This window comes from Eublepharis macularius, chromosome 1 (genome assembly GCF_028583425.1).
Source record: "Eublepharis macularius isolate TG4126 chromosome 1, MPM_Emac_v1.0, whole genome shotgun sequence".
Taxonomy (NCBI): domain Eukaryota; kingdom Metazoa; phylum Chordata; class Lepidosauria; order Squamata; family Eublepharidae; genus Eublepharis; species Eublepharis macularius.
Window position 1 is genome coordinate 119102771 of NC_072790.1, and position 144179 is coordinate 119246949.

The window sequence follows — 144179 nt, forward strand, 5'->3', positions numbered from 1 at the left end:
GTGTCTTTGAAATTGACCTTACTGACTCACACTGTAAGGGTTTGAGTCAGGATATTGGTTATTATTACTTCGTGGTACAGACTCTTGAACTGTGGCAGTTTGCCTTACATTTATCCTTGGAACTATCTGCTGTGGGAATGTTTACTATTACAGATTATTGTGGATTCTGGTCGCTATGTATTTAAATTAGAATTTACTGGTATAGGAAACATTTATGTGTATACATTAGAGTGGATTGATTGTAACATATTTATTGTATGATACTTTGTATATGAAAGATTGTACTGTTGCACATTAGCACTTTAGTAAATTGTTACTATAACAGTATTTAAAATAGAAGAGGAGAGTTTTTTGGCTGTCACACTGTAATCTGCCTTGAATTCCAGTGAGAAAGGTAGAATATGAATGACATAAATAAATAAAATAAATCTTGTGAATCATGAAAGAGAAATTTCTATTTTATTTCTGAAATAGCCCTGTTATGGGCTTGCAGGCCGGGTTGGGCCCCAGGGCTGAATTACTCAACTACAGTAAGATGAATTACCATTGCCCATCCCTTTGCTTGGGCCTTGCATCTGGGCATAGCCATGTCATTGAATCAGGCCTATAGTCCTAGCTGCCTCCCTTATTTTTGTGGTACAACAGACTATACACCAAGGCACAGACTGCTTATATACTACAGTGTCCCAGTCACATTTCACACTTGACTTCTGGCACACTTGCTGAAAAGGTTAGCTATTAGTGGCATTGGTTGAAGTATAATGGGGAATTTGGTACTTTTTGTATCTTCATAATGTCTCTAGCTTGATAACATGCAATGTGACCCTAAGGATATTTTTCTAAGACAAAGCCTCACTGAATATCATGGGATTTACTTCAGAGTAGAACTGCTTAGGATTGAGGAGGGGGGCTATGGTAGTGTGGGTAGTAGTAGTACTTCTTAGTACTTGGCCACAATGTTTTACCGTTAGATTTGTCTATAGGCACCCACGAACGTAGGTTATAAAGGAAAAATTCCAATTTTGTAAAGAACTCCTTGTGCTTAGAAGAGTATGCAAAGATTAGGTTTGAGCTGTGAAATAAAATGAGTACATAGAGTAAAGACAAAGACATCTTCTTTGTCTTTAGAAGGATAGATAGTGGTGCTTTATTAGGCCAATTATTTCCCAAATTAATGACTGGAAAAAAAGGCAGAATTGGTCCAACAGATATACTGCCTGCCCCGTTCACCACTTCCTGAAAACAGATGCAATTTTGTGTCTATGGCAGTAAATATTGCCAGGTGACTAGAAAGACAGATGTTTTGCAGTGTTGCAGTGAGTGCTCCCTTCTCCCATGCCAGGGGTGAAACATTTGGTTTGCAAATCCAGCATGCTGGCAGCCCAACAGCAGCAATTTTCTCTGTGGAAGTAAATATACTGGCACAGGATGACAGATTGGTCAGTATCCTTGGGAAAGTAATGCTGACCTTCATATGATCCCAGTGTTCAAATTTAACAAGAATGCAAAAATTACAGTTGCTAAATGAAAATACCAGATACAATGAAAAAATATCTCATAGGGCTGCACGGAATATGCTCTCATTTTTATTTTGAGGGCCATGTTGACTAGTGATTGATGGAGGGTAGAAAAACTTTCTGAAAAATGCTTTGATTGCAAGAATATTCACCATTTTATACTTTTTGGTGTCTTTGTTTCAGCACCTGATGCTGCTTCAGAGCCATTTCCCCCTTCTGTGTATGTCCTTCTGGATAATTTCTATTTACTGAGCACTCTGACCGTGTCTATTAGGCTTTCTCCTAGGTAATTGCACACGGGATAACAGTCTTTCTTCACCATAGAAGTAGGGAACTGAAAGACTAGAAGGGGGAGGAATCTCTGTGACAGCAGCACCCCCCTTTGCTGCACCACTTGCTGCACTCTCCTACCCTTCTTACTACTGCTCTACCTGTCCACCTGCCTGTTCACCCTCAGCTCCAATGCCTCCATGGGCCTGGCAGATGCAGCAATGACTCAGGATCCTGCTCCTCCCCTCATGGGGAGGAGAAATCTCACTCACCCCTTCCATGCTCTGCCTGTCTGGCACCTGGTGCTCTGTCTGGCCACTTGCTGTTTCCCCCCATCTATCCACCTCCTCCTCCCCTCCCCCCCTGCTCTGCCCATCTAACTGTTTCTCCTCCCTGGCACTTTGCAGTGAGCGGTGGCAGGGGGATGGCAGAAGTGATTCCTGCCCTCCCCTTCCTGTCTGGCCCAAGTGCCATTTTCCCTCCTCTGATGTCTCCTGCACATGGTTATAAGGGTGTGGAGGACCATGTTCCTCTATTTTGGGGGGAAACCCCTCTCTCCTTTAAAAAAACTTTATGTATTCTTCTGCAAACTTGGAGGGAGGTCCCCCAAGTTTGCAGAACTATCTCCTTTCTCTCTTCATGACTTTGATCCTCAAATCAAGTATCTATTGATGGGGCCATGTTGATAATTATATATACCTTCATAAAATCATACCCAGACAAGGTATGCTGTAGTGAACATGATGATGTTACTACTGTGTAGCCAATCAGATTTGGAAACATGATAATGTCACTGAGGGCAAGCAATGTCAACCAAGAATGATGGCAATGGTTACAGCTGGGAACAGGTAGCTGTAAACATCATTGACCAAATATGTTGGGGTTTTTAATGAATGAATGAATGAATGAATGAATGAATGAATGAAGTGCCTTCACATGGACACATAAAAACTTGCATACTGGTGCCTATAGTGTCACGGTGCCTACCAATGTATTTTTGATGCTTCCTTCCTTCCTTCCTTCCTTCCTTCCTTCCTTCCTTCCTTCCTTCCTTCCTTCCTTCCTTCCTTCCTTCCTTCCTTCCTTCCTTCCTTCCTTCCTTCCTTCCTTCCACCTAGCTGAAACAGGAGGTGTTTCAGAGTACCCAAGAAGACATCCCTTTGGGTTTGCAGAGAGCACTATTCAGAAATAACTGTTCCCATCATAGGAGGATGTGCCTTTGGAACCTCCCAACATTTTATAATTAACCCCCATGGCAGTCATTATGATTGGTCCTGCCTCCCATGGTAACCATTTTCTGTAACACCCACTCCCCTTCTTCAAAATTCCAAAAGTGCCCACAGGCTCAGCATTGCAGCTGATCCCTGCTATAGCGGATGTGGCACTTTCCCTGTTTAATCTTCCATTAACTTTGTTATATGTTGATACAGCTGAGCAGAAGATCTTTTAACTCAAACCCATACAAGGTGAAGCAGTCATCATTTTTGATGGGCTATAGTGTCAAGATGTCATCTTGATAATATTTTTAATTAGACAACAGTGGTTTTATTTAATTTATCTTGGTGAAAGTATACTGGCTCTGATCCAGAATTCTTTCTACGCTCATATGAACAAACAAGTTTCCTGCATGAATTGGCTTCTCCATTGGCTTTAACACTATGGGCAACTCCTGCTGCACAATAGAAACTCATGCACAGAGCTGTTCCTAACACTGAAATCAACAGGAAGCCTTTATGTGGCAGCTCGATATGCACATTGAATTCCTGTCTGTGTAAGGAACCCCTTGAGTATGTTGTATGTACATGTAGTGAAGAGCTATATTACTGGTGGGTACATCATTAAACTGACTAACCATAGATATAAGTTTTGTCACTTAAACAAAAATCCTGGCTAACAGTTCATTGAGCAGTTCAACTTTGCATTTTTCATAACCTGTCACATGGTGCAAATTATTGCACTTTCTTACATGCAAACATCAGAAATGAAATATGGAACAACAGAAGCACTGTGTTCAGTTTAACTGTTCCTATGTATAGTTTTTAACTACAAGCAACTAGTTAGTCTGTTATGACTGAAGATTGCCATTTATTTACGCATTTATTATCCATCCTATTCGGAGGGTAAAGAATGAGTTTGAACTATAAAAGCTGAGCCTGCAGGAAGCCCCATCAGTCTCTCCACACTTCTGCTGTCATCCCTATTGTACAGGAAACATTATTCAAACGGCAGGCTCCGAACTCCCAGGTAACTGGCGACAGCAGGATATCAAGTATATTCTTCATCAACCTTTTTGTTGTGATGGGAAGAAATGAACCAACTTCACTTTCATCTTGCTGTGTCCTCGCATCACCCAGTAGGTGAATTGGCCTTGGCCAAACTCTTTGATAGAACATTGCCCTTTGCAGTCATAAATTTTCCATCTCTTAGACAAGGGCTGTTTTTTCTTCTTTCAAAACTTTACTCATCTAGCCATTAAAAGGACTGATGCATTTTATAAAATGAAAAGTAGCCATTTGCTCTAGCCCTTTGCTCTTCTTGAGTGCCATTAAAATAACCATAATGTGACCTCAGGAAATTTACACATTTTGATTTAGGGCTTAATTCCATTTGCTGTTCTCCTGAAGATAAATGTGAAAAAGTTATAAAACACTTTCAAACATATGTTACTCATTGTCTATAAAGAAATACTACCTGCATTCACGTAGTGCTTTTAGAGTGTTTGAAGTATTTTGCATATATTATAACAAGCCTGTAAGCGGGTCAATATGATTGTGGGAGAGATAATAGTAGCTTGCTTAAGGTCATGTGGCAAGTGGATCCCAGTTTGTAATAGCAGAAGAAAGCATGTGAACATAAAAACCTAGTCAAATCATTGGTTTATCAAGGTTAGTATTCTCTACTCTGAGTGGCAACAGGGTAGATCCAACAATAGGGTAGATCCAAGGAAATTTCCACCAGCCTAAGGATGTTTCCTCCAATATTAAAGGCTCTTCTTCCACTTAAATTTGAGGAGGGCTCCTTAGCTGGAGGAATGTTTCAAACTTTGTTCATTGGGGTGAATGTTCAGTATGATCCACCCCAGCAACTCTCTCGGTTTTTGGACAGAGAGAGGTCTTTCCTGACTCCTATGATCCTTTAACGGGAGATGCCAAAGACTGAACATGGGACCTCTTGAATGTAAAGCCCCTGTGATCCACCAAGCCATGACTCTTCCCTCTAGTCAATGCATACTGCAGTTCATCATTATCAGAAGATGGCAGCAGGCTTTTATGCTACTTCTTCACATGTAGAGGAACACCTACCTGAGAGTGTGGTTTCTGCTGGTAAAGTTATTGTTTTCAATTAATATACCACCACTAGCTTCTGACCAAGTGATAGGATTCTGTTACTGATTTTTATTTTTCAGTAACAAACAGGGGCCACTCCAGGTTCCTGTCAACACTGCAACTTTGTTGCTTAAATCTGCATGGTATTAAGTGACATGTCTTCCATCGTAGTCACAACTGTCTGTTCATGTACTGAAGATGAAATTAACCAGAGAAGTTGCTGAATACTTCCTGTGATAAAAGATGTGACTTTGATGCCTATGTAGCTCCTTTCTCCTCCTTTTGTGCCATTTCCATGACCTGAAAAGGCTCCAAGCATGTGCTATTTGCCCCACTTTACAAACATGTACCAACATGTTGCATGTAAGTTTCTCTAGTGTAGTAAATAGCCTAGGGCTGTTTGATATCAGAAAAATGGCTATCTCCCTACATGCTGTTATATTGATCTCCAAATTGGCCCTATGTACCTGGGCACTGAATTCCTAGCATGGAACTTGTAGTGTGGAACATGTGATCACCAGGATCTGGGAAGAGTGTGAAGAAAATCTAAGGTGTAGTTAGGCCCTTGCTCTGATCTAGATGCCCAGGCTAGCCCAATCTCAGTACCTCTCAGAAGCTAAGTAGAAGCTAAGCAAGTAATTGGATGGGAGACTACCAAGGAAGACCAGAGTTACTATGCAAAGGCGGACAATGGCAAGCCATCTTTGAATATCTCTTGTCTCAAAAGCCAGTTTGGTGTAGTGGTGCAGTGGTTAAGAGCATGGGATTCTAATATGGAGAACCAGGTTTGATTCCCCACTCCTTCACTTGAAGCCAGCTGGGTGACCTTGGGTCAGTCACAGCTTCTAGGAGCTCTCTCAGTCCCACCCACCTCACAGGGTGTTTTGTTGTAGGGATTATAATAATATACTTTATAAACTGCTCTGAGTGGCCAGTAAGTTGTCCTGAAGGGCAGTATATAAATCAAATATTATTATTATAAAAACCCTATGGGGTCACTGTAAGTTGCTTGTAACTTGATGGCACTTCCCATCACTTAGTCCCTCAGTGGTACAGCACATCATTTGCATGTATAAAGACTCTTTCTCACATTATTGAGAGGCCAACCTGAGCATACACTCAAGAAGAAGTTGTTGCCAACCATGGCTTCCTTCCTTACTAGTTTCTTAAATAATACCTGTGTTTGAAGGTGTGTTGTTACACTCGTTATATGCAGTTCCTACTTATACAGTTGCTTTGGGTCCAAATGGAATGAACAACAGTAGTGGAGGGAAAACAAGGGAGTGCACAACAACCAGGATAACTAATAAGAAAGCATAATAAAGATTTCTACCTTACTCCATGTATTTGTATTGGGAAATGCAAATAGTATTCCCAACTTCAAGATATTTTATTAAACAATGAAAACACAGTGTTTGGTCAAGGTTCAGCATAATTTAGTACTTAGTTTGTTGGACTACCAGTGCAATCCTAAGAAGATCTAAGCTCAGTGATTTCAGTGGGCTTAGACTGGAGTAACTCTGTTTAGGAATACACTGTATGATTGGTAGACTCAGGTTCAAATTCCCATACAGCCATGAAACTCTCAGGGTGACCTTGGGCAAGTCATTCTCTTTCAGCCTAACTTGCCTCACTAGGTTGTTGTGAAGCTAAAATCAGGAAGGGAGCGCCATGACTGTTCCTCTGAGCTCCTCAGGGGAAGGGCAGGATAAACATATGAAGGATAAATAGATAACACCACACTGATAGATAACACCACATATGTAGCAAGTCAGCTGCAGGTGAAGTGGAATTCATTTCATCCTTAATTCATGTTAAATTTGAATTGTAGTCAGGACTTAATAAGATAGACAAATAAAGAAAATGTCAGATACATGAAACTTACAGATCTGATCAGAGGTCAATGGAAAGAATGCTGAATATTGGACTCTGAATTCAGTTATGTCTTCAAATATCAGCTAAGACAATTGCTGATGCAACATGCTAGGACATTCACATGTGAAAGCCACGCTGAAATGAATGGATGTATTGTTCCCATTGGAGAGCTACATTGTTGAGAAACATTGTTTGCAAGCCACATTTCTGTCCAGTTAGGCGTTTGGAGAGATCTGAGGCCATCCCAAGACGCTGCCTGGCAAGGCTACATTTTCCTTTACTCCTGTGTAACCTACTTCTGTCCGGGAATATGCTACCATTAACAGTCTCTACTGCAGTGCCACGGAAAAGTTCTAAGTCTCCTGCTTCACTCTCGCCAGTTGTTGCAAGAACTAGCACACACATTTGCACATAGCATTTGGAGATGGAGGGATCTACTGCCCCCTTCCCTTACTTCTCCTTTGTAAGTGTGACTAAAGTAGGTGTGGAGCGGTTACAGAGATCAGACTACCAACAGCCAAATTATAAGAGAGTTTAATAAAAGAATCAAAGTACACATGTGGACTTCATACACTGAGCAAGATCTTGTTCTAAGACTTATCCCTAACAATGGTTAAAATCAGGATAGGCACATTTCTTGGAGTTATTGTGTTCAGAAGTCATTCATTTCCTAGGCTGGCAGTTCCTTCCCTTTGTTCAGCAACATGTGCTCAAGCTGGCATCTATGGCTTGGCCCTTCATGGCAAGAAGGCTTAGGCATCTCAGAATCAGAAAAGAACTTGAGAGATCTTTCTCCTTGTCTTAGAGACTTTCTATTACCTCCCTCCTGGCCTACAAGGAAAAGACAATCTAGCTGTTCAGCTTCCCAAATCTTTCTCCCAGGTTCAACTTTATGGCCAAGAGGTTGGCTGGTAACCATATCATTTCCTCTGGCCAGAGCTTTTTGCATATCCATAGTATTGAATTGCTCTGTGTCAGGGGAAACTGAGACGGAAACTACCCAAGACGCCCAACACGTGTTCTTCATTTGTTGGTTTCTCACAAGTTTCCATGGGAAGTGTAGTGAGAAAGAATGGCTGCTCAATACAATTCTCCACCAGGGAGAAGAGGGAGAGAATCCTTCCCATCACTCAAGGACCATATTGAGGAGAGCAGCCCAGGAAGACAGCAGTCATCCCCCCGCATGCCCACCTTGCCATGCGGTGATGTTACCCAGTGCTTCCTCCTGCCCCCACCTCAGCCAGGAGCACTTGTGGCAGCCCCAGCTACCAGCTCCTGCTTGAGGACTGAGCAAATATCGTGCATGCTCCACCACCTCCCTAGGACCAAGGGCTGGAGCATGGTCCGCTCAGCTCCCTCTGGCCACTGCTGACACTCTTGGCTCCCTCTGGCCACCATGCTTCCTCCCTGCAGAGCACAGAATGCATTTAGGGGAGCAAGGGGAGCAGGCTTCCTGGGCTGCTCTCCTCAATATGGTCCTTGATCAGTGGAAGGGACTCTCTCCCTCTTCTCCCTGACAGAGAATTTTATTGAGCAGCCATTCTTCCTCACTACACTTCCCGTGGAAACTTGTGTGAAACTGACACATGAAGAACACTTGTCAGGCGTCTTGAGTAGTTTACCTCTGAGCCTGGAGCTCCAGTACCCACGGAAATATGCCTTCCATCAACATGCCTGGGATCCTAATGCTGAACCCAGCAGGAACATACTTAAATCACCTATCTTTGCCAAACAGATAATAAAATAATAAAGATTTAAGAAACTCAGCATTTCTATAGTACTATAACATGTTTTATAGTTATATAGTACTTTATATAGTTATATAGTATATAGTTATATAGTATAGTTATATAGTACTTTAACATGTTTTACATCCATTATATTGTAATCCTTATAACAATCCTGTAAATATGTATTATTACCATGAGGGCAGGGCTAGGACTGAGGTAGAGAATAGCACACCTAAGACCACCTAAGTGAGTTCACTTAGTGGAGAGAAATTCAAACTAGCACACAATTAACTGTTTTTCATTATTATTAAGGTTTCATTATTAAGGTAGGTGCATAGTTTTGACTATTACGCATTGTAGAAGCTTCTGAAATGGTACTGTTGGATTTTATTCTGGTCACAATGGTGGGAATGCTAATAAGTTCAACAAGCTTAAAACTCACTGAAATAATGAACTGGGAACTTAAGGAGCTTTTGACCATACATAGCTGTTCCCTGGATTGTGTCAACTGTAACTCTTAATCTGTTAGGCCACATTTTGCTGTAGCAGCAATTGTCTCCAGTAAATTCACTGACACTTCAGCGATGCAAAATGAACATAGATCAGAATGATGCCTAGTGTTTAACAACTGGCAAGAAGAATAGGCAATAGCTAATACAATGGTCCACCCCTTCATGCCCCCAGCTCTTCATTGGTTGCGACCCGAGTAACATTTTTAAGACTTGATTGACGGGCTGACCAGGCTGCCAGTAGTACCCAGGATAGGTGTCTCCAGCCACACCTCTTAAGAATGGAGTATGCTCTTCAAAATGAGACCAACCTTCGACCTGCAGCCATCATTTTGGCCATCAGGTCAACAGTTGTTTCCCAGAACATCAGCAATTGTCTTTCTTCTTATGTCAGGAGGCTCTTGAAACATTATACTAGGATAATTAAGTGGTGAATAAGGGTCAGCCTGGACAAATAAATCAATCTGATAGTTCGAACACAGACTGATTGAGCAAAAACAAGGAATTTTGTTATGCCTGTTACCGCTGCTCTTGATGTTAACTGACTTTGTTAACATTGCATCCAAAGGCTGCAAGTGGGAAAGCTTTGTGAGGAATCAAAAGCTGAGCAAAGAGACATGGGCTTTAATTGTTCAGCATTATTTTTGAAATAAAGACATGCAGGGCATCAATTTAGCTGACTTTAATGGAACACAAAACTGAACCTATTCTTTAGAATGCTAATTGAGTTAGAAGATTTTTTTTAATGCCTCTCGCAGAATAAAGATGCAAAATTGCTCCTTGCCATAATTGTGTAAACTTGTAGGGGTTGTGGGTGATGAACATAATGTATGAGAAAAGGTAAACTTAAGTGTCGGAGGAGCACTGGAAAAGAAAATAACATTGTACAAATTCACCAGATGGCCTATTTTAAAGCATTCATGATCAGAAAACTACAGACTACTAAGTCATTAACGTTGGCAGAGAATTCTGTTGCCCAGAAGGGGCAACAAGGCAGTAGTTTACAACAACAACATTAAAAAATCACAGAGAAGAGGCCACCATTTACCTCAGCATCAAAGCCTTCCTGAGAGAGAGAAACACTTTTGAAATACTGTACTTACATGTGTTACCCCCCCAATCTGTATTTTATGCGTACATCAGTGCAAAATATAATTGTACAGGTGATAAAAGACTGTTTTGTTTAAGGTGCATACAGATGGATGCCCTGGAGCAAATAGAACTATGTTATATTTAGCATTATGCTAAAACTTCTTTTTATGCTGGTTTTAAATTCCTTTTTGATAAAGAAACAACTTGTTTTTGTTTTTGTAGTTACCATCTATACTCTTTTCTGTTAAATTTATCCTCAACTTTCATGAGACAAAACTACAATAAGTTACTCCTGTGTTCCTAGCAATTTATTCAGTGTTCTGCATAAACTCTTGCACATTTCCTGTTTATTTCAGTAGGTCATGTACAGCTAAACATCCCAGAGGATAATTCCGAGATTTATTGGTGTCACTACAATCAGCTATAAATGGATAGTCAAATAGCATTTCTTCTTTAACATTCTCTCTCTTTTGTATTGTCTTCGTATTATTAATGGGCTCTATCCATAAGCCATATAAATGAATAAGTTCCATCTTCATTCTGTTCAAAATGTCCCCTCCCCAGCATGCAGAGACTATTCCATTTGTGTGCAGTTTGTTACAATAAGCCAAAGGCTTTGTTAAGCCATCACAAGAAACTCAAATTAAACTGAGGTTTGTCAGCATCTTACATGAACATGGCTTCTTCATGCTTCTCATGTGCTCCCCTCATATGCTCTATCTCCATTTAGAACCCCAGTTTGTAGGAGGAAACAAACCCCAGTTTACCAAGGTACCACTGTTCAGATGTCTCAGAAAACTGGAGCTTGAATAAACCAAGAAGTGTTCAACCAAGCTCTACACATCAGAAAAGGAGGCGGTGAGAGGAACAAGTGGTGTATATGACTACAGCAAATAAGACATGTTTGCATACAGTGATGACAGACCTCTGTTTAATTAGCATTTGTTGTGATTTCTGAATGCAGCCAAGAATACCAGTGCTGGAGATTCCCTAAACTTACATCACATATTAAGAGGCAGGGTGGGCAGCCTGGTTCTTCCTCTAGAGAATCTCCTGAAAGCCACGGCTGCTATATATGGACTTGTTGTGGGCCTGTCCTTGGAGGAATGGAAATGGATGTGTCAAATGAAGAGGGAATTATTTATCAGTCAGCCAGTTCCAACAAATCTGTCCTCTTAGTCACTGTTCCTGCCTTCTCTATGGAGGAGCAAATTAATAAATTAAAAATCAGTGTGCAAAACTTATAAAAAGTTTATTGTTTCCCTTTTCCACTGAGGGAAGGATTTTTGTCAGCAAAGCACAATTTCCTTGCCTTCTGCTTCCTGCTATAATCCAAAATGCCACAGTGAGGGGGGGGGCTCCTAAGAACAGCCTGAGGTGGGCAGAAGTCTACTGTGAGAGGAGGGAATGAAAATGCCCCCCTTTCCAAATTGTCCACAGGATCAAAGCCATATTCTTATATGAGGGTACAGTTGGTTTGTGTTAATTTGTTCTGAATTTATTTTTATTTGGGTTTTGATTTATGTTCAGAATTATTGTTTTTCATCTCTCTCTCTCTCTCTCTCTCTCTCTCTCTCTCTCTCTCTCTCGTTATTCATTCTGCTCAACAAGTCTCTAGTCTTAAGTTATTTTTTACAGTTTTCTTTCTTTTGTGCCTCAAATTGCTAAAACTTGTTTTCCTTTTAAAGTTCTTCCAAGATCCACCTGTTTTTAACTGTAACATCTGCCAAAACTCTTACCATGTTTCTTATTATTTATATTATTGATCAGTATTTCTTTATTTGGTTTTCCTGGATCTTATGTTCATCCTGTAATACTGGTTTTGAACTCAGCTACACACAATTATTATTTCCTCTCTTTACAATCATCTTTCTCCTTCTCTGTATCTGCTCCTTCTTCTTTACCTCAAACAATTTAAATTCTATTTTATTTACTGTTCTTGCTTTCTCTCTTCATGCTCCCAGTATCTTGTTAGACATTTCTGATATTTGTTCTAGTTTCCTCACCATTGACCCAATTTTTCTTCTTTTATTTTATTTAAGAAATTACTGTAAACCCGTATTTTTACGCTTGCATATGATCCTCCTTGGTTTTTCCTGCTTTACATTTGGTGCATTACTTCGCTTTTCCTCATGTGTCATGTTCTACATGAATGTAAGCCTGCTTGAAGAGCCATGTGTATGGTACCTAATGCAATTATAGGCATAGGATAAGTAATAAATGGTGGCAGTAGTGATGACTGTTACTTTCATTACTGTGAGGCCACTCCATCCTGAAATCTCTTGGGGCCTCTTGGTAGTGCTGGGCACAAGGGCAGCATCAGTAAAGGAAGAAGAGGATAACATGAGAGATGGCCACTCTTCTCATTTCTCTTTTTTGTTGTCTCTAGCACCTGAGAAACATGGGTATCCAGTTGGTCTTATCAGTTTACAGTATCTACATTCTCTCCTGCCAGTAAAGACTGAAATTCTAACAGTGTCTTGAGAGTAAGCTCAATTAAATAAACTAGAACTTACTTCTGAGTAAACTTGCTTAGGCATGCTCTCAAAATGACACATTTCTATAAAATTGCAGTTGAAAATATTATTGGCTTTTCTCAATGCAATGAAGTAACAATAAGAAGAATACGAACAGGAAAAATTGTCACAATTTTAGTTTACCATACATTCTGTAACATATAATGTTTCTGATCTTTTCAGCATAGTACAATAAATAATTGTTGTGATTGGAAATACAGATATTTTCCTGTTTTGTTTACACTACATACATTTTCTTCTGATTCTGTGATAATAATTCAATTAGTTTATTGAAAATTTAGAAAGCACTATTTCCACATATAGCTTGTTAATGATGCAGAAATAAAAGACTTGTGGAACTTTAAAGAGTAATGAGTTTTTATTCTAGCATAAGCTCCCTTGGTCCTGATATGTGGTGTCTGTTAAAAAGATTTCATTAATTAGAAATATAAAGTAAAAATCATAATGCTTATAGCTGCTATCTGCCTCAGGGTGTTTTTTTGTGAATATATATTTATGTATCTTGCAGAAATATTTTTGAATCATTATACAGCAAATGTATAACTTGGTGGCATCTGCAAGCTAAGTCAGTAACTCATACCCCACATGAGTTAGAATGCAACTTTAAGAGCTTACAATAAAAGTATAAGAAAGCATAAGAAATACAAGGATGTGAATAAACAAACATTTAAGACAACCATACATAAGATATAATATACATGGCTTGTTTCCCTGATGAACGTGTAAAGAATCTATGGGAAACATATCCATCCATCCCCATAAATTACTAGTGTTTACTAAGAAAGGTGTAATGGATTATGTTGAAAGATGAAGGAGAGCTTATATACCATAACCAATCAGCTTTTTTCTTAAAGGTCAGGACATTCTGTCTGGGTCCACTTGAGTTTTTGATTCTGCCTTTGCACTATTCATGGGCACAATGTAACTGTCACTCTCAACAACGGCCCCCAGATCCACTGGCTCCACTGCTCACAGGGTAACACACAATATTTCACATCCACAAAACAATTCAGTGTCTGCATAGGCAAACCATATGATTACCATGGGGAGCAATATTGACACACCCTACTGAGCTCTCTTAAGGAGACACTTAAAAGCACTGGACCTAAAAAAAGAATACAGCCCCGCCATTCTTCTCTATTATTAAGTTACCAAATAGTATTTTAATGTTTGGTCTTCATAGGATGACATCAAATGCAAATGTCTCCGTCTCCCATGCTCCCCACCCCCTTCCCATTCCTCATTTTACTGGTTCATGACAGTTTTTCTGCTTTACAAAATCTCCCAAGTCAGTAAGAAGGCAAACCATATGATTACCATGGGAAGCATGATAGATATTAGGAAGAGTTCAGCAGCACAAGTGATTGCTGGTTTAGATTTCCCCAGTGAGTGTTTATCATAGTGTATATATTTTTCATTTCTATCTCCAAGATAAATCCAAAGACTGTTGTGAATTTATATGCATATATGACGGCACTGCTTGCCTTGGGGAGACTTTCAGCATTGAGGCACTGGCTTACTTCTAAAGGAACACCAAGACAGGATGATTTTAATCATAAGGAATGACTTCCATGGGAGGCTTGAAAGATTTCAGTGTTAGGCAGCAAAGTAAATTTGATCTCAAATGTGTGGTGTGAGAACTGTGGAGTAGGAAGTGGTGGAACTGAGGACTGCTTCACACATCGTCTCATGAGCTCTTATTACTTATTGGTCTGCCAAATGTGTGAATTGTCTCAATCGAAAAGTATTGTGTTTAAGTTAATATCTGATGTTTGGATGATAACATTCATTCACATAACTAATGATAAACATCTCATCTACAGCAGAAGCAGAAGAATGAAACAGTTAAATCTTAAGGTGGTAATCTGGAGTATACAGGTTGCATGCATTTTAATACTCTCCTGTGTAAAAATACTCCCTAACGCAACCGAAGGGGCGGGGGGTTGAATGGCTACCACACTGAAGACACACCAAAGGCAAAAGGAAGCACGCCCAGAGACAAGACCAAGGGAAAAACCTCCGTGATTATTCAAAACAAGATTCATAATTATACAGTATCTCTGTGAAAAATAACACTACATAACACTGAAATTGCACAAAGTTTTTGATATAAGGCTGTACTTATATCTTTATGGTCACAGGGTTGGCCAAGTGAAGTGGGAGACATTGACATGGATAGGATTGTACCCTTGTCTTTTCTGGAGTTTTTAGATGCATCAGCATTGAAAGGGTTACACTTTAAAGGGCCTCTTCTCACATGCATTTTCAGTTGTTCATCACTTGTTGGCTTAGGTAAGGACTGTACATACAGCAGAATGAGGTAGAAATAAGGTGGTAGAGTAATGAGGTGGTAAAATAGACTATGCCAGTTCATATTATAGGAGTGGGGAGGTGTCACTTTTACATTAAAAACTCTCCTCAAGTAGAAAGCTAGCACAGCAGGGTAGGCTAGAACTTTCATTTCTGGTATGACTGGGTTTTTTATTGGCAGGGAGTATTTTTACACACCAAAGGTGAAAGGAAGCACGCCCAGAGACAAGACCAAGGGAAAAACCTCCGTGATTATTCAAAACAAGATTCGTAATTATACAGTATCTCCGTGAAAAATAACACTACATAACACTGAAATTGCACAAAGGGAGAGAAACGGCATAAACTCAATCCAATTTTGCAAAATGAAATTCAGTGAAGTTCTAAGAAAATGCTGAGAAGTGGTGAGGGTAACCAGCTGCAGGCAATTAGGCTGTGAACTCGGATCAATATAACAAGGTAAGATGGTAGCGCTGTGAAATTAGCGCTGAAAATCGGAGGGGCAACGAGCGTAAGCCAGCCAAATTCTTCTTCTCTCGTTTCAAACCAAAATGATCCTTCTTCAGGCCACAATATCTGTAAATTAATATTACACAATAATATCACAACGCCACATTCTGGAATAAATCAAGGAGAACATTGACTACTTACATCACATGATCAAACAAACTGACTTATTTTCCGTATCTCGAGTTCATATGCTCCAAGGTGAGGGTAGGACTCCGCCCTACCTGATTTATACAGTAATAATTAATTAATTGATTGACCCGACAAAAACGAATTATCAGTAAATTAAAGGTACAGTCACATAATTACAGGCACATAATTACAGCCGTGTATTGCACTCTTATATGAGACGAATAATCAATAATATCATTATACCGACAAGAAATAATTATTACAAAGTTGATAAATATATTACAAAAATATCTCTCTATATTATACAATTAAATATTACATATACATTTCAACTCGTCTATAACACATGACTTAGGAATGCCAGCCCGACTGAATAAACTGAAGAGGAAGAGGAGGAAAAGGGGGGGAGGAGGCGGGGAACTGAAGGGAATAAAAATTACATTTAAAGGAAAGAGGAAAAATCTGTGTCATGATTGAGGCCATGTGGGATCAAGGTTCGAAGTCTGAAAATCCACTTGATCTCAGCTTGTAGAAGAAACCGGTTCCATGACTTCGAGAACTGAGAACTTAAAGGACCTTTCATTATGGTGCTGATTTCTAAAGTGCTCATAAAGAGGTATGTCTACATTCTGAGTTTTAATTCTAGAGATGTGTTCTTGAATCTGTTGTCTCAAAGGACGTGTGGTGCAACCTACATAAAGTTGATTGCAATCACATTTGAGGAGGTAGATGACATTGGAGGTACTGCAGGTAGAAAAAGATTTGGAGTATAACTCCTTGCCAGTCACAGGATGTATGATGCATGTCACGTCAATGCCCATTGGGCAGATGCTGCAATGACCGCAAGGGTGATGCCCCTGTGATAAGCAAGTCCCATCGGTCCTACTCCTAAAATCTGAGTGGACCAAAAGATCCTTAAGACTCTTAATACGGCGGTAGCCGATTTGCGGTAGGTTATCACATCCCAGTAGATCTACTAAAACATGCCAATTCTTCTTAATAATATTTGAGATGGCTCCAGAGTGGGGAGAATAGTCCAATGCCCAAGTAATTCTGTTAGATGGAGCATCACGGGGGCGATAACTCAGGAGTTGGGACCGGGAGATGGTATCTGCCTTCCTTCTTGCTCGAGCAATTACCCAGGGAGGATAACCTCGCACCCTGAAAGCTGTACTCATGTGAACTGCCTCCTGGCAATAATCCTGCCAAAAGGTCGCATTTCTCCTAACACGCAAAAGTTGGCCCACCGGAATATTTTTCTTTAGAACCGATCGGTGATGGGAAGTATATTCAAGATAAGCAGCCCTATCGGTCAGTTTCCGATAGGGTTTCACCCCCAAACTGCAAGTTGCCTGTTTGAATACAATGACATCAAGAAACGGTATACTCTCCAAGCTACTTTGATGTGTAAACTGAATGTTAGGATCAATCCCATTGATCCATTTCATAAAGTCTGCAATCCTATTGGAAGCATGCAATATGCAAAAAATGTCATCTATGTACCTCCGAAAACAAACAATTTCAGTATAGAATGGATTAACAATGGCGTTGTAGATGAATTTCTCCTCTAGGTTGGCCATATATAGCACCGCAATGCTGGGAGCCGCTGGGCAACCCATAGCGACTCCCCTAATCTGGTAGAAAAATTGAGAATCAAATCTGAAGTAATTTCTTTCCATAATAAGATCTAACAGGTCCAATAAGAAGCTAGTAGGAGGAAATTTACATGTACGTTGGTCCAATACCTCTTGTATTACAGTCCTAGCATCAGAGTGGGGAATGGAGGTATATAGAGATTGGACGTCCACAGTAAGTAACACGGCTCCCTGTGGGACGTCCATATCCTCAACTAAATGAAATCGGTGGTATCCTTAATAAAAGATCTAACCTTGGTGACAAACGGTTGTAGCAAATGGTCAAGGTAAAGAGCCAATGGCTCAAGAAGAGAGCTGCAAGCGGAGATGATAGGTCTCCCGGGGGGGGGGAAGATAGAGACTTGTGGATCTTGGGAAGGCAGTAAAAAACGGGGACTCTAGGATCTGAAATAAGTAAAGCCCGATGTAAAGACTGGCGTATAAAGTTATTACTTAAAGCATTATCAACCACTATTTTTACCACCTTCCTAACTTCTTGTGTGGGATCATGGTCTATAGGACGATAAAATTCTCTATCCGCCAGTTGCCGCAAGATCTCCTTCTGATAGTCTGCTCTATTGAGCAGAATGATGCCTCCCCCTTTATCAGCAGGTTTAATAATCGTGTCCTTATCCTGCTGTAAGGAACGTAAGGCTGCTATCTCCTGTCTAGTCAAATTGTACCACCGATGACAGTCTCGTCTCTCCAACTTTTCCACCTCTTTCATAACCAATTTCTCAAAGGGTTCTAATTGAATGTCAGATACCTGAGGGGTAAAAGTGGACTTATTTTTCAACCCATAAGAAGGAGCCGAACCCGTATTTCCGAAATATTTCTTTAATTTCAGTTATCTAAAGAGTTTGAACAAATCTATACGAGTATTAAGGGCACTATATTGGGGGGTCGGTACATAGCCTAAACCTTTATTCAAAACATGGCGTTCAACAGGGGAAAGTTCACGAGAAGACAAATTGAAAACTGTCTTGTATCTCCCCCTGCGGGACAGACGTCCCCTCGCCAAAAAAGAGCGTCTCGGTTGTTGGATGGGAACAGTTTGATTTCTAAGGGTACTTCCCCCTTCATCCCCAGACTGCTCTGTATCCGAGGGGTCCGTGGTGTCAAAATTTGGACCCCCCGAAGTTGACGCCGCCCATGTCACCCTTTTCTTAAAAGTAGGCTCCTTCCAATTATAGATATTTCCACTCGACTAGTCATGTCTATCTCTACTAAGTTTCTTCATCTTTAAGTCTTTCAATCTCAGTTCACAATCTTTTATTAGTCTATTAACCTCATTTGATCTGTTCTTAAATTCCTCTTCATTATAGTGAGACCGGGCTTTAGGAACTGGTTTGCCGCCTAGTGCTGAAGGGAGGGGGCATGGGGACCCGCGACAAACCAAGACCAGACATGGATTTGGATGAAAACGTGGCCACAACTTTATTGACAGCATAGAAGAAAAGGAGTATTGGCGCTGCATGTGGATCAGATCCCGAAAAGCATCGGCTGACCTGCCTGCCAGCTGATGAACCTCAACCCCCCCCAGACCCCGGCTGGGGGAGGGACCTGAGGGGTGGCATTTTGGGGGAGATCACCTGGGTGTACACCCCTGGGTGATTCCCCTGCCACCTGGGAGTGAGGATGCCGTGGCAGCCCCCGAGCTGGGCATGCATCCACATGCCTCACTCCCAAGATTCCTTATGGGAATCTCCTTAATGGGGAGCCTGGGGCATGGGGCCCCCCAGCTCCCCCCAAAAGGGATCTGATCCAATGACCACCGCCACAAGAGCCACCCGTGGCTCCCGCCAACACTCCTACTGCTGACACCAGTCCAACAGGCCATCCCGCAGACCCTGGAGCCAAATGTCCTGCCCCCAACTCAACAGGTGGACCCCATCCGGGGAGTAAAGGGGGGCGATGCGGAAAGAAATGTCCCAGTGTGCAATGAAACGGCCGCCGGCCTCCACGATGTAGCGACGCATGGCACGAGCAACCCTCTGCCTGATACCATCGACTTTCGTGGGGCACCGTGCCCCATGCCAGACCCACCTTTGTAGCAAGTCTGACCAGATCAGCGACGTCCGAGGGAAAAGCCTCCGCAGATTGTCCAAATCAGCACACATGGCCCGTTGCAGATCCAGCCCCTCGCGCTTGCCCAGGTCATTCTCCCCGAGCTGTATGATCAAGGCATCTGGAGGATCCAGCCGCTGGGCCTTCTGAACCAGCATCGGAAGAAGGGCTTCCCAAAGCATGCCCCGCACGCCCATCCAGTGGATCCGCAGACGATCCTCTAAGCCCAGGTGGCTGCCCCAGCCGGATGATGCCGCATACTTCCCGGCCCAATGCACTATGCTGTGCCCGCAGATCCAAACTGACTTCATTGGCCCTGCAGGAAAACAAGTGAACAACCACCACGTTAGTGCCCGCTCGCCCGGCTGGGGCGAATGTAGGACCGAAAGGCCCGGGACCGCCAGCGCCCGATGGCCATGATGGCCTTGTCTGGCAGCCTGAGGCCGGCGGCCTCTGTGGCGGCCCCAATGTGGAAAGAATGCGTGCCAAACTGAGATGGAGGAAGCCCGGCACACTCCAGACAGGCCTGCAGGAGGGCAGCGAACTGGTAGCGGGTGAGTGGGGAGAGATCCCTGTGTATGAGAAAGGGGCCCTGCCGGTGAGGACGGATGTTCAAGTAAGCCCCCACCGCCCGGACTGGGCACACCAACCCCTGCCGCGTGGCCCGCAGGCCCGAGTAGGACTTGAGCGTAGCGGGTGCCACCGAACTAAGTACTCCCTGCATTATGATGTCACGCCAGCCAGCCATAGTTCCTCTGGAAATGGATCGGGGGAGCGTTGAGCCTCCGGCGCCAATGCAAAGAACCTCTCCATCTGGAATCGAGACAACGCGTCTGCAAGGCCATTATCCACACCTGCTACGTGACGGGTCGAGAAAGTAATGTTAGCAGTAAGACAGGTCAAAACGAAATGGCGCAACAGAAGCATGACCCGCTCAGAGCGAGAGGACTGCCTGTTGATGACTCTGACCGTAGCCTGGTTGTCGCAACAGAACACGACCCGTTTGTCCCGCAAAAGTTCCCCCCAGATAGAAACGGCCACCAGGATGGGAAAAAACTCAAGGAATGTAAGGTCTCGAAGGACCCCCAACCCCTCCCATGAAGGAGGCCATTGTTGGGCACACCACCGACCCCTGAGGAAAACTCTGAACCCCAAACACCCGGCCGCGTCCGAGTGAACCTGGAACTCGGAGCCCAGGTCCAGGGGGTCCTGCCAAAGGGAAACCCCGTTGAAGGTGGACAAGAAGCGAAGCCAGACCTCTAGGTCCGCTTTGATACCCTTGGTGAGGCGAATGTGGTGATGGGGGGAGACTGCTCCCCAGCAGGCCCAGGAGAGCCGTGCGCAGAAGGCCCACCCGGGGGAAACAACCCTGCAGGCGAAATTGAGGTGGCCAATGATGGACTGCATCTCCCTAAGGGTACACTTCTCACGGGCCAATGTTCCCACGAGGAGCTCCCGAAGGCGCCCGAGCTTGTCTGAAGGTAGCCGGGAAAGTCCCGCCACTGAATCCAGCTCGATGCCTAAATAAGTGAGGCGAGATGCAGGGCCCTCCATTTTCTCCCGCGCCAAGGGGACCCCCAATTCAGCTGCCATTGCTTGGAAGATGCGCAGGCGATCAGCGCATGCCGGGCTGTTGGGCGGCGCCATGATCATAAAGTCGTCCAAATAATGAGTGATAAAGGGGGCCCCCATGCGCTCCTTGGCGACCCACTCCAGGAACGTGCTAAAGGTCTCGAAGGCTGTGCAAGCCACGGAGCACCCCATAGGCATGGCCTTGTCCACGTACCACCTGTCCTGAAATTTGAACCCCAACAGGCACTGGTCCCTGGGGTGGACGGGCAGCAATCGGAAAGCTGACTGAACATCACACTTTGCCATAAGTGCTCCCCGCCCACAAGCCCAAACAAGCCTGACCGCATGGTCGAATGACGCGTACTTGACAGAGCACAGCTCCAGTGGGATGGCCTCGTTTACTGAGGAGCCCCGCGGGTAGGAAAGATGATGTATAAGGCAGTAATCGCCAGGGGTTTTCTTGGGCACCACCCCTAATGGGGAGACCCTGAGGTTGGGCAACGGGGAGCTGGAGAATGGCCCTGCAACCCGCCCTGCAGCCACTTCCTTGGCAATTTTCGCTGCCACCACTTGGGGCAGCTCTCTTGCCGATTTAAGGTTTCCGGATGTGGTAGCCACCCGGGAGCCGGTGAAGGGGATGCGGAACCCAACGGAAAAACCTTCCCGCAAAAAACTGTCAGCCTGCCTGTTTGGGTATCATGCCAGGAGGAGGAGGAGGGCGCTGAGCCTAATGGGAGTGTGGGCAAGGCCCAGGAGCCCTACGGGGGGACTAGTTTCCGCCGCCGGCGGACTGGGAAGCTGCGGTGCCCGGCCCTCCATTCTTGCGAGCGGTATTGCTGGAGGACCGGCCGCCTCGAAAGGGCTGAGATGAGGCAACTCCGCGGGGGCAAGCAGGGCGAGAGTGTGCCCCCCTGTAGACATCACAGTTGTGTTCGAAACAGCACCTCCAAGATGTCCCTCCAAGATGGGAAAACTTGTGTGTTCAGTCATCCATGAGAAGCCCATGTCAGACCAGACAACTCCAAACTGGAACACTGTTTGTCTGATGGACAAGCCATTGGAGTTTTTTGTGGAGCTGAAGGCTGCCTTTGTCATATCTGAGGAATGCTAGAGAAGAGCTGAGGAAATTATAAGTTCGTTCCATGTGGACTCTTTATGATCTGAACTAGATAAACAACAATATACTATATCGTGAAAGCTAAATCTTCTGCAGACATTGTGGAACGTGAAAGTCCGGAGTTAGATTTGTTCATAATTGGCTCAGTATTTCCTGAGAAATTAAAATAAAAGACCAGTTGTGGAAATGATGGCTCTGGTTCATAAACATACGTACAGGGTGGAACTTCTCTAAGTTTTACAATAGCAACTTCTCTGTATCACATCAGAGGGTGAATCCGCCTCTTTCATAAGCTAATGAGAAATACACTCCTTTTCTAGTAGAAAGAAAGGACTGCTTCATGACTTTTGTATTGTTTTTTACTTTGTAAGCCACCTTGAGCAGGTCCCTGGAAAGGCAGCATATTAATCTGCTAACTAAAACAATAAACTGAAGTTTGGGTTTTTCATTTTTAAAATTATTTTTATAAACATGCCATCATTCACATACAATCATCAATCAAAGAAATTAATGTATTCACATCCTATTGTACACAACTGATCATAAACATTTTCAGATTTCATCTTTTAAACATTGATGCCAACACTATTAAACCTTGCAAATGCATCTTTCTTTCCCAGAGAAGTTTTATGCTGTTAATTTATTTAATAACATTCCAAACTATGAAACCATTAGCTTTTCCTGCCTTGTATAGTCCTCAAAAATTATCTATAGTCCTCTGTAATTTGAGAGGGAGTATCCATTAAAATCCTTGTGTGTTTTTTAAAGAACTAGTTAAAATCCCCACTGTATAGACAAGCCCCCCCCCACCATCATCATCACCACCACCACCACCACCACCACTTATATCCTACATTTCTCCATACTGGGGACCCAAAGCAGCTTAAAACATTCTCCTTTCCTTTGTTTTATTGTAACAACAACCTGGTGAGGCAGGTTATAACTAGCCCAAGTTATTCAGTGAGCGTCAATGGCAGAGAGAGGATTTGAACTTGGTTGTCCCAGATCCCAGTCTCACTCTCTAACCACTCCACCACACTGGTTTTCAATGAGCCTTGATGGAAGCAGGGCAGGTTCTCCATCCAAGGCACAGTTTTGTCCTTCCTCTCTTATTATTTTAGTTATTTATACTCCACTTTTCTTCCTAATAGGAACACAAAGAGGTTAGTTACAACATCATTCTCTACCCTCCTTTTTAAATCCTAAAACTGGTTAGGGGAGATTCTAACCCGAGCTATTAACGTACAGTTTGATTGTTTGTATTTTCCAAAAATAATATTTTTATGTTGCCAGGCAGTGGAGAGAAGTCTTAGAAAGATTGTGCCAAAGCAAGACTAAGTGTCTGTATGAATCCTAACACTGGTCCTACTACATATGGTTCTCTCAATTACATAAACACATAAAAGCAGTCTTGCTTATACCAATGGTCCATACCACCTGGTGTTACCAGAACTGCCTTTTTATAATGGGGAAATTAGCTTTAGCAGTCTGTAACTAAAAATAGCGCGGATCTAACCTATGTTTACGGAGGTCCCGATTCCAGACACTCTAGTGACAAAGAGGCAGACTACAAATAGGTTCCAAACATGTGTATTTACTAATAGTGTGGCGTAAGCCTGAACTTGCACATACACACAAGAAAGCACACAAGACCTAGGAAATACAGAGTATGAAATATAGAGACTTTCGCATTAGCAGGTTCCCAACGATGGTAGGGGGAATACTCACTTATCCTGAAGCGGAGCAGAGACACAACAGCGAGGTGGTCCAATGCCAGCAGTGGAACCACAGAGGGACAGCAAGGAAGTCTGGATAGGATGGCACGCGCACCTTTGAGCAAATGGATGGTACCAGCATGAACCCTGTCACAACTGAAACCATCCCAGTGATTACAGGCATGGGACCACATTGGGAGAAGAGGTCCTTCGTCATCAGCTCTACTGCCAAGTACCCGTTAATTCTAGGCAGCAAATGGCTATGTGATCACAATCCCTACATAGACTGGGCACAAGGATGTATTACCTTCACTCATGCCAACTGTACAAATCACCGTTGGAATCAAAACTGGGGCGAAGATCCAACTCATAATGAAAAGGCCCTTCTCACCCAAGAAGAAGTCAACCAAATACCCGAACCGTACTGGCCTTTTCTAAATGCTTTCTCGGAGGAGGAAGCTGATACTCTACCCCCGCACCGACGAACGGACTGTGCGGTGGAAATTTTGCCCGGAGCCTCATTGCCCAAAGGACGACTCTACCCCATGAGTCTCCATGAACGCGAAGAGCTCCGGAAATTTATCGACACCAACCTCCAACGAGGGTTCATCCGTCCAGCCACTAGCCCCCACGCCGCTCCAGTTCTCTTCGTAAAAAAGAAGGATGGGGGACTCCGACTGTGCACGGATTTCCGAGGACTGAATGCAGTGTCCACCAACAACGCCTATCCTATACCGCTCATCAGAGACCTTCTCAACGTCGTGGCCCAAGGTAAGATCTTTACGAAATTAGATCTAAAAGATGCTTACTTCCACGTTCGTATCAAGGCAGGGGATGAGTGGAAAACCGCGTTTAATACGCCCCTCGGACAATATGAATACTTAGTTATGCCTTTTGGATTGACGGGAGCCCCGTCTGTATTCATGTCCATGATAAACGAAGTTCTACACGAATTTCTGTACAAAGGGGTGGTGGTGTACCTTGATGATGTTTTAATTTATTCGGATACTGAGGAAGAACATATTCAAATGGTACAAAAGGTCCTGGCCACCTTGATGAAGAATAAACTGCCCATCAAGTTGTCCAAATGTGAATTCCATAAAACCGAACTCACTTACCTCGGGTATTGTATCTCCCAAGAGGGTCTAAAAATGGATCCAGCCAAAATACAAGCGATCCAAGACTGGCAAACACCCACCACCCGTAAAGAACTGCAATCCTTCCTGGGTTTTGCCAACTTCTATAGAGACTTCATAGCAAACTTCGCCCAAATCACACTCCCCTTAACAGAATTGCTGAAAACAAAAGATAAAGGGGACCAAGCTAAAAGACCCTCCTCCAAACTGCAATGGACCCCCGATTGCCAAACTGCCTTCGAATGCCTAAAAAAGCAATTTGTAACGGAACCCGTCCTCTCTCACCCCAACGAACAATCCCCTTTCGTAGTACAAGTCGACGCCAGCGATACGGCGATAGGGGGGGTTTTACTACAGAAGGGGGAGGATGGAAGATTGCGGCCTTGTGCATTCTTGTCTAGGAAGTTTTCGGAGGCGGAAAGGAATTGGAATGTGTGGGAGAAGGAGGCTTTTGCAGTAAAAGCAGCCCTTAGTCACTGGAGACATTGGCTGGAAGGGGCGCGATACCCTTTCGAGGTTTGGACAGATCATAAAAATCTCGAGGCCCTCCGAAGCCCACGCAGACTGAATGCCAAGCAATTGCGATGGGCGGAATTCTTTTCCAAATTCAACTTCACTCTAAATTATCTCCCGGGCAAAACTAACTTTTTGGCGGACGCCCTATCGCGCATGCCCCAACATAAGAGCAAACGGGAGGAGACTGTCGACACGGTCTTCTCGCCTACGCAACTTGGGGGCGTGGTAACTACTCGCAGTCGTGCCAAGCCGCCCCTCCCGGCCAACCAAGAGTGGAAATCGAAACTTAAAACTGAAGTGGAGAAGGAGGGGGATAAAGCTCCGCGAAACAAACTGACCCAATCCCCACACGGGGATTGGCTAGCTGGGAGCAAATTTTATGTCCCAGACAGCCTCAGGCTGGAGGTCTTGCAGCGCTGTCATGATGCTCCCACTGCCGGTCATTATGGGTATCTGAAAACTTTGCATCTAATCCAAAGGCAATTCTGGTGGCCGGGCATGCGCAAAGACATTTCCCAATATGTTAGTTCTTGCCCCGTTTGCCTCAGCGCCAAAACCAGGAAGGGAAAACCTCCGGGTCTCCTGCAACCCTTGGAAACGCCAAACAGACCCTGGGAAATAATATCTATGGACTTTATCACTGATCTACCCATTTCCAAAGGACATAATTGTATTTTAGTTGTGGTAGATCTGTTCTCCAAACAAGCTCATTTTATCCCCTGTACTGCTATACCCTCCGCTCGGAAACTAGCGGATTTGTTTTTAAAACACATCGTAAAATTACATTCTTTTCCGTCCAAGGTGATTTCGGATCGCGGCGGACAGTTCGTTGCCAACTTCTGGCGGGAGCTTTTGAAAATGTTGAATATTGAGCAAGGTATCAGCTCAAGCCACCACCCACAAACCGACGGACAATCCGAAAAAACAAACCAGATATTAGAACAGTTCCTTCGTTGCTACATTAATTTTCAACAAGATAATTGGGTGGACCTTCTCCCTCTAGCCGAATTCTCATATAATAACAGTGTACACGCATCAACGGGAGAGGCCCCTTTCAAAATTGTCTATGGAACCCACTTCAATCCCTTCCCGTTGGACGCTCCCCCTCTCCACTCCTCCAAATTACCAGATGTGTCTTCATGGTGGGGGGAGGCAGCGCATCAGTGGACTCTTATTAAGAAACACCTTGAAAAAGCCAAACTGGATTACAAAAAATACGCTGATCGCCATCGTGTGGCCGAATGGGAATTACAACCTGGAGATCATGTGTATATTTCCACAAAGAACTTGAAACTAGCTCAGACAAGCCGCAAACTCGCTCTGAAGTTCCTGGGACCTTTTCCTGTGCGCAAGATAATAAATAAAGTGACTGTTGCTGTAACTTTACCCAAGAACCTGCGCCATGTGCATGATACGTTCCATGTCAGTCTTTTAAAGAGGGCTCCCACCGACAACAAATGGCACCTCAAAGCTCCACCCATTCCAACTTTAATTGACGACCAAATACACTATGAGGTACAACAAATTTTGGACTCTAAACTCAAGCGAAATCAGCTGTTTTACCTCATTAGATGGAAGGACTTTGATTCTGGTTACGATGAATGGGTGAACTCTGCACATGTTCATGCTCCTAGGTTAACCAAAGCTTTTCATACTCGCTACCCATATAAACCAGGGGGGGATCTGTTTTAAGGGGGGCAGAATGTCAGGTCCAGTGTATACCTAAACTGTACTGACTCCATTTTCTAATGCTTCTAGTGTCTAAGTGCTTTTTCCCCAGGTGCACCAGTTCCCAGGCAGCATTCCCACTGGAGGAGACTGTTTTGTCTAACACCATTCCACCAAGCATTGGCCTTGAAGGAGAGCAGCTTCCCAAGACTGAGAGATGTTGTTTTGAGAACTGTGGGGGGAGGCTAATCCAGATGGGTATTGTTACTCTGTACCTTATGCTTGCTCTTCATTGGTAACAATGATCATGTACCATCCTGAGTCTCCTATTCAGGACAGTGGACTATAATGGACCTTTTCTGCAGTAAAGTTTCCTTTTTCAAACAATGGACTTGTGTTTGCTTCTAAAGGGAACCCTGTAGTGAGAGCCTTATTTAGCCACAGTCTGACAGCGGTCTGAGAGACCGGCTTAAATACCCCAAAACGTACCCTGGGGCTGGTGCTGTACTTGGTGGTTCTCACAGATTAAAACAAAGGTTCTAATGGGTTACTGAATGGCTTGGATGGGCCACTTTGGTAATCTGATTGTGATAAGTGACACCTCAGGAAGAGGGGACAAAAGAGGGAGGGGGAAATCCGAGTGGGCTGAATGGATGTTCCAGTGGACAGGGCTTGTCCTGATGTCATCAGCTCTGGAATGCGGAGGTTTCTTTGAGATGCATTCTCTAAGTGCTTGGGATGGTCGGCACTTAGTTCCTTCTCCGGGGCGGCTCCTAAGATATGCAGAGCGGGGCGAGGTACTCTCGCTGCGGACGTGGTGTGCCTGCTTCACCGAAATGGCTTCTCAAAGCAGTCTTCTTCCCTGGGTCTTCTGGCTGCCTGAGAACATGGATGCCGGCTGGGCATAGCTGGGGCTGGATAGCAGGCTGCCCGGTAGCAAGGGCAAGCTTGGCGACCGGCCCGCGGGAGGCTCCAGGCGGGAACTGACCAGGGAGCGCCTAGCCAGGCTCGCTGGAGGTTTCCCCGGCAGGTGCCCGGCTGCTAATAGCGGCTTGGGCCCAGATGAGGCAGGCTTCCATGGAGGCAGGGGGAACAGCACGTAAAACACAGTCCAAAGCAGGGAACAGGCACGGTCCGTGGCAGATGGCAATGCAGGCACGGGGCACACTTGTAACAGAGTCCAAACACACACTGGGAAGTCCAGATACAGGGCAGGGCAGGGCTGCCCAGGAAGAGAGTCCTTTGTGCAGTTATCCAAGCATGGTGTCAGGAAACTAACACAGTCTATTGCAGCAGCAGGGTAATTAACAAGCAGGCAGGAAACTGACACGTGTACCAGAACACACACATGCAGGGCAATCTTTGTGTAGTAGTAAAACAGCAATGCAGGAAACTTTAACACAGTCCATGGCAGGCCTTAAAGCAGGAGAGGGGGCCTACTTGGCAACAATTGTTTGGCATGCTGTTATCAATAGGGCCAGTCTGATGCCACAGGGAAGTCCACAGGTAGAGAGACCACAGAGAACAGCTCTCATCTGCTGAATGCTCACCAGCATCTGACAATCGGTGGCAGAATGCTTCTGAACCAGGCTGCTCCCTTTGACATTATGGCCAATGATAGACCTAGCCTCCCTAAATGTTCAACCCCCTCCCCCTTTAGATCCATCTGTAGTGCTATTGCAGAAGAACCTCCAAGAAATATTAGGGAATGGTGTTGTCAAGTGATCCAATTCTGGCTTCAAGGATACCAGCACTAAATATCCATATACATAAATAGGTGCAGGATTATCTCTTCCTTGTGACCTCCTAAGGCATGGTTAAAGGAACTGCCAGAATGTCAGTTGCAGATAGTAGCCCCAGACCAGCATGACCGAACAGATTGCCAGGGGTTGCTGGTCCTGGCAGATGCACCTGATAAGTAGAGGCTCAGTATATAACATCAGGAAGAAGAGCTCTAACCAGGTTGCCTGTCTGAGGGTCTGCCTGTACTGGAGTTCAGGTAGCCGGCTCAAGGTTGACTCAGCCTTCCATCCTTTCGAGGTTGGTAAAATGAGTACCCAGTTTCCTGGAGGTAAAGTATAGATGACTGGGGAAAGCAATGGCAAACCACCCCATAAAAAGTCTGTCAAGAAAACGTCATGATGCGACGTCCCTCCATGGGTCAGTAATGACTCAGTGCTTGCACAGGGCACTACCTTTACCTATCTCCTTTTGAATGTAGACCAGGGGCATATTGCTTTGTTCTTATTGGATTTATCTGCTCTTTGATATGGTGGACCACACCATCTTGGTGAGATTTTTGGACAAAGAAGTAGGTATTGGGGATGTGCTTTGAATTGATTTAACTCTTTCCTTGGGGATCACAATGTTGAAGCCCAGTTTTCTTCAGTGTGGGACTTACCCTATGAGAGTCCACAAGGCTCACTCTTATTTTCTGTGCTGTTTAATTGCTATGTAAAGCCCTTAGGAGAAATCATTTATGGTTTTGGAGTTGTGTGTCATCAATCTCCTGACAACACCCACTTCTGTATTTCTTTGTTCAAGCCATCCAGTGCTGTTGTAGAGACTAAAGGTGAACAAGCTGAAATTGAATCCTGACAACACAGATGCAATGTTGGTTGGGAAGACATTGTGCTTTCCACATTTGTTGAGTTAAGATTCTTGGGGTTATACTGCACCTGGTATCATTGTTAGAAAAGCAAGTGAATTCAGGAGCAAAATATGCTTTTTACTAGATGTCATAGATATAGCTAGTACTATAGGAGAACGGTTACTGGATATGAGCAAGTAAGTCATAGAAGATGCCTTTGCATGCAGAAACAGGGCTAGCCCAGCCCCATAACTGAGCATGCCACAAAGTTTAGAGGCCTAGAACAGGGCAACCTTGGAGAGGAGCATAAAACAATGGAGTAACACAATTGTATGGCCTTGTGTAAATTAGAAGAACCATCTAACTCATATCAATATATACAATGTTCCAAGGACCAGGTGCAGAAAGTGTCCAAGAATGGCAGGAATGCTTAACTTCAGAGAAGTTAGTGATATTACTCAAGAATAGATGGATTGGTGGAGGGGCAAAAGATATTAATATGTATGAGAAACTTGTTATCACTAATTTTACATATCCTTAGTTAAGATAAAAGGTAGCAAGAATGAACTATTTTTATATATTTTAAGATCTTGCAAATATGGCTAAACTTCCATGGAGTTTGAAGTTATAAGATAGTAAGCCAAGAATATGCACCCCTTTAAATCAGGACAGTCAGCTATTGTTAGGAGAAGGTTCTGAAGCCCTATAAATATGAGGTTGCATTGATCGGGACTCGGGAGCTTCTTCTTTGAAGAGACTCCTTGCTTGTGACATCTTTGGGTAAAATACTTTTGGGGGCTCATGTAATCACTCTCCTTTGATGATCTATGTAATAATTATAATAGATGGTATGGGGTTTTTTTGTAATCAGCTAATAAAAAGGCTTAGAATGGATGCAGAGATTCTGTAATTGTATTACTTATGTACAATACCCAGTTACAAGCTCAAAATGTTATCTGTGGTGTACCTCTTTCCAGAAGTTAAATAATTTGATATAGGAAAGCTAATGGGACACTCAGAGCTTCTTAAGTGTATGCCTATATCTGGATCCGGCCTAACCAGAGTTATCCAGAACACAGGAATATGCACTGAAAAAATTTCAGTTTCAGATCCGGGGCTTATTGGTTTGTTCTGGGTGGGCCATTGCTGATTCAGATCTAATCCATTTCCCCACCCCCACCCCATTATCATGAGTTTCAGCCTGTTGCATGCACGCAAGGTGAGTGTTGATGGAGCATGTGCACATGCATCCTATTCTTTTCAAGGGAGGATTGGGAAATAAGGCTCTTGGGCAGCTGTTTTTGCATTTAACAGCACCAAAACTGCACAGAACACATTCTTTCCTGTAAATCATTGACGCACCAGGTTTTTGCTCACATTAGTTTATTCAGCTTAACAGCCCATAGGACATATACTATAACAAAGTTTAAGAACTAGAAATAACAGTTAAAGAAAAGGTTGCCACATCCACAATCCAGCTTTTGCAAAGGCTACTCGGCAATAGTCTTAATTTTAAGGAGTCAGGATGTTCAACTGCTTCAGTAGCAATTTTTGAAGGAATCTGTCTCTGGCTAGTTCATGCTTTGGACAGTGAAAGAAGGTATGGGACAGCAACTCAACTTCAGCCGAACAGTAATCACAAAAGTGCTGGTCTGAGGGTATCTTGAGGAAGCGGCCCTTCATCTGGGCTGTCAGCAATGTGCTGCAATGTGCAATCGTGTATGACCACCTCCATTTTGGAACTACCAGCATACTGAGGTAATGAGGTGAGTCAAACTGGATAGAATATTTAATTCCTACCTAGAGTGGGGAGTATTTTTGTGCAACGTCCTTTTGAAGGGAATCCCAGTCCTGCTTAAGCAGCTTCTCTATATTAGTTCATGTCTTTTTCACATTAAAGCACTTGGGTTCCATTAACCTAATTTGTTTATTTCCATGTCCACAGTTTTGTTCCACCTTAACCGACCGTGCTCCTGGGCTGCTGATTTAGTGAAGACTGGAAGATCTTCAAAGTTTTGCAGTCAGTATTTAAAGTTAACTATGGCTTTCCAGATCAGCGTTGAGATTTCTGGAAGGCCCAATTCAGGTTGTATGACTGTGGAGGCTATACATGGTGGTAGAGCAAGTATTTTCTGGAAGAAGGTTAACTGGAGCTTGTCAAGTTGTTCTACTGGGCCCAGGAACCAGATCGGGGAACCATATAGAATGCATGGTATCGCAAGAGCCTTGTATACCTTCAAAAGTGTTGGTACATATTGAGCTCCTTTGATAAAGAATTTCCTTAAAGTCAGTAGAGCTCAGCCAATTTTCTGTTTAAGCTGTTGAATATGCTTGGACCAAGATAAATTTGTCTGGAAGACAATTCCTAGATATCTGAATTCATTGACCTATTGTAATTCATATGCACCAATTTTCCATTTTTTGTAATCATTTTGTTAACTTTGAGAACACCATGATTTTGGATTTATCTTCATTTATCTGTAACAGTTCGAAATGCTTTTATAGCTCACTTTAAACCAATCTGGGTTCTGGAGAGCAAGACAAGGTTGTTGGCATGGCGGGCACTGGGCTATTGCCCAAGCATGGTGCATGGGTGGAGATGCCTTGTAAGCTTGGAACAAAGTCATTCATATATAGGTTGAATAGATGAGGTGCAAGAACACAGCACTGGTGTATGCCTCTTTGGATAGGTATTTTGGCTTGATATAGATCCCAATTTGTTTAGTTTAACATGTAATGCATTTTTGGAGGAGAGGTTCATTATCAGCTTTAATAGTCTCTTGGGTAGATGTGCAGCATTAAGTTTGTTCCATAGTCTTGCATGGGACACGGAATCGAAGGTGGCCCTTAAGTCAATAAATGCTGCATATAGGAAGACAGTTGTGACCAACACATATTTGCTTACCAGCGAGGCAAGTGTAAAGCAGTGGTCCATGCAAGAGTGACCCTTTCTAAAGCCAGCTTGTTCGTCACCCAGTACCTCCTCTTTATCTATGCAATCAGCAGTGGGGTTTTGTAGAAGAGATGCATACAAGTTTGCCAATTATTGCTAGGAGCCTGACTGGCCCATAACTATTAGGATCAGTTTTATCGCCTTTTTTGCAAATGGGTGTAGTCAGTGATGTTTTCCAAGTGTCTGGTATAATTCCATTTGATTTACCATGTAAATAGAGGTACAAGCACTTGAGCCCACCAGTCTTCAGAAGCTCAACAGGGAACACATCAAGGCCAGGAGACTTCCCTATTTTTTGCTCAAGTATACCCCCCCCACACACACACACACCAGACCCCCTGAAGAAGGTGAGTGTTGGTGGCTGGGCACACTGTATGGTGAGAAACGGATCGGCAAAGTGGTAGTGGGTGGTAGCGTGGAATGAATTCAACTAGCGCAGCAGAGCAACAGCATTAAATTTAAAAGATACTGCTTTATGTTCCTTTTTTCCCTTTTCCATGTTATGACAGTGCCAATAAATTATTCTTACCTTTGCGCCCTTGCATGTTTCCTTGTGTTTCCTTGCTGTTTTGTTCCCTCTCCCATGATGAGGGGCAGCCAGCAGCAAATCCTGCTGTTTCAGCACTCATCAACAAAATGGGGTTTTGCCTTAATTGCCACCAATCTCCACCGCCCAAATGCAGGCAGGCAGACCGCATCAATTCTCCGCCCCACCCCCCCATCCACCCAAACAGATCTCTCTTTTCCCATAACTTCTGTTTTGCTATGTGGGCAGGCAAGGGCAAGTAGGGCAATGGCTCACAGCAGCAGTGGAAAACTGGTCTTTTTTTAAAGTAGTGTTTTGTCTGTAAGGCACTGGAAGGAGGTGGGGGGGTGGCGGCACAGAAACTTGAAGAGAAAAATACATTGGTTGAAGAATAAGTGGGAACTGGGGTTTCATTGGGGTACATGTTTGCCATTTACACAGAAAAAGAGAGAAGTGATGAGCCCCAAAAGACTATAAATGAAATTTTCCAGGGATTCTTCCACCCCTTCAAGTGGCACTGTTCCTCACAGTGACCAGCTGTCCAAGTGTCCTGATGGGAGTGGTGGTGACAGACCAGAGCCACAGTGCTGCTGGAGTGGTACATTTCTCTAGCCAACGTACGTCTTCCCTCCAGGAGACCTTCATTCCAGATGTCAGGGCGTGGAGGCCTCCCCCCTCCACGACTTACCTGGGCAACCAGGCAAGGAAGCCGCACCAAGGGCCAAGCCAGAGGAGGCAAGCGGCGCTGGGCTGGGAAAGACCTCAGTCACCTCCGTGATGGGATGAAGGAGGACACAGAGCAATGGAGGTGGCAGAGCAAGGCACAGCAGCAGCATACGGCCCTCCGGCAGCAGCCACCTCTGACACCAGTGGGACTGGGCTGACGCCAGGTGCTGTGGCCAAGTCACAGTGACGTAGGGGCCTGGTGCATGCCAGCAGGATGCAGGGTGGTGCCCTGCCCAAGCTGAGCAACAAGGCTCAGACTCAGGAACGGGAACACCTGCGTTGGGCTGGGCCAGCCAGCCCCACACTGCATTGGGGCAGGGTGGAGCCAGCAAGGAACCCTGAACACCAGGATGGGATGGGCGGCCCCCAGACCAGCTGGGAGCACCGTCCATCATGGAGGGAGGGGGGTGGGGAAGATGGGCCTAGGGGAAAGCAAGAGGGAAGGCGGGGAGGAGGAGGATTGCCCCATAAAAGTGGGCGAGACAAGGAGGGCGTAGTGGCGTAGTTGAGAAAGGAGAGGGAGAGCGAGCAAGAGGGAGAGAGAGGAATTGAAAGCAGCAGGGCGAGAGAAAGGAGAAGGAGAGGGAGGGAGAGGAATTGAAAGCAGCAGGGCAAGGGGAAGGTTCAGAAGTTGTTGGCTAGGCGGGGAGGGAGAGGGAACAGGGTGCTGTAACCCCCTCCTCCTGATGAGGAAGTCCTAGAAGGGAGCAGGGTGCTGTAAACCCCCTCCCCTCCCAACAGCGGTAGCAGAGAGGAACAGGATGCTGTATACCCCTCTCCTGCCACTTTCCCCCCTTCTGAAGCCCCAAAACGAGCCAGCCAACTGTAGGGGCAAAACTGGCGACAGTGCCACCCTCTGCCCCTGATGCCCCAGGTGGCAATGCCCACACCAAACCAAACCTCTCCATGTATTCTGAAGCTGATAGATGGGGAGGGGTCATTCTCCTAGGACTTGAGTGGCAGGGAGACAATGCCATTGTCTGGATAGCACCAAAACCCCCCCACCTTTCCTCCAATCGAGTTTAAAGGAACATTTCTCAAGCTGATGCACAGGGGTAAGAGGTCAGTGCTCTTCCTCCCCTTTCAATAGCCCAGTTTGCCAGGAGACAATGCCATTGCCCAGGAAGTGCACTCATGTGCACCATGCACATTCCCTTTCTGCCAATGGAATTAATTGGTATGTTGCTAAGGGTTCAGTCTCTCTCCCTTGAATCTGTTTAGTTGATAGACTTACCATTAAGGAAAATAAGTTTCTGCTGCTTTCAGTGCTGGCCCAATGCCTATCTCTGCCTGCCTGCACTTCTGCAGCATGGTAAGAACTGAAATGAAGCCCAAGAACTTTTTAGTGGGGGAGAGTCGTTATAGCTTCATTTCCCAGATTGTGTTCACCATTCTGGAAGCTGCTTTAATAAACCAAAACAGCAAATTCCGAGTATATTTCTGGCCTGTTTGTTTCATTTTGCATACCCCTACTTTCTACCATCTTCATTTAGCCCAGAGGATGACTTCTTTTATCCAGCTGATCTGGCCATGTGGATCCATGCCACAGTAACCTTAAGGCCAGACTATTCTAATATACTCTACATCAGTATACCCATGAGGAGAACCCAGAAACTCCAGCTAGTATAGAACACCGCAGCTCAATTACTATTGGGAGCTAGGCAGAGTGTGCATATTACTCCTGCCCCGCAGTTGCTCCATTGGTTGGAGGGTTCAATTCAAGGTACTGAGTATCATTTACAAAGTTCTTCATGGCCTGAAACCCACATATCTAAAGAAATGCCTTTCATAATATGCCCCACTTTGACATCAGTGCTCATCTGAATAAAGTTTGCTGAATGTGCCATCCTGCAAATGGGTAAGATCAGAATTTGCCCATACCTAAGCTTTCTGTGTTACAGCTCCCACTTTGTGGAATGACCTGCCTGAAGGTTATGAAAGCTCCTGCACAACTATCATTCTCAGAAGGTGTAAAATGGAATTGTTCATGGGGACACTTTTACAAAGGGACAAGGGCTGTAGTTGATGGGGCTGTTTAATGTTTACTGCATTGTTTTCTAATTTCTCTCAGCCCCACCCACTTCACAGATTGATTGTTGTGAGGATAATAACAACACACTTTGTAAACCACTCTTAGTGGGGGTTAAGTTATCCTGAAAGGCCGTATATAAATCAAATGTTGTTATTATTGTGGTTTCAAAATCTGACAAGGACTACACTCACAGTGCAGTGCAAATTTACTACCTGTTTCATTGATGAATGTAGATGCTAAGATGTTAACTGCCATTCTTGCTAACAAACTTCAAAAGGTTGTTTTAACCCTCCTATATGAAAACCAGGGAAGATTCATAAGAGGCAGGCAAGGTTCTCATAATATCATTTTTTGGTGAGAAAGGCAGACTATATATAAACGAATGAACAAATGAACGAACGAACGAATGAATGAGTGGGCTCAGTCTCTCCCCTTGTAATCCAATTGGTTGGTAGACTTGCTGTTAAGCAAAACAAGATGCTGCTGCTGGCTCAGTGCCTGCCTGTGCTGCTGCTGCATGGTAAGAACTGAAACAAAACACAGAATCTACTTGTTACAGCTTCTAATCTTGAAGCCGCTTTAATGAAATGTAACAGTGAATTCCAGGTGTATTCCCAGCTCTTTTTTTTTTTTTTTGCACACTCCTATTTCATAGTTTATCTCAGAACCTCAGTTTTCCATTCCAATATTAACATGATTAATACTTTTGGTGATTTGTCTGACTATTTCATTAACTGGACGAAATCTGAATAGATCCCATTGAGAGATCATGGGGGATTCCGCATGATCAATTTTGATCAGACTTTCTGAGCAGTCATGCCGCGGTGGAGTCCTACGAATCCACTTCTCCCCAATTCCACATTAGGCTTTTGTTTCGCACATTTCATCGGCTCAAAGTCCATCATGCAGAATTTTTGACAGGATAAAAATCGCTTTTTCCGGGGGAAGTGTCGAATGATGCACATCTTCATTTTTTTTTATTTTTTTCCCCCCAAAAAACATTGCTACACATAAACGTTGCATCAAATAAACTTATTGGATAGGCCAGAGCACTTCCCGCTGATATTGTGGAAGAGTATTGGCTATTGACATTTGGAGGGAAAATTGTTACCAATGATCCCGCGTCTATCTTTCCCGCTTTCTTCGTGAGCAGTGTGGTTTAGTGATAGGTGTTGTGTTGAGGACGGTCTCTTTCTCCCTCCATGAAATGCCTAGACCACTAGTTGAACGCTGAAGTCCCTCCATCACACTTTCACTCTACCTCAGAAGCTGTCAGTGAGCAACAAGTAACAAATTTGGCGTGTTGTAAAATGGACCCGTTATTGGTCAGCTGTTGTCATGTGACACAGGATATGTTTCTGCATAGATTTGTAGAAACGTTGCAATGTTTTTTTACATTTAAAAAAAAAAGAGGGGAAGGGAAAGGGTAGTGGGTGTAGCTTAGAAAACATGATTGGCCAATCAAATTAAGTTGGTTTGAAGGGCGAGAGAAAAGGGCAAGGGTGGGGAGAACATCGGATAAAGAATTCCGCATGATTAAAATCCCTAATCTGCTGCACATGGACAAATAAATCGGGGAAAAGCAGGATGGAAAAAAAACAGACAAAACGTGCAGTGACTTCGAATCTGCTGCTAGGATTGGCTTCCCACGTGTGGAAACACAAGAAAAAATCGAGGTCATTTAGAAGCTGAAGCAGGGAAAACCATTTGTGCGGAATCACCCAATATATTAATGTGTGTATTTGCCAATGGACATTTTCGATGGTGTCCAGATGTCATCACTTATCTTGGAATATTGATTCCTGGAAATATTAAATATATGTTTACTCTGAACTTCAATAAATTGATTGCTGATATATTTTTGGACTTGGCAGATGGGCAATTTTAAACCTGTCAATATGGGTTACAGTAAATACACTCAAAATGAATATTAGACTCAATGATGTGTCTAGCCTTATTATAATGTCTTTTAATTTTTGTATCATGTTCTTTTTTCTGCTAAAATGTGCTTTGCTGAACCATTTCTGTAAAGAGCTGGTCACAAGACTTTTTTTTAATATAGAAATTTATTTTTAAAAAAGATGTAACAATAGAAAGTGCATAAAAAACTTGCACACACACTAACTTGGAATTAGTTTGAAACTTATACAAACTTAGTACATTTGAAACAGGCCTGGGAAATTTCTTCTTCAGTTACAATACAATCCTAAGCAGGCCTACTCAGAATCCTACTGAAGTGTACTGAATGGGGTTTACTCTCAGAAAAGTGTTCTTAGTATTGCATGGTCAATGTCCTTATTTTTCTCTTGAAGCCTGCTTAAAAGAATACCGCTTAGCTGAAACTGCTCCAAATTGGTGCTGACATAACAACTGCATGTTTGAAGCCATTTTGGAACTCTAAATTCCTTAACAAGGACTTTTGCAAATGGAGAAATTAAAAATGTATGTGCTTTCTCCCTTAATATCATCATGGAACAAATAAAGTTGCATTTTAGATTGTTTTAGAAAGACTTTTTCCCCTTCAGTATTTGGCATTCCAAGAGTTCTGAAAGAGAGAAAAGTCAACCCCCCCCCCACACACAGCCATGCTCAAATGGTCCAGAGGACCACAGGATGCTGACTACAGCCACAACCACTCCCCTCCCTTTCCTGGGTCAGCTGAGCCCCCTCCCCAGTACAGTATCATGCCCCCCCAGCCTTTCATAACTCCTGCCAGGATGCCCTAGAACTCAATAGCTAGTGTGTGTGGCATGAGACTCTGTCTCAACGCTCTATGACATGTGGACTTAGAGCATGTAGCTCTTTGGTGGTGGGGAAACCTCAGAGTGAGCACTTAGCATTAACACCTCAAAGGGGAGCAAAGTTAAGATGCAGTCAAGACTATTTCTCATTGCAGACTCATAAAAGGTATCCCATATCCAAAGGCTCTGTTCAAAGGGGCAAGGATGCACTAACAGATAAGCAAGGGCTGGGAATCCAACTGCTCCAGCCGAAGTGTCCACCTCCTCCATTCCCTTTGCATAGGGCCAGGCACCACCCCCACAATGCTGGCTTCCACAATTGAGGCCAGCAGAGTGCCTGTGTGTGGGCAGCCTGGGCTTGGTCCTGCAGGCACCATGGCCCATGTGATGCAATCGGGAAGGCTCCCACGGAAGTCTACTCAGGAGAGCACCTCAGATGGGAGGGTGCAGGGATGCTTGCTGTCCCGCATAGGGCTGTTAGCACATTCCCTTCACAGAACACCCCCCTCCCAGCTTTAAGACAGGGCACTGTTGTGGGCTGAGGTGACTGGAAGCTGACCCACTGTACTCTGTCAATAATCTGGCCAAGGAACCCTGGGACTCGTTCCCTTGCAGAATCAGGCCCAGTGGAGCAGGGCAGGAGAAAATCATTCTTTCACACTTCCAGAGCACTTCCACACTGGATTGTCTGCATTGGTGGGAGTTTCCTGGCACTCCCTTCCCGCAGTATGGGGCTGTGGTCCCTTCTGGAGTGCTGCAAATATAGCCATGGCTGACATTGAGGCTGTGCTGTTTGCCATTGCTGTACATGCCTCTGTTTTCCTTCATTCAGGTGGCAATTCAACAAAGAGACCTGTGTGTGTGGCCATTACAGTTTTGGTCACTGTACTCAGATTCTGGTTTCAGATCAGCTCCTGGAGTATTCTGCCTCAGGAAGCTGCTTGACCAGTGAGTCTGCCTCACTGGTAAGCATGCAGGGTAAGCGGTTGGCCCTGGCCTTTACCATATTTGATATACCTTTAATACAGACCTGTGATATAAAAGGTCACAGGGACCCTGGATTAATGCAGCTTGGTCTGCATCAGGGGAAATTCCAAGCTGGCTAGGCAGAATGTTGCTGGACCCAGCCCAAGAGATTCAGGTATGCCTGGAATGTGCATGTGAATGCAAAGGACCAGGGTGATTGGATTTACTATCTTTCCAGCAACTGGCTTGAGATCATGACAATAGCGGGCTTTGCCATGTCACCCCATTAGCATATTCCAATGCTCTCTTCTCATGATTAAATTTCCCACCCCAAGCTTGTGAGCAATCAACCAGTGCCAATAAGTTTTATTTCTCTCTGGGAACCTATATTTTTCATATTTGAATTCATCAACTAACATTCATTAGCAAACTGCCTTTTTGTGCAGTTCCAGGAGATACTTTGCATTTCCTTTCACACACCCTGGCAACAAGCAATCAAGATAATCAAACCTTTGTAATTCCCAGAGACTGATCTTTATGGTCTTTGTTCTGTGGGCTGAGGAGGGCTCCCCAGCCTCAGGACACATTTTGCCCTATAAGAACCAGGTCTCTTGCCCCATTCAAACTGTGCACGCCTCCTGGATTCAAGCGCTGCTTCCTTAGGATGACTTTCCCTAAGACTCTCTATCTCTCTCCTGGCCGAGAATGCTGGACGTTTGAAGCTCTCTTCCTCCATGGACTAGTCTACTGTCCAAGCTTGGTTAATATACTTCTCCTCTCCCTCACTCTATTCCAATTCTGACTAGCTTCCTAGGACTCGGTGTGTGGGCGTGCCAATCACTTTTAATTGCCTCTTGTGTGTACATTGGTTTTTCCTCTTTAAATAAAAATACTCGACCTCAAAAGCACCAAGTTTTGTCTGCTACCTTGGGGAAAGGGCCCCATAAATACTGGTGGAGAGATCCTATCGTTACCCCTCTTACGTAGCCTTCCTCCTTGCTGCTTATTCCCCCCTTGCTTACTCACAGGGAGGTCTATTCCAGGTAACAGCAGTGCTAGGGATGGCTCAGCCAGTGTCTCCAACCATGGCCCCTGGGAACATCTCTCACTGGCAGAAATGGCATGCTGGACAAGGGGAGTTGACAACCTAAGTCCTTGGACCCCTAATTGATGTGCAGCCTAATGAAGTTTGGGTTGTTCCACAGCTGTCTCTCTGTCTGTGAGCAGATGACACTATCTCCCTGCCCCACCTCTCCTGTTCCCCCTTTTGCTGTTTGCAGGGCTGCTTGTGAATGAGTAATGCTTTTGCTGCCAGTCTGGCCCTTGTCAGCAACATGGCCCATCAATGGGGGATGGGGTTAGGTGGGCAGCTGTGTTGGTCTGCAGCTGAACAGCAGGAATTGAGTCCAGTGGGGGACTTCCGGCTTGGATTAATGGAGATCTGAAGCAGCCTCCAACTGGGGCTGTCCGAGACACTGTTTTTGTTGGAAAGCGGGGCGCCCAAACGCCCGTTTCCATCCCAACTTCAGGGAGAAGTTGGGCTTGAACGCTACGCATCCCTGAGAGACTGTAGATCTCGGTGAAGGGGAGGGTTCTGAATAAAGGACTCCCACCATCACCTTGAGGTCCCCTCGAAGAAGGGAGAGCTACTATCTCTGCAGTGCTCAGGAGTCATTAAATTGGCATAAGATCGTCATAACCAAGCTTCAGTAACAACTTTTACCAAAGAATAAGCAAAGAAAACAACACAGACAACCCGCAGAATCGGCAAAGGTAAAGATCGTTATTGGAACGGATTGGCAACAAAAAGACCAAGAGAAAATAAATGGACAGATTTTAAAAGAGCTAACCATTAGTAATAGAGGCAGTGTTAAATTGGAGACATTGGTAACTAAATAAGGACTAAAAACTTGGAAAAGAAATATTGTTTACTCTTACTGCAGTTAGAATTGAGATAACCGGCGTGAGAAAGCGGAGGGGGACTAGAGAAACATCACGAGATGGGAAGTTAACAGCAGAGCAGATAACTGGATTCCTAGCAAGGACAGCAAAGGGAAAGGGAAGAGGATCAGCGAGAAAGGTGTCACTCGGAAGCAAAACAAACACTTATTGGAGGGGCTACGAAGACAACAGGAACAGGAAGTGTGCCATCTTAACTAAGGTACGAAGTTAAGCCAGAAACCATAGAGGTGCTATAAGCAAACCATAGAGAAAAAATGCCCGACATTTTGGATTTTAAAAGGACTTTTTTTTTTCCTGCAACAAATATTAAGATAACCTAAGTTTTTAAACGATCCACCACGGATTTAAGAAGAAGGGCAGATACATGGGGAGGCTCAAAACCGAGTCCCACGATGGCAGGAAAAAAAGGAGCGGACAAGGAATGGCAAGCCTCAGTAGAAGCAACGATTGAAGGATTGGGGGAAAAAGTGGCAGAGAACCATAAAGAGTTGTTACAGAAGATGCAAGAAATGCTGGCAAAGGATTTTAAAAAGATGAGAGATGTTATGCAAGATGATGTAGCTGCACTGGCAAAAAATATAGAGGGAGTAAAGGAGGACTTGCAAGCAACAACTAATAAGTGGAACAGGTAGAACAAAAGACAAATGATATAAAAGCAGAAATGAAACATGAAAACCAAGTGATTCAGACAAGAGTGGCAATGATGGAATGTAATGCGACAGAGAGGCAGTCAAGATTTCATGGCATCCAGGAATCTGAGACCCAAACTACACAAGAACAGATGACAGAGATATTGTCAGAATTTCTAGGGAAAGAAAAGGAAGAAATAACAGCAAATAAGGACTTGGCATACAGAATCAACTTGGCTTTTACACAACAGAGGAAGTTACCTAGAGATATAACCGTCCAACAAAGAGAATGAAGGAGGAGATTCTTAAAAAGCATTTTGAAAATCCTTTAATAAAAGAGGGCAGTAGAATCAAGATCATGAAAGAAGTGCCAAGACGGATTCTCCAAGAGAGAAAAAAATATAGGGAATTAACCTAGAAACTAAGAGTTAAAAATATTAGATATAGATGGGAAATCCCAGAAGGACTAAGCTTTTACTACAAAGCCCTGAGAATTGTTATTAAATCAAAGGAGCAGATGGAAAAGTTTGTACAGGAACATGCAGAGGACTTTTCTGAATTATCAAAAATCTAACAATATGGAGTACAAATTAATATCGTGGAATGTAAATGGACTAAACTCACCCCAAAAGAGAAAAACAGTTTTTCATTGGCTAAAAAAGCAGAACTGCAATATAATATGCCTACAAGAGACTCATATCAAAGATAAAGATATAAAATATTTAAAAAATAAACAATTGGGGAAAGAATATGTATCATCGTCCAAACAAAAGAAGAAAGGAGTAGTGATTTACATAAATGAGACTGTAGAAACAAAATTAATTTTTCAGGATCAAGAGGGAAGATATGTGGCTGTAGAAGTAAATGTAAATGCAAAAAAAATGTTGGTAATAGCCCTCTATGCGCCAAACGGAGCAAAAGACCAATTCTTTAAAGACCTGTTGAACAAATTAGATCAGGATGTATTTGACCAGATGATATTGGTTGGAGATTTCAATGGTGTAGTGGATTTGCAACTAGATAAAAAATCCAAAACAACTGTCAAAAAATCAGGGAAGTTACCAAAGACTTTTTTTGACTTAGTTCAGCAAGAACAATTGGAAGATGTATAGAGAAAAGAAAATCCAAAAAGTTCAGAATTTACATACGATACACAAGGCATTTATCATTTTCACGTATTGATATGATTTGGGCGACTAAGGACTTGACTATTGACTAAAAAAGTGGAAATTTTACTGAGGGTGAGTGCAGACCATAATCCAATGTCATGGAAATGGACAATGGGGTGGAGAAAATTTAAATGGAGATTAAATGAGGATTTATTACAAAATCAGGAAAATCTGAAGTATTTGAAAGAAGAAACTAAGCAATTTTTTTTGACAAATAACAATAATGAAGTGTCGACATAGATGGTATGGGAAAGCTGTAATAAGAGGAAATCTAACACTACTCAATAGTAAAGACAAGAAAAGAAAACAGGAGAAATGGCAAGAAATACAAGAAAAAATTCACAAAAAAGAACAACAATTAAAGAAAAGACCCGGGGAAAAGTCGATTATACAGGAAATTAAAATACTACAAGATCAAATAACAGCTATTAGTAATAAAGAGCTAGAATGGAAACTAAAGACATTAAAGCAGAAGACTTTTGAAGGAGCAAATAAACCAGGAAAGCATCTAGCCTGGCAACTGAAAAAAAAGAAGGAAAAGAAAATTATTAATAGAATAATAGAGGATGGTAAGGAATTGAAAGAGCATCATTCAATCAAGCGTGCATTTTTTAAATATTATGCAAAGCTATTTCAAAAGAAAACAGTGAATCAACAAGATATAGATGGGTATTTGATGAATGCCCATCTACCAAGGATACCAGAAGAGATGAAACAAGGACTGAACGCTCCAATAACAGAAGAAGTCAAACAAGCAATTGAAGTGGCTAAGATTGGGAAAGCACCAGGACCGGATGGGATCACAGCTAAATTTTATAAAGTAATGAAGGAGGACCTAGTACCGATTTAAAAAAATATAATGAATGATATGTTTCAAGGAAAAGGCCTCCCAGATACGTGGAATGAAGCAAGTATCGCTCTGATCCCAAAAGAAAATCAAGACCTGACAGACGTTAAAAATTAGAGACCTATATCGCTCATAAACAACGATTATAAAATAATGGCAAGAATATTAGCAGATAGACTTAAAATATGGCTAATGGAGTTCATAGAAGATCAGTCTGGATTCCTACCAAATAGACAATTAAAAGACAATCTGAGAATCGTGATAAATGCCATTGAATATTATGACAAACGCCCAGACAAGGAAGTTGGCCTTTTCTTTGCGGATGCAGAGAAGGCCTTTGACAATTTGAACTGGAATTTTATGTTTGTGACTATGGAGAAGATGGATTTAGGAAATGAATTTATAGAAGCAGGATTTGAGTCCAGTGGCACATCAGAGACCAACAAGTTTTCCAGGGTGCAAGCTTTTGAGAATCAGAGCTCCCTTCTTCAGACCCCATTGGGGTGGTGTCTCCTCTTGACTGAGGAGGGAGCCTCTTGAACCAAGTGCCACAGTTGTGGGGTCTTTTTATCTCTTTTTGTCTCCCTGGGAGTGGATTTGAGGGGCAGCAGCAGCAATGGCGGCTAGTGATTGGCTACACCTGTAAATGTCACTGCCATGTTACATGACTGCTGGTGTTACTATGGTCTCCAGAGCATTTACTCTGATATCCATACCTGGTGGGAGGGGAGGAGCATGTATCCCCCCGAGGAATGCCCATAAGGAGTGGAATAGGGCACTGTAATTATGTGGGTGCTGGCAGACATCCGCCATGGGGGTCCTCAGGATTGTGTTGTCCATTCAGCAATCCTTTAGTGTAGTTATAGTTTGGAGGGAGCCAACCTGGGTGATGTTGGGTATTTTTGAATATTTGTATATGTGGATTAGAGTTTTCTTACTTTTAGGGATTTTAATTAATATTTCTATGATTATCATCTGCTGCTATTTTACCTACTGTTAAATTGGATTTGCAGTTAAGTATGACACAGTTCTTACAAATAGCAGTTAAACAGTGAATATGTTTCTCAGCTATAACACTTTGAATTCATGCATCTCATGTGATTTACTACCAGGGAGAAGAATTCTACCCTATTCTTCTTCTGGAGAGAATGCTTTTCTCTGTGCAAGGAATTCTATTATAGAGAATCCTGTGGGCTTCCACATGAGCTCTGAAAGTATTAGTAAAAAATAGGTTTACCATAAAGACAAAGAATGGATACCAGTCTGCCTTTTTTACTGGGATTCAAGGTGAATTACAGTACAATAGAACTACTCAGTCAATCAGTAAGCTGATTACAAAATATGGTAATGTTTTAATGATTACAATATTAGAATCTAATAGCAAAAATCCTAGTAAAATAAAACAATTCAGTAAATCAGCAACTGGATTACAAAATATCGTTCTACTCCCTCTGCAAGAATGTTCTCCTGAACCATTTAGTTTTACACATTTTGTGAAACAATAGGAGGGGAGCTTCCTAATAACCTCAGACAGATCATTCCATATACTGGGAACCATACTGTGGGGTAAGTTACACTTTTTATTTATTTGCAGTGTAGCACCTTCAGAAAGATTTGCTCTGATGAGTAGAGCTGTCACAGCAAAATATTGCAGGAGTAGCGGTCCTGCACATATGTGGGTCCAATGACACTAAGTGACTTGTCTGACAACATTTCCAAGGTAATAGAGGAAGAGCTGGGTGGAAATTGATTTGGTCCACAGGAACTTAATAATTGTTCTGCTGTGATCCCTTTAAGTTGCTGAACAGGTGCTTGAGCCTGTGTGCTCTGCTGTCACATCAAAGCAACTGTCACTTCTAGATATCTTTTTATTCTATCCATCCTCCAAGTGTACAAGAGACATAGTTTACTTTTTATCCTCACAAAAATCTGGAGAACCTAGTGTGTTATATTTAAAGTGATAGACTATATATTAGTTATTTTACAGAATTTATACCCCACTTTTCTGCCTTCATAAAAGTCACCAAAACATGCTGTCAGGTCTTGCCAGGTAAATCCCCAAGCACTTCACTGCATCACCTCAGGTTATGAGTTAAAGGTACTTTATTGATGAAATATACCAGTATTAAGATATTCAGACAGGCAGAAGTGACACAGGGTGGCAAAGCAAGGTTAATTATAGGGTGACGTTCCCGCCCCTGGGAAAGAAAGTCCATTAGGATTTTGGCACGAAGGGTCCAGGATCTTGGAAAAGAGGGGGAAGGGAGAGGGTGAGCTCATCCCAGTCCTTAGGGAGGGTGATATGGCTCCGTCTGGAACTTCAAGGCCACGTTCTCAAGCCAGCTGGGAAATAGTAACCAAACACCTGCAAGATAAGCAGCTAACAGCTAAGCAAGTAAACATGTTCCCTTTGCATGTTCTCAGAGGTTCAGAACACTGTGCACCAAGACAAACATGGCAGATATACTGGGGTGTATCTGACACATACATGATAAAATCACATCTTAAAAACCATTAACCACCTCCTCACATTACTAAAACAATTACTACCAGAGCTAAAATATGCACACAACAATTAAACATTGGACCAGAAGGAGGGCTCACTGAACGAATGCCAACAAAACAAAAAGTCTTCACCCACTGGTGGAAGTTGGTAACAGAAAAGGACAGATGAGTCTCCTTGGGGAGAGAGTTCCAGAGTTTTGGTGCCACAATGGAGAAAACCCTCTCCCAATTTCCCACCCGCCTAATCTCAGAAGGCAGGGGCACCTGCAGCAAGGCTTCAGCATTTCTGGTAAAAAAAAATTCCCACTCTGCCAAATTCAAATCCCCACTCTGCCAGTCACATTCTGCCATAACCATCCAATCTTAACCTACCTCATAGAGTTGTGATATTAGAACTGAGGATGGACTGCATGTTTTACAAAGAGGGGAAGTGCTGTATGCACACAGCTGCAGGACTATTAAGAGTTAATCCCTCACAGAATCAGAGAGCTTTGAGGTGCAAGCTATTCCAATGTATCTGATTGAATAGCATGAGCTGGAAAGAGGAGGGTCTGTTTTCAGTCCTAGCAGAGAGATTGGAATGGAATGTGAAGAGTTAGAAGACTGAGTCCTAACAGAAAGACCAGTTTTAACACCAATAGGAGAAGTGGGGAAAGTTGGCAAGGAAATTTGGGAAGTTGGTGCAGTCTCACAGCAGGCCAAAGGAAAGGGACTAGATCTTCTAAGGAGAGGGAAGTTTCCTTACTTGGTCAAACAGGGAGGTTTCTCTGGAGAGTGAAGAGATCCCTGGTCAGATGTGGTTAGAAACTGCCTGTGGAGACCCTCAGATTCAGTTGACAGCTGAAGGAAAGCACTGGTATTTGGAGATAAGGGGATTGGGGTACTAGAAAGCAGGTACCAGCATTCTTAACTCCAAACGTGACAGAGAATACTAAAAGAAAGTATATTTGTCCATGATTACAACTGCGTCTCCTTTGTCAGTTTCCTTGATTACAATGCCAGAATTATTTTCGAGGCTGTTTAAGGCATCTCTTTCTGCATGTCTGAGATTCTGCTTTAAGTGATGTTGTTTGTCAATTATTTCAGCCTGGGTACGTCAATGGAAGTAAAAGTCTAGTGAGGAGTCTAGCGCAGCCCTCTCATCTGACGAAAAGAGCTGTGGTTCTCGAAAGCTTATGCTACAAATAGGTTAGTCTTAAAGGTGCTACTGGACGCTTTACTATTTTGCAACTACAGACTAACATGGCTAACTCCTCTGGATCTAAAAGAAAGTATATTAGAGTGTTTGGGGAAAACCAAGGGGGGAAAAACTTCAAATCATAAGCATTTAAGTATCTGTGGAAAGCATAAGAACTGAATTCTATGTATGTTCTGATTTTACCTCAGAGATATATATGTTGAATTATCTCATAAATTTTCAACCCTTGATTTCACCTGACCTTTCCCCTTCTAAAATAAATAAAGCTAGTTACTGTTGAACTGCGTCTGGTGCCATTTCTGCTGTTTAAGGAGATGGAATGTCAGACATGCCTACCATCACGAGCTCTTGGGAGGAAGGGTTACAGTGTGAGAGATTGCCCTAAGGTAAGCCAGCGGGGCCTCAGTGGCATTTGAATCCAGGGCTTCCCTGGCCTTGTTTGACTCTCTAACTAATACATTACACTGGCTGCTGGTCTGCTTATCAGGTTCTCTGCTGATGGTGCTCCATGCCGCTATAGTGTAACTTGCAACCCTGTCTTCTGACTGGGTTCTATGGGGGAGGGCAATGCTGTAAGTTATTGACTCACCATGTACTAATTTTTCAAAAAAATTGGAGCTCTTCTAGAATATTTGGTTGAATAAAGGTTCATTGTAAATTTGTCAGTTTAATATTTTATTGAGAAAATATTTTAACTCCGGAAGGTACCAGAAAATGAGTGTGCCTAGTTAACTTATTTTATACTGCAGTATCAGCACAAAATGTTCTGAGTCCAAATGATATTCAAACCCACTCAACAGGGAAAAAAGAAATTAATTAAAGGCCATTTCACACGTTACATTTTAAGAGTTCCCTAAAATTCTTTAATCATAAAACATTAACAAATGTAAAGTTTGAATGTAATGAATGTACGCATACGCGTATCAAAAAGTACAAAACAGGGAGTTATTGTCCAATGGGTGGCAACCTTGAATTTGCCTCAACATGATGTGTGGAATGGCTCTGAAAGCATTCGATTTTTCAAGGTATGACCCGTAAAACTTTAGTGAAAAACATTTATTATTTTTATGTGCCTGGCAGGCATAATCAAGTTTCCAGTGTCTAAAAATTTGTTAAAAATTGATCCCATCTTAACATATTAGTTGTTGTTTGCTATTATCAGATCACGTTACATTCTCCATCATATATAGGAGAAAGCAAAAGAGAAGTTAAATTTAGAACACAGCATTGTACATGAAAGAATTTCTCCCTGGGGTGCTTCTACAATAGACTACAGAGTACCATTCTTGTGTTCTAACAGATGCCCAACAGAGAAGTTCCAGGCCCTAAACCTCACCATAGTCTCTTGTGTTAATGAGGACTCTTGATGCAGTTTAAGGTACACTGGTGAGCAGCTTTAAATCAGAGCGCATCCTGCTGCAGGGAACTTTACAATGGATTCAGAGGCCAGTCTGTTAGCTTTCCAGATGTGGCGGCTGTACCTTGCCTATGACCAGCATTCATTTCTGCACTCCACAGCTGGTCCATGTAAATGTGCCATATTGCAGCCCATCTGCTCAGAGAGTGCACAGTGGCACATCTCTCTCTGACAGTGGACCATTTTATTGAACACTATAAATATTGAAATTCATAGGCATGAAGCAGCAGATTTTTAATGTTACTTAGAGAGACATTTGAGCCACAACCTTTGGCAGAAGCATACACTGTTACTATCTCAGTACACTGTGCACCATTTGGTTCAGACTCATGAACAACTTTTCCAGAGATTTCATGGCTCTCCAATCCCAGGTAAAATGGAGTACAGACCCTATGGGATGATATTTAGTGTGAATGTCACCCTGCATACAATGCACATTTGGGATATGGACTTTCCAGCCCTGTGCTGCGTTAAACCATATGTTAATGTTTTTATACTCAGAAAAGATTAGATCAGGGACCAATAAAGTTTCAAAACTACAAATAATGGGCTAACCATTATGAAATGTGAGGTATTCCTTTGCTTGCCCCCTCCCTTCCCCGCTTCCCAAAGTCTCTGCAGTTTTTCTTTATTTTTAAATGGCAGCTCTGTATTTTGCTTCTGGAAGCAGCTTATCCATATTTTATAAGTTAATATGTGCACATTTTGTAATAAAAAATAAACATACCCATTAATTTGAAATTGCTGGCAACAGATCTGGAACAGGAACAGTTAGAAACTGTTTTACAAATTTTCTCTATCACACAGTCTCTACAAAGCCCATGTTTGGTGGCAAAGTCAACATGGATGTTTATCTCATTACTTTTCTGGGGACTTCTCTCTTTAGCAGTCTGGAATAAAGGCCATGGGGATGGGACTATATGTATGAACCTCTGTGGTACCTCTAACTTTATTAAGGACCACGAATAGAAAGGGGCTAATCCAGCTGGTGGGGGGAGGAAAGGATATTTAAAAATCTCTTTCCCTGGCTTTTTTTTCATGCTGAAAACCATGCCCCTTCCCATTGGTTAGTCTGGGGGGGGGGCAAAAATATGACCATTAAGGCACCTAAGCAGTTCTTTTAACAAAATTCTATGTATATTTACTCAGAAGTAAGCCCCATTCAGTTAAGTGAAAATTACTGTCATGTAAGTGTGCATAGGAGTACAGCCTTAGCTTGCTTACTGTAGTCTAAACAGAGACAGATTTTATGGGCTGGTAAAGAAGTGCTTTCAGTATCAGTACAAGCTGGATATAGGTACACAACACTTCTGAATCATAAAGAGAATCGGAGCCAGATTTAATTTAGCACAGTATTAGTATTTTTTTTTTAAATGAAATTGCTTTAGGTGACAAATTTAAAGTGTTTCACACACTGCAATTTTAACATACATGAGAATGTTTACTTTTTCAATATGTGCTGTGAAATGTTTTGACAACTACTTTTATACTCAGTCCAATGCATGTTTACTCAGAAGTAAGTCCCAATGCATACAGTGGGATTTACATCCAATTGACTATGTGTAGGATTACAGTCTTTGCTGTTAGAATCAGAGTGTTTGCCTACCAAATTACATCAAAGACAAGGAACAGTGGGAGAGGGCAGAACTACGTAGGTGTGAGAGTTCCCAGTGTAGTATTTTTGTGTGTTTATGGGTATGTCTAATAGTTATTTTGACAGATAGCTTTATAAGTTTTCCTATTTGTTGATGTGAAATAAGAAGCACAGAAGAGGAAAAATAATCCTCTTGGAATCAGACACTGGCTCTTCCATTTCTCAGCACTGCTGCTATTTAACTTAGTTTCACTACAATTTTTACGTTGTCTTTGTTGGAAATTTTTTTCAAAAGGCGTCTTTAACAGCCAAGTCGTAACATTGCAACAATAAGCTGTGTCATTGTTCAAACAGTTCCCCGAGTTCCCAATCAGCAGCACTGTTATGTAAGGTGGCAGGTTAATAAATGCGACACACTGAAATCATTTGTACCAGATTATCTCTCCTTCCAAACTCTGACAGATGCTAAGTCCAGCTGGTAAAGAAAAGTTTATAGGCGAGCTGGTTCTGGGGCCTTCACACACTCCACAATGTTGGCTACCAATGCTGGTTTTAATGAGTCACGAATTGCCTGTTTATCTTCTGCTCCCTGCTGTTTCTGCATTTTCTCTTCCAGAACAATCCTAGAAACACATGCTGCTACAGACGCTGGAGCAATGTGTGTAGACATTGGAGCCAAATTATTATAAAGAACTCTTTCTTCTTTGATATTAAAAAGGGGGGAGTGAGAATTGCACATTGCCTAGCAAATCGTTATCTCAGATGTTCACTCTGACATACTCAATATGGCCTACCAGAGAAAGTTGGAGACATTTGAAACCTTAACAACTACAGAAAATGACACTGTAATTGGCGGGTTTTGTTGTTCATGTTCTGGCTCAGCTGAAAACTGCTCTAAACACTTTGTTTAATGATGTTACATTATGACAGCACATGGCTTCTATACAGCAAGTCATCATGTTTAACATGCGTCTACACAGGAACAGTAGCAAGTAGCCAGGAAATGGTAACAGATGCAGGAAAACAAAAGCCCACAAAATGATGAAGAATTGCAGCACCCATAGTCTCCGGATCAGAATGGAGACGGATTATATTTTTTCAAAGTTCTGCAAAGTAGCAATGAGAAAGGGATCAGCATTTCCTGTGGAGCATGATCTCAGTATCATTTCTGGTAATACTTTAAAAAGCTGCCATTCCTGTTTAACCAAAGAGGATAGATGGCTAAAGAAATGTGTATGCACCAAGGGCAGCGATGCTTCTGTCCTAGCACTTTCTGTGTTCTTTTAAAAAGTCTATAGCCTCAGATAACTGTGGTAACAGAGCAAGTCGGTTGTGTCCTCATTCACCAATGTTGCTGTTCAGGGTAAGGGACAACACTAAAAAGAATGCTTGTGAATGGACATTTGAGATTTGGCACTATCTTCACCAGGCTGATTTTACACTGGCTTTGAATAGGTATCATTGAAGTGCCTGAGTCAAATTACTGTCCAAATCTGTCATTCAAGCCTGGAATATTAAAAGAGCTTGAGAAGGTCATATGAGGGTCATGCTAGACCAGTGGAATTTTTGGTTATTTCCACTTAGGCTGCTTTCACACATGGTGGGTAATGGACTTTCACAATGGTTTGCAAGTGGAATTTCCTGTTTTACACAGGAAAATTAAAAGTGCATTGAAAGTGCCTTATCCAACATGTGTGACAGCAACCGTAAAATAGTGAACTCTCTCATGCCACAACACAGCTGCTCTTGAAACTCCTCTCAATTTCAAAAGAAGATTATCATATGGTATAAATGGGTGCTGTTTGAGAAAACCAACACTATGGCCTCTTTGGGTTCGTAGAACTAGTGGCATGATTCTTTGATTATGGTCACAATTTCTAAAAAGCCAGTGCTACTGTGCTGAAGTATTGTGAATAGTATGTTGATTTAAATATCTGTTTAGCCATGACTCCTACTGGATGCCCAACTTTAATGTACCTCAGAGGATTAGTTTGAGGATAAAGTGGGATAGCCTATTTGTACTGCACTGATTAGTTTTGCTTAGTCATGGTTTGTTCCTCCCCCTATCCTATACTAAATAATATTTCTGGTGTGATTGGTGAAGTTTTAATTGTTGTCTCTCACTGGCTGTATTGTATGTGATAGCCAATACCTTGAATTGAGCCCAGGATCTGAAGAGTAGCCAATGGAGTGACAACAGAATGGGAGGAATATGTATGTTTCACCTAGTTCCTGATAATAACCAATTTGCAGCATTTTTCACTAACTGGAATCTCTGAGTTAACTTTGAGGAGAGGCCAATATATAGTGCATTACAGTAGTCTAGTCTTGATGTTACTGCGGCATGGATCCAGGTGACCAGATTTCCCATGTCAAGGTGGAGGCCATCTTCCAGACTAGTTGGAAGATAGCCTTTTTTGTGCAGTTGTATAGTGTCCCCAGTATGTCCGAGAGCAGCTCTGCCAACTCTGAAAGGCTGCTTACTGGGAAACTAGGTGGTCAGTAAACAGACAAAATACCTAATCTATTCTTAGTTCCCAGTGTAGGGAGCATACAGTGAATGCCAGCTATAGTTTTCCTGGGAGTCTGTGGAAGTGGAAGCACTCATGGAGAATAATAGCATTAGTAACACTTCCTCCCTGGGCGCCTGTGCAGGGTTGGTGGTAGGGGTGTGCGATCTGAACCAGCTAGATAGCCGGATTTATGCTGATCCAACATAATCTGGCTATGCCAGATCATATTGGAGAATCCTGGATCAGATCTGGGGAGCAGAACTCTGATTGTCTGGATTATTCAGCTGCATGACCCTCGCCTTGCAGAGAAGAAAAGCAGGCAACCAGCAGAGGAGAAGCAGCAGCAAGCAAGAGGGCAGCAGTGTGAAATGAAGGCAAACTTTTCTGCCATGGCAGGAGAGTGAAGTGAGGCCAGCAGAGGATGGAGCAGCATCCAGTGGGAAGTGGCATGAAGTTGAGGCAAGCTTTGTGCTGTGGCAGGAGATTGGTGCAAGGCTGGTGGGGAACAGGAGGCAGCATGCAGTGTGGATTTGCATCCCATCCTGCCCCTCCACCCCCACCTGAGCTACAAAAGAGCCCTTCAAGCTGCCTCTGGATGCCTTTTAAACTCCATGACTCCTCACCTCCTCTTGCGTCTGTTTGGGATTCTCTGGCTTAACATTGGGGTTCTATAGTATGACATTGGGGTTCTTTGTTTTGACATTAGGATTCTCTGGTTCAACAGTGGTTCCCTTGCTGTATTTTGATTCTGTTGGGCTTTATTGTTTCAGCTTGCTTTGGGAGTGGGAATTGAAGTTGGGACTGGCTTTTGGACAGGGGTTGCCTTTGCTTAAGTTTCCTATTGCCTGGAAAGTCTTGGAAATGTTTCCTCATAGGAAACAATGAAGAGTGGATGGGGCACCTTGTTCAGGGGTCCATAGAACTGGACCCCTGGATCCAATCTTCCTGAAACTTGGAGGTCTTTATTGAAGTAGGTTCCCTGCAAATTTGTTGGATTTTGCTTAAAAAATGCTCCCCAGCTCCCTGGATAGTTTTCCCCATAGCGAATAATGGCTGGATAAATTCAGGATTGAATTTATTGAACTTTCGGTTTGGGATCATGGTGGTCTGATGCAGCTCAGGGAGCTGGGCTGTCCAAGCTGCTGTTTGTCTGGGCTGGTGGGGTGCAAGATCACCCGCGGCCCCCTGCTCTCAGGTGGAGAGCAGGCTAGAATGCTTGAGACCCCAAGAGTGCGTAGATCTCAGCTGAGGGGGGGGGGGTTTCTATGCAACGAACTCCCTCCCAGTCTTGAGGTCCCACTCTGAGAAGGGTGGCAGAAATCTCTGCAGCGGCTTTGGAGTCATTGATTTGGCATAGGATCATCATACCCAAGCTTCAGCAACTAAATTCGACTAATTTGAGCAATTGAAAGAGTGATTACAACCCAAAAAGACTTGGCAAGGTAAAGATTGATATCTCTCTTATGAAATTAAAAATCGAGCAGAAGAGCTAAATTTAAGCGGAAAACAAAAGCGGAAAGTTTTTAAAGACTAATTAACTGCATCCTGGAAAAAGAAGTGTTAGAAAAGAAGTTTGTATAAAAGAACTAGATTGGGAAAAAGATTATTGTTTACATACCTGCGGTCTAAAGAGATAGCGAACTGTGGTAAACGAGAAATATCGCGAGAAAATAACTGTGTCGAGAAGGGGAAGCAGGAAGTGCGTCAAAACGATAGAGTTGTGGGCTCGAAGCAGACCTGAAAGATGAGGCGGAAAAGGAAGTGTGCCATCTTGGAAGAGGGTAAGGGCATGGCCTCATTGTAAATGGAAGTGTGCCATCTTTGAAAAGGGTAAAGGTGAAACTATGGACTAAAAACCATAGAGAAAAGACGCCCGCCATTTTGAACAACTAAAGTGTAAAATTGTGAAGAAAGCTTGGAAAATAAGCGTTTATATTCTAGAAATAAAATACCTAAGCCACGGAGTTGCAGAAGAGAGCGGACTCATGGGAGCGAAGCAAATCAAGCCCCACGATGTCAAAAAAAGATTGGCAGTTGGTGCTTGACAGCCTTGATAAAAAAGTGGTGGAAGGTAATAAGGAAATTAAAGATGTTGTACAAGAGATGGTGAAGGACCTTAAAGAGACAATTAAATCCGAAGTGGCGGAGCTAACTAAAAGCACTGATGAAGTCAAGAAGGAGTTACAGACGACACAGCAGAAAGTTAATGAAGTGGAGGATAAGACAGACAAATTAACCAACTCATTCAAGACAGAAACCACAGGCTTAAAGGAAAGAATGGTGGTGATGGAATGTAAATACATGGAGAGACAACTTAGATTTCGAGGCGTCCCAGAGGAGGAAGGGAAGTCAGCCCAAGAACAGATATCGGAAATACTTGCGGGATTTTTGAATAGAACGGTGGAAGAGATTACAGGCTACCTGGATGTGGCATACAGAATAAATTCAAGGTATGCAGCCCAAAAGAATCTACCAAGAGATATGATTGTGCAGTTTATCACAAGAAGAATGAAAGAAGACATCGTTATCAGGCAATTCCAAAATCCACTAGTAATTGGTGGGAAAAGGGTGAGAATAATGAAAGAGTTACCCAGAAGAATTTTGTTGGAGAGAAAGAAATACAGAGAATTGGTGCAAATTTTGAAGGAGTTAAATATAAGATATAGATGGGAGATCCCAGCAGGTTTGAGTTTTGAATTTCAAACAGTCAGAAAAACTATCAGATCACAACATGAGATGGAGATGTTTCTGTTGGACAATGAAAAAGACTTACCTAAAAGACCAAGAATTTGATTATGGAGTGCAAAGTCATATCTTGGAATGTAAACGGACTAAATTCACCCTCTAAATGTAAAACTATTTTTCATTGGCTACCTAAGCAGCATTGCAACATAATTTGTTTACAAGAGACTCATGTTAAGAAACAAGATTTAAAATATCTAAAAAATATTAAATTAGGAAAAGAATTTGCTGCTGTATCGAAACAGAAAAAAAGGGGAGTGGTTTTGTATGTCAAGGAGGAACTGCAACCTAAAATGATATTCAGCGACTCAGAAGCTAGATATGTTGCGGTGGAAATTATTTGGAATTCCCAAAAAATACTAATGTTAGGAATTTATGCACCAAATGGAGCTAAAGACAATTTTTTCAAAGAGTTACAGAAACAATTAGATGGAGTAACTTATTCACAAATAATCTTGGCAGGTGATTTTAATGGAGTTGTGAATATACAGGAGGATAAAAAAATGAAGGGTACTAAAAAAAAAAGAGGACTTTTGCCAAAATCTTTTTTCGAAATACAAAACCAGGAAAATTTGGAAGATGTTTGGAGAAGAAGTAACTCCAAAGTCAAGCAATATACCTACTATTCGGCAAGACACTCATCGTTGTCAAGAATTGATATGATCTGGGCCTCTAAGGATTTGGCAATATGGTCTAAGGACGTAGAAATAATGCCTAAAATAGGATCAGATCATAATCCAGTTATGTGGAAATTTGGAAAGTGTATTAAAAAGCAAAGATGGAGAATAAATGAAGACCTGCTGCAACAAGAGGGCAATATAGAGTTGTTACAGAAAGAGACCAGATTTTTTATACAGTATAATTTAAACAAAACTGTTCCAACACAAAGTGTGGGATACATATAAAGCTGTTATTAGAGGAGTTTTAATGGATTTAAATGCAAGAGATAAGGGGGGGAAAAGAAGAAAAGAGGAAAGAAATTCAGGAAAAAATAAAAATTAAGGAGACACAATTGAAAAAACGACCAGGGAAAAAGAAATTGTATCAAGAGATAAAGATCTTGCAAGAGCAACTAAAAGCAATGGAGAATAAAGAACTGGAATGGGAACTGAAGAAACTAAACCAAAAAACATTTGAAGGCACTAACAAACCCGGGAAGTACTTAGCATGGCAACTGAAAAAGAAAAGAGAAAAAAGGGTGATAACTAAGATTCAAGAAGAAGAAAAAATGTTAATGGACCAACCAGCCATAAGTAGAGCATTTTATAAATTCTATGCTAAATTGTATCAAAGTAAAGAGGTAAATTTAGACATCATTGACCAATATTTGAGCAAAATTAATCTACCCAAGCTATCAGAGAAATGGAAGGAAAGCTTGAATGCTGAAGTAACAGAGACGGAGATAAAAGAGGCAATACAGTCGACTAAATTAGGGAAGGCGCAGGTCCAGATGGAATAACGGCAAAATTTTATAAAACAATGGCAAAGGAGGTGGTGCCTTTCCTGAAAATAGTGATGAATGAGATCTTAAAAGGGCAAAAGATTCCTGAAACTTGGAATGAGGCAAATATATCATTGATTCCAAAAGAAGATCAGGACTTATGTAATGTTAAAAACTATCGACCAATCTCATTGCTAAACAATGATTATAAAATATTTGCGAAAGTATTGGCGGAAAGGCTGAAAGAATGGTTGGTTGAATTTATTGCAGAAGAGGGATTTTTGCCAAACAGACAGATTAAAGACAATTTAAGAACTGTAATAAATGCAATTGAATATTATGATAGACATTGTGAGAAAGAAGTTGGTTTCTTTTTTGTTGACGCAGAGAAGGCTTTTGACAACTTAAACTGGAATTTTATGTTTACCACAATGGAAAAGTTACAAATGGGAAAAGAATTCATCCAAGCGGTGAGAGCGATATATAAAGACCAATGTGCAGCAATTGTAGTAAATGATGAATTAACTAAAAATTAGAAATAAGGAAAGGTACGAGACAAGGTTGCCCACTATCACCACTGTTGTTTATTATGATTCTGGAAGTCTTATTGATGCAGATACGAGAAGATGATGCTATAAAAGGTATAAGAATCAAGGAATTTACCTATAAAGTCAGAGCTTTTGCAGATGATGTAATGGTTATTGTAGAAGACCCAATTTAAAATATGCCGAGACTGTTGGACAAGATAAAAGAATTCGGTGATCTAGCCGGATTCTTTGTTAACAAAAGGAAATCAAAGATACTATGCAAGAACATGATGAAACAAAGACAACAAGAATTAATGGAAATTACCAACTGTGAAGTAACACATAAAGTATTTAGGAATAGAACTTACTGCAAAAAACATTGATTTATTTAAGAACAACTATGAAAAGCTATGGCAGCAAATAGATAGAGATCTAATAAAATGGAACAAATTAAATCTGTCATGGCTGGGAAGAATAGCAGCAATTAAGATGAATGTGCTACCACGGATCATGTTTTTGTTGCAAACAATACCAATAATAAGAGATAATAAACAATTTGAAAAATGGCAAAGGAAAATTTCGGACTTTGTATGGGCTGGCAAGAAACCTCAAGTGAAGATGAAAGTTTTATGTGATGCTAAAGATAGAGGAGGACTGCAACTACCAAATATCAGATTACACCATGAAGCAGTATGTTTGGTGTGGTTAAGAGATTGGATGTTGTTGGAAAATTGCAAGCTCTTGACTCTTGAAGGATACAGGAAATTGTTTGGTTGGCATGCGTATCTGTGGCAGGACAAATTAAAAGCAGATTCTATGTTTCTGCACCATTACATTAGACGAAGCCTCTTTACAATCTGGAAAAAATATAAAAAGTATTTAGGTGAAGGAATCCCCATGTGGGTGGTACCATTTGAAGTTATTGATCCGAGAACTACATATAATAAAGAACAGTGTCTGCCATATAAAGAGATATTGAAAATGGAGCAAAATATGACAAAGATTAAAACAGAAGAAGAATTATCTTCTCACTATGGATGGTTTCAATATAGACAGATTAAAGATTTATATGACTCGGATCGTCTAAAATGGGGGTTCAAATCGAAAAATTCAGAACTGGAAGAAAATATACTTCAAGAAGGCAAGAAAATGATATCTAAAGTTTACAAGATATTGTTAAAGTGGTATACAGAGGACGAAACTGTTAAAGTTCAGATGGTGAAGTGGGCCATTAATTGCAACAGAGATATAATGATGGAATCGTGGGAATATCTGTGGAAAAATACGTTGAAGATTTCAACCTGTACCAATATTAGAGAGAATGTATATAAGATGATATATAGATGGTACTTAACGCCAAAGAAAATAGCATATGGGAATTCCAAAATGTCAGATAAATGTTGGAAGTGTAATAACCATGAAGGATTATTGTATCACATGTGGTGGACCTGTGAGGTAGCTAAGCAGTTCTGGGGAGATATTTTAGAAGTTATTAATGAAATTTTACAATTTTCAATAAAAAAGAACCCAGAACTGTTGCTGCTGAACTTGAATATCGAAGAAATCCCTACGCAATATAGAACAGTATTATTTTATATGACAACAGCGGCAAGAATTTTGTATGCACAGAAGTGGAAAACACAAGAAGTACCATCGATTGAAAATTGGATACAAAAAATGCTACACATGGCAGAAATGGACAAAATGATGAGAAAGTTGAGAGATCAGAATCCAGAAGAATTTTTTAATGACTGGGGGAGACTAAAACAGTATTTAGAGAAAAAGTGGGACATAAAGGGGGAACTATGGTTGTTAGAAAATTATTAATTTTGCAGATTGGAAGCGATATAGATCTTTACTAGAGAAGAAGAAAGATATACTATAATTGTTATTATTAGATTGAGATTAAGCTATACTGAAATTGTTAACATATTAATTAGTATAATAATATATTAGGATATGCAATAAAATAATAGAGAAGTAGGTAATAGATTTTAACAAAGGGTTGGAAAACTGTTGGAAGTCCTAGATAAAGGGGGGGAGGGAAAGGGTGGGGGGTATTAGAAATAAGGGTATCGATGGAAAATGTGTAATTGCAAATTATACTCACCCAATAAAATTTTATACAAAAAAAAAGGATTCTCTGGTTCAACAGTGATTCCCTTGCTGTATTTTGATTCTGTTGGGCTTTATTGTTTCAGCTTGCTTTGGGAGTGGGAATTGAAGTTGGGACTGGCTTTTGGACAGGGGTTGCCTTTGCTTAAGTTTCCTATTGCCTGGAAAGTCTTGGAAATGTTTCCTCATAGGAAACAATGAAGAGTGGATGGGGCACCTTGTTCAGGGGTCCATAGAACTGGATCCCTGGATCCAATCTTCCTGAAACTTGGAGGTCTTTATTGAAGTAGGTTCCCTGAAAATATGTTGGATTTTGCTTAAAAAATACTCCCCAGCTCCCTGGATAGTTTTCCCCACAGGGAATAATGGCTGGATAAATTCAGGATTCTCGAACTGGATTAGAGAATCAGGGCTAGATTTCAGGAATACTGAATGTTTTTGGTATCCCTGAAACATAGACCTGGATCAACCATATTTTGGGGGAAGGTGCACACCCCTAGTTGGTGGAGGACTACAGTTGGCAATTGAGGAGTTGCTACTGGACATGTGGGACAATTCTTTAAACTTCCTGACTGATATCTGATATAAGGAAGTGATTCAAGCAAATTTATTTATTCATACATACCTGATTTTCTCCTTAATGGAGATCCTAACTAGTTTATAACATGGTTGGAAGAAAATGGCATAGTGTTCTTGTCCCAACTAAGGACCAGGATTTTCCTATTTTCTTATCTCTGCAGAGGCACACATTTCTCATCTGTCTACTTCCCAGGTAATCCATGACAAAGAAATCATAGCAAAATCCCCAAATTACTATCTTCATGCCAACTGTAGAACACCAGATCAAACATATACACTGTAACAGGTGTAGGGCCAATGCTATTTAATAATAACATAATAATATTTGATTTATAAGAACAACTTAACACCTACTCAGAGTGTTTTACAAAGTATGCTATTATTATCTGCACAACAAAACACCTTGTGAGGTGGGTGGGGCTGAGAGAGCTCCAGAGAGCTGTGACTGACCCAAGGTCACCCAGCTGGCTTCAAGCAGAGGAGTGGGGAATCAAACCTGGTTTTCCAGATTAGAGTCCCACTGCTCTTAACCACTACACCAAACTGGCTGTAACAGTCATAGTGTGGCTGTAATAGTTGCTATAGAGTTGCCATGGACAGGGGAGGGGCTTATCCATATTATGATGCCTCTCTGTGTTTCTTGAAGGGCAATACATTTCTTTGTTACACAAGCTACAGGGTAGGATCCTAAGTTGCTGTTCTGTCAGTGTAAAGTAGTTCTGCTAATGAAACAGCATTTCCATTGGCAGAGGAAGAGGGTTAATTTCTGTCAATTAACCCTCCATTTTGCCTCCATGCTTTCACATGGGGTCTATTAACCCACAGGAGCATAATTTCATGGGGCACAGAAGGCTGCAGTGGGATGGGGGAAGAGGAGAATTTCCTTCCTCTTCCACACCAATCATGTTACTTATGAAGCCATTAACTATTCAAAATGTTGTATCAACTGCAACATGGCTGTATGACATTATGTTTGTATTGGCGTTGCAGATAGAAAAAACTCCCCCCCCCCATTATTAGCAAATTATTAATACATTTGCACCTCACCCACCGTGCTAGGAATTCAAGGTGATCTACATGGGGCTTATCTCATTTAATATTTCCAGTAACAGAACTGCAAAGTAGGTTAAGCTGGAAAGGAGTGGCTGACCATAGGTCACCTAGTGAGTTTCACAGGTGAGTGAGGGGTAAAGCCCAATTCCCCAGTTCTGGACCAATGTTCTATACTCCTTGAACAAGAAAAAGCTAGCATAATCAGGCTTCTAATGTTTCAAAATGAAATGGAGAGTGTTAATAGCATTCAAGTGGTTCTTGCTCACTGGGAAAAAAACAGATTTGTTTATTTTTATTTTATTTATGCCTTTCTTAACAAGACTCAAGGCAGATTACATACTGTAAATCCATATGATCAATGGCTGGGACATTTAATAAACAAGACAATAGGGTATGGGTTACAGGAATGTGAAAAGAAGCATAAATCCTAATACAGAGCTGAAACAAAAAACATAAGCAATTTGGCATGGCATTTTAAACAACATGGAAACTACCCAGTAGAAGCATACTTACATATAACAGTAAATTTTAAAAAAATTAACTCTATAATACTGATAATGGGGTTTGTAGTCAGAGCATAAACCTGTGTCTCCATTTAACAACTGTACTCAGGCTCCTGCAGTTTCTGCGATTGGATCTCTGAATCAGACACTTGAGCAATGAATAAATAAGCTATTCAGAGCAGATTACAAGGCCCGTGGTGTCACATAGGATGTTGCTTCCCTATATCTCTTTCCTGCAGGGTAGCTAAAATAGTCTCCCAAAGAGGTGGTAGATCTTGTACTGATCTTCCGTCATACTCTGATAGTGGTGAAAAGGAAAAGAACATTCTCTGATTTGTTTAAATTATATTTGACCAGCATAGTAATCTCCAAGCCACAGCCCCTGAAGCTACTTGAACTACCACTTTGGTAGCAAAACACAGGGTATCAAAAGCTAGTAATTCTTAAATTTTGCAATTCATTTTTTAAAATCTAAATTTATATTATAACTCGTGGACTTTGCAAAGGAAGTGTTATATAGGCCATATTTTTCTGTGATGATGACAGAACAACAATTGCCCTGTTCTTAGGTTTCCCAAGGTTCCATTTTGTATCTGTTGGCTGGTTAAACACAGGTTTTGATGTCCTCATTAAAAAATGGCAAAGAGAACATTTCCCCTAGTGTCCTCAATTATTAACAGAATGTTTTGAATTTGCCTATTCTTTGCACATGGGAAACTGTATGGTCATTAGACAGATGTTGAACCTCACCAATTTTATATCCAGCAGCTGGAGAAGACAATGGATGTCATATGAAATATATTCAAGAGGAAAAAAGTCCATAATCTGCACTAGTAAACTGAAAATCACCACTTGCAATTATTCATTGTCATTCTACAGAAAGCAACACCATTCTGTTGTGAAATTTCTCACTTTTGACTACTGTCAAAAACACATATAGGTGTACTTATTAACAGAAACGTATGATCCTCTGTGTTATCTATTATGTTTACTTTTGTTGAAGTCTCTGTTAATTATGGGAAGAAGACGTACAGCTTAAATATTGTCAACATCAAGACTTGGAAGGAGACAGTACGTTTGGCTCCCAACCATGAAATTTTATTCTGCAGTTGCCTTCTTAATGGCATCTCTTAAGGTCAGTGGCTTTGAATTCTCCCAATTGTATAGGGTCAGTCGGGCAGCATTGGCCAGGGAGAAAAGATTCAGACAGGGCAAACAATGGATGAAGTCACCATTTGAATGTTCTGCCTTCTATATCATCCAATTGATTCCATGGCCCCCCACTATGATGTCACTGTTTGACCAGTTTGCTTTAAAACAACTTAATTGGCTGAAAAGAAAGCTATGTCTGACCATGTTTGTGAGTTTATAAAAAAGAAACAAACCAAAGCTCTTGCCTTTCAGAAAGTTCATTGTCCGCCTTGTCGGAAATTTTAGATCTGAAATGAAACAACATTCCTTTCATAGAGAGTTAAGACCCTGACAACAAATGTCCCTGGATTAGGTAAATAATAGGTTTTGAAATATGTTTGTTAGTGTTGATATTTTTATTGCTCGTGTGTGAATCGTGTGTGAACATTTGGATCATTGTTAGTAAATTAGTGCAAAAGATCTAATAATCTGTAAAAGCAGCATATTTTCCCCAATCAATGAGGAAAATTTAAGAAAAAATATTTAGGGTGTGCTTAAATCAGCATTTCCTCTTAATATGAATGGAAATTGTACATTGTTGAAAATGTGCATTCAGTTTCTGCCTCTGTTATTCATCCAAGAATAACAATATGCAAATATGGCACAAGTAGTGAGAGAGACTGAAAGATGCATCATAATATGTCAGGTGAGAAGTGTTATCTTGTGATTGTCCAGATTAAGGACTTTATAACTCTGTGGAGCACTTGCATCTTGGAATTTCAGAGTAAACCAATAGATCTTTATATTTGGAATAAAAAGATTTACGTACCTGCTAAGTTAATGTTCTTGGGACACTTGCCCAGAGTAATCCTTATTGTCTCATTCAAGTTACAACAGGGCTTGCAAAGAAGCAGTTCTTGGTACATTATGCCCAGAGAAACAGTTCAGAATTGCTGGGTGAAAATAAGATCCTTTTCTTCAGCCTTTTTTCCTCCCTGAGCTTTCATGAAGACTTTTACTTTGAAGCCTGACCTGCCACTTCATGTTTGGATGCTGTGTTCAATGGCTTATTGATTCATGAACCCTTCTTCCATGTGTTTCATTAAAGACCAGGCAACGTGAAAATATGAGTTATTGAAGTAGCACTCTGTTACAGACAGGACAGGCTGCAGCTCCACCTCTCCCGGGAAACAGCCAATGAGAACTAACAGAATGCTGGGGCAAGTGACAGTTGAAACTCCATTGGAAGATCAGTTAAGGCAGTTAGAGAAGAAGGAGAAGAATTTGAAACTGCTGAGGAGAAGCAGCAGAGCAACAGCTGGCTGTTGACTCCTGTTCTGATTAGAGATGGGCACAAACAGCAATATGAACACAAAAAAAGCCACAAACAGCCCAATCTGCTGTTTGCGAACAAGCTGTTTGTGAGGCCCCATTCTAAACGAACAGGTACTCGTTGCAAGCCTCATTCATTGCTGTTTGTCAAGCCAGACAGTCTGGCACCTGCAATCAATTCCCTTGGCAACTTAGGCAGGGATTGTCTGAACTCTGTCTGAACTCCTGTTGTTGCCCTGGAAACCCCAATCTAAGCCCAATTTAGCTTGATAGGCAGGTCTTCCTTTCAAGTGTGGAGCTCCAAATTTGTTTCAAGGGAGCAAAGAGCAAGGGGGAGGGGGGCTCCCAGATCTGGCTTTGCAGGCAGTGGAGAGGGAGAGAGGCAGCTGCTGTTGGCATTTTGATAGAGAGAGTGCATTGGAGCTTGAATTTTCTTTGTGTGTGGTGGGATAGGGAACTACCCCTTCAGGTTCCAGGGCTGCTGCAAGGCTCTGGGCCAAGCTATTATTTATTATTGGTACCTTTCCTGGTGCCTGCTCAGGTCAGGTTTCTGGGAGTGGTGCAGTAGGGATCTTGACCAAACTTGGATGATGGCTGGAGGAGAGCCTGCTGGCCCCCACGAACATCCAACTACGAACATGTTCGTGAACAGGTCATGCTCGTAAGTGTTCATGAGTCCCAGTTCATGGATGGCAATGGACAATGAACATCATGTTTGTTTGTTTTTTCTGTTCGTGCCCATCTCTAGTTCTGATACATTATAATAATTCCCTGTTTAATCACAATATAGCTATGTATTTTAGAATGATTCACTCCAAAGATCAGTTTTGTAAAGAAAAGTTATTCTTGTTTTGGTTTTATCCCTGGCTGACTTGGAGCCATTGGCTGAGAGCAAATAACACACACACACATGCACACACAAAACTCAAACACTCTGGTAACATCAAATGAACCAAATTTAATACATCGTGGCAGCATATATAGGGAAGGTAAACACTAACCGTGCAAGTTACTCCAGTCTAAGCCCACTGAAGTCAATGGGCTTAGACTAGTATATCTGCTTAGAACTGCACTGTAAGTCCCCTTTCCCCAGTAGTCCTGGGCAGTAGTTGGATGAGAGGAGGTAAATACAGGGAACAGGCTGCCTATTTGGTGAAATCTCTGGGAAGAGGAGAAAGTGGACCCGATGTAGATTTGGGTCAGGTGTCTCTATCTGATAAACAGAGGTTATATAGGCGGTGTGTTGCAACTGTGTAAGAAGGGGTCACACACTGCCAAACTTCAAAAAATGTCACCGTTACCTCAACATTCTAGTGCCATGCTTCACAAAACTATAAAGGATTTTTAAGGAACACATCCTGTCTCTTTGTAATCAACAGTGCATGTAGGGAGCCTACTTTCAACTAAAAAATCCTAGAAGAGGGTTGAAGAGGGTTAAATCCCATCTCCATAATACTACAATCCAAACTGGGTATTGCATATACACACAATTTACAGACTGATGTCTATATATCGTCATGTTGGAAAGAAAAAATGAAAAAGACGGAGTCTCCTTAGGCTGAGTCACATCATTGGCTCTCCTATTAGTACCATCAGCAATTACTATTCATGCAAGGAGTCAATAGACTGAAGAGCATGTTTTGCTTATTCTATGAAATTCCATTTTTATTTTCAAAATCTCACAGTTATACTTATGAAAGTTAATTATTTTTTAAAATGTTTTTACTTGCATGAATATGTACCATATTTACTTGAAAGGAAAGAGATCCTGAATTAAAATGACACCCCCTAAAAGAAGTTATTACCCTCCCCAACTTTTTTACTGGATATAAGTGTAACTTGTGTGCAAATGTAAGATACCTCCCTCTTTTTTTCCAGTGGCATACCTGGAAAAAAACCTAGTCTGGCAGTGGAGTATATACTGTAAGAGAGAAGCTTTCTCTGTTGATTTTCAAAATTTCCTTCAAAACTGCTTTGTTAAATGAAAATGCAGTGCATATTCCTTTTATCTTGCCTATCACTGTGCAATATTTTGTGTAGCGACTTCTCTTTGCTCACATTTTTAGAAAGGTGAAGCAAAGGGTGATTAAATCAGAAACAAAGTCAGTAATTAGCAGTATAAATCTCCGAGTGATTTTAGTAGGTCACGAAATTAACTGGTACAGACTTTGGACACATCTGCTCTTTTGGCAACTACTGCTCTTTCTACACATTCTGATTGGCTTGCTCTAATCATGTGATAGATCTCCTGGAACTTATTTGTGTTCCCAAAGCTAAAGACAAGCAGAGTGATGAAACCCAGCATGCCTAAAACGCTAAAACACTTTGTATTATGTGAAATACAGAACTCTTAGCACCAGAAACCACAGTGCCACGTTCAGAACACTCTACAGTCTTTTCAGAGGACATATGAAGGGGAGAAAAATAGAGCTTTAGAATGTTCATTGCATTGCAATTTTCACACAGGATAAGGCAAAATTCACCTAAGAGGGGATGAGATATCTGCTATATAGATAGAGAAAGAAGACAGTATCTAAAAGATGGTTAAAGATGATCTTACTTTTTTCCTACCTACTGCTTGACTAGTATAAATCTTAGGCCCTTTCTTCACTCTGGCATAACACTGTTTTGCTTGATGTTGCTTTGTAGTTTGCATTTGTGATAGCACATTGTTATGCAGCCATCTGCTCCCTCCATATAATTTATTTACTTCTGTTGTATCCTGACCTTTCTCTGAGAAGCTTGGAATAGCAGATCAGTTTCACAACAACCTTGTGAGATAAGTTACGCTAGGAAATGGTGACTTGCCTAGGGCTGTGCAGTAAACTTCAGAGTTGTGTGGGTATTCAGGCACCTCACATCCAACTCCAGCACTCTTTTCAGTGCACCACACTGGTTCGCTTGTATCATGTGTTGGCACAACTAAGGCTGTATCCAGATGGCAGATTCCCCTAGCAACGATGGTGCTAAACAGGAAGTGAGGCAAAAGGGACCTCTTGGGGAAAACATAACCAACTAGCTTGAAAGTTTATTGCTACAGTTGCTTATCTGGCTGTGCTACCTGCACTGCTCTTTCTTGATCATTTGGAATAACAGCAATCAGACCATAGACAACACAGTCCTTATGCAGTATGAGATTTCAGGTACACTGCATTAATATGCCCAGCACTGACAACATTTTCCATTCAGGAGTCCCTTGAACTGTTTTTAGGAATGTGAAGACATGATTAACTTTGCCTTAAATCTTCAAAAAAATCTTTGTAAGAATGGCACATTTCTGCAGGAAGGTACTTAAAGCACATTGAACACTATCAGCAAGAGATAAGAGCTACAGAGATGAAAGAGTATAAGATGAAAAGGAAGAATTAGCAGTATTAGCCTGAATATGGGGGGAAAGAAAAGGGAAAAATGGAATATGGCACCAAGGGACACAGCAGTATCTCTGGTAGTAATAAAGAAGAATGTTTTGTATGTACAGATAATTATATCCTTTTCAGTATATATCACCTGAAATGTTTGCTACGTACAGAGAAACTGAACGACCTTTCAGTATCCTAAACATAATTAACTAAAGGAACGACAGCTCCCTGAAAACAGCATTTCATGTTACACGAAAATGTAATACACAATGCATGCATGAGTGAAATGCATTTTCCTTTATTCTGGGTGTCATGCAGAAGGGGAGGAACATGTGAGCCAAACCCGCATCAAGGATATCTTTTTACTGGAAGATTGCACAAACTTCCCTGTTCCCCAAAGTGTAGAAACAGACTGAGCTAGTGACCCTTGCAGAAGATCTTAGTAAACCTGAGCAGTTAGTGGTATGCCACCATTTCTCTGTCTTGTGCCTAACCTGCCTTGTGAGGCAGGCTTGAATATACTGCCTTGGAGATGTTTTTCTCTCTGATTCACTTTGTTATTACACTTGGGAGAGGGTTTGTTTTCACATTAAACTTATGCACTTGGTATGGAGTCTTTAGGGAGGCTAGCACACTCCTTGCCATTTCACCGCTCATAAGCTGGCCTTGGATGTATTACCCTTCCTTCAAGGCCAGCACACACACAGATGAAACTGAGTATCCTAAAACCTACATAAATCCCATGGGACTGTCCCAACAGTTGAATCTCAGCCCAGACTGCTGCTGCAGTGCAGTGCTGTACAATTTGCCGTCTGCTGCCATACTTCAGGAATTCCAAGCAGCTGAAGGGATGTGAGCAAGTATTAGTCTCCTGCATTGAATCTTCTGTGAATATGATTTCTTTTCTGTAAATTTTTCTAGATTACTTAAATCTATTTCCTTTCCAAAAATGTGTTCATTATTCTCCATATAACAGAAAAACATTGCCTTTCAGCAACACCACTAATCATTCAGATTACCTAGATAACTTGCTTCTTTGAAATGTGCAAAGTATCGCCAACAGGAGGAGGAGGGGCTTCAAGCTTCCCTACCATGCCATTTTTGCCAGTGGAAATAACCACACAAGGGGTCTATTTGCTCCTTCCTGACACATCGAGCCCAAGGAAAGGGCAAACAGGCCCTTCCCATAGCTGTTTCCGCTGGTAAAAACAGTGCTGGTGGGAAACCTGACTCGCCTCTTCTCTCCTTGCACCAGTCCCATGCCAAATGGTACAATGGCACACTTTGAAGGTAAAGTCTCCCAATCATATACATGACTAGACATGGGCACGAACAGCAATATGAACGGAAAAAACCCACGAACAGCCTGTTCGTCTGTTCGCATACAAGCCATTTGTGAGGCGCCATTGTAATCGAACAAGTGGTCATCGCAAGCCTGGTTCGTTGCGTTCGTCCGCTGTTCATGAAGCCAGACAGTCAGGCACCTTCAACCCTTGGCAATGGAGGCAGGGACTGCCTGAACTCTGTCTGCACTCCTTCTGTCATCCTGGAAACCCCAATCTAAGCCCAACTTAGCTTGATGGGCAGGTCTTCCTTCCAAGTGTGGAGCTCCAAATTGGTTACAATTGGTTATATGGGGCCAGAGACCAGGGGGGAGGGAGGGGGAGGGGTGGTGTTCTGTAGCCATGGGTACTCAAATCTCATCCTTGCAAACCCTGTTAGGCAGTTCTGACTGCCAACCACAAACCTCCTGCTTTTCTCTATGAGACATCTGGTTATAAAAGGAAACATGCTCCAAGTTCTGGCTTTTCACTTTCAGCAGGCAGTGGAGTGGGACAGCGCTGTTGCTAGCCTTTTGGGAGAGAGACAGGGAGAGTGCATTGGAGCTGGGATTTTTTCTGTGTGAGGTGGGTGGGATAGGGATCTATCCCCTCTGGTTCCGGGGTTGCTGCCAGGCCCTGGGGCCAAGATCAGTGGGCACCTCAGCTGAGGGCTCACCCCGATTATTAGTGCCTGATCTGGTCAGGTTTCTGAGAGTGCTGGGCTAGGGCTCTAGCCCCTCCCTCTGGTTCCAGGGTTGCTGTCAGGCCCTGGGACCAAGCTCAGTCAGCACCTCGGCTGAGGGCTCACCCTGATTATTAGTGCCTGATCCGGTCAGGTTTCTGGGAGTGCTGGGCTAGGGCTCTAGCCCCTCCCTCTGGTTCCAGGGCTGCTGCCAGGCCCTGGGGCCAAGCTCAGTGGGCACCTCGGCTGAGGGCTCGCAGTGTTCTCTCCTTTTCATTCCTCCTTAATCCTTGTTTGCTGGCACAATGAAGCTTTGGGTGGGGGCCAAGGGTGGTCGTGGGGGGAAGTGCAAAGATTGTCCCGGTTGTCCCGTGGGAAACAGTACTAGGCAGGGCTCTGGGGAAGCAGAGACTCCCGCTCCCCAAAAATCACCTGTGGGGGCTGTAGAGGAGGGCGAAGAGCTCTTGCTGCCGGAGGAAGAGGACTCTTTAAACTGTGTGAGGAAGAGGAGGGTGAGGGATCCATGGAGGAATGATTGGGGTTCAATGAAACATCCATCCCATCCCCATCTCAAACTCCCGGTGCTGTCCCTGCCTGCAGTCCACCCCTCACTCCGTCTTCCATTGCCAGCTCCATAGCGCAGCCAGTAACCCTTCGTCCTCCCTCCCCTGGAACAGTTAGTGGGCCATGGTTCAAACTCTGTATGGAGGCACTTTTGGGCCCTTCTGAATGACCACTGTGTGGTGCAGTGCCATGTTTGTGGTGGCCTGGTATGCAGGGGCAATGACCCGAAGCACCTGTCATCGACTGTCCTGACTAGGCACCTGAAGATGTACCACCCATGCCGGTGGTCTCCGTCCTCGGCCAGCAAAACATCCAGCGGGGGGAGACAGAGGGCTACCAGCTCCTCTGAGACAGAATCAGTGGGAAGGTCACCAGAATCCACCCCAATCAAGAAGCCTTGCCCCATGGGTGCTGCTGGTGGGAGCGGAAGGGTCAGGCAGGCCACTCTTGGGGAGGTTGTTCTATTGGGTTTGGGGATAGTGCCATTGAAATGGGTGAAGTCAAGGGCTCAGGAGGCGGGCATTTGTGTTGTGATGGAGACGATTGCCCTGCAAGGATTCCCCCTATCCGTCGTAGAGGGCTTTGGCTTCCAAAGACTGCTTCAGCACTTTGCCCCATGGTTCTCCATGCTATCACTGTGCACTATTGGGCGTCAAGTCCTGCCTACCCTCTACCAGTCTGTGCAAGACATGGTGCTCAGGGAGCTTTCGGCTGCCAAGGCCGTACAGTACACTTCACAACCGACCTGTGGAGCGGCTGCCATCATGGGTACCTTGCCATCACCACCCACTGGTGGCAACCAGAGGACCTTCGTTGCCCCAGGCCAAGAACTGGCACCTGGAAAAAGGTGCCATGCTTGACACCGGGCTACAGGGCAGTTCTTCTCCAGGCCCGGGGGATGGATGAGGTCCATACTGGGAAGAACATCGCCACCACTGTAAAGGTGGCTCTGAAGGAGTGGATGGCCGGGGGGGAAGGGTTTGTCTGTGGCTTCATGGTGACGGACACGGGAAGCAACATGTTGGCAGCCCAGAAAGAGGCATCCCTCCCGGGCCTGGTGTGCATGGCGCACAAGCTGCACCTGGTGATGAGGGACACGCTCAGGCTGGGGAGCAAGCCAAGGGACAGCTGGGATGAGGGAACCTTGTGGACACGCAATTTTCTGGACAGCTGCTGCTGCATCGCTTCCCACTTCTCTCGCAGCATCAACTCTTCCTATGAGGTGTTCCAGAGGCAGGGGGAGGGGGGACCCCAAGTACCAACTCTTTCAGGACCTGCCCACCTGCTGGAACTCCACCTATGATATGATATGTCATCTGGTGGAGCAGAAGAGCCCGTTGCAGGACATCCTGTCATCTACAGACGTTCTGAGGATGGGAGAGGAGGTGAGCCTCAGCTCCATGAAATGGAGAGTCCTTGCCAAGATGTTCTGGATGCTGGAACCCTTTAAGGAGGCCACTCAGCTCTTGTGCTCATATGAGGCCAGCCTGGATCAGGTCATCCCCCTGATCCATGGGCTTGACCAGTTCCTGGCCAAGGAGATCAAGCACGAGAAAGAGCGGCTCCCAAGGGTCCGGGATTTTGTGAGGAGAATGCAGGCATGAGTGGCCGAGCACTTGCATCCTCTCTGTCACGAGGTGCCATACCAAATGGCCTCCTTGTATGACCCCCAGATAAAGGGCAGCATCGCCATGTGGGCAGGTCAGATGCAGCGCTGGAAAAAGGAGCTCCGCATAGCAGTGTTCTGTTTCCAGAAAGAGAAGGCAGGATGGAGGGAATCGGGCAGGGGCGAGGGGCAGATGGCGGAGAAGGAGGAGGGGGAGGAGGAGAGGAAGGTGGAGGGGGGAGTTGGCAGGAAGAGAGCCACGCCAGGAGAGACCCACTCAAACAACCCCACTTGATCTCTGGGCCTTGCCAGTGGGCTGTGTAGTTGGCCGCAGCACAATGGGCACGTATCTTGCAGTGGAGGACTCGGCAGGGGTTATGGTGCGAGCCCCCCAAGCCTCCCCATTCCAACCCCTTGGAGTATTGGGTAAGTAAATCTGCAGTATGGCCGGACCTGTCCATTTTGGCAACCAACATCCTGTCCTGGCCTCCCACCAGCGTGCAGAGTGATCGGGTGTTCTCCCACCTGGGAGACCTTCTCTGTCCCTGCCGCTCACATCTGCACCTGGACCTGGTGGACATGTTGACCTTCGTCAAGGTCAACCTCAACCTACTTGGTTACCCCTCCATGGACCTGGACCTACCTGGGCTCTGAGCCACCCGAAGTCTACTGACAAGTTCCCGGACAGTCCCTCTTTAATCTTTGCCCTCTGTGGATGGAACCAATAAGACCCTCCTGTCCTGCCCATCCCGTCCTGTCTGCAAAGGCAGGAAGGTGGATCGTGTCAGCTGCTGCCACCTTTGGGCACGAGGGACTACTACGGCACTGCCGCTGCCTTTGGTCCTTCCCGGTTCCGCACCAGAATACAGCTGTAACAACCCCTTGTCCTCCTCTCCCTGAAAAAGCCCTGGATGTTCCCTCTTTCCCTCTTTCAACCTCTCTTCCTATGTATGGAACTGTTACCAGAACTGCTTTTTATTATAATGGGGAATTAGCTGTAGCAGTCTGTAACTTAAAATTAAGCGCGGATCTTAACCTATGTATACGGAGGTCCCGATCCCAGACACTCTAGTGAAAAAGAGGCAGACAACAAATAAGTTCCAAACACGTGTATTTAGTGTGGCGTAAGCCTAACTTGCACAATCATACAAGGAACACACAAGATCTAGGAAAATACAGAGTAGGAAATACAGAGACGTTCGCATTAGCTGGTTCCCAACGATGATAGGGGGAATACTCACTTATCCTGGAGCGAAGCAGAGACACAGCAGCGAGGGTAGTGGTCCAATGCCAGCACTGGAACCACAGACGGACAGCAAGGAAGTCTGGATAGGATGGCACGCGCACCATGCGGTCTGAGAGGCCGGCTTAAATACCCCAAAACGTACCCTGGGGCTGGTGCTGTACTTGGTGGTTCTCACAGATTAAAACAAAGGGTCTAATGGGCTACTGAATGGCTTGGATGGGCCACTTTAGTAATCAGATTGTGATAAGTGACACCTCAGGAAGAGGGGACAAAAGAGGGAGGGGGAAATCCAAGTGGGCTGAAAGGATGTTCCAGCGGACAGGGCTTGTCCTGATGTCATCAGCTTCTGGAATGTGGAGGTTTCTTTGAGATGCATTCTCTAAGTGCTTGGGATGGTCGGCACTTAGTTCCTTCTCCGGGGCGGCTCCTAAGATATGCAGAGCGGGGCGAGGTACTCTCGCTGCGGACGTGGTGTGCCCGCTTCGCCGAAATGGCTTCCCAAAGCAGTCTTCTTCCCAGGGTCTTCTGGCTGCCTGAGAACATGGACGCCGGCTGGGCATGGCTGGGGCTGGTTTGCAGGCTGCCCGGTAGCGAGGGCAAGCTCGGGGACCGGCCCGCGGGAGGCTCCAGGCGGGAACTGACCAGGGAGCGCCTAGCCAGGCTCGCTGGAGGTTTCCCCGGCAGGCGCCCGGCTGCTAGCAGCGGCTTGGGCCCATATGAGGCAGGCTTCCATGGAGGCAGGGGGGAACAACACTTTAAAACACAGTCCAAAGCAGGGAACAGGCAAGGTCCGTGGCAGATGGCAATGCAGGCACAGGGCACACTTGTAACACAGTCCAAACACACACTGGGAAGTCCAGATACAGGTCAGGGCAGGGCTGCCCAGAAAAAGAGTCCTTTGTGCAGTTAACCAAACATGGAGTCAGTGAACTACACAGTCTATTACAGCAGCAGGGTAATCAACACGCAGGCAGGAAACTGACACGTGTATTAGAGCACACACGTGCAAAGCAGTCTTTGGTGCAGCAGTGAAACAGCAATGCAGGAAGCTTTAACACAGTTCATGGCAGGCCTTAAAGCAGGGGAGGGGGCCTACTTGGCAACAATTCCCCCCCTCGGAGACCCCGTGACGTCAGGCGCGCGGGTCTCCGAACTTGACTTCAAAGGCGAGGTGGTCGGCAATGTCCGGTGGTCGAGCTTCGAGCGAAGAAAGGAGTGGGAAGGGAAGGAGGGGGAGGCGTCACTCAAAAATTTAGTTTGGAGAACCACCTAACCGAATAAGTGCAATTTAGATCAGCCAATGGGCTGCAGGTCTCTGGGTTCACACCAGGGGGTGTGCTAAGTGCAATCGTCAGAATAAATAGCAATAATTCATAAGTAATAGCAATTCATAGTGGTATAGGCAGCAATGAGCAATTCATGTATACAAGCAGCAATAATTCATATCTGTGTACATTGATCAATTCATACATGGGAATACTTCATACGCAATTCATGATGGGTTAAAAGTACTAAAAACCAGGAGCAATTCATATACATGGATTAATTCATAGGCATAGAATTAAAAGCAAAGGCAATTCATGGATACAATTCATGAACGTAAGAATAAAAGCAGGCTACTTCATAGGAAGTTAAAAGCAGAATTCATAGGTGAGGGAATAATTCATATAGGAAAGTGCAAGTCAGGCATAGACCAATTCATAGAGGGTAGAGCAATTCATAAATGGTTAAAATCATAAATACATATATATATATGATTAAAAGCAATAAACCAGGAAGTTAAAACCAACTCATAGATAAAAGCAGCAATGATAAAAGCAAGTGCGAGGAAATAATTCATGAGGGTAAGCGGCGGAGGGGCTCATAGGGGGCAGAAAAATAAACTTTGCAATTAAAAGACCAATTCATACAGTCAAATTAAAACCAAATTCATACAGGCTAAAATCAGGAATAAAACAACCTTTAAAAGAGACCGTTCAGTAGGGGTCCCGGTTAAAACCAAATTCATAAAATAATAAATAGGCTAGAATTACCTCGGTGGAGGGAGTCAGGTTAAAAAGGCAATTCAAAAGGTTAAAATCAAATTCATGGGATAAAGTTAATAGGGGGTGATAAAAAGGGTCCCAGTTCATGGGGAGATCATGGGCACACTTGCAGTAGATAGAGGGAGGGGTTAGTTCGGGGCTAAATTCATGGGAGTAGAATTCATAAAAAGCAATGGCAGGAAATTCATGAGATCATAGAGCAAACAAAGATCACAGACGGCTCAGTCCGCAGTACAGCTGCTGGACTGGGTTGCATATATACAAGAACAAGCAAGCTGAGTCCATGTGTTCCAAAACACACTTCCACCCCCCCTTGCTGTCTGCGTCAATCCGCAGAGCAGGGTCGGTGAGCGGCGAGAAGGGCTTCAGGCACACAGTTCTAGTCCTCATGGAGGTGGCTGGCGGTCGTTTGTAGGCGGGCCGTGGGCTGGGAGGCAGAGAAACACGTCCCCCCCTAGTCCACAAGAGGGCCTCGGAGCGGTGTCCGGCAGCAAAGCGTCCATGGGGCTGGTTCAGGATCTGTACACATAATGAAACATAATCATAGTTCATAAAAACGTAAGCAAATAAACAAGGGTTAAAGGAGGGCGCCAAGAACAACCCTTAAGGCAGAAGAAGGTCGGGGTTATAGCGATCCATGCGGTGGGACATCTGGAGTTGCTGGAGCTGTCGGCGGCTCCAACAGCCCAAATAAAGTAGTGAGGCACACAACAAAACTTGAAAGGCCAAAATAACGATGATCGGGTGCAAAGCCAAATTGTAAATTCCAGTGGCAGTGGGGCTCCAGCCAAAGAGGGTTTCCCACCACGAATGCTCACCGGTGGTCTTAATCCGCTGGGCAAGGTCCAAAATCTCCTTTCCGTTGTGGGACACAACCAAAGCAGTAGTGTCCCCGTCCCTCTGGATGCTCTGGAGGGTGTGGTGGAGCTGCGGGTGGGCCAGGAGCTCGTGGATTAGCTCCAGACCGATGCCAAGGGAAATGGGCTTCACATAGCAATAGATGGAGGGTGCCACCAGGATCTCTTCTTGGGTCCAGACCGGTACCGTGTAGGTGAAGTCGCAGGCTGCCACCGAAGACAGGTTGCAGAAGCAGCGGTTGACTCCCGGGATCACGGGCTTGAGCTGGAACGAGTTCAGGATCACAAAGTCGCAGGCCGTTCGCACGCAGGCACATCCTTTCCCAATGTAGACCACAGCGGAGCTGTTCTCCTGGACGACCTTGAAAGGGCATTCATTGAGGGCATCGACTTGCGGGGCTACACAGGGATGATGCGGTGCAAAGGCTTGGTCTTGGCAAATGAAGCCGGTCTGGTCTCGATGCTGGCACCCTTGGAGGCTGACGAGCTGCCATCCGGTCGGGGTGAAGCGGGCCCAATGGTCAGGGTGGCGGGCGTAGAGGACTTCGGTATCGCTGACTTGGAGTCCCAGAGGCACGACTGGATACACGTGGAATGACTCGTGCGCACTGGCCGTTAATAAAAATAATTTAAGCTCCTGGGTGGTCGGTGAGAAGGAGGAATTTACGAGAGACCACCAGGATTCAAGCTCCAGTTCTATGGGTGACAATTTGGGCATAATCAATCTTTTAATTTCCAGGGGCAAGTGCCCATCCGTGGCTTGCCGAATTAGCCCCATGGCCACAGCCTGGTTTAATTGTTGGGCTTGCATACATGCCATGGCTATTGACACGTTGCGTTCAAAAGACTGTGTTCCTTTGAGCAGCAGAGAAAAATCTCTTTCAATTTGACTCTCCCAGTTAACTAAAATGGAGCTGATCTCGTGTTGCCCATTTGAAATGGAATTTAGGGACTGCACCACCGGTTTACCTAAGTCAGAGATGCTAGTCGTAACATGGGCAAACTTATTAGCGAGAGTCTCAATGTTGACCGAATCCACGATTGCTAAGCCTCCGGCTGCAGGAGCAGTCCAGTCGGCAATGCTTCGTCTGGCACGCGAGAGAGAGGGGGAGGGATCGATCCACAGTTGTAGCCATGCATTCCAACCCTTGCTACCGGCCTCCAGATAGGGAGCGCACTGCGGCAGCCTCTGGGTTACATTTAGCTCAGCTAAGTCTATGCGGATCTCTTTTAAAGACATTTGCGGGTGGACTAGAACTCTCTCTCGAATGTCAGTTTTCAAAACATGGGAGCCCACTATATGCGTGCCGCCTTGGCTTAATTGTTCATTGCTAGCAATCAAAGGGTCAATTTGGATGGTGTGGGTCTCCTGGGTCCGGATCAGCAGGGAATAATTGCCTGGTTCATGAGTCAAATTTACAAAGAGCAGCCCAAGTCGGTGAAATTTCTCTACTAGGGGCTTGGTTTGGCATTCGGGCGTCTGTTGAACCAGTATCCAATCAGGTGGGCCATGTTTGGCTAGGTCTTCCTCTTTTACAATCCAGGTCAGGTTCTCCCAGCGTTCTATAGCAAAGGAGAGAACTGTGCCTGAAGGGGGCGTGATAGTGACTGATGCGGATTCAGTGGTAGTAGTGCCTAGTAGGATGGTCATTCTAAAGGGGTCTCCTGCCTTCCATACTGCGGCCGACACTAAAATAACTTCACAGTATGGTCCGAAAGCCTCAGTGACAAATGGCGAGGTTTCGAAGTTGGCAGGGGTGGTATATTTGTCTACCACCGGGACTGCGGTGGGGGCTGGCCTGATACGGGGAAGAACCATACAAGGAATTGGAGCAAGTGGTGACACTGTATCGGTGGGCGAGTAGCATACTAATTCTTGGGACATGGTTTTTACTCCCACACATAAAATAACAAGCTCTGGGGGTCGGATCCACTGCTCTTCGCAACTGCGGAAGTTAGTGCGATCCATGGGGGTGGTCATATTAATCTGCTGCACAACTTTGCAGACCATCATTTCATTTTCCGCCAGTGTATTAATACATCTCCAGTGGGGGTAGGGCATTAATTTGGACGGGCGTCCCTCTATTAGGGTGCCTGCCAGCACGAGCAAACACAGAGTAGTCAGGTGCCTCATCTCCTGGCCTTCTTTTCCTTTCTGTGGTGAAAAATATCCTGGGGAGACCTGCGGGTATAAGTACAGGTTCCCTGAGTTTGTTGCAGCATAATAAATGAATGAAGTGAAGTGGGGAAAAAGGGAGGGCGTTTTTCTGCCAGCACTGTATGTTAAGCGGGGTTCGAACGAGAAGTCCCAGGGCACTAAGCGGGCCTTCCAGCTTGTTGCTCTGGGGAACTCCTGTGCGGGGGCTTCTTCCTAGAGCATGTATATTTCAGAGGGTAACGTCTTTACGTCGGGCAAGGGTCGGCTGAACGTTAGGCGGGGTTATGCAAACTTGCCCCAGGGGTCCCTGGGTGCCTGGACTATGTGGCCTTCAGGTGCCCCTGGCTCGGTGGCGGGCTGCTTTTATTTTGCGGGCTGAGAGCTATCGGTCCGGCTCGGCCTGGCCTTGCCGCTTTGAAAGGGAAAAAACTAGAGAGCGGTTTCCATTAACTATAAGGGTTGCTGCAGACGGGGGCCCTCGCTTTAATTTTCAAAAATAGGCCTTCGTCATATGTTTGCAGGACTACCAATTTTTGGAGGGACTCCCTCGGGAGGCCCCGTTTTCTGGTTTAAAGAAAAAAAATACACCAAAAAGGAAAATACACTGAGCAAAAGAAAAATACACAGAGCAGAAGCTCCCGGGTGTGGGATGCTTTTAGGTTGCCCTCACTTGGAAGGCCTGGCAGGGCTTCATTATAACTTCAATATGTTTCCCCCCCTTCTTTTCCCTTATACGGTACGGGCAAGGGAAAAGATTACATGGGGCGGGCGGCTGCTGGCGGAAAGGGCCGAAGTGGAGCCGAGGGCGCTCGGCGGCGTTTATCGAAAAGCGGCGGAGACGGCCGAGATCTGCCGGCGCCACTGGGTCTGGGTTGTTTGGGGGTCATCTTGGCGCAGGGGATCCTGGCTATGTAAATGAGGCATGTTGCCCCTTGTGCGTGGCGAACGCACCTCAATAACACATTCCAGGGGTAACATATTTACAAAATACTGGCGGGTCTTTTACCTTTGCACTAAAGCGTACTAGATGGTGGCGCCGTATAGCAACTCACCATGACGAATATGAGCATTAGTAGAAGAGGGATGTTGGGCGATCTGGGGGTCCTTTTCCAGGGGAGGCACGGCCCTCAAAGCCAAAGCCGACCATCATGCGAAAGCGTGGGTCTGGCAGGTGAGACCCCGAATCTACGTAGATGCGGGATCTTCACCAGCACGGCGGGTGAAATGTTTTCAAACAAAGAAATCACCTTTTTTGGTGGTTTCAACGTTGGAAGACTACATTCACTTTTGGGCTAAAGCCTCTCCAAACACTTTCACACACAGCAAATCTCTTTTGCCTGTGCAATTTTTTTCCGAACATGCGGCTTACAATCCAATTAAGAATCACTCTCGGTGGTGGTCCTATTTGGCTTTGATTGCCGTGTTTCCCCCTAGGGTCCCAACTGTGGGGCCCGCCTAATGAAGTTAAAGAATAGAACTGGAAAAACTTTTGACATTCACACCTATATCTACATATTCTACTGTTTCTTTTATACTAAGGCTACAAAGGTCTGGTCTAAGGGGACACAGGGTATCTCTGGCCCAGGGTGAAGGGATATCTGGCGAATCACTGGGCAGAGGGGGGCTGGGCTGGTGGCGGCTCCCCCAGGGTCATACACAGGAGGGGCGGTTTGGAGCGGCTTCCCTTTCCATTCCTTTAATTGAGAGGCGTGAAAGTATTTTAGCCAAGTGCCTCCTGTCTTCCTCTGGATAGCTACCTGATAGACGGCTGGGGAGACTCTTTTCGTGATGGGGACTGGGCCTTGCCATTTGGCTGCTAGTGAATGCGCCTTTTGCGAGAACTTCCTGTACAGAACGAGCTGTCCTTCCTCCCACTGCCTTGGGTTCCTGACCCATCCTAATTTGCGGTCCATATCCTTCTGAGCTGTGCCTAACTTCTGGGCCACTTGCATGTGGACGGCGTGTATGGATGAGAGCAGGTCCTGGACCCAAGCGTCATTAATCACTACGGGCTGCATATCAGAAGGGAGCTGCGTATCTAGCCAGAAGGCTTCCGGAAGCTGCATTCTTCGCCCTGTCATTACCATATGGGGGGTGAGCCCGTGAACTGCGGTGGTGCCTCTGATGGCCATTAGGATTATGGGGAGTTTTTCATCCCAGTCTCTCCCGGAGGAGCGAACCATTTTGCGGAGAGCCTCCTTGAGGGTCCGGTTGGTTCTTTCTATGGCGCCTGAAGCTTGAGGGTGGCCGGCTATGTGGAAGCGTTGCTGGATGCCTAGCGCCTTGCAAAGTTCCTGTGTGACTTCTCCGATGAAGTGTGAGCCTAAATCGGAGTCCATGACTCTCACAATGCCCCATCTTGAAAAAACATTATTAAACAGTAGTTTGGCTGTGGTGGCTGCATTGTTGCGCTTACACGGAAACGCTTCGACCCATTTGCTAAAGGGGTCTATGACAGTGAGACAGTAGCGATTGCCGCGGGGAGTGGGAGGAAGGGGACCGATAAAGTCAATCTGTATACGAGCTCAGGGTCCATCAATTCTCTGATGCTGGAGGGGAGCTCTAGGTCCGGTGGGGTCTGCATTGACCATAGCGCAGGACAGACAGTTGTCTACCCATTGCGCTACTTCGGTGCGCATGCCAGGCCACCATCCAACCTCTTTTACCCTCTCCAGAGTCAGGTCCTTGCCTCGGTGTCCCTGCTCGTGGACAAACTGAATCAAGTCGGCCCTAACTTCCAATGGCACTACCCAGTGGCGTTCACCGGCTGTATCTACTGCCCAAACTATGCCTTCCTCCTCTCGGATCATTAGTCTTCCTGTCTGATCTCTACCTGCGGTTAGGAGGTCAGCTACTTCTGGGTCAGATAGCTGCAGTTGTGCTAGGTCTAGTGTTCCTGCGGTTCCCTGAGCCTGGCTGCGGGCTTGTGCCCGGGTGGTGACAGGGTGGAGGGGGCAATCGGTGGCTGGTTCTGGTAGGGGAGCATTTTCAGTGGCGGCTGCCTTGGCTGCGAGGTCTGCCTGGTCATTCCAATAAGCGGTCTCTGAGTTTATCTTTTGGTGTCCTTTGACATGGGTAACCTGCGTTGGGCCTGAGCGGGACTGAAGGAGCGCTGCTACTTGCTGCCATAGCTGTAGGTGGGCTACGGGTTTCCCATCACTAGCTCTCCACCCCTGATTCTGCCATACCGGGAGCCAGACCGTGGCGGCTTTGGCCGTCCAATCCGAGTCTGTGTAAATGGCAAGTGGGCTTTCTGGGGGCTCAAACTCAAGCACTGCCAGAAGCGCTTGCACCTCAGCCGCTTGGCTGGAATGGGGGCGGGCTGGACCCTTTAGAGTGCATGCGTCACTCACTCGCACGGCGCCGTAGCCTGTCCGAGGGGAGCCTCCAACGTGAAAGGAGGAGCCGTCGCAGAACCAGCATGTGAAGCCGTTCAGTCGGGCTTCCTCTAGCGGGACTCCCCAAGTGACTGGCCACACAACCTGCAGTGGCGGGTCCAGGGGGCACTCGTGCTCGGTCCCGGTCACTAATAGGCCATAGGGAGCTGGTGGCTCAGTGGTTTCCTTTTTAAACTCTACTCCGCGGTTGACCAGGGCCAGGGTCCACTGTGCTATGCGGGCGTTTGAGACTTGTCCATCTTGTATCTTGCCAGACAGAATATATTTGAGGGGGGTGTGAGTGGTTTGAACTATTGTGCGTGAACCTCCTATGATAAATTCCCAATGGGTCAGACTCCAAACTAGAGCAAGGCACGTCTTTTCGCATGGGCTGAACTTGGTCTCTACTGCAGTTAGGTTGCGAGAGGCATAGGCTACTACTCTAGCGGTTCCCGCTTGCTGCTGGGTGAGCGTGGCTCCTATGCTCTTGTCTGACACGGCTAGCTGAATAAAGAATGGCTGGGTAACATCTGGATGGGCTAGGGCCGGGGCTGCGGCCAGGCTGCGCTTCAGCTCGGCTAAGGCTGTCTGTTGATCCGGTCCCCACTCCCAGGGAGTGTTCTTCTTGAGGAGAGCATAAAGGGGGCGAGCTTTGTCTGCAAAGGACTCGATGAAGTCTCGGGAGAAGTTAAAAGTTCCTAGAAGGGCTCTGAGGGAGGGGACATCGGTGGGTGCAGGCAGCTTGGAAATGACCTCCATTCGCTGGGCATCCGGGGTGCGACCCTCGGGTCCCAGGGTCAGACCCAGGTACTTGACGCTGGTCTGAACCAATTGGGCCTTTTCCCTGCTTGCCTTGTGTCAGACTGTGGCTAGATAAGGCTCTTCCTACAGGTTCCCCTTCAAAAGCAAACAAGAGTCCACTGTTTGAATAAGGAAACTTTACTGCAGAAAAGGTCCATTATAGTCCACTGTCCTGAATAGGAGACTCAGGATGGTACACGATCATTGTTACCAATGAAGGGCAAAGCATGAGGTACAGAGTAACAGTTACCCACTGAACCAGCCTCCCCCCACAGTTCTCAAAACAATATCTTTCAGTCTTGGGAAGTTGCTCTCTCTCAAGGCCAATGCTTGGTGGAACGGCGTTAGACAAAACAATCTCCTCCGGTGAGAGATCTGCCTGGGAGGTGGTGCACCTGTGGGAAAGCACTTAAACACTAGAAGCATTAGAAAATGGAGTCAGTACAGTTTACATATACATTGGACCTGACATTCTGCCCCCCTTAAAATAGATCCCCCCCTGGCTTATATGGGTAACGAGTATGAAAAGCTTTGGTTAATCTAGGAGCATGAACATGTGCAGAGTTCACCCACTCATCATAACCAGAATCAAAGTCCTTCCACCTAATGAGGTAAAATAGCTGTTTACGTTTGAGTTTTGAGTCCAGAATTTGTTGCACCTCATAGTGTATTTGGTCGTCTATCAGAGTAGGAATGGGTGGAGCTTTGACATGCCAGTTGTCGTCTGTTGGAGCTTTCTTTAAGAGGCTGACATGGAATGTATCATGAACATGGCGCAAATTTTTGGGCAAATTTACTGCAACAGTCACTTTATTGATTACCTTGCGCACAGGAAAAGGCCCTAGGAACTTTAACGCTAGTTTGCGGCTGGTCTGGGCTAGTTTTAGATTCTTGGTGGAAATATAGACATGATCTCCAGGTTGTAATTCCCAACCGGCCGCACGATGGCGATCTGCGTATTTTTTGTAATCCTGTTTGGCTTTCTCGAGGTGTTGTTTGATGAGAGTCCATTGTTGAGCGGCCTCCCCCCACCATGAAGATACATCTGGCGAACTAGAAGAATGGAGAGGGGGAGCGTCTAGCGGGAAAGGGTTGAAGTGAGCTCCATATACAATTTTGAAAGGAGTCTCCCCTGTGGAAGCATGCACACTGTTGTTGTATGAGTATTCCGCGAGAGGGAGAAGGTCCACCCAATTATCTTGCTGGAAATTAATATAACAACGAAGGAACTGCTCTAAAATCTGATTAGTTTTTTCGGATTGCCCGTCGGTTTGTGGGTGGTGGCTTGAGCTGATTCCTTGTTCAATATTCAACATTCGCAAAAGCTCCCGCCAGAAGTTGGCAACGAACTGTCCGCCGCGATCCGAAATCACCTTGGACGGAAAAGAATGTAATTTTACGATGTGTTTTAAGAATAAATCTGCCAATTTCCGCGCGGTGGGTACAGCAGTACATGGAATAAAATGTGCTTGTTTGGAAAACAGATCTACCACTACTAAAATGCAATTATGTCCTTTTGAATCGGGCAGATCAGTGATAAAGTCCATGGAGATTATTTCCCAAGGTCGGTTAGGTGTTTCTAACGGTTGCAGGAGGCCCGGAGGTTTTCCTTTCCGAGTTTTGGCGCTGAGGCAAATGGGGCAGGAACCAACATATTGGGAAATGTCTTTGCGCATGCCCGGCCACCAAAATTGCCGTTGTATCAGATGCAACGTTTTTAGGTACCCATAATGACCGGCCGTGGGGGCGTCGTGACATCGCTGCAAGACCTCCCGGCGGAGGCTGCCGGGGACATAGAATTTGGTCCCGGCCAACCAGTCCCCCTGTGGGGATTGAATCAGTTTCGTTTTGGGCGCTTTATCCCCCTCCTTTTCCACTTCAGCTTTAAGTTTCGTTTTCCAGTCTTGGCTGTGTGGGAGGGGCTGGCTCGCTCGGCTGCGGGTAGTTACCACACCCCCCAACTGCTTAGGTGAGAAGACAGTGTCTATAGTCTCCTCCCGTTTGCTTTTGTGTTGGGGCATGCGCGACAGGGCGTCGGCCAGAAAATTAGTTTTGCCCGGGAGGTAATTTAGAGTGAAATTGAATTTGGAAAAGAACTCTGCCCATCGTAATTGTTTGGCATTCAGTCTGCGGGGGCTTCGAAGGGCCTCCAGATTTTTATGATCCGTCCACACCTCGAAAGGGTGCCTCGCCCCTTCTAGCCAATGTCGCCAGTTTGTGAGGGCTGCTTTGACAGCAAAGGCTTCCTTCTCCCATACATTCCAATTCCTTTCAGCCTCAGAGAACTTCCTCGAAAGGAATGCACAAGGCCGTAGCCTTTCATCCTCCCCCTTCTGCAGTAAAACCGCCCCAATGGCCGTATCGCTGGCATCGACCTGTACTATGAAGGGAGAGTTTTCGTTGGGGTGGGAGAGGACGGGTTCTGAAACGAACTGTTTTTTCAGGCATTCAAAGGCTGTTTGGCAATTGGAAGTCCATTGTATTTTGGAGGAGGGTTTCTTTGCCTGGTCCCCTTTGTCTTTGGTTCTTAATAGGTCTGTTAGGGGGAGCGTGATTTGGGCGAAATTTGCAATAAAGTCTCTGTAAAAGTTGGCAAAACCCAGGAAGGACTGTAGTTCCTTACGGGTAGTGGGAGTTTGCCATTCTTGGATCGCTTGTATTTTAGATGGATCCATCTTCAAACCCTCTGAGGAAATACAGTAACCAAGGTAGGTGAGTTCGGTTTTATGGAATTCACATTTGGCTAACTTGATGGGCAGTTTATTTTTCATTAATACAGCCAGAACCTTTTGAACTAGTTGGATGTGGTCCTCCTCAGTGTCTGAGTAAATTAATACGTCATCAAGGTACACCACAACTCCTTTATAGAGGAATTCATGTAAGACTTCGTTTATCATGGACATAAAAACGGAAGGGGCTCCCGCCAAACCAAACGGCATAACTAAGTATTCAAATTGTCCGAGGGGCGTATTAAACGCTGTTTTCCATTCATCCCCTGCCTTTATACGAACGTGGAAGTAAGCATCTTTCAAATCTAATTTCGTAAAGATCTTACCTTGGGCCACGACGTTGAGTAGGTCTCGGATGAGCGGGATGGGATAGGCGTTGTTGGTTGACACAGCATTAAGTCCTCTAAAGTCCGTGCATAGTCGGAGTCCCCCATCTTTTTTCTTCACGAAGAGAACTGGAGCCGCATGGGGACTATTGGCCGGGCAGATGAACCCCCTTTGGAGATTGGTGTCGATGAATTTCCGGAGCTCCTCCCGTTCACGGGGATTCATGGGGTAGAGTCGGCCTTTGGGCAGGGAGGCCCCCGGTAATATCTCTACTGCGCAGTCGGTTCTTCTGTGCGGGGGCAAGGTATCTGCTTCCTTTTCGGAGAAAGCGTTCAAGAACGGCCAATAATATTTAGGAATTTGTTTTATGTCCTCCCGGGTGAGAAGAGCCTTTTCGGTGTGGGATGGATCAGCGCCCCAATTTTGGTCCCATCGATGGGTTTTACAGTTCGCGTGATTGAAGGTGACGCATCCTTCTGCCCAATTAATGTGGGGGTTGTGATCACAGAGCCACTTGCTGCCTAAGATTAACGGGTATTTGGCCGTCGAGCTAATAACGAAAGATCTCTTCTCCCAGTGTTGGCCCATGCCTGTGACCACTGGAATGGTCTCGGTGGTAACAGGGTTCATGTTAGTGCCATCCATTTGTTCAAAAATAACTGGGTTCTTCAATTCACGGACTGGCAGGACCAATCCGTTGACTAAGGCTGGGGCGATGATATCTCTTGAACAGCCCGAGTCAATAAGGGCTTGTACACGAATGTGCATCTTCCTCTCCGGGTTCAGTAAAGTCACTGGCATGAATAGTATGGACCCAGGCGGCCGGTCCCGTGTTGGGACGGGCTTGGGGTGGATCTGTCGTTTGGGCCCTTTTACGACAGATCCATTTCGTTTCCCGACGAGGGGCTTTCTGGATTCCCCTCCACACCTGGGGAAGCGGGGTCGTATTCCATCACCTCTTCCGCCTCCAGCCCCCTTTCTGAAGCTGGTCGCTGGGAAGCGCCGCGACCTCTGTGCGCTCGTGGAGCTGGAGTCGGGCGTTGGAGAGTAGGAAATGGAGCCAGGGTTGGACGCCGTAGTTGGAGTGGAGGTCTTTGCACAGGCCGGTAGGGGCATTGTGCTGCAAAGTGACCGGCTTGTCCGCATTGCAAACACAGCCCTTGCTGCCATCTAGCATCTCTCGCTCCACGAGTGGCGTATCCAGCGCCCCGTCCTCCCCTCTGTAGAGTCAAGGGTCTCCTTTGTCCCGTTTGTTGTTGTTGTTCAACCAAACGGACTTCCAAGATGCGATTCTCAACTTCGCATACAAGTTGGATCCAGCCTAATAGCGTAGGAGGATTGTCCTGCATAAGGGCTCTATCTAAAAGTCTCGGGTTTAGCCCTTGCTTGAATAGGATAATCTTGGTGGATTCCTCACACCTAGGGCATTTGGCAGCTAGTTGTCGGAATTTCGTAATATAGTCTCTTGCCGACATGCTGCCTTGTCTAATGGCTTGCAATTCCGTTCGGGCCCTAGTTTCCTCTAAGGGGTCCTCGTATTGTGCACGAATAGCATCCACCAACCCCTGGAGAGTATTCAGTTCTGGGGCCCCAATATTGTAGAGACCTACATACCAATCCGCAGCTTTGCCTTGCAAGCGAGAACCGAGATGCTCAATTTGGCTGGCCTCGCTACCAAAGAGGTGTCCCCACCGGTTGAAGAATTGCACTACTTGCACTAGAAAAAATCCTAGCTTGGAGGGATCTCCATCAAAAGTAGCTTCCAGTTTCACCCAGCCCATCGGGAGGTCTTGTCTCGGAGCCGGTGCAGGGTAAAAGTCCGTCGGAAGCATCAATGGCCTTTGAGGTACGAGGATGGGTCGTTGGGGACCCGGTTGTGGCAACGGTGCTGGTTGCGCTGGCGGCGGCATCACCGGCTGAGCTGGCGGTGGCGGTCTTGGTTGGGCCGGTGGCGGTAGCGCTGGCCGAGCAGGCGGCGGCAACCGCGGCCGGGCTGGTGGTGGCAACACCGGAGGCGCCGGCAGTAGCGGTTGAGGTGCAGGTGGCCGTCGCGGTTGGGTCATGATCGGCCGCTGAGGGGCGGGTTGGTGGGGTCGTAATGGTATAGGCCCCACCGGTTGATTTGGAGGTGGTAATACGGGTTGGTCCGGTGGCAAACGTATTGGTTGCTGTAAAGGTATTAGTTGTGGTCGAAGCGGAAGGGGCCGCAGCGGCGAAGGCCTGATGGGTGGTGGACCGCGCGGGCTTGCCCCTCCCGGCGTCGTTACTCTGGGAAGCAGAGGCTGATCTTGAGGCGCCGGTAGACCTTCCCTTGGGATTTGCTGAATGGGGACAACTTCTGGCGGTTGCTGAGGCAATTCCTCCCTAGGAGGAGCCGGAGGTTCTTCTGACTGATCCGGCCGGACCGTTATTGGAGAAGCGGGAGGGGGTATCACCGGCGACGCGGGTGGACGGCATGGCCCTTCTTCCCCGTCTCTAGGCCCCTCAGCTGGAGTCTCCTCGGGAGGTGGATCCCCGTCCTGTTTAGGGGTTTCCGTTGGGGCTTCTCCAGGTACCTCAACTGAAGTATCCCTGCGAGGCGGGACTTCGTCTAGTTTAGGAAGTTCCGCGGGGGGTTCCCCTGGTTCCCCAGGGCAGGATTCCTCCTCACCTGAAGGCGGCGGCTGCCACGGGGCGACATCCATCGGATAGGAAATAACGCTTTGGAGAGTAGCTATTTGTACAGCCATTTCTTCTGGTGATAGTCTCTCTCCTGCCCCCATCGCTGCGATTAGATGAATGGCATGAGCCAAACTTTCCTCCATGTCGATCAGTTTAGCTTCCAACTGTTCCATTCTACTTGGACCCGGTTGCCCCATCGTGGAACCTCCCTCAGTTGCAGTCACCGGGGAAAACGGCCCCCAAGGCGGAGGGTCTCCGTGATCGACTTGCGATCTCGCTGCTAGAATTCCTTTGGCTAGGCCCGTCACTGCCGAGATGCCGGAATCCACAGCATGGGTGCGACTTTGCATCTGCACCCAACTTTGTTCAGGAACTTCCGTTGGCTCTTTCCACGGGGCAAGTTCCGAATAATCCCAACTCAGGGCGCCGCGGCGGGATGTGTCCCCGTCCGTCTGTTCGGTCGTCCTGTTCCAAAACAGCCACGGTTGGCTGCTGTCCAATTCAGGGACAGTCTCTAGGCTTCGGCGCCCGTCCATGGAAGCTCGTGGATGTAGCCCACTGGCCCAGCGCTCTCTCGTTTCTCGGGGTCTGGCCCCCCACTCCGACGGCGTAGGTAACGAGATCAAGGGGAGAGCGGCAGCCGTCGGCCTTGTCCCCTCACTGCCGAGATCGATGAGAGGCGGAGTAGTGGTCGAAGCCCCGGTCCCGGCTGGCACCGGTTCCTGAGGTTCTTGGAGTTGCGTTGGTTGACTGTCGGGAGACGCATACGGATCAAACAAAGGATCCCTGTCTGGGACAACTTTGGATTCCGCTGGGCCCGACTCAGGCATGATTGGTAACAAAATGTCAGACTGTGGCTAGATAAGGCTCTTCCTACAGGTTCCCCTTCAAAAGCAAACAAGAGTCCACTGTTTGAATAAGGAAACTTTACTGCAGAAAAGGTCCATTATAGTCCACTGTCCTGAATAGGAGACTCAGGATGGTACACGATCATTGTTACCAATGAAGGGCAAAGCATGAGGTACAGAGTAACAGTTACCCACTGAACCAGCCTCCCCCCACAGTTCTCAAAACAATATCTTTCAGTCTTGGGAAGTTGCTCTCTCTCAAGGCCAATGCTTGGTGGAACGGCGTTAGACAAAACAATCTCCTCCGGTGAGAGATCTGCCTGGGAGGTGGTGCACCTGTGGGAAAGCACTTAAACACTAGAAACATTAGAAAATGGAGTCAGTACAGTTTACATATACATTGGACCTGACACCTTGAACCCAGTCTCGCGGAGGAGTTCCAGGACTTCCCTAGTGATCTGGCGGGCTAATTCTTCCGTAGGGGCGTGGACTAAAATGTCATCCACGTAGCTCAGTACATGGGGCCTCGAGGAGGGTTGGAGGCGTTCCCACATCTGAACCACATGGGCATGACAAATACTGGGGCTGGAGTGGAATCCCTGGGGTGGACGCTTGAATGCGTATTGCTGGCCGCGGAAAGTGAACGCGAACTTGTACCAGCAAGACTCATGCAACCGGATGGAGTGGAAAGCGTTGGCCAGGTCTATGACCGAGTAGAACCGGGACCCAGCGGCAATGGTCGTCAGGATCTCGTTGTACTTGGCCACAACCGGGGCGACTGGAGGGGTGGTGGCATTCAGGGCGCGGAAGTCGACCGTCATTCTCCAGGTCACTCCATCTGCTTTCAGAACTGGCCACAATGGGGCGTTGCAGATGGACTGCATCGGGAGTATGACGTCCCACTCAAGGAGTCCTTCTATAGTCTTGGCTATCCCTGCCTCGGCTTCGGCTGGGTACTTGTACTGTCTTTGGGGAGGGGGGTCCTTTCCTTCAATCAGGACACAGGCGCCCTTCACTATCCCGCACTCGGCTTTGTCTGTCACCCAAACTTCGGGAAAGTCCTGAACCCAGGGGTCCCCTGTGATGGGGGCGAGAGGCAAAGGGGCTTTAAGGGCTGCACATCGATGGACTGCATTGACGAAGTCTGGGCCTCCTGGGATGCACCACAGGAGCCCATTCGCTAAGTCAATGGTCAGTCCCTTGGCTCGGAAGAATGGCATACCCAAAAGTCCATCATCTTCTCCCCGGTTTGCGCATGCCGAAATCCGGGTGGCCAGATTCCCAACGGAGAGGGGGATATCCTGCCAGACCGGGGATTCCTGCATGCCGCCTCCAAAACCGGCGAGTTGCATGGTTGTGGGGGTCTGGGTGCCCTTTGTAACTAAGGTGGGCCGGAGTATATTAAGTGAAGCTCCGGTATCTATGAGGAGGGTGGCAGGCTTCTTCTTTTCCCCGGGAGTCCCGATCCCTGCCTTTACTGTCGGTCTCCCCCATGTGTCCGGCTTTAGTTTGGCAACTATACCCACGGATGGAGACTGGGACTCGGGGCAACCCTATTCTGATCCTGCACACTGGTCGGTAGACGTGGAGCTCCCTCTGAAGGGGTTATTGGGGCTCGGGCGCTCCCGGACCGCAGCTATCGGGGGACTCGAGAAGGGAGGGTCTGGCGGTAAAGGGGGCGCCGACGGGGGTACTGGGGGCTGCTGCTGGTCTTCCCACTCCATGATCGCCTTCATTAGAACGGACGTGGGCTTCCCATCGAATAGCTCCATGTTCGCTCCAATGTTTTTGAGGCGCATCCAAAGTTCCCAACGGAGGGGGTCCCTGGACTGGGGCGTGCTGCCACGGTCCCGGTAGCCCTCGTGGTCGCCCTGCGATGCTCCCCAAGCATTAGACTGATCTGGAGGCGGGTATACCTGATGGTTGTACGGGTGCGATGCTCGAGAATGGGAAGGGGCTAGGGGCGCATCCTGTGATCGGGGCTCGTGGGGTCCCTGCTGGGAGGAGGAACCGTAACTCGGGGTGGGTGCAAAGGAAACTCCCGGGCGGTAGTCCCTTGGCCCTCTTCCCCGGTTGAAACTGCTGCTCCTTCCCCTCAGGATTCCTCCCCTTGCCTCCGAGTACGGGCTGCGTCCCTGCGGTCGGTACTGAGAGTGGGGGCCATGATTGGCATAGGTGACTGCACTTATCGGCTCGCTCTCCTTCCTACGAGAGGCCGGGGATTTCACATGACGAATGGCTCCGGTCTCTCGCAACAGGCCAGCAATGCTCCTGATGCGGGATTCCAGCTCTCCCCATGTAATGCTCCCGGGCTCGACTCCTGCTAGGGCTAGGCGAGTGGTGCTGTTGAGTCCATCTATAACTGCCCTCCTAAACTCTAAGTCATCGAAGTCAGGCATGTCGCTCAAGTCTAAGTCTACCTCGTCTGCCAGTTCGGCTAGGAGCTGCTTTCTGGCTAAATATGCCTCTGGGTCCTCTCCGGGTTTTTGAGATTCTGCTATGTATAAGGCCTTCAAGCTATTGGTAGGCCAGAGGAAGGCGCACAACTCCTTCATGGCACCATACTGACTGCGAGTGGCTAGTCTCCGGTTAGAAATATATGCGTTGAGAGAGGTGACTATTTCGGGGCTGGCACAATGGCGAGCCAGCTGAGCTACATCGGAGCCACTGGCAGAGGGCTGGGACATGGTCACGTGTGCGAACCACTGTATAGCTGAGTCTCGGTTCAGGGGTCCCATGCGGTCCGCTATGGCTTGGAGCTCATCGGGCCTCCAATTACGGGTCTCTTTAACTATTCGGTCTGTCTTCCTGCCATCCTCGTCTGTGGAGACAATTTCTTTGGTAGCTATCGGATGGAGGGGCTGTGGAGCTTCCTCGGGCTGGGACGAAGGGGGTGACCAGCTATCGGTACTACCTTCGGGGAGGGCCAAGAGGGCTGCGGGATGCACGGCGGAAATTACGGCCTGCTGCATTCCCAGGTGCTGCTTTAGGGCCTCTAGCTCCCTCTTACAAGCGGAGTGGTCTGCTGCGGCTATCTTTGCAACTTTCTGCTCTGCCATGAACTGGGCAGCATGGGTTAATTTGGCAATTTTCTCCTGTCCTTCAATTACTGCGTGCTCAGCCATATCGGCATGAGCGGTGGCTACTTCAGCCTTGTGCTGGGCGTCTTGGAGGGCAGTGGTTAGTCCCTGCTTCTCCAGCATGAAGTTAACGCGTTCTGAACGCCATTTTGCTGCCTTTTCCTCATACTCCTTCTTCTCCTTCCTTAATTGTTCTATCTCCTGTTCCTGTTCTTCCTGAGCTGTCTGCAACTTATTAATTAGGGACACACTGTCCTGTAGGGCGGTGAAAAGTGCCCAAGCTCCGTATCTATCTTTCTTACTGGACCTAGGTTTCTCCTTCTCACAAAAATCTTGGAAGGCACTTCTGACTATCTGGAGCGGGTCGGGTCCCTTGAAGGAACCGGCTTCCCAAGGGCAATCTCCCTTCTTCACTAGCCACTTCTCCAGGCGGGGCACGGTGGGGGCTGCCCGGTACATTTTTTTTTTTTTAGTTTAAGGCTGATCTCGGGGGAGGTTAAAGAGTGGATCAGCGACACCAGGGGTGGGGCGATTGAAGCTCCCTATAAGTTTTCCCGTCTAGGGGCCGTTCGGAGGTTATTTTCCTTCGGGTCCTCGAGGATTCTTACACTGGATATTCTGGGGTTCTAACAACTTCTTCCTCTCTATGTTCCTTTGGGAGGTTTATCCTTCCCTCGGGTCCTCAAGGATTTTTAAACTGGGTACTACACAGGTTTTTACCAGGGGTTCTTAAGGTCCTACTTTTAGGTTTATAAGGGTATTTTTAAGGGTCCTACACTCAGTTCTTCTCCACCGGGGGAGAAGGGAAATTCCTATTCCCGCTTCAAGCTTGCCTACAAGCCACGGGACCAGGAAAAGTTTACTGGCTCAGAGGGTGCTCTCAAGCTCTCTAAGCCCAAGAACAAAAACGCTCAGTGCTTCCAAGCCTCTGCTCAGAAGCCAAAGCTCAGGGGTCTCCCAAGCCTATACTCAGAAAACCACAGCTCAGGGGTCTCCCAAGCCTATACTCGGAAACCAAAAAGTGTCCCCAAGCCTCTGCTCAGGAAGTGCCACTAAGGGGGTCTCCCAAGCCTCTGCTCAGGCAACCAGAAATGCTCCCAAGCCTCTGCTTGGAAACTGAAGTGCTCCCAAGCCTCTGCTCAGAAGCCAAAATGCTCTCAAGCTGTCTACCCAAGAGCTAAACTCAAAAAGTCCCCAGGCCTCGTGCTCAGAGACAAACGGTTAAATTGTCTCCAAGCCTCGACCAAAAGACTAAATGCGCTCAAGGACTGCCTCTGCAAGTCCCCAAGCAAAAGTGCCCAGGAGTAAAGCTTACTGTACTCCCAAGCGAGGTGCGCCCACGAGTCTGACTTAAAACTCGCAAGCGGAAAGGTGCCCAAGAGTCTACCTTAAAACTCTTAAGCACGGTGCGGCCGGCCGCCGCGGGGCTTCAGGAACCTGGCTTTAGATTCCCAAAGCTAAACTAAAACGAACGGACTATCGATCCCTTCACGTTTCCTCCGGAGCGGGGATTGAAGCCTAAGTGCTGGCAGGAACGGGGTTTGGACGGGCTTAGGAGAGACGGGGGAGGGCGGAAGAGAATTTTATATGTGCTGCTTCAGGATATATATAAATCTATAGAGCCTACTTCTGGGATCCCACCCACATAGACGCGTTTAGGCGGCCCGGAAGGTGGCCAGGAACTTCACCAGTTCAGAGGTCCTCACCCACAGTACACCGGTTATAACGGCTGGAGGGCCTCGCGGTGCACCACAAAAGGCAAGTAGTCCAAAGCTGGCTGAAGGAGGAAATGGGGAAAAGCCAACCCACAAGATAGAAATGCTCACTAGAGCCACACACACTCACACTTTTAATTCCCTAAGCTAAATTGCGCTCCTTACACTGAGGTCTGGAAAATTTTCCTCTAAGTCAGTTCGCTGAAGACACGCGTGTCGACTCACGTGCATTCACACGAACTGGGTTATGCCCGCATCCTCCACCAGTAAACTGTTACCAGAACTGCTTTTTATTATAATGGGGAATTAGCTGTAGCAGTCTGTAACTTAAAATTAAGCGCGGATCTTAACCTATGTATACGGAGGTCCCGATCCCAGACACTCTAGTGAAAAAGAGGCAGACAACAAATAAGTTCCAAACACGTGTATTTAGTGTGGCGTAAGCCTAACTTGCACAATCATACAAGGAACACACAAGATCTAGGAAAATACAGAGTAGGAAATACAGAGACGTTCGCATTAGCTGGTTCCCAACGATGATAGGGGGAATACTCACTTATCCTGGAGCGAAGCAGAGACACAGCAGCGAGGGTAGTGGTCCAATGCCAGCACTGGAACCACAGACGGACAGCAAGGAAGTCTGGATAGGATGGCACGCGCACCATGCGGTCTGAGAGGCCGGCTTAAATACCCCAAAACGTACCCTGGGGCTGGTGCTGTACTTGGTGGTTCTCACAGATTAAAACAAAGGGTCTAATGGGCTACTGAATGGCTTGGATGGGCCACTTTAGTAATCAGATTGTGATAAGTGACACCTCAGGAAGAGGGGACAAAAGAGGGAGGGGGAAATCCAAGTGGGCTGAAAGGATGTTCCAGCGGACAGGGCTTGTCCTGATGTCATCAGCTTCTGGAATGTGGAGGTTTCTTTGAGATGCATTCTCTAAGTGCTTGGGATGGTCGGCACTTAGTTCCTTCTCCGGGGCGGCTCCTAAGATATGCAGAACGGGGCGAGGTACTCTCGCTGCGGACGTGGTGTGCCCGCTTCGCCGAAATGGCTTCCCAAAGCAGTCTTCTTCCCAGGGTCTTCTGGCTGCCTGAGAACATGGACGCCGGCTGGGCATGGCTGGGGCTGGTTTGCAGGCTGCCCGGTAGCGAGGGCAAGCTCGGGGACCGGCCCGCGGGAGGCTCCAGGCGGGAACTGACCAGGGAGCGCCTAGCCAGGCTCGCTGGAGGTTTCCCCGGCAGGCGCCCGGCTGCTAGCAGCGGCTTGGGCCCATATGAGGCAGGCTTCCATGGAGGCAGGGGGGAACAACACTTTAAAACACAGTCCAAAGCAGGGAACAGGCAAGGTCCGTGGCAGATGGCAATGCAGGCACGGGGCACACTTGTAACACAGTCCAAACACACACTGGGAAGTCCAGATACAGGTCAGGGCAGGGCTGCCCAGAAAAAGAGTCCTTTGTGCAGTTAACCAAACATGGAGTCAGTGAACTACACAGTCTATTACAGCAGCAGGGTAATCAACACGCAGGCAGGAAACTGACACGTGTATTAGAGCACACACGTGCAAAGCAGTCTTTGGTGCAGCAGTGAAACAGCAATGCAGGAAGCTTTAACACAGTTCATGGCAGGCCTTAAAGCAGGGGAGGGGGCCTACTTGGCAACAGAACCAATACGACCCTTCCCAATGACCTCTTCTGTCTTCCTCTCCCTTACAAGTACCTGGTCCCTCTTTTGACCTCTACTACTCTGGAGCCACTCAGACTCCTCCCAATGGCCTCTCCTGTCCATCCCGTCCTTTCCGCGAAGGCAGGAAAGTGGGTGATGTCAGCTGCGATGGCTTCCAGGTGTGAGCTGCTGTTGCACATGCAATTGTGTGGTACTGTGGCCCCTGTCAACAGCACCAGCTCTCCCCTCTGGGCAGGGGTGAATGTGTCCCGCCGGGACCAGTCACATCCTTTCCGTGAAGGCAGGAAGGTGAGTGATGTTCGCTGCCACCTCTGACAAGATCAGTGGATTCTTGGCTCATGGCACACAATTGTTGGGGGCTTTCCGGTTCTGTGGCGCAATGCGGACAGGGAGCCTTTGTCGTCGTCTCCCTGACAAGTTCCCTAATGGTTCCTCTTTCAACCTCTCCCTCTCTGGAACCTTTCAGACCCCTACCAATGACTTCTACTGTCCTGTCCATCCTGTCCTTTACGTGAAGGCAGGAAGGTGGGTCATGTTAGCTGCTGCTGCCTTTGGGCACGGGGGACTACCATGGCACGGCCGCAGCCTTTGGGTCTTCCCGGTCCGACTCCGCAATGCGGCTGTGACAAACAACCCTTTGTCCTCCTCTCCCTGACAAGGTCCTGGATGTTCCCTCTTTCAACCTGTCCCCCTCTGGATGGAACCAGTACGACCTCTCCCAATGACCTCGCCTGTCCTGCCCATCCCATCCTTTCCGAGAAGGCAGGAAGGTGGGTGATGTCAGCTGCTGCCACTTTTGGCCACAAGGGACAGCTCTGCTACTGTTGTTGATAGGGTTGTGCTGCATGGTGCCCCCCTTTCCACGGCACCTGCTGTCCCCTCTGAGCAGGGGGGAATGGGTCCCTCCCACCCTTTCCGTGAAGGCAGGGTGCTGTCTGCTACTGCCGCTTCTGGGCATGAGGGGCAGCTCAAGAGCTGTTGCGCATATGGTTGTACAGCATGGGGCCCCCTATCCAAGGGCACATGCTGTCCCCTCTGAGCAGGGGGGAATGGGTCCCGGCCACAACACCCATCCTTTCCGTGAAGGCAGTAAGGTGGGTGATGCTGGCAGCAGCCTGCCTGTATTGCCTGGGCAGGTAAGCTGTCTCTGAGTGGTGCAGATTCTGTAGAACTGCCATCTTCTGTAGGGTAACCCTTTGTCCTCTCCTAGACAAGTTCCTTTTCCCTCTTTCAACCTCCCTCTCTCTGGATGGTGCCAATACAACCCTTCCCCACAACTTGTCCTGCCCATCACGTCCTCTCCCAGACAAGTTCCCAGTCCCTCTTTCAACCTCTCCCCCTTTTGATGGAACCACTATGACCCTTTCCAACAACCTCTCCTGTCCTGCCCATCCTGTCCTTCTGTGAAGGCAGAAGGTGGGTGCGGTCAGCTACCACCGCTTTTGGGCATGAGGGGCACCTCAAAAGCTTTTGCTGATACGGTTGTGCTGCACGGTGCACCCCTATCCATGGGCACCTGTTGTTCCCCCTGTGCATGGGGGGAATGGCTCCCACGACTCACTTCCTTTCCGCGAAGGCAGGAAGCTGAGTGATGTTGGTGGCAGCCTCCAGTTTGACACAGGAGGGGCGGACAAGTCTCTCCAGCATAAGTCTGCGCAATCCAACACAGTGGATGTTGGGGTCCTCCCGGTCCTGCTGTACAATGCGGCCAGGAAGCCTCTGTCCTCCTCTCCCGCACAAGTACCCAGTCCCTCTTTTTACCTCTCCCTCTCTGGAACCGCCCCGACCCCATCCTGCAACCTCTCCTGTCCTATCCATCCCATCCTTTCTGCGAAGGCAGGAAAGTGGGTGATGTTTGCTGCCACAAAAGAGAAGCTCAGTGGGTTTCTTGGCTCATGGCTCACAAATTTTGGGGTCCTCCTGGTCCTGCTGTGCAATGCAGCCAGGAAGCCTCTGTCCTCCACTCCCATACAAGTACCCAGTCCTTCTTTCAACCTCTCCCTCTCTGGAACCGCCCCAACCCTGCCCTGCAACCTCTCCTCTCCTGTCTATCCCATCCTTTCCATTAAGGAAGGAAGGAGGGTGATGCTGGCAGCAGCCTACACTACTTACTGCCTGCACAGGTGAGGTGTCTGAGTGATGTGGATTCTGTGGAACTGCTGTCTTCCATAGGGTGCTGATGCTGAATAGACTGCCGTGTCTGTGAAGGCAGGTGGGTGGGTGATGCGGGGGGCAGCTTACAGCTCCCCACGAGAGCACCTACCTGTCTGCCCACAATCCCTTTTCCTAGGGGAACTGATGCCTCCCCCACAACATGGGGGAAGGCATCCTCCACCACCTTGATGGCTGGCACATGAACCTCTGCTTCTACATGTTAGGGGCGAGCCCTACCTCCCACCCTTGGTTCTTTCCTTCCAACTTTCTAATGACGGAATAACGCAGATATTTATGCAATCCACCTGTCTCCCCAATATCCCTGTACATGGTATTTGTCATTCCTGTCAATCCAATACAGGTATTCAATGTATCCATGCATTCCTCTATCCTATACATCTATCCCATACAGCTATGCACCTGTCTATTGAGAAACCTGTCTATACCATACCTTTATACTGAGGCGAAAAGTAGCCTCTGGGAGGCCTGGTGTGCGGGCACATGGGGGGGTGCCACTGGCGTACGACCACACCCCCTGCCCCCTAGAGGGGAGGCAGCACACTACCGCCTCCCCGAGCCTGCCAGGCCTGGTAGCCGCCAACATCACTCTCCTTCCGGCCTATGCTGGAAATATCAAGTTCTCTGAGGCCTGGCGGGCAGGCACAGGGGGGGGTGCCACTGGCAAGTGGCCACACATCCCACCCCCTAGAGGGGAGGTGGCTCACCACCGCCTCCCTGAGCCCACCAGGCTCAGCAGCCACAAACATCACCCTCCATCTGGCCTACGCCGGAAATATCAAGTTCTCTGAGGCCTGACTGGCAGACACAGGGGTGGGTGTGCCGCCAGTGAGTGGCCATGCCCCCCGCCCCCTAGAGGGGAGGTGGCATGCCACTGCCTCCCCCAGCCCGCCAGGGGCGTCAGCCGCAAACATCACCCACCTCTATACCAAGGTGGAAAGTAGCCTCTGGGAGGCCTGGCAGGTGGGCACATGGGGGGTGCCGCTGGCTAATGGCAACACCACCCACCCCCTAGAGGGGAGGCAGCCCGCCTTCAAGTTCACCACTTGTACACGGGGCCAAAGTCAAGTGGTGGCTCCAATTATATCGAATGGAAGTTTCCTGGAGGCATCGGATTTGGGAATGTATAAGTCCAAGATCCGTATTGCAATCTAGACCAAACTTGGGGATGGCTGGAGGAGAGCCTGTGGATTACTCCTGGTGAATCTGGGCTCTCTAAGTCCAATGGGGGCCATTATGGCCCCCACAAACAATGAACATCAAACATGTTCGTTAATGGGACATGTTCGTTACTGTTCGTCTATTTGTGTTCGTCGATGGCAATGAACTACGAACAGCATGTTCGGGTTTTTTTACGGTTGTGCCCATGTCTATGTGTGGCTAGACTACACATTGGATGAGGCATCCGTGATCTGACGTGTCACACATTGTATATTTTGGCCCCAAAGGTAAGTGAACTGTTTACAAAGAAACTTACACATTACAAAATGTACCAATTTTTCAGTGACTGATAAACCTCTTCAGTTCATTAATGAGACATATTTTGTTTCGCACAGCACAAAACTCATATGCGAACATGGTGACTGTTCTAACACTGTGTGTGAACATTGTGTAGTTCGAAAGAACTTTGTTTGGCATGGCGCTACAGTTCTTTCTTGCATCATGATAGCCTTTGTTTAAGTGTCAAGGGAATATCCCTCTCATCTCTCAGATTGATGGCATCATCTAGAACTTCCCACATAGACAAGATAGACCAAAGGGTTCTGCAGACAGGTATGTAACTGTGGAGACAGCAGCACTGCAGAAGAAGCCTTCTAATCAGAGTGAGCGTTTGTCCCATAATCAACTATTTGGCATAGCGGTCACCTTTGACATGACTTGCTGAATAGCAGTTTGTTTTTGAATTTCCATGGTTCATCCATAGGCTATGCAAAGTAAATACATGTAGACAGACCACAGTGGGTTCAAAGAAACATAAGACAAGAATTCTCTTCTTTTTCTCCTTTTCCCCTCAATGCTTGTAAAATGGTTTTGGTACTGGTCAAGTGTGAATCAATCTGGTTTTTGTATTGTCGAAGGCTTTCACGGCCGGAGAACGATGGTTGTTGTGGATTTTCTGGGCTGTATAGCTGTGGTCTTGGCATTGCAGTTCCTGGTGTTTCACCAGCAGCTGTGACTGGCATCTTCAGAGGTGTAGCACCAAAAGACAGAGATCTCTCAGTGTCACAGTGTGGAGATGTTGGCAGGTAATTTATATCTACTCAGGAAGGTAATTTATATCTACTCACCTTCCTGAGTAGATATAAATTACCTGCCAACATCTCCACACTGTGACACTGAGAGATCTCTGTCTTTTGGTGCTACACCTCTGAAGATGCCAGTCACAGCTGCTGGTGAAACACCAGGAACTGCAATGCCAAGACCACAGCTATACAGCCCAGAAAATCCACAACAACCATCGTTCTCCGGCCATAAAAGCCTTTGACAGGAAGCATTTTATAGAGGTGAAATAACTACTAAACAGGGATGGCTGAGTTACAGAGACTTACAACAATTCTCACAAGGAGATTGTAAATCGAAGACAAGGGAAGATACATGCCTGAAGGAACCAGGGAAGAACTAGAAGGGCCAACAGGCAGTAGACTAGTGCCGTGTATTGACTAAAGAATGAGGTGTGATATGGGAAGTCCCCAAATTTCAAATCTGCCGTGAACTAATTTTAAGTATGCTAGTCCAACCAGTACCAATAGGGCAAATTAGAGTACAAGAAACTAATGCATTCCTCCTCCAGCATTGTAGGAAGAAGGGAGCTGTGATACAGCTACTTGTGCCTCTCCCATGCAGGCACTTGCCATGGGCTTCTGACCCACCTGCCTTCCCATTGAATATTGGGGAATTAGCTGGTCATGTTGGGGCCAAGCAGAATTTTGTTTGTCTTTCCTCTAATTGACACTGCTTCATGATGTCTGGAGAAATGTTTAAAATAGGCCTTTCTTTGACTAAGACCACAACTAGTTTGGGTAGCAATAGGGCAGGCTACTTGGTATAATTAGGAAAGGATGATTGGCAAATACTCTGAAGCACTGAGCATGATCAAGGATCATTTCCTGTAATGGCCCATCCATCACATATCTCACAACATGGTGTGGGTGGGAAGGAGTGTCCTTGATACTGAGAAGCATCATTCCAAAGCAGGTAAAGGCTTTATGGTACATCAGGAGAGGGGAAAATTACAGCTATACGAGCTAAATCAGAATTCAAAGATGAAAGGTGGATGCAAATTATGGCTGTACTGATTAGAGATGGGCATGAACCGAAATACAAACCAAAGTTCGTGACGAACCAAGCTGGTTCATTCTTTGCGAACCGGCAGTTCATCAGAGCCCATTTCTGATGAACTGCCACAAACTTTTAGGCTGGTTCATTTGGTTGGGTTTTTTGTTCGTCGCTGCAGACAGCCTGGCACCAATCAATCAGTTTCCTAGGCAACAGGGGATGGACTTCCTGCAGACCTTCTGCTCACCTGGAAGTGGCCTTCTGCTGGTCCAGAAGTGACCTTGTGCTGACCCGGAAGTGATGGTTTGCTGACCTGGATGTGATGTTTTCACAGACCAAATGAACCAGTTCGCGAACCGGGACAGGTTCGTGAAAGTTCGTGATTTGTGGTTTGTGAAATGCAATGAACCACAAACTGCACGGTTCGGGTTTTTTTCGGTTCGTGCCCTTCTCTAGTCCTAATTGAACTGGGACTATCTGAAGATCAGGGTGAAGGATGGATGCATTCAAACATGAAGGTAATGTAATATGATGATTCACTAGATATAAAAAGGTGGTCTAACTGCCTGCCTGATGCACGAGAGATAAACAGGGATGATGTCTGATCTAGCTTTCATCTCTGTGGAATGTACATCTCACTTATGAATCCTATTCCTACAGCACAATACAGATGCTGCTGTGACTGCTCTTAAAATCCTGTATCTTTCTTTACCTTGGATGTGAATGCATGAATGCACATCACCATAGGAAATATTTATGTTCTTTGGGAATGGATAAATGTAATTCAAGTCTGTGAAAATAAACAGAGTGTATTTCTGTTTAATAATGTGTGCCCTCTCCCAAAGCTACACTATCTCCCCACCCCCCATTAAAGTACTCTGAGACTTTAGGAGCACTGTGGCAAGACAAAGGGTTCCTTGCTAGGCCAGCACTCTGTCATCAGGAGAAGCTGTCATAGAAACCTTGACAAGGACAACAATGCACCACAAAAGTTATCTCATGGGGGGGAAGTCTTTTAACTCACCTTGAATCTCTTCAGTGCTCTTATTCCATGCTTGACCACCTGCCAGGAAATGTGTGGCAGGCTAGCTGACCCCATTCTTAAATCGCTTTTGAGAGGTAGAACTTCATATAAACTGGGATGGACTATGGGCTGGATAAAGAAAGACGAGATTTACAACTATACAATATTTCTCGCTTTTGAAAATTAAATGGCATGATTGAGGCACTAAAAAGAGGGTTCACAAAAAGGGACAATCCCAAGCGTGACCAGTTCAATATTCAGGAGACATTGCTAGAGAAATGGCATCAGTATATAAATTAAAAAGAAGTTATTGTTTTGGAAAGTGATGGCTATAGACATAAAGGGCACTCTGGGCTTGCATGGGTTGTCAATAGAACATATATATTCATAAAAAAGAAGCTCTAACTCTCCCATACAAAAAAAGAATATGGTTGATATTTTAACAGGCCTTTTTAAAAAGGTCACTCCCTCCACAATGAAAGGGTGGAAGGAGAACGATTCAATACATGTATATCATGCTGTCATAGGAAAGACTTCATCTTTTGTAGAGTAAATAACTCAAAAGTATTTTGAAAGTAAACATAAAGAAGTGCAAGAAAAAGTCCAAGAGAAGCTGTGTAAAATGTTTATATCTTGGTAAGGGTCCTGTGAACAGTTTTACTTTTAATATGTATACTATATACTTATGACGTATTATTATCCATATGGTGTTATAACTGTATAATTTTGCTGTTTCAGTCTTTAGGATTTGTGTCTGTCCCATTACAATGAGTACACTAGGTTTTCAACTCTTATTTTCTTTCTGATATTAATGAAGGGAAGTCATTTTAGCTCAGTTTATATTCTGGCCTGTTATCTGCAGAATTATGGTGTGAGGTAATCTGGTGTAAATTAGTAAAAGTCTGCTTTGAAAAGCCCAACAAGTTAATGCTTTATTATTTATCAGTGAAGTTGGCACACAATGAAAACATGGACAAGGGAAATTTGCACAGTGTTTAACTTAGGTCAAGAAAACAAGTAATTTGTTAAGTGGCAAGGGCACCAACACGTGCCAGGTCACGCTGGATTTTCTTTAAAAATAAAAAAATAACTAAGTTAAACTTTCAGTCAACCTGAAAATATTTGCTTTTTATGGGGGCAGTGCGGAACGAATGGGACAGCAAATCTTTCTTCAGTGAGCCATTTTCAGAAAATGAAAAGCTCTGTGGAAGAGAGTGAGAAAAGAAGGAAAGGGTGAGGGAGGTGAACAGAGAAGGAGCAACCAAAATCTAAGGTAAAAAGAATTAAAGGAATACATGGGGGAATGTTGTGAAAGAGACTAAAAGAAAGAAAGAAAGAAAGAAAGAAAGAAAGAAAGAAAGAAAGAAAGAAAGAAAGAAAGAAAGAAAGAAAGAAAGAAAGAAAGAAGTCTCTCTTGCATTTTTGGTAAGATTATATACAAGAGCAGGAAAAAGGCTCAAAATGTAGAAGAAATAAACATACAGAACTGAAAAGAACGCAAAATCCCTCCAATCTTCTTTTCAGAAAGAAAGATGGAATGAATGAGCAAAAACTTTGAAAAGCCTATGGCTGCAATCATATCCACACTTAAGGGGGCGGAGGGGCAGGGGAATATATCTTACTGAAATCAGTGAGAACCACTCGAGTAACAATGCACGGGCTCTTTTAGCCACACATTGAACAATACCTTTCTATCACTTAAATAGCTGATAATGAGAAAATGCTGAATGATCGTATGAAAACCGTAACCAAGTGACTGCTTATTTAATGGGGAACCGAATGATTAAACACTCATTGCCTTAACTGAAGAGTTTTCTAAATAGTAAAATATATTCATTTTTTGGAACTCGTACATGTGGGCTGCCACCATATTTGCTGAATAATTTCGGTTCAGAACAGATAATCTTGTTACTATCATCCCTTGATTATAGAAAATGCATTCTCTATATTCATTTAAAAAACATCAAAGGAATACATCTTTTTGAAACTTTTTCAGTATCATATAATCTGTGTATTAGACAGAGCATGAATACATATGCATTATTTGTGTAGGGTCTGAGCAGCTATTCATCTGAGGAGCTTCCTGAAACAGCAAACTACAACGACATTCTCTCTCTCCCACCCACCTAACGCTGTCTCCTTCCCTACCCCTCCCCAAACTCTCTGATGAAAGAAAGAATGCGGATAGATTTGACCTCCAGCACCCATACAATGAGGAATGGACAATACTGAAGTAGGGCCTATACAGACCTGCTTTTGTATTCTTGTCTGGGGCTTGATCCTTGGAGCCATGTGAGCTCTGTAGATGCCCAGGAGATAGATGTGATCTGTTAGCCTCACCCAGAGCCGGCAGCTAAGCCATTTTCACATAGGCAGGCAGGTATGGCTGTGCCTGGGTAACAGATGAGAACCCATGGGGAGCCCTGGACTATGGAGAATGAATAATCAAAAGAAACCATATTGGGCACAGCTACAAAAGGTCTCCCTGGTTTATTTGCGGCTGCCTTTCCTTGATTCTTTTCTCCTTTTTCTTGCTAAGCTGTAATGAATGTGGAAACTCTTTTCCTCTTGCAAGTATACATAGAGTCTGTACATAGAGTCCAGATGCTGTCCCCCCTCTTCTTTCCTCTCTCCTGTCTACCAGCCCTGTATATTGATTTAATTTTGGGGCTGCTTTGTGTATATAAGAGTAGGAGAAGAGTTCCTTAAAATATATATCTGCATCCAGGAACCATTTTCTACCTATCAATAGTGTGTATTATTGGCCCAAAACAACTGTAAGGCCACAGTTAATACATTTCCAGCATTAAACAGAGGCTTGCAACATTAGAAAAAATAGTCCTATTTATTAGCAATGCTTTAACTTTTAAATACTTTGTTTCTTATAAAGTCAACGCATATTCTGATGAAAATCATGGGGTTTTATTTATTACATTTAAATCTCACTTTCAACTTATTGTGCAGCATATAAAGGGTATCCAGTGCCAGATGGTCTCCCATCTACCTGGCCCAGATCTAATGTTATGCATGCCCCATGGAGAGGGCTGGCATCAGCACAACACAAGGAGGGGCAGTTGTGGGGCCAGGGCTTTCAGCAAGGCCCACTGCAGCTGCCCCACCTGCATCTTGTAAGAAATCAGCAGAGTTATTATTGCGCATTAGAAGTAATTAGAATTGACACAGACTCCAATGTAGCTCTGTAAAATACTTTACTAAGAGGATACAAATAGGATCACTTTGGAAGAAAATAATAAATTGCTAATAGGCTACATCTTGCTAGTATAGATAGAAAGAGAATTGAGAGAAGACTGAACTGGGACAGAGAGCAATAAAACTACAGTATATAGCATGACTTAATTGCACCCCGCCCCCAATAAACAAGTTGCCCAATAGAAAATCCTAATTCTACTTCATTACGCTTAGAGACTCCCCCTTCTACAACGGAAATCTTTACTTGAAGCCCTAATGGTTACATGCAAAGTTAACTAAATAAGTAGGTAACACAGTTTAACTCTTTCATGACTGAAATGGAAACACTTGCAAATTCCCCACACATCTCCCTGCTGCCTGCCTGCCCTCGCGTCTGCAAGCTTCCCACTCTCTATATTCCTGGCTGCACACAATGTCCAGCACTGTCAGTGGACAGGCATGCATGTAGTGCAGATAGCTGAGGGTTTGCTGAGGGTGGTGGAGGGGATTGCAAGTGAGAGAGCTAGAAGAAAGGATGCCTGGGTGACAGATGGGGAGAGGCACCTGGGAAGATGGGAAGAGCAGAGGGCTCAGTAGTCATGAGGGGAAGAGTCTCAAGTAGAGTTGGGCAAAAACCGCATTACAAACCGTAAAAACCCATGAAAATGGTGATCGCGCGATCGTGACCTGGCGGATCGTGGTCGGCCACGGCCAACAAACCAGAGGTCGGGAGAGTCTTGGTTCGGGGCGTTCAGGTGTGGTTCGGGAAGCCAGACACTCAGGCGCCAGCAATCTATTCCCCTGGCAATGGAGCCAGGGGAATGCCTGAGCTCTGTCTGCCCTCCTTCTGTCGCCCTGGAAACCCAAATGGAAGCCCAGCTTTCCTTGATCAGCAGGGCTTCCTTCCAACCACGGAGCTGCAAAGCAGTTACAAGTTGGGAGAAGACACCCAGGGGAGGGAGGGGGGAGGAGGTGTTCTGTAGCCATGGGCACTCCAATCTCATCCCTGCAAACCCTGATAGGCAGCTCTGACAGCCAAACACAGACCTCCTGTGTTGCTGAATGGGACCCTTGCTTATAAATAGCCATGGTCTCCCAGGCTGGGTTTCACTTTCTGCGAATAGTGGAGTGGAACAGAGCTCTTGCTTGCCACTTGCTAGCCTTTGGGGAGAGAGACTGAGAGTACAATTGAGCTTGGCTTTGGGGGATAGGGATCTATCTTCTCTGGTTCCAGGGCTGCTGCCTGGCTCTGGGGCCAAGCTCAGTGGGCACCTCGGCTGAGGGGTCACATTGATTATTATTAATCAGTGCCTGATCTGTTCAGGTCTGTGGGAGTGGTGGGCTAGGGCTCTAGTCCCTCCCTCCCTCTGGTGCCAGGGCTGCTGCCAGGCCCTGAGGCCAAGCTCAGTGGGCACCTCGGCTGAGGGCTCACATTGATTATTATTAACCAGTGCCTGATCTGTTCAGGTCTGTGGGAGTGGTGGGCTAGGGCTCTAGTCCATCCCTCCCTCTGGTGCCAGGGCTGCTGCCAGGCCCTGGGGCCAAGCTTGGTGGGCACCTCGGCTGAGGGCTCACATTGATTATTAATCAGTGCCTGATCTGTTAAGGTCTGTGGGAGTGGTGGGCTAGGGCTCTAGTCCCTCCTTCCCTCTGGTGCCAGGGCTGCTGCCAGGCCCTGGGGCCAAGCTCGGTGGGCACCTCAGCGGAGAGCACACAGGGTCATCTCCTTTCCTGTCCTCCTTAATTCTAGTTTGGTGGCACAATGAGTCTTCCTCTTGTGTTGGCTGCCAAGGGTGGTTGTGGGGTAAAGTGTGATGGCAGTCCTCCTGGTTCAGTTGTGGAAAGCAGTATTGGGTGTGGCTCGGGGGCTGCAGGGAGTCCTCCTGCTCCCCCCAATTCACCTATGTGGGCTGTGGAGGCCCAAGAGGTCTCTGTGCAGGGGGGAAAGAATCTCTCTCAACATTTTGAGGAGGGGTGGGCGGGCGATGTATCCCTGGAGGAATGGTATGTGTGTTATGAAAGATCCCCCCCAACCCCATCCCAAACTCTTGGTGGTGTCCCCTCCTGCAGTCCACCCCTCATGCTGTCGTCCGTGTCCAGCCCTGCAGCGCACCCTGTAACCATTCGTCCTCCTTCCCCTGGGATAGTTAGCGGTCGATATTACAACTCCTCCGTATGGAGGCACTTTTGGGCCCTTCCTGATGACCCCCGTGTGGTGCGGTGCCGTGCCTGTGATGTCCTGGTGTGCAGGGGCAAAAACCCGAAGCACTTGTCCTCGACGGCCCTGACTTGGCACCTGAAGAGGCACCACCTGAGCCTGTCTCCCTCCTCACCCAGTGAAACATCCATTGGGGGGAGAAAGGGGGCCAACAGCTCTTGTGAGCAGGGGTCAGTGGGAGGATCAGTTTGCCCTGAGGGTGATGCTGGCGAGAGCAGAGCGCTCTGGCAGGCCGCGCTGGCGGAGGTTGTCCCCTCGGGGTCTGGGACAGTGCTGCTTACAACCTCGAGGCTGATGGCTCAGGAGGCAGCTGCCACCGCACTGTTCCTCAGTGGGATCCTTGGGTGAGGACCTGTGGTGGCTGGGGGATCAGGCCCCTGTCTAAATGTCATGTCCGCTCCCACCCTTTCCAGGAATACCAGCATGCTCCTGTTTGGCCTGGAGTTTGGTGGGGGGTTCTTCCCACTTACCCCCCACATGACAGGTCCTTTCCCTCCCATCCTTTCCGGCAAGGCAGGGTGGGTACTGTCAGCTGCCACCACTGCACTGTTCCTCGGTGGGACCCTCGGGTAAGGACCCGTGGTGGCTGGGGGATCAGGCCCCCGTCCGAATGTCATGTCCACTCCCACCCATTCCGGGAATAACAGTGCGCTCTTCTTTGGCCTGGCGGGCAGGCACATGGGGGGTGCCGCCGGCGAGCAACCAGACCCCCCACCCCCTGAGGGGAGGCGGCTCTCCGCCACCTCCTCGTGCCCACCAGGCCCGGTGACCGCAGGCAGTACCCACATTCCTGCCCTTGCTGGGAATACTAGCGCGCTCCTTTTTGGCCTGGCAGGCAGGCACATTGGGGGTGCCACTGGTGAGCGGCGAAACCCCCCGCCACCTCCCCATGCCCACCAGGCCCGGAGGCCACCGGCAGTAACCACATTCCTGCCCTTGCTGGGAATACCAGTGCGCTCCAGTTTGGCCTGGCAGGCGGGCACATGGGGGGTGCTGCCAGCGAGCAGTCAGATCCCCCACCCCCTGAGGGGAGGCAGCTCTCCACCACCTCCCCATGCCTGCCACGCCTGGCAGCCGCTGGCAGTACCCACCATTCCTTTCTTGCTGGGAATACCAACGCTCTCCACTTTGGCCTGGTGGGAAGGCACATGGGGGGTGCCGCTGGCAAGCAGCCAGACCCCTCACCGCCTGAGGGGAGGTGGCTCTCTGCTGCCTCCCCATGCCTGCCAGGCCCGGCGGCCACCGACAGTACCCACATTCCTGCCTTTGCTGGAAATACCAACGTGCTCTAGTTTGGCCTGGTGGGCGGGCACATGAGGGTGCCACTGTCGAGTGGCCAGACCCCCCCCCCGCCCCTTGAGGGGAGGCAGCTCATTGCTGTCTCCCCGTGCCTGCCAGGCCCAGCAGCTGCCAGCAGTACCACCGTTCCTTTCTCGCTGGGAATAGCAGCGCACTCCAGTGTGGCCTGGCGGGCAGGCACATGGGGGGTGCCGCCGGCGAGTGGCCAGACCCCTCGCCCTCTCCTTGTGCCCGTCAGGACCGGCGGCCCGCGGCATCAGCCACCATTTCCGTATCGCTGGGAATAGCAACGTGCTGCATTGTGCCGTCCCTAAACCACGAACCACGATCTGGTTTGGCAATGGGAGATGTTCGTTGCAGTTCGCTAACTCGAGATCATCGTCTGCACTGAACCACGATCTGCTGGTTCATTATTTTTTTTGGTTCGTGCCCATGTCTAGTCCCGAGTACTCTCTGCCTGGGGCTCCGAGGCGCTCTCTGCCCGGAAGCCCCCAAAACCTGGACTTGGCCCTGACCATGGAAAGCAAACATTTTAAAGTTACTTTTTACTCTCTTCAATACTACTGTCTGTTTCCAGTGAAACAGCTTCAGTTTTGCATGCCATCAGCCTGCTGAAATCCAGTTGAAATCAATGGGATGTAAACATGTTGCAAGATAACAAACAAAGTTTTCTAAGATAATCGCCCTCATGTCCTAACTATATTAGTTCAGAAGTGGTCACGCTGAACTCAGTGAGACCTTTCCTCAGCAACTGTGCAGGTGTCAGCAAGTTATATACTTCTAAGTACATTCAAATCAAAACACTTGCAAGAGTATAACTCTGCATAAGATTGCACTGTGAATGTGTTTAGGATTGGATGGAAAGCCTATGTTGCACCAACAACTAAATATTGTATCGCTTTACTAAAAATGATGTCAGCTATCAGACTAAATGCTTACCATTAAAAACTGCATTTTACAAATGAAGGACAGGATTATTTGGATGTTAGTTGCAGTTAAACAGCAACATATCACTTACAAGGTATATAACCATGTTAAAAGAATAACCATATAAATCAGAAAATGCATACATTTAAAATTGTCTCCCCCATCAAAAAGTACAAGGAGCAGAAATCAAATACTTCTTTTTTTAAAGTAAAGATTTTATTTAAAAAGAAACGATATAACAATAGAAAGTGCATAGAAACTTGTACAAGCACTATATTTGAATTTAGATTGAGGTAATAGAAAGATATATTCAGAGTATATAAAAGCGCAACTAAATTATATAATAGCTTTCATCCCCTCTCCTTAATTGCTTATACCCAAACTTTAATGTCAGTAATTTTTAATCAGTCATTTCTCCTGTGTTTTATCTTAATAACATAATTACCTTAAATTATTTTAGTTTTAACCTAATTAATCAAAGAAATCTTTCAATTTTTCCAGAATTCCACTATTGGTCTATTGTGCACATAAGAAGTTAATTTGGCCATTGATGCATATTCGTACATCTTGTCTTTCCTACTCTGGCATGTCAGGACACATATCTGTTTTCCATTTCACTGCTCTTGCAGCTGTCACCATGTATGGAAAAGATCTCCCTGTTCTTTTGTAATATTATTCAATAAAATGTTTAGTAGCATATTTTTCGGGTTTAACTGAAACCTGAGCTTGAGAATCTTCTGCATCTCCTCATATATCTTTATCCAATATCTTCATGCTTTCTTACATGTCAACCACATGATAAAATGTTGCATCTGTGCATTGGCATTTCCAACACTGTCCACTATAGTCCTTACTAATTCTTGCAATGTCTTTGGGGGTAGTATAACATCTAAAGAATATTCTATACCAGTTCTCTCTTAACAACTGACAATCTGTAAATTTAATATCTTTAGTCCGTAGAACTTCCCATTTATTCACGGGGACAGTTTCTCTGAAGTTTTTCATCCATTTTAACAGATTTTGACTTGCTCCATTTCTTTGTGGTATTGCAATAAAATTTTGTAAATTTTCTCTAATAAATGCTTCAGGTCACTGCTTATTAATGATTTGAATTCTGTTTTTTCTCTTAATCTGCCACCTTCTTTGAAAGTTTATTTTTTAAACCTAGATACTATTTGGTGATACATCAACTGTGGAATATTTTTCCCTTGAGCTTGAATTTCTTGCCAAGTTTTCACATTTCCTTGTTTGTCTATCATAAAATAATTCCGCACACATTGGATAATGCACTTCCAATCCTCTTTATAGATCATTTGGAACAGATTTTTGTGTGTGGGGGACAAAAAATCCACCTCAAACAATTGATAAAGTGCATTGAAAGTGCATTACCCAATGTGTGCGGAATCAGCCTTCGATTCATAGCTGAGCTGATTAATTCTATTTCTGGTGGCATCGTCACAGTGAATGTTTATTGGTGACATCAGTGGCAAGATTGGTGGGATCCATCTATTTCTGCAATAAAACCATATTTTAAATAGTCCCTTTCTTAATATATGGATCCCATCCTGCTTTTGAATGGATTTTAGTGATTTCTTAAGCCATAAATAATTATGAATGCCCTCTTTAGCATCCGTTGTCTCCAATTTGATGTGTCTTCTACTTGGATTTATAATCAAATCTGTTATTCAAACCAATGCTGCCACCTGGCAATACGGTTTAATTTTTGTTACTGCAAATCCTCCTCATTTTCTGTCATCCTGTGATACTTTAAATCTTATCTTTTCCATATGAAGTCATTTATTACTTTCTGCCACTTGTTGAAAATCTTTTGATCTATATGAATTGGGACCATTTGAAACAGGAAATTCAATTTTGGTAGTATATTCATTTTAACAGCAGAGATTTTTCCTAGCCATGAAATATTCAGTTTTCCCATCTTTTCCCAATCCCATCTTTTCAAATCTTCAGTAATGCTTGTCCACACTTTTTGATAATTGTCCTTATATAGGTTCTCATTTGGTGCTGATACAGTTATCCCTAGGTATTTTACAGGCTTTGTAGTGATAGCACAATCTGTTATTTTTTTCCAATCTCTTCTTGTTCCTCTGTCATTGTCAAAAGTAACATTATCTTTGTTTTCTTTTGTTTATCTTGTATCCAGAGTACTGTCCAAATTTTAATATTTGTTCCATTACATAAGTCAAAGAGTTGTTTGGATTTGTCACTGATATAACCCATCATCTGCATAGCTTTTCATTTTATGTATCTCTTTCCCCTCCTTTATTCCATCAATTCTGCTATCTTACCTGACTCTCACCGCCAGAATTTCCAAGGCAATAATGAACAGTAATAGTGATACTGGGCACCCCTATAGTGTTCCTTTTGTTATTTCAATTTTCTCCATAAGTGAACCATTGATTAGGATTGCAGCTTGCTGGTTGTTGTAAATACTTTGCATCCAATTCAAGAACTCAGGCCCACGATTCATTCTTTGCAATGCTTTCTTAAGTAGTTTCCAAGACAGATTATCAAACACTTTTTCAGCATCTAAAGACATAAATGCAGGGTCCCCCCCCTTCTTGAATATTCAATTGCATTGAGGAGATATATGATGGTGTCTTTCATGTATCTCTTTGGGACAAAGCGTGTTTGATCTTCATGGATTACTTCTGAAATAAATCTTCTTAATCTTTCCACCATTATTGTTGTAAATAATTTATAATCCACATTCAGTAAAGAAATGGGTCTGTATGATTGTGGTATTAATGGATTCTTCCCTTCTTTATGTATTAAAGTTATATTTGCTTCTTGCCATGTCCGTGGTAGGATCTTCCTGTCTTGTATCTCCTTCATCACTTTTTGTAGTGGTATGGCTAATATATCCTCAAAGTTTTTATAATAAGCAGCCATCAGCCCATCCAGACCTAGAGCCTTCGCTGCCTTTAGCTTTTTGATAGCAAAGTTAGTCTCTTATATTGTTATTGCTTGATTTAAAATATTTCTATGCTCCATCGTAAACTCTTTGATTGGTGTCTCTTGCAAATATTTCTCAATCTCTTCTTTCATGGCTCCTTCTTTGTAGAGGTCGGAAAAGAAAGTTCTAACTTGGTCTTTCATTTCTTGCTCTTTGTAGATTACTTGATTGCTATTCCTCATTCCTGGTATCCTTTTCTCTCTCTCTTTTCTCAAACAGTATGCCAAATATCTTCCAGGTTTGTTTGCAACGTCAAAATGTTTTTGTATAAAATATTTCAATTTTTTCTGTCTACCTCCAGTAAGTACAATTGGTTCTTTAGCTGCTTGATTTCTTTCTGTTTATCTTTATTCCTTGTTATTTTGTGTTCATATTCTAGTTTCTTCAATTTTCGGATTTGATTATCCATAACTCCCAACTTTTATATTTTCTTTTTGGATGCTATTGCTAACAAGGTCTCTCTTACATCAGCTTTACTACATCCATTGTAGTATTTATCCTGAAATAATCAATTATTTCCTACATTTTTGTAATACATCCTCCTGTAGCAATACAGTATCATTTAATCTCCATCTTCTTTCTTTCTTGTCTTCGCTTTGACAAGTTACCTCTATCAGGTTATGGTCTGCTAGACTCCTTGGAAGAATTTCTGCTTTGTCCACTTTTGTCAATAAGCTTTTGGATATCCAACACACATCTATTCTGTAAAATGTTTTATTCCTGTCTGAGAAGAATTCTTTTGTGTGCAACCATCTCCAAACATCATCTAATTCCAAAGTAGACATATAATTAGGTACACACATTGGGAGATTCCCTCCCAAGCTTGTATTTATTTTCAGATCCAGGACATCATTCATATCTCCAAATATCAGAATCTCTCACTCTTGAAAATCTAATAACGCCTGGAAATAGCTCTCATAAAACTTCTTTTGGCCATTATCGATGCATATATTGACATCAGTGTCCATACTTGTCCATCAGAAAGTCTTATTTTTAAAATCAGGTATCTTTCCTCCTCGTCTTTTAATTCTTGAAGGCTCTCCAGGCTCTGGTTATTGATTTTCTTCACTTGGGATAATGATGTATAAATCTTGCCCAGTTTTTGAAGTTTAGTAATTGTTCTTGGTTTTTCTTAAATATGGGTTTCCTGAATACATACAATGTCTGTTTTTAATTTCCTCAGTTGATTGAAACTTCTTGATCTTTTAGAGGGAGAGTTGAGTCCATTCATGTTTGCTGAGATTATCTTAAATTCATTCATTTTCCTCCTTTCCCCCCCTTTTCTGCGTTCGCTTGCTAATTGCTCCTTCTTTCTCTCTGTTTGAAAGATTAATGTCTTCTGAGCCCCATGCTTAATCACTGCTGTCTGATTCTAAATCTTGTAGAAGTGCCTCTGCTTCTATAACTGATGTTACTGTTTTCTTACCTTGACTCAAGAATATTTCTAATCCACAATGGATTTTCCAGCGATATCTCATTTCTTTCTGCTGCAGAACTTTCCTCAGGATCCCAGATTCTTTTTGCTTCTTTATTGTGTTTGGTGGTAAGTCTTGGAATATTTGTATTTCTTTTCCTTCTACTTTCAGTGGTTTCTTCCTACGTTGTAGAAGAATGTTGTCTTTTGTTTTCTTGTGTGAAAAGGTGACCAGTATATCTCTTGGTACCTTTTGCCGAGTTTTGTATTTAGAATTAATCCTAAAGATTTGTTCAATTTCTGGGAAATCACCTTGAACTTTCACATAGGTCTGAATTAATTTTCAGAATTTGTTCTCTAAGTCCTGGTCCCCAAATGTTTCCAAAGTTCTGTAAAAACTTATTTTTGCAAGTCTCTATTCTTTGATCTGCATCTGTCAGGGAACTTTTCTGCTGCTGATGTGATGCTTCAATTTGCTCTTGTGCTTCTTACAATTCTTTCTGTTGATCTTTCATTTGTTGAATAATTTGCTTGTTTCCCTCAAATTTTTAGTTATTTCTCGCAATCCAGTTGAAACTTCAGAGCTTAAATTTTGTATGTCCTTCCTGATTTCTGAGAATGTTTCTTGTGTCTTCTGTTCTGTTTTCTGTAGCTGTGTTAAGATACTCCTGATCTCATGCTGGATGTGTCCAACAGTGTCCCAGTCTGAAATTGCTGTGAGATAGAAGATAAGATCTTTTCTTCTATTAGTTCTATTTCATCTTCAGAGCAGAGTTCAAGTTTGCCTTTTCTCATACTTTTTGTCATTCTTTTAAATTTTGCCATCCGTCTTCATTTTCTGACAGCCGCTAACAATGTTTCCATACAGCAGTATACTCCAAACAATATGCCTCTGCAACCCCACCAACCACCAATCTGTCAATCAAATAACAAAGCTGCTAGACTTCCCACTCTTTAAGTAAATCGTTAATTGAATTCTTTTTATACACTATGGGTACCAAATAAGTATAAAGGCATAGATAGATAATAATAACAAAAAAACTTGTATAAACAGACTAAATATTGAATAAACCCAACAGAAAACAGGTGTTAGCTGATGATTCTCTGGAAAGATCTTTAGTTATCAATTCTTCATATAACCAGCAGATGGCAGGAGAGGAATGTTTATTAAATTATTAATTAAATAAGTGGTCGGCCATTTTGTTTTGCTTCATCTTCTAATAAACATCTACAAGAATAGATATTTTTAAAGTCTCAGCAAAAGCAATAGTTTATCTTCTGACGGTGACTTTGTAAATAAAACTTGCCTGAGATGATAGCTTTTCTTTTTCATTATAACCTTAAATCCATTCTTGATGTCAGTTTTTGTAATCCAAATAGTCAATTGATGTTTGTCATCCACATAATGTTTATATTCCAGACAGGCAGTGAAATTTTTAAAAAGTATTTTATAATCCACAGGTGGTTAAAAAAAAGGAGATCAAGGGAAAAGAAGAAAACTCTTTTAGCGAAGAAAATAAGTCAGCAAGGAGAAAGACACCACTTGTTGACTAAATTCCCAGACATTTTTCAAATAGTTGCTTAGGTGGTTGCCTACTCCCAATAAAAACTTCTTTCAATTAAGGCCCTTTTATCTCCGTTCAGGATTAAAACAAGATAATTATAACACTAGCATTCAGAAGAAACTCAGAACTGTAAATTCAAACATGAGTAGTTTGCTTCCATGGAGAGAGCTTGATTTTTATAAGTTCTATCTCCCAAACAACCAAGTAAAGCAGTGCTTATACCTTTCTATTTGTTCCTCATATAAATTTCTTATACGAAGTGAAGAATTACAAGAAAGAAAGGATCTAGCACAGGTTAAAAAGTATCTAACAGAAAAGTATAGAAATGATATAGGCTGACTTATTTGGCTTCCTCGCCACTTGGCTCTGTTCCCACTGGTTGTTTTTGTGTCTTCAGAGCTCCAGGGATTCTTCAGCCCTCTCATTAGAAAGAGCTAAATAATTCCCCAGATAAAACCAGCAAACACATCTTGTGTGTCCCTTATCAGTAAGGGACAGGTTTCAGGTTGTTTTTTCACAACCCTACCTGGCTATGCAGCCCAGGACACAGAGTCAGCTCAGGAGCTCATCTCAGGAGCTCCTCATCAATTGCCATATTGGATCTTCCCTAGAAATTAAATAAAACTTTGAGCTAATTTAGATAAAACTATTAAGTAGAAAAAGTAGTAGCAATTGGAATTAGCAGCAGCTCATGGGTATAAGAAACATTCTTCCTGGAAAATACTACATAAATCTGAAGTGGATCTTGACTCATTAAAATACAACTGTTAAATTATACCCATAACTTTTATTTTATTTACAGTTTCATGTCGGCTTTCGTGGAAAGGTATTTTAAAATTGAAAAATGTTGACGTGTTCCTGTGGATCTCACATAGTAGCTTCTTAAGGGCCATAGTCCCTTAAATTGATATGTTCCTGTTGTCGATACGTTTCTGTGGATCTCACGTAGTAGCTTCTTAAGGGTTATAGTCCACAATTGTTATTAGGAAAAAAATATTTTCTGTTCTAATGTCCCAGAAGCGGAAGGGGCCATTTTTCTAGCAAACTGCACCAAAATTACAAGGAAGCTAGTCCTGCCTGTCCATTAAAGACTCTCCAATTGGGATCAATTGGGTCAAGGGAACCAGTGCTATGGGCCCCTGAAATGGTGTCCCCAGCCACTTTCCATTATTTCCTATGGGAGCAAAAACATCATATAATGCTTTCTCCAGGTCGAAGACAGAAGCCTAAAAAAGACAAATACAGAAGAGCAACCACACTGGCCAAGCCTGCCAATACAAACAGAACCAACAAAACACAACAGGACCATTGCCAAACCAGAGAATCCCAGAAGAACCAAACTGAAGCAAAGGATACTGTTACAAGCCCAACAGAACCAGTGTCATTCACAGATGCCAGGCCAATGCAAGCTCAACAGGAATGTGGAGTGATTGCGGCTTGATTTTTGCATCTGCGTTCACACTGCATCTGCATTTTGCATCTGCATTCACACACCCTGGCAGCTATCCATCAAGGCAATCAAGTTGTTTGTTAAACCCAGGAACTAGCCGTTGGAGCCTTTGTTCCAGCGGCTAGGTGGGCTTTTCCACCTCAGGGCACATTTTACCTATAATGTAAAGCTCTGGCCCATTCAAATCGTGCAAGCTTCAAGGATGCTGCTCCCTTAGGGTCTCTTCCCTAAACCTCTCTTCCTTCGAACACATTTCCGGATCCACAAGTGCTGTCCCCTTGAGGTTTGCTATAAGCCTCTTGCTCCCTTGTCCAAGGACGCTGGACGTTTGAAGCTTCTTTCTCTCTCTCTTCTCACCATGGACTGGACCCCTTCTCCAGGATAGGTAGATATATTTACTCCCTCTCTCTACTCCCAGTTCCTGGCTACATTTTCTAGGACTCTGTGTGTGTGTAATTATTTTCCCCAGTAATTTTTGTGTATGTGCATGAAGTTCTTGTGTTCAATAAAGTTATTGCTTGATATTAAGCACCAGACTCACTTGTTCTATTGTTGGAAGGGACCTGGTATACAAAGGTGGCAGAAGCCCATTCCCAGTGAGACTTCCGGTTTGGGATTCATGGAGGTCTGAAGCAGCTCCATTTGCGGAGCTGACCGGACTGCCGTTTTAAGCGGCCGGCGGGGTGAAAATAGCCCGCGGCCGACTGCTCTCAGGCGGAGAGCAGGCAAAGAACGCTCGAGACCCTAGGGTGAGCTAGATCTCGGACGAGGGGGGGCTCTACACAACGGGTCCCCTCCCGATCCTTGAGGTCCCACCCTGCGACGGGTCGGCTACAATCTCTGCGGCAGTTCTGGGGCCAATTCGGCTGGCATAAGACCTACATACCCAAGCTTCGATTGGGGGGAAGAAGTGGAGAGGAGAAGTGAAAATCGAAACAGCGATTACAACCCGAGAAAAGTGAATGAGAAGGTAAAGATCACTATCTTCTGATACGGGACAGATTGATAAAAACAGAAAGGAAAAAAAAGTAAACTTTTAAACTGCAACAGATTAATGATAAGGAGGGGAAGACCCGGCAAGAGTTGCATTTGAAAAGAGACTAAGTTTAAAGAAGTTATTAAAGAAATTGGACTATTGTTTTGAATACCTGTGGTTATGGAGCTGTGAGAAAAAGACACCATCGCGAGATCTGCTGTGGGAAGACGGGAGACAGGAAGTGCGTAATAACAATAGAGTGGCTGGAGAGAAGCAGCCCTTGCTGGAGGGCAGGAAGAAGGGAATCGCCATTTTTGAAAGGGGAAGGGTCGCGGCTTCAGCGGAAAAGGAAGTAGGCCATTTTGGATTATAAAACCATAGAGAGACCATAGAGAAAAGACGCCCGACATTTTGGACTCTTTAAAACTAATTTATGCAAGAAGACCGGGACATTTGAAACAAAAAAGGTATTAAATTTAACGCCACGGAGTTAAGGAAGAGAGCGGACTCGTGGGAGCGAGCTAAAGCAAGCCCCACGATGTCGAAAAAAGAGTGGCAATCGGCAATAGAAAATCTGGACAAAAAACTTTTAGAGGTGATTAAAGAATTTAAGGACATGAAATTGGAGCTGATCAAAGAGGTTAAACAGACAGTCAAATCGGAGCTGTCAGAAGTAAAATCGGAGCTGTCAGAAGTGAAGAAAGGTATGGAAACAATACAAAATGAATTACAAGGAACGCAGCAGAGAGTTAAAACAGTAGAAGGAGCGATGGAGAACTTAGCAGACACGCAACAAACAGAGATGAGACTGATGAGGGGAAGGATGGCGGTTGCGGAAAGTAGACACATGGAGAAGCAGCTCAGATTTCGCGGTTTGCCGGAGATAGAAGGAAAGACAGCGCAAGAACAGATGACTGAGGTGTTAGCTGAGTACCTGGGGAAGGAGGAGGAGGAAGTTGTGGCTATCCTTGATGTGGCATATCGCGTGAACTCGAGAATTGCAACCCAGAGGAAAGTACCAAGAGACGTGATTGTGCAATTTACAACACGAAACATGAAAGAGAAGATTGTGACTAAACAGTTTCAAGATCCATTGGAGATCGATGGCAAGACAATTATCATAATGAAGGAATTACCCAGATCAGTGTTACTAGATCGGAAAAAATATAAAGCGCTAATCCAGATGTTGAAGGACATGAAAATCAGGTACAGATGGGAGCTTCCAGAAGGTTTGTCCTTTGAATTTGGAGGCGCCAAAAAGCGCATTAGATCTGAGCGGGAGATGGAGCGATTTATAAGGGACAATGAAAAGGACTTACCAACAAGATTATGAGTATGGAGTGTAAAGTATTATCTTGGAATGTAAATGGACTAAACTCACCGAATAAGAGGAAAAATATTTTCCACTGGCTATTAAAACAAAAATGTGACATTGTTTGTTTGCAAGAGACTCATATTCGAAAGCAGGATGTAAAATATTTAAAATTGGGAAAATTGGGCAAGGACTTTGTAGCAGCCTCAAGCAAGAAAAAAAGAGGAGTGGTGTTGTATGTAAAAGAGGAGCTACAGCCAAAATTTGTAATGAAAGATGTGGAAGCCAGATTTGTAGCAGTGGAATGTACTTGGAATTTAAAGAGAGTGTTGGTAGTCGGTGCAAAAGAAAGCTTCTTTGAGGATTTGAGGAAGCATTTAGATGATCTTTCATATGACCAGATAATTCTTGCTGGAGACTTCAATGGAGTGACAGACTTGGAATTAGACAAAAAGACAACAACGGCACAAAAGAAAAGAGGATTATTACCAAAGCTTTTTTTTGAGTTGACTCAACAAGAGACTCTCGAAGATGTATGGAGGAGAGAATATCCTAAAAGCAGACAGTTTACTTTTTACTCTGCAAGGCACTCTACATTATCAAGAATTGACATGATCTGGGCCTCAAAAGACTTAGCGTTATGGACTAAGGAGGTAGAAATAATGCCGATGGTAGGCTCAGATCACAACCCAATTATGTGGAAACTAGGGAAAAGGAGAAAAAGGAAAGCATGGAGAATAAATGAGGACTTGCTACAAGAAGGAGAGAACATGGAGATATTGAGAAGAGAGACAAAGTGCTTCATACAATATAACGTGAACAAAGAAGTACCAACTGACAAAGTCTGGGATGTTTACAAGGCGGTTATAAGGGGCATACTAATGGACTTAAATGGTAGAGCAAGAAAGAAGAAAGAGGAGAAAAGACAAGAGATCGAGGAAAAAATAAAAGCCAAAGAAACACAGTTAAAAAAGAGACCAGGGAAAAAGAAAATATATCAGGAAATTAAAATACTCCAAGAACAGTTAACAGCAATGAGTAATAAAGAATTGGAGTGGAACCTTAAAAGACTGAATCAGAAAGCATTTGAAGGTGCAAATAAACCTGGGAAATACCTGGCATGGCAATTGAAGAAGAGAAGGGAAAAGAAAATAATAAATAAAATTTGTGAAGACAATAAAACGTATTTGGAACAGACTGCCATTAGTAGAGCCTTTTATAAATTCTACGCTAAGTTGTACAATAAGAAAGAAGTAAATAAAGAATCAATAGCGTCATATTTGGAGAAAACGAAACTTCCAGAAATCTCGGAAGCTTGGAGAAATAAATTGAACAGTGAAGTAACGGACGAGGAAATAAGTAAGGCAATACAATCTGCAAATCTAGGAAAGGCGCCAGGGCCAGATGGACTTACGGCTAAATTTTACAAGACAATGGCCAATGAACTGGCACCATTCCTAAAAGAGGTGATCAATGGAGTTTTAAGGGATCAAAGAATTCCAGACACCTGGAGTGAAGCGAATATATCATTGATCCCAAAAGAGGGCCAAGATTTGACTAACGTGAAAAATTACAGACCTATATCGTTACTTAATAATGACTACAAAATTTTTGCGAAGATATTGGCGGAGAGACTGAAGGGGTGGCTCTCGGAGGTTATAGAGGAGGAACAAGCAGGTTTTTTGCCAGACAGACAAATAAGAGACAATTTAAGGACAGTCATTAATGCTATTGAATATTATGACAAGCGTTGTGACAAAGAGGTTGGTTTCTTCTTTGTTGACGCTGAAAAGGCGTTTGACAATTTAAACTGGGACTTTATGTTTGCCACTATGGAAAAGCTACAATTGGGAGAAAGATTCATCAGAGCAATTAAGGAAATTTACAGAGACCAGACTGCAGCAATTGTGGTGAATGACGAAGCGACCAAGAAATTGACTATAAGTAAAGGAACAAGACAAGGTTGCCCGTTGTCTCCACTGTTGTTCATTTTAGTATTGGAGATCCTGATGATACAAATACGACAAGATGAAGAAATTCGAGGAATAAAAATAAAGGACTATTCATACAAGGTCAGAGCATTTGCGGATGATATAATGTTAATTGTAGAGGACCCATTGGAGAACATGCCAAAAGTGATAGATAAGATTAAGGAGTTTGGAGACTTGGCAGGTTTCTATATTAATAAAAAGAAGTCAAAGATACTATGCAAAAATATGACTAAGCAGAAACAACAATTATTAATGGAAAGAACGGACTGTGAAGTAACAAGTAAGGTGAGATATTTGGGAATTGAACTGACTGCAAAGAATATAGATCTATTCAAAAACAATTATGAGAAACTATGGACTCAGATAGAGAGAGACTTGATTAAATGGAATAGGTTAAATCTGTCATGGTTGGGTAGGATTGCAGCAGTTAAGATGAATGTGTTACCAAGAGTAATGTTTTTGCTACAGACAATACCAATCATCAGAGACTCTAAACAATTTGAAAAATGGCAGAGGAAAATATCAGATTTTGTGTGGGCAGGCAAGAAGCCTCGAGTGAAAATGAAAGTTTTACAAGACGCAAAAGAAAGAGGCGGAATGCAACTGCCCAACTTGAGACTTTACCATGATGCAATCTGCCTAGTGTGGCTGAAAGAGTGGATGACGCTAAAGAACAAGAAATTACTAGCCCTAGAGGGATATAAAAAAATATTTGGATGGCATGCATACCTATGGCATGATAAAGTAAAGGTGAACTCGATGTTCCTGCACCATTATATACGGAGAAGTTTATATATAATCTGGAAGAAGTACAGAATTTACCTACAAGAAGGAACTCCTTTGTGGGTAGTTCCATATGAGGTGATAGATCCGAGAGCTGGTGATAATGAGCAACAATGTTTAACTTACAAAGAAATAACTAGAATTGAAGCATCCAAACTCAGAATGAAGACGCAGGAGGAACTATCACCTTATTATGACTGGTTCCAGTACAGACAGATCAGAGACTTATATAATTCGGACTCTGTAAAGGGAGGTATACGAATAGAGAACTCGGAACTAGAGCAGACCCTTTTTAAAGAGGACAAGAAAAGAATATCCAAGGTATACCAAGTACTGTTGAAATGGTATACTGAGGATGAGACAGTAAAAACACAAATGGTGAAATGGGCTATAAATTTTAATAAAGAAATAACAATGGAGGCATGGGAATACTTGTGGAAGACTACAATGAAGACAACGACATGTACTAGCATTAAAGAGAACATTTACAAAATGATCTATCGTTGGTACATGACACCAAAGAAGATTGCGCTAGGGAATTTGAACACTTCTAATAAATGCTGGAAATGTAGGAAACATGAGGGCTCCCTCTATCATATGTGGTGGTCGTGTGAGGTAGCTAGGCAGTACTGGGGGGAAATAATAAGAGAAATGAGTGAAATTTACAATTTCAAATAAATAAGAACCCAGAACTCCTGCTACTAAACTTGGGCATGGAGGGAATTCCAGCCCATCATAGGACGTTGATATTTTATATGACAGCAGCAGCTAGACTTTTGTATGCGCAAAAATGGAAAGTACAAGAAGTGCCAACTATTGAAGATTGGATTTACAAATTGCTGTACATGGCAGAAATGGACAAGATGACAAGAAAACTGAGAAATCTGGACTCAGGGCAGTTTAACACAGACTGGGAGAAGCTGAAAAAATATTTGGAGAAGAAATGGGAGGTGGGAGGAGAACTGTGGCAGTTTGAGAACTACTGAAGTACAATAAAATGTAGAGGGGGGTGACTTTACCGGGGGGGGAGAAGAGATAATTGTGAATTTCTAAGCAGTTAGATTAATAGATTGATATATATACAGATATATATAGACGAATAAACAGAATATCGATAGAAAATAATTAATCATAAGGGCTAATTATAAGGACTGATTAACTAATAATATTCTCTTTTTGGTAAGACTGGTATAATGTAACAAACTGAATATGTTTATTTGAAGATATATATGAGTCAAATTGATTGATTATGTGATGATAGTTATATAGAATTATTATTGAAGGGAAGTAGAAATATTAAAGTAATTATATATAACTAAAAGAATGAGTAACATATAGAGCATAAGTCAAATTGTTTGATTTAAACGAATGTATGATCTATATGGTTTATGATTTATAGAAATATTTGAAATTGGAATTATGGAAATTGGGATAAATTGTTTATCCAATATGGAAATAATGACTCATAGTTTGGGTATAGAGTATTAAAAATAGTTAAGAATGTATTGCTTAGAACAAATGGGAGACCATATATTTGTTAGATAGAGGAATTTAAAAGGAGTAAGGGAAAAGGGACAAAGGGTTGGAAAACTGTTGGAAGTCAACAAAAAAGGGGGGGAAAGGGAGGGGGTTAGAAATGGAAAATGGGGAAATTGATTGTAATGTATAAATAATTGATCCTAACCCAATAAAAACTTTTCTAAAAAAAAAAAAAAAAAGAAGCCCATTCCCAGTTACCGCCTCTCGTGTAGCCGTCTTCCTTGCTTGCTAATTCCCCCATAAATCATATTTATTGCATGGAGACCACTTCTGGTAACAAAACGGCCAGGACTGGGCCTCTGCCAGGTGGGGGAACACTCCCCTGCTTGGCAGATTCCCGATCCTGGCCATTTTGGGCCCCTTTTGGCCATTTTGGGCCAAAATGGCCATGATCAGGCCGCTGCTTAGCAGGGGAGCACTCTCCCATGTGGCAGCAGCCCATTCCAGGCCAATCTGGGCCATTTCTGTCCTGTTTTAGCCCAATTTGGGCCCAGAACAGCCTGGATTGGGCCCTAAATGGCCAGGTTCGGGCTGCTACCCCATGGGGGAGTGCTCTCTCGTGTGGCAACAATCTGTTCCAGGCTGATCCGGGCTGCTTGGGGCCTGTTTTGGCCCAATTTGGGCCAGAAGTGGCCCAGATCTGGCCACTGTCAGGTGGAGGAGTGCTGCCCCACAGTGGAGCAGCCCATTCTGGGCTGAATCGGACCCCCAGGAGCACAGGCACACTACTGGGGCAGCCACGCCTGCATGATGACAGCACTTCCTGGAAGTGATGTCATCATGCAGTCCTGGGAGAGTGCATGCACGCTGCATGCATGCGCATGTATTGAGAAGCGCACTACCTCATCCTGGGAGTTGCCCCGAGTGAGAGTTGCCCCACCTCTTTCCCTAGAAAAAAAGCCCTGAACAGATCCAACATGAAACCAGAAAGTATCAGAACCCAAACTGGCAAACCAGTAGTATTAAGGGAGCCAGTCAGACCTGGCAATGGCATATGACAAGAAATCAACACTGACACAGATACACAGGCAGTAATACTGCCTTCCTTCCCCCTCCTTCTGTTGCCTGGAAAACCTTCAAAGAGGTGGGAGACAAAATGCTGCAACCTTTAAAATGCAATTCTCAAATATTCCTGAATATATCCAGATAATTTGGGGATGTTAATAACATTTTATCCGAATATACCTGAATGAGACACACATATCTGGATATAACCAAATAATACTGAATAGGTATTTTGAGGCATATTTTCAAACCAGATATACTGAATCACACATCCCTAGAAAAGATTACACATGTTCTCTTCAAGCACTTCAGGCTAAGCAAGAGACCAAAAGAAAGTTCTCTACCCTATGCTGAATTCTTATAATAAAGATGTTTAAATAGGATCAGCCAGCTTTACTTGAAGTTGCAGTAGTCTGAAGTTCAGCATGACTTTTGTTCTCATGGTTGGGTCTTCTCTGCATTGTCCAAAGCTGTGTGGACAAGATGGAGTCCACAGGTAACAGCTAGGGGTGTGCACTTTGGGAATCTGATTCAGGTAAAATACCCAAATCGGACCCGATCTGGAAAGCTTAGGGATTTCGGGGCAATGTCGGGGATGAGGAGCCTGCTCGTCCCTGACATTGCCAGGTGAATGGAGGCGGCGGGGATTGCAGGCTTAAGCCTGCTACCCCCCTCTCTCTCCGGGGGCTCTGTTCACCGGGCAATGTCGGGGACAAGGAGCTCCTTGTCCCCGACATTGCCAGGCGAACAGAGGCGGCAGGGATTGCAAGCTTAATCCTGCAACCCCCCCCCCGTCTCTCCGGCCGTGCCAGGAATGGACTTCAGCTCATGGTCTCTCCTCCATCCCATCTGGGTAGAGGAGGAGGAGGGGGGTCTGAGCAGAAGCCTGTTCCCGGCGTGGCTTCCAAGCTGTGCTGGGAATGGGCTTTGGCTCATGGTCTCCCCTCCATCCCAACTGGGTGGAGGAGGAGGGGGGCTCTGAGCAGAAGCCCATTCCTGGTGTGGCTTCCAAGCTGTGCAGGGAACGAGCTTCGGCTCACAGTCTCCCCTCCATCCCAATCGGGTGGAGGAGGGGGAGGGGGCTTCGGCTCATGGTCTCTCCTCCATCCCAACCGGGTGGAGGAAGAGAAGGGGGCTCTGATCAGAAGCCCGTTCCCAGCGCAACTTCCAAGCCGCACAGGGAACGGGCTTCGGCTCACAGTCTCCCCTCCATCCCAACTGGGTGGAGGAAGAGGAGGGGGCTCTGAGCAGAAGCCTGTTCCCAGCGCGACTTCCAAGCCGCACCGGGAACAGGCTTCGGCTCACGGTCTCTCCTCCATCCCATCCAGGTGGAGGAGGGGGAAGGGGCTCTGAGTAGAAGCCCGTTCCCAGCACGGCTTCCAAGCCACACTGGGAATGGGCTTCAGCTCACAGTCTCTCCTCCATCCCATCTGGGTGGAGGAGGGGGAGGGGGCTCTGAGCAGAAGCTGGGAACTGGCTTCGGCTCAAAGTCTCCCCTCCCTTCCCAACCAGCTGATAGTTTAAAGGTACCTGCTTGCAGGAAAGGGGCCCTTTATCAGTTGTCTGGCGGCAGGGGGGAATGCCCCCTGCCACCTGCCAGCTGATAGTTTAAAGGGATCTTTAAAGGGCCAGGTAAGTTGGTTGGAGGAGAGGGGGAGCTAAGTGGGGGCGTTTTGAGGTGGGGGTGGGTGGGGGTGCTGGGAGAAATCCCAGTCCCCTAAAGCACTTTGGAATGATCTGAATCTTTACGGAGCATTCCAAAGTGATTCAAATACCCGAATCCAAAGCAGCTTTGGGTATTTCCGAATATATTTCCTGCTTTGGGTAAACCCGAAGCAGGAAATCCGAATATTTTTGGGGTGCACACCCCTAGTAACAGCTTAGTCTTACATGGCATGTGCTCATCCAAAATTAAAGAGAGTGCAAATAAGAGGGCTTCTTCCTTGTTTCCTGAGAATTTATAACCTACCTTGGGGAGTCTGTCCCACCTGGGGGGGTCATTTGAATCTTCCTGCCCCCAAAGCAAGAGTTTACTTTCTAGCCATTCAACTTTTACTTCTCTCTGTCCCTTCTGGGTTTAAACTTCAAGCAAGATGTAATGTAGTAAGCCATTGTCATGCTTTAATCAGACCTGTTAGCATAACTGAGTGTCTGAGCTCTCTGTGCTTGGATTTTAGGTGTCACCCATTCTGGATGGGGTTGCACTCCCCTTGAAGGAACAGCCCCTTGTATGGGAATGTTCTTGGACCCAGGCCTATTTGCTGGATAAGCAAGTGGCAGCTGTGGCCAGGAGGGCCTTTTACTAACTTCATCTGGTTAGTCAGCTGTGGCCTTTCTTGGGCAGAAAAGATCTGGCTACTATGGTGCATACCTTAGTTATAGCTAGATTTGATTAGTGTAGTGTGCTGCATGTCGGGTTGCCCTTGAAAAGCGTTTGGAAACTTCAAGTAGTGCAGAATGCTGCAGTCAGGATGTTGACTGGAATGGGTCATCATGTTACCATCTATACTGCCTCCTAATTTGTTTCTGAGTACAATTAAAGGTGCTGATGTTGATCACTAAGGCCCTATATGACTTGGGACCAACATATCTAAAGGACTGCATGCTTACTCCCTCATAAATCTACCCGATCATTGCAGTCATCTTTGGAGGCCCCACTTTGGGTGTCCTCGTTTTCTGAGATTAGATGGGTAGCAGCACAGAAGATGGCCTTCTTGATTGTGGCACCAAAACTCTGTAACTCTCTTTCCTGGAAGGGTCATCTGTCCCCTTCTGTTGCCATCTTCTGCCAGTGGGTAAAGTTTTTTTGTTTCATTTGGTGTTCCCTCAGTGATCCTTTCTTCGTGCCCATTGTTTTAATTGTTTTAAATATTATAATTGTTTTTATGACTTTGTATGTTTGTAAAGCACTTGTTTAACTGTCTTAATGATGCGTTTTGGTTGATTTTAATGGTTTTGTAATGTGATTTTAGTACTATGTTTTAATTTGTTAGCCACCTTGGTGGCTCTTAAGTGGGGCAGAAAGCAGGGGTGAGCATTGCCACCTGCTCCACTCCTGATACCCACTGGGTGAAGGCGGGGAACAGGCATTGCCACCTGCTTTGCTCCTGAACCGAGCTGGGTGAAGAGGGGATGGGCATTTCCACTTGCTCCACTCCTGATCTCAGCTGGGTGATGGTGGGGGCGGGCAGCTATTCCACTCCTGATCCCAGCTGGGTGAAGGCGGAGGGCAGGTATTGCCCCCTGCTCCACATCTGATCACAACTGGGTAAAGGGTGGGTGGGCATTGCCACCTACTCTGTACCTGATCCCAGCTGGGTGAAGGGGGCCGGGCATTGTTGCCTGCTCCACTCCTGATCCCAGCTGAGTGAATGCAGGGGCCAGACATTGCCACCTGCTCCCATTCTAATCACGAAAATAAAGGTTCAAAAACACAAGGGTAGGGTGAAAAACAATAAGTATCAATTATACAAAATCAAATCAAGATACATTAGTCATACAAAGAGCAAGAATACACCTCAGAATCAAGAAGTGTCAAACATAGTCAAACCAATCACATAATGGAATCAATGTCTAATAGATAGGCGACCAACAGGTAGGTACCGAGTCTAATAGGTGCAGCCAAACACTGATCATGGAGACATCCAACAGGTAAGCTCCCACAAGATCGTATAGACAGGTAAGTACTGTATAAGTCCTTACTGCATTAAAGAATCTTTGTTGCTTTATTATAGGTGGAAAATGTGGTAGTGGGATGATGGCAAAAAAACCCATGTCGCCCAACATTCAGCGCCGGCAGTATACAGCACAAGAGAAAAAAAATTCTAAAAGAATAGACAGATTCTGGGCACTCTCTCCTATGCTGTGAAGGGGTTAATTTAGCATTGACCAGTACCTGCAACACATTTGCCATCTTGATTTAGGTAATATGGCGCTGTGTCTCCCTGCTAGTCTATAAAGATTAAGGAAACTGTTTCTCATCATTAGTGTGCCTAATGACAGGAGAGATGGAGCAGAACAGACAACACCTTCGTGTGCTGTTGAATCCATTGAGGCTGGGTTTCCCTGTGTCCATCAGTGATGGAAAATTCCCATTTCCACTACCTTTGCTGTGTGGGCCTCATCTTGGATCATCAAGGTTGGCTTTGAGTCCTGGACTGACTGTTGGGGTGGGGGGCGGGGGGCGAGGAGTGCACTGGATGATGCATGTTGTCACAAAGAGGGCTTGTGTTCTGCTAGCTGATGTCAAATGGATGGTTCCTAATCCTAGCAGTGTCATGCCCAGTTTAGTTAATAACAGATTGTCCAATAAAGCAATAAATCTTCTTGCACAATGTCTTCTGTGCAACTTCCTGATATCCTCACTAACACCACATGAGGAATGAAACTTACTGCAGCTGTGGAATCACTGGAGGCAATCAGAGACATACCAAGGAGATAGGAATGCACTGGAAAAGCCATGCTTTCACCAATGGCGAATGTTTTGACAATCCAGAATATATTGTGTTGTTTCTAGCAACTTCCAGTCTCATTACTACTGTTCATAGCACTTAACAGAAGCCTGCAAGGGACAGCAACCCTGTTCCCATTTTCCTGGGAAAGAAGTCATTCAGATTATGTATTTTGTTCAAATCTATTTCAAATCCCTGGTCAAACAAATCTAACATTTCCAGCACTCTAATACACCTGACCATTTTTGCCCCTGAGTGCCCTCCAATCTCAACTCCAGCCTTCACGTGATAAGCTTTTGATGAAAAGAGAATTGTTTTTGTTTGTTTGTACACTTCTCCCCATTGAGGTTCTAAAGTGGCTCACAACATTCCCCCCCCCTTCCATTTTATCCCCACAGCAACCCTGTGGGGTATGTTAGTCTGAGAGTGGGTAACTGGCCAAAGTTCACTCAACAAGCTTCCATGGCAGAAACGAGGGTTCAAACCTGGGTCTCCCAGATACTAATCCAACATTCTAGCTACTATACAATGCTGCCTTTCAGAACAGAGCTTGATTGCTAAGACAGGTAAAAAAGGAATCCCTTTGTCTCAAAGATCAGTGACATTTCCCCAAGTATTTTATTTTTATAAAGTCAGGATAGGGTGGGATATAAAACTAACTGAATAAATAAATCTCAGGTAATCCAGAAACTGGGCCACACTCCTTCTGAACTGCAGAGGGCATTTTTTTAAAATCCGGAATGCCCTGGAATGGCATTCCAGCAGCTCTTTAAAATACCCACATGACTGGTGTCATGTGGGTACTTTTTAAATGGCCTATTTTGGCTATTTTGGGCCCGGTAACAAGTCCCACAAACTCCATTGACATAAGGAAACGCACCAACATATATTTAAATTTAAATATAGCCAAAATAAAACACTTTTAAGCCTATACTGCTAACAATACATTCCTAAGCAGAATTACACCATTCTAAACCAATTTACTTCAGTGCACTTTAAAGGGTATAACTCTTGCTTAAGACTGCACTTTAATAGGCCATAAATGTATTTTCTTTGCTGGGCTCAGAAACAGAATTGAATTTCAAGAGACTGATAAATCAAATATTTTAAATGTTATGCTGTCTATAATATTTTGTCTAGCATTGTTTACTTGTTTTCATTTCTGGAGCATTATCGCAATACTAAACTCTAGTGCTATAAAAAAGTCTTGTATTTGCATATATCCTGAATACGGTAGATAGTGTGGAAGTGGTACATGGTAGCATTTTGTGCATCTGGATTTCATATTATTGCTTTAGAATCAATACAGAAAGTAAAGGGGTGTGAGGAAGTGTAGCAAGGGTTTATAACTGTCTGTGGCAAAAGAGTGGATTATAATGTCATTCACTAACTGACAGATCATTTAGTGTCCTGGAAGAGTCTGTTTTCACACTGCTGACATTTTCACAGGGGAATTTTGGGTAGGCTCCTTATTGTCAGAGCTATTTTTCACCCAATTTGTTTCCAAATGATGTCTAACCTGAGGTCTTCCCCCTGAGAAGGATTTAAGCAATGATTAATGAGAAGTGTTTGGTTGGACCCACCTGGGGAATGGCCCATCTGCAAACTCAGGTAAGATGGAGCTGTCTACAAGACATCAGCTTGCAAGCAGCAGACAGCTTCCCATGGCTTTAGGCATGGCTCACAGCAAATGCAAGATGTTCACTGTTTGTATTGCTGTGATTCATAAAAAGTAACTGGAGATAAATGCCACTCAGTCTGTCTTGAAGATGTGCACATGTAATGCCTATGTATTTCTTATAGCTTTGTTCAATGCATATCAGTAAAGAAATATGTAAAACTGATATTTTAAAAAAATACCTAGCAAATACAGAGCACCAAAGTTCTTATTTCTTTAATCCTCACAACATTCCTGTGGAATAAGTAAGCATTATTCTAATGCAGCCAACAAGGAGCTTGACTAGCTTAAACAAAGGTAAATTTAACTAGATCACCTCTGCTACAACCACTTATTCAGAAGTAGGAATCTCCTTTCAGGACAGATCATATGGATAATTTCACTGACCACTATTCCACACTAACCTGAATGAAATCAGTTAAAGATATAAAGAGGGTGGTTCCTGGCTGATTCTTCCCACCGGTCTATATAATCTTAGATACAGATTACTTACTTTGATGTATTCCATACTGTGACCACGAGCCAAAATAAAGTAAGAATTTCATTATTTGGAAACATTTGTACAGACATAATCAAACAGGCAGCAATTTGTCCAAGATCTAGAATCAACAACAACAACAACATTAGATTTATATACCGCCCTTCAGGACAACTTAATGCCCACTCAGAGGGGTTTCCAAAGTATGTCATTATTATCCCCACAACAAAACACCCTGTAAAGTGGGTGGGGCTGAGAGAGCTCCTAGAAGCTGTGACTGACCCAAGGTCACCCAGCTGGCTTCAAGTGGAGGAGTGGGGAATCAAACCCAGTTCTCCAGATTAGAGTCCCATGCTCTTAACCACTACAACAAACTGGCTCAAAGACAGAAACTCTTCGAGGCTAAGTAACAGCTTTTGCTCCTCAGGGCTTATGCCAGTAGGCAAGGGAGTGGCCTAGATATGGTTACTGAGTAGTGGTTAGTTAATAGCAGTGATATGCATTTGAGTGGAGAGACAAGAGAAGGAGCCATATTTTTGAGAATTTGGGTGTTGGCACCAAAGTAAAACCTGCCATATGGAAAAAGACAAGTCTTAAATAAATCTTATTATTGGTTGAACCAAGGTCTCTTCTAAAAATATTCCTGTTTCTATAAAAGTATTCTATAATTTATTGCTGGTGGTAGAGAGTGCCATCAAATCATAGCTGACTTTTGGCAACCCTTGGTGGGGGCAAGCGACTAACAGAGATGGTTTGCCATTGCCTGCCTCTGCAACCCTGGTCTTCGTTGGTGGTCTTCCATCCAATTACTAACCAAGGCTGACCCTGCTTAGCTTCTGAGATCTGATGAGATCATGATCATCTGGGCTATCCAGATCAGGGCATAATTGATTGATAGTGTCACATTTATAAAAGAAGGGGCGGGGTACCAACTCTGAAAATGTGGTTTCTGTCCCTTACCTGCAATGCTAGATATATTTATTTACTGAATTATTTTCCTTCTCTTTTTTATGAGAAGACTGTAGGCTTAGTTACATCTGAAAATTCATCCCTGAATCCTAGAATTCTGTCTGTTGAAGCAATCCTAGGAACCCACTTTGGTCTGCAAAATCCCATACGTTGCAACAAAAAAACAAAACCACATTAAGTTTGTATGGCTTACTTATTATTGCTAAGGAGAAAGCATTCCAACTGACAAAGCAGTTTGTCTTTTAAATCACTAGTGACTTTTGGCATTGACTGTGGCTCAAAATGCTTCTCTCTTGCAGTATTTGGCATGGCATAGAATGGACATGCTGGTTGCTTTAAATTTTTTTTAAACCAACTGTTGTGCGAAAAATGCCTTCAGTCTGATATGTGCAAGATGTAGCCTGCAAAACAATCTCACACTTTCTTTAACCACTTCTGTTGCCAGCAACATGTTTACCATGATTTAGATGTCTATTATACGCATGAATGGCTTGTCTACTTAATTTCATCACAAAAATGAACCCTCGTAAGAGGCACAGATGCTGGTATGATGGTAATCAAATTAGTTTTTGGACAGGTTTATGGCCACTTGCTGTCAGTTAAGCTCTTTTTGGCTATCTTCACTCCTAATACAGTTTTGATAGTGATTAATGGCTCCATTAATACTCTGTTTTTCCTGTGATAGACACAACATTATGGTGTTGTTGACCGCAGATGATCATAACATTCTGTACAATTCAGTTCTGAAAATATTAGTCACACCTAAGGAAACTCTGCAACCTCGGCACTTAGAGATCTTACATGTACAGCCCTGGACTGTCAAATCATGCCACTGAGTTCAGAAGAAACAGGGTTGAACCCTCCCAGATTATCCCACCAACAAACAAGGCTGCAGAGTATTGGCTATATGACTGCAGCCTTATAGCCAAGTCCTAATTATTTTTACTTGCCAACAATCTAACTAATCCCAACGGAAGTTGCAAGGAAGTACAGTTATGGCAGTTTTCTCCAGGAACTTCGGTGTTAGAGGGCAAATATCAAAGAACATATCAGGTAAACAAACTATTCATGTTTTTTTTCTTATAGCATGCTAAGAATTTAGATTTTGATGGCGACGTCAAGCAGATCATTTGCAGCAAAAACTTAAATAAAATGACACCTTTCTAAGTCTATTGAAGTCAATGGGCTAAGAAGGGTATAATTTTGCATAGGATTCCACTACTGTGCAGCTATCTTGCTAAATATTTATAACTGAAATGCTAGATCAGGATTCACCAGTGGATTTGGGCCATCAGCCCATAAGAAGGCCATAAAGCTACTCATACTGAATGCTGTGAATACTAAAGCAGGGATGTAAACATGATAATCTAAAGCAAACATTCAAAACATATGTACTTAGACATAAATCCAAGTTTATGCAACTAAAAATGCATGCAGGTTTGTTGTCTACTCTAAATGGCTCTTTGATCAAAATGACATGGTAGAAAATACTTTGATACAGTTTTCTTATGAGGGCCCATATCATTTAATTAATAACAATACTTAACATTTGTATCACAGTTTCAGTGAACTTCATACACACTATCTGATTTCAGGCCTTACAACAGCCTTTTAAGGTTGGCCAGTATTATTATTTCCACATTATAAATAGGGGTGCTATGATAGGCTGGCTAGCCTAAAGCCATATAGTGAGTTCATGGCAGAGATGAACTTTGAACTGAGGATTTCCCAGATCAATATTTTAGCCCCTGCACCAGCTTGTCCTTCCATCCACCTCCTTGGCTGGTCGCTTGTTTGTGGTTTGCTGGAAATGTTTTAACTTTGTACTATAAAAATATATGAAAGACTGGCTGTTAGGGGTGTGCATCAACAAAACTCCCAGCTGCAAAAATCATGAGCCTTACTTGTCATGTGACTCTCTGGAATGAAAAGACTGGCATGGGGCACTGGTAGTCACAGAAACCTCCCTTCACAAAATCCATGTTTCCCCCCAAGTTCCAGCATTTACTAGCAAGGAAGCATGAGGTGTATTTATTTGAATCTCTTGTTAACAGTCAGAACCGCTCCCATAATATTAGGGGGCTTGTGATTATGTTTATGCCATTATATGCTTCAAGCTCTAAACTACAGCCCAAGCACCACAATCTCTGGGCTGCTGCCAGCCTCAGGGACCAACCTTGGTGGGTTCCTGTAAGGACTCACTGAGCACTTATACTTACTAACAGCAGCAACATTGTCATGCTGAGCAGGTGGGATTTTAACCTCCTTCCGCATGGGTACACTGTTGGAAGGCTTCCCCCGTGGCCACCCTGTTGGTGAGATGGTTTTTGGCGGTCACTGTTCTTACCTAGAGGGGATGGGCTTCCCCTTCTGTCCCCTAAACTTTCCAGGTGCGAATGCACTCCCTCCCTGAACTGGGGAATTTTAACTTCCTTCCCAATAGGTCCTCCTATCTCATGGGCCACCAGAGCCTGCCACCCCCTGGCTGCATCCTGAAGGACTCGGTCATGCATAGCTAGGTTTGTTACAGGAGGATCTGATTTTGAGCCCCCTCTTTGGGAAGTCCTTGCCACAAGACCATCCAGGGCCTTGACATTCCAACCGCTTGATGATGCATCCTCTCACAGTACCCACCGCACTCCGTTCCCTATTTAAACCCCTCCTCATGAGTCCCCTCAAGAATCGCCCACCCTGTTGTAGAGATGGATTCTGCTGGTGGAAGGTCTCCCTCGCAGCCACACTGTTGGTGAGGTGGGTTTTGGCGGTCGCCTACCTCCTTGCACAGTGCAAACTAACCCCCCTCTGCAAGGTGAATTTTCACTGCCACAGCCAGCCTCGGGGCAAAACCTAGTGGGTTCAAGAGGACTCTCAGAATACTTTGGTGCGAACGCTCCCCCCCCCCCACACACACAAGGGGAATTTTAACCTCCTTCCCATGCGTCCTCTGGAGGAAGGTATCCCTCACAGCCACCCCATTGGTGAGATGGGTTCTTCAGCCTGTTGTGGCAACTTCCACCCAGGGTCTGTTTCAAGATCAGTAGGGTTCTTGTTTCAGGCTTCCATGCTCCCTGTCCCTCTCCCACCCTGTTGGGAAGATGGTTTCTGGGTGTGGCTAGCTGCTCCCACCTTCCAAGGCTTTCTGTGTATCCAGGCTTCTGTCACCTACCCCTTTGGGGAGATGATTTTGCTGGGGGAAGGCTTCCCTCAGAGCCACCCCATCAGCGAGGTGGGTTTCGGTGGTTGCCAACTTCCTTGCATGGTATGAATGCATCCCTCACCGCAAGGGAAATTTAAATCTCCTTCTCCCTGGGTGGAGAAGGCTTCCTTCACGGCCACCATGTCAGGAAGATGGATTCTAGCTGTTCATCTTCGTTCTTCTGTGCCTCCACACATGGGGACTGCGCAGGCGCAGGCCAGCCGCCGGAGAATTTTCCATAGCTTCTATAGCTCCGAAGGGGCCGTTTGTCGCGCGCCTCAGCGACCGTTTTCCCGCCCAAACGGTCACGTGCTCCTCCAGCGACCAACGGCCCCTTCCCTCAGTTCTCTTCTTGCCGCCGCTTGGAGAGAACGTTAGCTTCGTTGCTCTGCGCTTATTGCTTGTGATTGATCTTCTGGTTTTTGGACATCGGTTTGGACTCCAGGCTGATCCAGGCCCGCCTCCGAGTCACCGGGATCGGTCGTCTTCTGATCACCGCTCACCAGCAGCTGCTTCCAGTCGTGAGCGGCGTCGGTCCGAAGAGGGGAGTGTCGGTTCCGTGCGCTCGTTGGCCTCCCGTCATCGTCAAGCTTCGGATCTGCCTCCCGCTTTCCATTGCCACTGGGAAGGGGCTCCTGGTTTCGCATACTCGGAACCGAGGCCCTCGACCTCTAGGCAGGCATGGTTCCCTCCGCTGGCCAGGGGAGAGGAATCGCACAGTTCCGAAGGGGAGGACATCGGCAGCGTCGGAGATTACGGTTCCGAGTCCTGTTCCGAGCCTTCGCCGGACGACAACGTGGCGCCGAGCAGTAGTTCTCCGTATGAAGATTTGAGAATCTACGCGGATCAGATGGCTCGGATGGCTCAAGCCTTAGAAATGGACATCTCCTCAGCCGTCCCCCAAACCAAGGACAAGCTGCTCAGGAGGGTCTATGCGGACAATCCTGCAACCATCGGCTTCCCCATGCTTGAAGGGATAGAGGAGATTGTCGAGAAGGTCTGGAAGGTGCCCTGTGACCAACCTGCCACCTCGAGGAGGATTGAGCAGCTTTACAAGATTAAACAGGGCACCTGGCCGTCATTGTTGAAACACCCTCCGCCTTCATCGCTCATCACGGAAGAGTTCCAGTCTCGCCGCTCTGGAGCACCCTCAGCGCCACCTGACAAGGAGGGAAGGAAGCTGGATGCCCTGGGTAGACGGCAGTATTCCATCGCGTCCCTAGGACTAAGGATTGCCAACTACCAGACGATTATGGCTGGGTACCAGCTCTACCTCTGGGAAAAGTTGGCATCCTATGTTGGCAACCTCCCTCCTGAACAGAAGGCAGTGGTGTCGCTCCTGCAGACGGAAGCTGTCCGCTTGTCGAAACAACAGCTGAATGCAGGGAGCCATGCGGCCGACACGGCAGCTCGTGGGATGACTTCCGCCATCGTCCTCCGACGCCACTCATGGCAGCGGTCTACGGCCCTTTCCCAGGAAGTGCGGTCCCGGGTAGAAGGCCTACCTTTCGAAGGGGAATCACTGTTCTCCGCGTCGACCGATGAGGCCTTAAAGAAAAAGAAAGAGGACAGGCAGACGGCACGGTCCTTGGGCCTAGCTCCCACGGACAAACCCGCCTACAAGCCACGGTACGCTCCCAGGTATGGTCCTTACCACTACCAGGGCAGGTACCAGCAGCAGCGGCCGAGTTACCAACCGTTCCCGGCTTATCAGCAGCGACACTACCCTCCTCAGCAGCAGCCCAGGAGGCGTAGGCCATTCAAACCTCGTTCCTCGCACCCTCCAGCCCAGCAGAAGGAGCAACAGGGCCCTGGGAGGCAGTACTGACGGGTCAACCCAGCCGTACCACCGAACTTCTCAGACAGACTGAGGCCATTCCTCTCGGAGTGGGAGTCAATAACATCTGACTCATGGGTCTTAACTATTGTTGAGAAGGGGTACGGGCTGGAATTCATTGAACTGCCGAGATGCGGTTCACCGTTGACCGCTGTCAATAACACTATGGCCGAGCTGGACACTGAAATAACATCGCTCTTGGCCAAGGGGGCTATAGAGGAAGTGCCCTATGAAGGCTCTGTGAAGGGGTTCTTCTCCAGGTTCTTCCTAGTCCCCAAAAAGGACGGGGGGTTGCGTCCCATTCTGGACTTACGAGGCCTTAATGCCTTTTTGAGGGTGACTAAATTTAAAATGGTAACGTTGGCAACTGTGATTGCCCTGCTCAGGAAGGGGGATTGGTTTGCGGTCCTGGATCTGAAGGACGCATATTTTCATGTGGGGATACGTGAGGAACACAGGAAATACCTGAGCTTCGTCTACCGGCAAAGGGTCTTCCAGTACAAGGTGCTCCCCTTTGGCCTGTCCACTGCCCCACGGGTGTTCACTAAATGTGTTGCTCCTGTGGTCTCCTTCCTTCGGGAGCAGGGTTGTTCAATCTTCCCCTACCTTGATGACTGGCTCATCGTGGCTGAGTCTGAGCCCAGATTAGTCCAGGACATTGATCTGGTGCTTACCACATGCGACCGATTGGGCCTCGTGGTTAATCTGGAAAAATCTAAATTGGTCCCCAGTCGCACGGTCTCCTACATTGGTGCACTTCTGGACTCTGTGGAGGGTAAGGCTCTGCTCCCCCAGGAGAGGGCTAGGTCCCTAAGGGGTCTTGTGTCCATGTTCAAGAGGAACCGTTTTCAACCGGTACGCACTATCCAGTGCTTACTGGGCCATATGGCTGCTGCCACTTCTGTAATCCCCCTCGCCAGGCTGCATTTGCGGCCTCTCCAGAACTGGTTTGTACGAAGGTATGATGCCTTTCGGCACCCTCCGTCCCTCAAGCTCTCCGTTCCTAGGAGCGTACTGTCCTCGCTGGATTGGTGGTTGTCTGAGGGCAATTTGTTTGGAGGTTTCCCTTTCGGTTATCAACATCCTGACATCACGGTGACCACTGATGCCTCTCTGCTGGGATGGGGGGCTTATTGTGGGGATGTCTGTGTCCAGGACGTCTGGACTGAAAGTGAAAAGGCGCTCCATATCAATGTTTTGGAACTAAGAGCCATTCGTTTTGCGCTTGTGTCCCTTACAGCTCTGCTGCGAAATCGTCACGTGTTGGTACAGACAGACAACACCACTGCCATGTACTACGTGAACCAGCAAGGGGGCACAGCGTCCATGACTCTCTGTCGGGAGGCCACGCTCACCTGGCAGTGGGCAGTCAAGAATGGCGTCACTCTGCGAGCCATACATGTGGCTGGGTCAGACAATGCTCGGGCGGACGCCCTGAGCAGGGTTCTGTTGTTAGACCACGAATGGGAGCTAAACGACGGGTGCATTGGGCTGATCTTCCAGATGTGGGGTCACCCGGTTATAGATGTGTTCGCTACTGCGGCGAACGCCAAAGCCCAGACGTTCTGTTCCCGAGCAGGGAGCGACCCGCTCTCTATTGGGGATGCCTTCCTGTTTACGTGGAACCGGGGGTTGCATTACATGTTTCCGCCCTTCCCCTTGATAGCCAAGGTCCTGTGCAAAATAGAGGAGGACAGGACAGACTGCATCCTAGTGGCCCCATTTTGGCCGAGGCAAGTCTGGTTCCCAAGGCTCCTGCAGCTATCTCAGCGGACCTATGTGAGGCTGCCCCCTTGGCAGGATCTTTTGAAGAACGGGGACATTCTTCACCACGACCCCGGGAAGCTGCATCTGGCAGCTTGGCGGATCGTCCCTCCTCGTTAAATTTTTCTACGCAGGTGGAACGGGTCCTCCTGAATGCTCACAAGCCATCTACCCGGCGCTCTTACGAGGCCAAGTGGCGGAGGTTTGAGACCTGGGCACGTGAGAAAGGGGTGGTGCCTACGGATAGCTCCCTAGGGCTGATTTTTGATTATTTGTGCCTCCTGAGGGACCAGGGATTAAGGGTTACCTCCCTCAAGGTTCACCTGGCAGCTATCTCTTCTACCCACTCTCGAGTTGATGGTAGCACGGTTTTTTCCCACCCAAAGTCCCGCCAGTTCCTTAAGGGAATGTTCAACCTCTACCCACCAGTGTCGCCTCCTGTACCACAATGGCCACTGTCTTTGGTGCTGGCACGGCTAATGTTGCCTCCCTTCGAGCCTTTGGCAACCTGCCCCTTGGACCTGCTATCGTACAAGGTGGCATTCCTAGTGGCTATAACCTCTGCCAGGAGGGTCAGTGAGCTCTCTGCGCTAAGGTCTGACCCCCCCTTCCTTTTATTCCATCCCAATAGGGTGGTATTGCGTCCCTGCCTGGGCTTCCTGCCTAAGGTGGTGTCCACTTTTCATCTGTTGCAGGAGATATCGCTTCCTGCATTCTTTCCTAACCCCTCTTCCAAGGGGGAAAAGGCGCTGCACACTCTGGATTTGAAGAGGGCGCTAGCTTTCTATCTGGACAGGACAAAGGGCTTCCGAAAGTGTCCTCACCTGTTCGTGTGTTTTGGGGCCAAGGACAAGGGCAATAGGGCTTCCTCGCAGACTCTGTCCAGGTGGATTGTGACGGCCATTAGTAAGGCCTATTCCCTGGCTGGGGCGAGTTGCCCGCTGCAGGTTAGGGCCCATTCCACGCGGTCCCAGGCTGCCTCTTCGGCTCTCCTCCGGGGGGTTCCGTTGGCTAGCATCTGTAGGGCAGCCACCTGGTCCACTGCTGACACCTTTGTCAGGCATTATGCTGTGGATGTGGATACAGGCCGAGATGTGGCTGTGGCCAGGGCTGTATTGCATTCCCTTTTTTCCTAAGGGGTTCTGGGATGCTACGCTATGATGCTACAATTTTGTAGTTGTATGTTTTATATGTATATATGCTTATATATATTTATTGAATATATCCTTATACAAGTGGTGTATATATGGGAGTATATTGTATATATGTGTTATTTTTGTATGTATATTTGTGTATAGTTATATGTTGTTTACACTTGTTGATGGTTCTTGTGTGATACAATAAAATTGTGTTGGACTTCACCCCACCTTCCTTATTGTGTGAAGCTTGGTACACTCCCATGTGTGGAGGCACAGAAGAACGAAGATGAAAACAGGGTTGACATACCTGTAACTTATGTTCATCGAGTTCTTCTGTGCTGACACACAACCCTCCCTCCTACCCCGCTGTGAATTCCAATGCACAATGCTGTGTGGGCTATAACAAATATTGGTGTCTATGCAGGTTGTGGCTATGTGTATTGGTTAAGCGGCGGCAAGGAGAACTGAGGGAAGGGGCCGTTGGTCGCTGGAGGAGCACGTGACCGTTTGGGCGGGAAAACGGTCGCTGAGGCGCACGACAAACGGCCCCTTCGGAGCTATAGAAGCTATGGAAAATTCTCCGGCGGCTGGCCTGCGCCTGCGCAGTCCCCATGTGTGTCAGCACAGAAGAACTCAATGAACATAAGTTACAGGTATGTCAACCCTGTTTTGTAGTAGATACTACCCAGTGTCTGTTTCTACATCAGGAGGCTTCTCCTTTCAGGCTTCTGTGGTCCCCATCACTCTCCTGCCCCATTGGGAAAATAGTTTCTGGGTGTGGCTAGCTGCTCCCACCTTCTAAGGCATTCCATGCATCTAGCTTTCCCTCGTCTACCCCATGGGGAGATGGATTTCATTGGGGGAAAGCTTCCCTCACGGCCAGCCAGTCGGTGAGGTGGGTTTTGGTAGTCACTGACTTCCTTGCATGGCACGAATGCACCCCCCCCCCCCACACACACACAAGGGGAATTTAAGTTTGCTTCCCCTGGGGTGGGGAAGGCTTCTCTCATGACCACCCCGTCAGTGAGATGGGTTTGGGGTGTTGACACCTGGAAATCCTCTTGGCCAGAATCAGTGGCTTAGCATTAGCTCCACCGACTGGCTAACCCTCTCCCAAATGGTCCATGTCCTGAAGACATTTCAGGACACCACTGACCTCCTCTTACCTTGCAGCCACCCTCTTGGTGGGGTGGGTTTTGGTGGTTGCCGCTCTCACCTCGAGGAGATGGTCTTCCCCCTCTCTTCCCTGTCCTTGCCAGGTGCGAATGCACCCCCAAAGTCTTTGATCTTCAACAATGGCATGGGCTTTGACCACTTCCCTAACACCGACACCATCAGTTACATGTTTAGTAAGGTGTGTAACCTCCTTCCTGGGCAGTCCGCTAGTAGATGGCCTCCCTAGCAGCTACCTTGTTGGTGAGATGAATTCTGGGCAGTGACACCCAGAAAACCGCTCTGCCAGATTCAGTGGCTCAGCATTAGCTCCATGGATTGGCTAGCCCTCTCCCAAATGATCCATGTCCTGAAGATTATTATTATTATTATTATTTTATCGTATTTATATTCTGCCCTCCCTGCAAGCAGGCTCAGGGTGGATAACAACATTAAAACATTTAAAACATTTCATATAAAACATTTAAAAACATTGTACAAAGATATTAAAATAGCAGCACTCTTTTCTTGATGGCGGCAATACCGTTGATTGCAAAAAGTGCAACAGTGCAGTTGAACATAGCAGCAGCTTAAGAACAGTGGTGGCCAGCTCTCATAGGGAGGGGAGTAGAGGTTGTATCCTCCAGCCAGTGGAGGCCTTGCCTCAGCCACAAGCCTGGCGGAACAACTCTGTCTTACAGGCCCAGCGGAAAGATAGTAGATCCTGCCGGGCCCTGGTCTCAGTAGACAGTGTGTTCCACCAGGTAGGAGCTAGGACTGAAAAAGCTCTTGCTCTAGATGTTTCAGGACATCACTGTCCTCCTCTTCTCTCGCGGCCACTCCATTGGTGAGGTGGGTTTTGGTTGACGGGAGGCAGGGACTTCCCAACAAGGTGTTATTAAGTTCCCCCCCCCCAAGTCAACCAATACCAGCCATCCCCAGCTGCATCCCAACAGCGAGAGTCGGTTGTCCAGAGCCGGGCTCTGACCCCACCCCAGTCTCTGTGCCATTGCCAGGTTCAGGGACAAGTGTCTCTGTGGGTCAGGGCTGTGACCCACCTCCTGTCCATACCAGGAGCGAACACACACACACACCCCACATACACACACACAAGGGGTATTTCAACCTCATTCTCCAGGAGTCTGCTGAGGGAAGGCCATGAGTGGGTTATGCTCAGGGCTTTTTTTCTGGGAAAAGAGGTGGTGGAGCTCAGTGGGTTGCCCTCAGAGAAAATGGTCACATGGCTGGTGGCCCCGCCCCCTGATCTCCAGACAGAGGGGAGTTTAGATTGCCCTCCATGCTGCTGAGTGGCGTGGAGGGCAATCTAAGCTCCCCTCTGTCTGGAGGTCAGGGGGCGGGGCCACCAGCCATGTGACCATTTTCAAGAGGTTCCGGAACTCCGTTCCACCGTGTTCCCCTGAAAAAAAGCCCTGGTTATGCTGGTTGCCACTACTCTTCCCTAGAAGGGATGGTCTATTGTCCCTGAATCCCTGATTCTTTCCAGGCACCCCCCACACACACACACACAAGGGGAATTCTAACTGCTGCACTTGATCGTGAGGGATGCTCTTCAGCTGGGTAGAAATCAAGCCCACCTCGTGGCCACCCCATTGGTGAGATGGGTTATGGCAGTCGCTGCAATCACCTTGAGGGGATGAGATTCCCCTTTTGTTCCCTGTCCTTGCCAGGTGCAAACACACCCAGAAAGTCTTTTATAGTCAACAGCATCTCATAGGCTTTGGCCACTTCTGCTCCGCTGTCTGTTACCATCTGTGTAACATTATTATGTGGGTCGACTTGGGCATCCCTCACTGTCACCCCTTCAGTGAGGTGGGCTATGCCGATAGCTGCCCATCGCTCTTCTGTGGAGAGCATGGCCTGTTCCCTTTCCTTTCCCTGGGGGGAGGAGGCACTCCCACCGTAAGGGGATTTTCAACCGCCTTCCCCAAGGGTGGGGAAGGCCTCCCTCGTGGCCATCCCATTGATGAGATGGGTTCTAGGGGAAGGAATGGAGGCGGTCCATTGACCACCTTCTGAGCCCGTGAGAAAGGGGTGGCCACCATCAAAACTAAAGCCATACTGGTATTCACCCCCACCCCCAGAGCCCATTGACATGAAGGAAGGGAGGTGGGGGAGGCTTCCCTCGTGGCCACTCCATTGATGAAGTGGGTTATACCAGTGGCCACCACTCTTAACTAGAGGGGATGGTCTTCCCTTTCTATCCCTGCTCTTTTCCAAAGGGGGGAGGCACCCTTTTGCAAGGGGAATTTTTACCACCTTCCCCATGGGTACAGAATGCTTCCCTTGCAGCCAC